General features: G+C 50.1%; 5 protein-coding genes and 1 pseudogene across 6 annotated transcripts; 4 read left to right on the forward strand and 2 right to left on the reverse strand.

Annotated features, from left to right (window-relative positions):
* Positions 1-6,664: 6,664 nt before the first annotated feature.
* LOC115522146 lies at positions 6,665-12,493 on the forward strand (annotated as a pseudogene).
* A 5,587-nt stretch (positions 12,494-18,080) lies between these two features.
* Positions 18,081-23,267, forward strand: LOC115521235 (UDP-glucuronosyltransferase 1A3-like). The gene is made up of 2 exons (XM_030326312.1): positions 18,081-19,036; positions 22,394-23,267. The coding sequence occupies exons 1-2, from the start codon at positions 18,173-18,175 to the stop codon at positions 22,430-22,432; spliced, it is 903 nt and encodes a 300-aa protein (XP_030182172.1). The 5' UTR covers positions 18,081-18,172; the 3' UTR covers positions 22,433-23,267.
* An 828-nt stretch (positions 23,268-24,095) lies between these two features.
* DNAJB3 (DnaJ heat shock protein family (Hsp40) member B3) lies at positions 24,096-24,900 on the reverse strand. Its single transcript, XM_030326313.1, has one exon. It carries the CDS (start codon positions 24,881-24,883, stop codon positions 24,161-24,163), a length of 723 nt encoding a protein of 240 aa, XP_030182173.1. The 5' UTR covers positions 24,884-24,900; the 3' UTR covers positions 24,096-24,160.
* A 4,586-nt stretch (positions 24,901-29,486) lies between these two features.
* UGT1A1 (UDP glucuronosyltransferase family 1 member A1) lies at positions 29,487-43,558 on the forward strand. Its single transcript, XM_030326311.1, has 5 exons — positions 29,487-30,574; positions 38,395-38,526; positions 39,139-39,226; positions 39,515-39,734; positions 42,142-43,558. The coding sequence occupies exons 1-5, from the start codon at positions 29,711-29,713 to the stop codon at positions 42,437-42,439; spliced, it is 1,602 nt and encodes a 533-aa protein (XP_030182171.1). The 5' UTR covers positions 29,487-29,710; the 3' UTR covers positions 42,440-43,558.
* A 3,890-nt stretch (positions 43,559-47,448) lies between these two features.
* On the forward strand, positions 47,449-91,118 carry MROH2A (maestro heat like repeat family member 2A). The gene is made up of 40 exons (XM_030326115.1): positions 47,449-47,598; positions 52,073-52,204; positions 52,487-52,649; positions 54,789-54,887; positions 55,654-55,805; positions 56,278-56,421; positions 58,570-58,662; positions 58,897-58,975; positions 59,131-59,244; positions 61,917-61,993; positions 62,941-63,060; positions 63,362-63,472; positions 64,248-64,395; positions 64,927-64,967; positions 65,415-65,556; positions 65,741-65,793; positions 66,242-66,349; positions 69,597-69,716; positions 69,980-70,102; positions 71,103-71,255; positions 72,650-72,772; positions 73,710-73,789; positions 75,224-75,329; positions 76,133-76,228; positions 78,776-78,880; positions 79,530-79,653; positions 80,227-80,345; positions 81,195-81,347; positions 81,752-81,906; positions 83,879-84,038; positions 84,118-84,311; positions 84,658-84,795; positions 85,260-85,374; positions 86,681-86,827; positions 86,983-87,165; positions 87,624-87,779; positions 89,208-89,339; positions 89,986-90,088; positions 90,346-90,411; positions 90,986-91,118. The coding sequence occupies exons 1-40, from the start codon at positions 47,449-47,451 to the stop codon at positions 91,105-91,107; spliced, it is 4,899 nt and encodes a 1,632-aa protein (XP_030181975.1). The 3' UTR covers positions 91,108-91,118.
* A 3,831-nt stretch (positions 91,119-94,949) lies between these two features.
* LOC115522046 (Holliday junction recognition protein) lies at positions 94,950-111,396 on the reverse strand. 2 transcript variants are annotated; one of them, XM_032594545.1, is made up of 9 exons: positions 111,267-111,396; positions 110,859-110,925; positions 107,535-107,590; positions 106,192-106,309; positions 103,703-103,764; positions 102,284-102,376; positions 101,398-101,476; positions 97,709-99,278; positions 94,950-95,223 (listed from the first exon to the last, which is right to left on the reverse strand). In XM_032594545.1, exons 1-9 carry the CDS (start codon positions 111,360-111,362, stop codon positions 95,184-95,186), a joined length of 2,181 nt encoding a protein of 726 aa, XP_032450436.1. In that variant the 5' UTR covers positions 111,363-111,396; the 3' UTR covers positions 94,950-95,183. The 2 variants fall into 2 exon arrangements, with proteins under 2 accessions (XP_032450436.1, XP_032450435.1); XM_032594544.1 differs by lacking the exon at positions 94,950-95,223 and adding an exon at positions 95,992-96,771 and having other exon boundaries at positions 111,267-111,392.
* Positions 111,397-140,789: the final 29,393 nt, after the last annotated feature.

The following is a 140,789-nucleotide window of genomic DNA, read 5'->3' on the forward strand; positions in this document are numbered from 1 at the left end:
GCTCGAACTCACAAGCCATGAGATCATGACCTGAGCCGAAGTCGGACGCTTAACCGATTGAGCCACCCAGGCGCCCCTATCACATTTACTTTTTTATCACAGTGGCATTTAATGAACTCTTTGACAACTCTGTATAGTGTCTGTTACACCTCTCTGTGCTGTAACCTTCACAAGGGCAGGAACCACATCTGGCTTTTCCATCGCCCTGTCCCCAGCACTCAGCCTGGTGCCCATAACACATCTACTAGATGAACGAAGAAGTTGGAGGAGAGAGGTGTGCCTGAGGATCTTGGGCCTCAGAAGATTGCTTAAAGAGGACGAATGGCAGGTGTCCCATGTCAGACTCCTTAGGCTGTGGACTTTTACCCTCCCATTATGAACACAAAGCACCTTGCAGGATGGGCTAGGGGCAAATGCTTGTATGTGCCCTATGTTTCAGTCAAACCACTTTCCAAAAATTCACTTCTACTCTCTGAGACCTCCCAGTGTTAGGGTATGGAGCAGAGCAGACTGGTCACCGTCAGGGGTCACATAAGTGAGATCGCTGGTGGCTAAGAGGGTTTTTAGGAACAAGAGTATCTACTTGTGCTTTAAAAAGTTTTTTTTTTAAGTTTATTTATTTATTTTGAGAGAGAGAGAGAGAGAGAAAGAGTGGGCAGGGGAGGGGCAGACAGAGAGAAAGAGAGAATCCCAAGCAGGTTCCGCACTGTCAGTGTGGAGCCTGATGCGGGGTTCGAACTCATAAACCTAATATGATCATGACCTAATATGAAACCAAGAGCTGGACGCTTAACTGACTGAGCCACCCAGGCGCCCCTCTACTTGTGCTTTTAAGTAGGTTTCTCTGTGCTCCTTCCTTAGGAGCATGAAACAGCCTGGCATTTACAGTTGCTTCGGGGATGGTATGAAGGGGCTGGGTCCTACGTTTGATTTGAAATAAAAGAATATACAGAAGATAGAGAAGGGAAGACCTGGAATCATCGGAAGCTGCACACAGGACTCAGAAGGTTATACTCTGATGGGGAAGGGCTGGAGCTCTTGACTCGGTGTTAAATGGGTGTTCAACTCAATCTTCTCTAGCTTGTAAGGGGCCAGAGGACCTCAGCTGATAGGCACACGGAACTGCCTCCGGATTTCACAAAATCCCTCTGTAGACCCTTCTCCTTTCCCATCCCCCCCACCCCTCTTCGCCTCGCTATTCTGTTCCCCTTCTCTATCTCCTTTCCCACCCATGTCTTTCCTGTCTGTGTCACCTCCTCACCTTGAGCCCTGCCACTAGGGCTCTGCAAAGAGGGACGTGTACTGGCTGACTCATGCCTGGTGGCCGTGGGTAGTTAATAAGTGAGGCAGTGAGGCTTGAATCCCCCACCATGGTTCAGGCACCGGAGGACTTCAGGAGGAGGTACCGTATACAGGCTTTGCACGTGGGTTCTGGAACCATTCCAGCCTGGGTTCATACATTCTCCAGCTCTTTCACTGAGCAGCGATGTAAGCTTGGGGAAGAACCGTAGTTTCTAAATAGGTAAAACAGGAACAAGGTAGTACCACTGTCCAGAGCTCTTTTCCAAATTAAATGCAACAGTGCATGTAGATCGCCTGGTATGCAGTAAGGAACCAGTGACAGCCATAATTGGGTGGGTCACATGCATTTCCCAGCACAGATTATTTCCTACCTCCACAATATTAACATCAATCGTATGATCAAGCACACGATCAGATGTCAATGATCCCCTCTTCTTGGGAGCCTCCCATGAATTACTTAAGCCTCAGATGGGTGGACTGTACCCTCAGGGAGAGGTTCCAAACTAAATATTACAAAGCCAGTGAACATTGATATTATTATTAGTCCTATTATGCAGATAATGAAACTGAGGCGCAGAGAGGTTGAGTGGCCTGCCTGTGGTCACACCAGTAGGAAGTGAGGAAGCGGGGATTTGAACACAGACATTCTTTTTTTTTTTTCTTCTTTTAATTGAGATACGATTCATGTATCGTAAAGTTTGCTCTTTAAAAATGTGCATTTTGGGGCGCCTGGGTGGCGCAGTCGGTTAAGCGTCCGACTTCAGCCAGGTCACGATCTTGCGGTCCATGAGTTCGAGCCCCGCGTCAGGCTCTGGGCTGATGGCTCAGAGCCTGGAGCCTGTTTCCGATTCTGTGTCTCCCTCTCTCTCTGCCCCTCCCCCGTTCATGCTCTGTCTCTCTCTGTCCCAAAAATAAATAAACATTTAAAAAAAAAAATGTGCATTTTAGTGGTCTTTAGTATTTTCACAGATACGAGGAACCATCACCACTGTCTAATTCCAGGTCAGTTCCTCGCCCCCAAAGGGAACCCCCTGTCCCCCTTGGCAGTCATTCCCATCCCACAGCCCCTGGCAACCACTCACCTACCTTCCGCCTCTGTGGTTTGACTGTTCTGACGTTTCATAGAAGTGGAGTCACACATGGTCCTTTGTGACTGGCTTCTTTTGCTTAGTTCTCAAGATTCATCTGTTTTGTAGCACGAGTCAGTACTTCATTCCTTTTTACGGCTGAATAATATTCCATTGTATGGACATCACATTCCGTTTGTCCATTTACAAGCTGATGGGCATTTGGTGGTTTCCATTTGATGGCTCCCGTGCGTAATGTTGCTGTGAACATTCATGTACACTGAATCCGAGCCCAGACGTTCTGATGTTAGAGCCCATGTGCCTAACCTTTATGCTTGAGTCCCTCCCTGTGCAGACTGGAAACATCTCGGAAAATGTTCTGCCTGTGGTCTTTGGGGAATGTTACATGTGGTGAAATTTGCCGAGGGCAGGCTTGACTTACACCCCATGGCTTCCAAATTAAAAAAAAAAATGTTTTAACGTTTATTCATTTTTGAGAGACAGAGTGCAAGCGGGGGTGGGGCATAGAGAGAGGGAGACACAGAATCCCAAGCAGGCTCCAGGCTCGAACTCACGAGCCGTGAGATCGTGACCTGAGCCGAAGTCAGACGCTCCATCGACTGAGCCAGCCAGGCATCCCAATACACCCCATGGCTTCTAATCACTCAGTGGGCATGACTTTTGTTGGTTTTGTGGTGTTACAGAATCGTATGCCCCCCTTCCTCCTTTTTTTTAGTGATTTAACTAACACAGAAGGTCCTTCTGTGTGCGTGGCTTGCTGCCCAGTAGGGCGGGCAGACATTGATCAATTACAAATCTTGAAACATACTTTGGGAGAAAAGTAAAGGGTTTAAAGAGAGCTGGTAATAGGGGGCCTTGCAGGCTGAGGAGGAGCAGTTTCGGGAGGAGTTGGGGAAGAGCGTGCCAAGAAGAGAAGCTGGTGTGGCATGAAACCACATATCACGAGGTCTTTAATGTTTGGGACCCAGGCATGTTCGTCCTCTTTCTCCCCGTGTTCGAGGGGCTCTTAATCTCGTAAATGCAGGCAGGTGAAAGTCTTATTGTCTGTACCCTCTGAGTAGTCCCTTTGTCATGACTAATTAGTGGCCTGTGCCCCTCCTCTCTGCTCCTGGCTTCTGAGACCACCACCCACATCAATGGGGACCTCCCAGGGCCGTCACAGACACAGCCCTTACAGTAGGATAAGTGTCCACTGGAGATGTCCAGCCGAGCAAGCCATACCTCTCTGGACGGTCCTGTCCCACCCATGGAGACTCAGACTTGACCATTTTGGATGTGCACCGGGACCTGGGCAAAGACCACTGATTTCTGCAGCTCTGTCCCCGCACCCTATTCAATGGATTAACCTGCCCCAGGATCCCACATCACACACACTGTCCACGTCACTCGATAAGCTGAACCACCGTGGACCACTCGCATGGAGATATATTTGTGTAGTTGTTTAATAAAACATTTATTAATTTGATTTTGCCGTTTTTGTGTTCTGCGTTCGGTAGGTCCAGGCTTGTGGGTAATTCAAAGGGCAGCCTTTCTAACATTCCCCTGCTCCTATCCTGTCATTCCCTCCATGCTCGCCTTTACGACTCCCCTCTACTCAAAATGCCCGGTGTCCTCTGCTGTCCTCTGGGAAACCTCGGGTTTCACCCCAAGATCTGCCTCTTTGTCTCCACTGATACATGACCCACGCTTAGTTGTTGGGTCTGCAGGAATCCCTGAGAAGAGATTGGCCTTCTCCTGGATACTCCGTGATGCCTGAGGACACATCAAGCTCCACAGCACCGCCCGGGGCAGGTCTGGTCTCCAGGGTAGCTCACCTTTAGGGTCTCCACACCATTGGGACTGTTAGACATACTGGATTCTTCTTCCCATTGCCCTGTGTGCACACACATTCTTAGAAATAGTCAGCTCTCGGAAGGAGGAAGAGAAATGCTTTCTAAAGCTTTCTTTTTTTAAACTTTTTCATTTATTTTTGAGAGAGAGAGCGCGCGAGCAAGAGCGAGCCAGGGAGGGGCAAAGAGGGGGTGGGGACAGAGGATCTGAGGCAGGCTCTGAGCTGACAGCAGTGAGCCGACGTGGGGCTCGAACTCACCGACTGCGAGATCATGACCTGAGCCGAAGTTGGACACTCAACCGACTGAGCCACCCAGGTGCCCCTAAATCTTTCGTAATTTGCGAGACGGCTCTCTGGTGATTTTTGCAAAGTGGGGTTAGTTCCTTTCCTTTGTCTCCTGCCTCCAGTGAACGTCCCTGTGGACCTGATGGGAAAGAGAACGGCCTCCCAGACAAGCCATGTGCTTTTCCACCCATTTCTTGTTTAGCAACACAAAGACCAGAGCAGGGCTCTGCTAGGAAGGGCCCAGGCCAAGGTCCTCGGCAGAAGTGGGGGGTCTGGTGTGAAGCATCTGAGGTTTGTAGCACATTTTGCTTCTCCCCTCCCACCTCCGCACATTTGCATAAGCCTCTCCCCCTCCGGATGTACTGCTCTTACAGAGGACCTGCTCAGCCCCTGCCTGCCTGGAGCGGTGCACCTGCTCTGTGCTCGCTTTGTAACCATCTTGAGGTCTGATTGCTGTCACCCTCCTGCCTCTGATCATTGTAAGTGGGAAACCCTGCTGGCGTCCCTCCCCCTGCGAGGTTGCAATTAATTTGTGTCTTGGCCGCGTTCTTGGGGCCAGTCCTGGCACGCCACTCCTCAGGCTTCTTCTCCTTTCCTAGGTCCCGACATGCCTCCTGAGCCAACAGGCATGGGTTATGACAAGCACTTGTGTGTCAGTCTAGCTGTGCGTGACTAGCTCTGGGTGCGTCTGTTCTAGCCAGGCTAGGATTCACCTTTCACTTGGAAAGCCTGGTTTCCACATCCATCATCCTCTTGGACCTCCCTCAGCCATGTGATAGATCACGCAGGATAAACATGACCCTTTCTCTCTGGATCTCCGTTGAGAAACCTGACCGTCAAGAGGTGGGTCATGCCTGGGGCTGACAGGTGGCAGGGCTGGAAGCAGACTCCAGGTAGTCTGACTCTTGCCCCAGGGCCCTCACCACGTGCTGGCTCCACTGAGAATCTGAGTTTCCTAAAGGCAAGTGACCGGTTACCTGCTCACATTGTCGCTGACCAGTTTCTTCTCAAAAAAGAGCGATGGTTCTTTAAATTTCATGTGTGAATTCTCACCACTTGAAAAACAAAAATGAAACGTAACAATAAAACAGGTAGGCAAACCAAAGGCTAGTTCATTAATCAGCAAACATTTATTGAGAGTCTACTGTATGCTTGGCATTCTTCTAGACGCTGGCATACAGCAGAGAACAAAAGAAATATTGTCCCTGCCCTCAGGGGATGTCCCTGCCATCCCCCCGATCTAGAATGGTAATTCTTTTTTTTTTTTTTTTTTTTAACATTTATTTATTTTTTGAGAGCCAGAGAGAGACACAGGGTGAATGGGGGAGGGGCAGAGAGAGAGGAGAGGGAGACACAGAATCCGAAGTAGGCTCCAGACTCTGAGCTGTCGGCACAGAGCCTGACGCGGGGCTCAAACCCAAGAACTGTGAGATCGTGACCTGAGCCAAAGTCAGATGCTTAACCGACTGAGCCACCCAGGGGCCCCAAGAGCACATATCTTTAGCATTAGATTCTGTGTTCTGATAGAACAGAAAACTCCAAACAATGGTGGTTTGCCCAGAGTGTGGGGGGCAGTTGTATCAGACTCTTCTGTGCCCACTCGGCTTCCTGTGGCCCATCTTCTAATCCAGCTGTTGCTGAGGTAACCGGGCCACCAGGATGGGGACTGGGCAGCTGTGTGGTGTGTCAAATCATGAGTTTGGCGTCTGTTGACACGTCCCTTGTGAGAAAAGCTGAGGAAGTAGAGAATTACTAATAGCTATTCATGCATGGACATCGTCACCTTGCTGTGGAATCCAGACAGCTCAGGACGGAGGACTGCCACCAGCCTCCAGGGGCCTCCCAAGCTGTCCTCAAAGTGTGACTGAGTTTGGGAAGGAGAGGCACAATGGTGGAGAGAAAGAGAAAAATAAACCTAGGGTTCAGGTGAAAGCTGGTAAGGGGCCCATTGGCTCAAGTTCGCCGTGTGTATGAAAATGGTTAATGTTAATTTAGGTTCTTTTAAAACAAAGGGCAAAATTCAGAGCCAGGAGAGGTAGGCAAGGGCTGTGAAGAGCAGTGGTTAGTTGAGGGAAAGTAGCCGGCAGCCCTGAAGCTGAGAGATCGTAATCTATTTATCCTTGTTGCTGCTTGTATCTGCCCCCCCCTGCCCCCCGCGATGGCCTGCCTCCCCCATGCGTTTCAGAAAGTTTCCGCAGGGGTTTTCCTCTTAGCGCTTTGGAGTGAGGTGGTAGGTGACAAGCTGCTGGTGGTTCCTCAGGATGGAAGCCACGGGCTCAGTCTGAAGGATGCAGTTGAGCTTCTCAGTGAGAAGGGACATGACATGGTAGTGCTGGTGTCAGAGGTCAATCTGCTTCTGAAGGAATCCAAACACTACACGAGAAAAATCTATCCAGTGCCATTTGACCGGGAAGAGCCGGAGCACCGTTTCTGATCTTTTGGAAACAGTCACTTCGCTGAGAGGTGGCTCCTGAACCCTGCTGTGAGGGAGGACAGGAATACCATGATTGTTACCGACACATACTTCGCCAACTGCTAGAGCCTCCTGGAGGACTCGCCACCTTGAGTTTCCTCAGGGAGAGCAAGTTCGACACCCTCTTCACAGACCCAGCCCTGCCCTGTGGGGTGATCTTGGCAGAGTACCTAGGCCTGCCCTCCATGTATCTTTTCAGGGGCTTCCCACGCTCCCTGGGGCACGCGATCAGCCAGAGCCCAAACCCCGCATCCTACATTCCCAGATGCTACACTCAGTTCTCACACCGGATGACCTTCCCCCAATGGGTGGCCAACTACCTCGTTCATTACTTGGAGACCTACCTTCGTATTCAAAGTATGAAGACCTTGCATCCAATATCCTCAAGAGAGATGTGCACTTACCCACCTTGTATCGGAAGGGCTCCGTCTGGCTGTTACGATACGACTTTGTGTTCGAGTATCCCAGACCAGTCATGCCCAACATGGTTTTCATTGGAGGGACCAACTGCAAGGAAAAGGGAGTCCTGTCTCAGGTCAGTGGCTTTGTTTCTCTTTGATCGCTCTGTGTGTTCATGGGCAGACATCGTTCTCACGTGCACAATCTTCCCTCATGCATTTGGCTCTTTGAGCCAACCTGGGAGGGCTTCCTGAGGAAGGGGATGCCAGGCTCGGAGTGGACTGGCATGGAGGGGGTCAGAGGCTGAGGTTCTGAACGATGGAGAGGCTTTGAATGAAGACAGGGTACATGCGTGCCAATAACAGGCAGTATCTTTAGCGAGGTTGTCTGGGGACAGTCATAGAATCATAGAATGAGTCTTGGAAATTTCCAGTCCAAACCCTACACCTACCTGCCGAAGAAACAGGTGAAGCCTTGACCAAGAGGACACAGAGCTGAGGGGTGCCTGGGTGGCTCAGTTGGTTAAGTATCTGACTCTTGATTTCAGCTCGGGCCACGATCTCATGGTTTGTGAGGTAAACCCTTGGGTAGGGCTCTGTGCTGACAGAGTGGAACCTGCTTGGGATTCTCTCTCTCTCCCTCTCTCTCTCTCTGCCTTTCCCCTGCTCAAGCTCTTTCTTTTTCCCCCTCTTTCAAAATAAATGAATAAACTTAAAAAAAAAGGGAGGGTGCCTGGGTGGCTCAGTCGGTTAAGCAACTGACTTTGGCTCAGGTCATGATCTCATGGTCTGTAAGTTCAAGGGTCATGATGGGCTCTAAGCTGACAGCTCAGAGCCTGGAGCCTGCTTCGGATTCTGTGTCCCCCTCTCTCTGTCCCTCCCCCAGTTGTGCTCTGTGTGTGTCTCTCACAAATAAATAAACATTAAAAAAAAAAGGGGGGGGGGACACAGATCTGAAAGGACAGTCCGTGTGGAAACTATTCTCCCACTTCTGTGCCTCACTCTTTCCCAGAACTCTGAACCAGAGATCCGCAGACAACAGCCAGTGGACCAAATTTGCCCAGAGGCCTGTTTTTTATATGGCCCAGAGCTAAGAATTTCAAAGGGATATTAAAAACAGCAACAGCAAAGAATACGGGAGGGAGATGTACATGACCCACTAAGCTTACATATTTGCTACCTGACCCTTTATAGAAAAAGCATGTTGACTTCTGACCTAAGGCAAGTATGTCTTTTCAGATGCCTTCCTGACGTATGGGAAGAGAGCCCAGAGCTATTTGGGAAGTAAAAGCCTGTGAGTTTTTTGTTTTTGTTTTTGTTTTAATATTTACACCTTCGAAAGGCTTCAGATCACTCTTTCACACCAGAATTCTCCTTTTCAGTGCATTTTTTCATCAGAAAGAAATCCTCAAGTAGGTCCCAAAGACCTTTATCCCTCTTCTTTAACATCGGGTGATTTCTTTGCTGACACATGGGATAGTTGGACATACCTACGAGAGCTGGCAGGAATGTGGAATAAATGAACATAATTGGACTGGTTCTATAAGGCATGGGGCACGAAATAGAAATACCATATGCCAGGAAAATTGAACCAAGTAGTTAGTTCATAAGCAAAAATATAAGAAGAATTTGGCATAAGAAGGAAAAAAATAGCACTTTTGTTACCTTTGTTACCGACCATTCTATTTTTGCAAAAACAGAAATGTATTTAGTCGTATCGAAAAACCAGATGGTGGTGAATGTGTTTTCTGAGCATCATGAACTTAGTCTGGAATCTCAGTTGTCATCCCAACATATTATGATGTGACATCATATGTCACCATATTATGCAACATGTAATTATGCAACATGTAATTATCAACTTGTACTTTTAAATTAGGAATTAAAGGGATCAGAGTCAGAGTTTTTTCATTAAATGATCAAACCAGGTCAACACTGTGAAAAAAAATTTGTACTTCGCCGTGATGGAAATATTTTAGGATCGTGTAGAGGTGGTGGTTGCATGATATGGTGAATGTACTAAATGCCACTGAATTGTTCACTTTAAAATAGTTAATTCGCTTACGTAACCTCATATAAAAAAGTACTTGAAAAAGAAGATACATCATAGATCAGGAAAAATAAAGTCCTGATTTATAGCTGAAAAAAAACCCCCCAAAACCAAACATTCCTTAGTAGGCAAATAACTTGGTTGGGTAATCCGTAACCACTATACAAGTGGCCACGAAAAGTTTGGAAGCATATTTGACTTCAGAAATAATCCAAGAAATTCAAATTAATAAACAACGAGATTCAATTTTGCTTATGAAATCAGCAAGCATGTCTTATAGGTAACTCTTGGCTTACCTCTAAAACAGGGATAGTAAATTTCTTATTACGCTCTTGCTAATGTGCAGAGCCTTTTGAAAGCCAGAGCTCGGAGAACGGTCCATGCATAATGCTATGATTCACAGTTTGGGGAAGTGTGATTATTCTCAGGGCAACCTGTGTGCTCCCACTCTTGCTTGTGTGCAACAGCAAGAGATCACTTCCTAGTGCCCATGTTAGAGTGACTGACTACAGACTCTCTTGGGTCCTCTGCCCAGGGAGGGACTCGGCCACCTCAGCTCCCTGGTTTCTTGTCTGCCTGGTTGATGGTTTCCACTGGGAGACCTTCAGAGGCTGGACCTTGGGGCAGCCTGAGATGTCCTGAGGCTTATCCCAGCCCTACCCAGGGCCCCCTCTCCAGCCCCATACACCTCGTCACCTGCCCCCAGAGCAGTTCTTCTCAGGCCACATTCTCAAAGGTGCCTTTCCCTGTGCCAAGAGGGGCTCCAGTCCAGGTCAGATGCTGGAACAGTCTCTCTGTTGTCCTTGCTTCTTAACTGATACCCATCCTTCCCGTGGCTAACCTCTTTTCCTTAGGTTTCCAATGTCCCCATTTCAGAAGAGAGTTTGATGTCACTATTAGAAGGGGCATTGGAGTGTTTTTCTTAGAACAAAGGAATTCAGAGAAAAATTCTAGTCTCTTCCACTCGCAAAGCAGAGAGCTGCTCAAAGCTTCAAGGCCAGGTTCCCACTCTCCCTTTTGGGGCCACACAAACCCAGGGAGCTCAGGCTCCCGGACCAGCACGTCCTCTCTGCACAGCCAGCTCCATGGGAGGGGATGAACCAAAGCCCAGCCCTAGCCTGAGCCAGGGTGGGAAAGGGGCAACTTTCCCTCCCCTCCTGGCTCCCGGGATCCCTCCTTCGCCCCCATTACGTTAGTCAAGTAAGAGCTACAAGCCTTGCATTCAAGCCCAGCTGTGTGGCCAAGGCGGGTGGCTTCTCTCCGGGTATTCATTTCTCCGTCTGTGGAATGGGGACACTCTGGGGTTGGGGGCAGGTACGATGGTGTTTGCGGGAGAACTTTGAAAACCATACACGCAACATATGCAGGACAGGCTGCTTTAGGCCGGAGTAACAGGATGGAGACCCCTCAGATAGGAGACAGTCCAATTGTCACACGAACGAGCAAACCGAAGCTTCCAGGCAAACCAAGTGTGGTGCCCGAGGTCACAGGCTGCAGTGAGAACCCACTCCCTTGTCACTCTCTCACCCTGAGACCACACTGTTGGCCTGACTGTTTTTCCAGGGATACAAGACCTGGAGAGTAGCAGCCTCCTGAAGGGAGGAAAGGAGACTGAACAACGATTCAGCCGATCTCAGGTGCCTCATCTTTGCCATGTGGCCTTGGACTTCAGCCTTCTCATCTTAGAATGGGGCTGAGAGCATGTGCCTCGCTCCTCACAGGGTTGTTTGAGGATCACATGGGCAGCGTGTGAAGGTGCTTTGTGGACTATTGAGGGGAGCTATGGTCCCTGTCCCTCTCTTCTCTGGACCTTAGCTCAACGCAGGCTGAGAATTTCTGTGAGGTGATGTAAACGTTGCTTCCTCGCAGTACGCTTTGGGGAGCATTTTCTCAGAAAGCTAGCTCCCGATTCCTCAGGACCAATTCTTGCGTTCCCAGGTTTCCCCCTCTTGGGTTCTGGAATCATCTAGATGGTGGTAATCAAACAGGGGCAATTTTTGTCCCCTGGGGGGCAACGTCTAAAGACATTGTTGGTATCACAATTAGGGGATGACAGTGTCACTTAGTAGATAGAGACCACGGATGCTATTAAAAACCCTATCTATGAAGCCAAGAGATACCTACCCACCCTCTCCCAACAGAGAATTTTCTTCCCCCAAAAGGCACTGGCGCTAACGTTGAGAAATACTGATTTAAATAAATTCCACGTGAATATCAGTAACTTCTACCCTGCAGGGCCCACTCTCTGAGCCATCTTGTCTCCCTTCAGGGGTCTCTACAAGTAATAGTCACTCGGCCTGCAGTGTCCACATTTATTGGGCAGCTGAGGATTGAATTCTAGGCAAGTCAGGGGAAGAAAACCTCAAAATGCCAAGTCATTCTTAATATGCACTTTTAGAAATACACGACTTACGCCAATGTCTACAATGCGTTTCATGGTTTGTTTTCCTCTCAAAAAGGGTTTTGAAATGTGTTTATCTTTATGACTGATTAGACGTGCAGAGCGTTTTGACAGTATTGTTTCTGTTAATAAGTAATTATCCAGAATAGCTAATGAGTCAGTATTTTTTTAAAAAGTATTCCACATGAGTATCTGAAAAACTCGAACCTTGTTTGATTCCTAATTCATGTAATTCTAAGAGAATGAGATTAAGTGGGTTTAAAACAAAAGCAAACAACGTTACCGAGATATAATTCATAGAGCATACCATTCATTCATGGCAAGTTTATAATTCGGGTTTTTTTTTTTTTTAGCATATTTGTAGATTTGTGCAACTATGACCACGATCCATTTGGGAATATTTTCAATCGCCCCTAAAAGAAACCCTGGCCCCATTAGTAGTCACTCTTCAGCCCCTGGCACTCTGTCTTTATGGATTTGCCTATCCTCATCACCTCATACAAGTGGAATCACAGAATATGTGACTGGGTTTTTGTTTCTTTTTTTAACAGAATGTTTTCAGGGTTCATCCATGGTGTAGCATTATTTTGATTGGTGAATAATATTTCCTTCTGTGGATATACCACACTTTGTGTATCTACCAATCAGTTGATGGACTTCTGGGTTCTTTCTACTTTTTGGCCATTATGAACGCTGCTTCTGTGAACATTCACGTACAAGTTTTGTGTGGACATATGTTTTCAATTCTCTCCGGTACATGCCTAGCAGTGGAATAACTGGGCTGTGCGGTAAGTCTATTTTTTATCTTTGAGGCACCGCCAGACTATCTTTCAAAGTGCCTGCTCCATTTGCTTTATTGTGGTAAAATACCCATAAAATAAATGTCCACCATTTTAAGGGTTTTTGTTTGTTTGTTTGCTTGTTTTGGAGAGACAGAGACCGTACGAGTGAAAGAGAGAATCCCAAGCAGCCTCTGCACCACCAGCACCGAGCCCAATGCGGGGCTTGAACTCACAAAACTGTGAGTTCACGACCCGAGCCGAAACCAAGAGTGGGAAGCTTAACCGACTGAGCCACCCAGGTGCCCCAGATTTCACCATTTTAAAGTGTGCCGTTTAGTGGTATTTAGTATCCCCCCAGTGTTGTACGCTATCACTACTACCTAGTTGCAGAACATTTTTATCATACCCAAAAGACGCGCACATACCTTTGTAAGTAGTCACTCTGCATTCTGCCCTCCCCGGCCCCCAGCAACCACCAATCTGCTTTCCATCTATAGATTTGCCTCTTCTGTATATTTTATAGAAATGAAACTGTATAAGGGCATCTAGGTGGCCCAATCTGTTTAGCGTCTGACTCTTGATTTTGGCTCAGGTCATGATCTCGTGTTTGTGGGTTCGAGCCCTGTGTCTGGTTCTGCACTCTGTGGAGCCTGCTTGGGATTCTCTCTCTCCATCTCTCTCTGCCCCTCCCCTGCTCGCTCTCTCTCTCTCTCAAAATAAATAAATAAACTTAAAAAAAGAGAAAGAAATGAAATCGTACAAAAGTGGACTTTTATATCTGGCTTCTTAGCTTAATGTTTCAAGGTTCATCCATGTTGTTGCATCTATTGGTAATTCATTTCTTTTTTAAATATTTATTTTTTTGAGAGAGGGAAAGAGAGAGAGTGTGAGCGGGGGCGGGGGAGCCAGAGAGAGACGGAAAGAGAGAAGCATCCCAAGCAGGCTCTGTACTGTCAGCACAGAGCTCAGCAGCACGGGGCATGATCCCACCAACTGTGAGATCATGACCTGAGCCGAGATCAAGAGTCAGATGCTCAACCAACTGAGCCACCCAGGCGCCCCATTATTTCATTTCTTTTTGTGGCTGAATAATTTTCCATTGTGTAGATGGACCACTGTTTATTTATACATTTATCAGTTGATGGACATTTCTGTCATCAGTTGATGGGTTTCTACTCTTTGCTGTTGTGAATAGTGTTTCTATGAGCATCTGTGTACACATTTTTGTTTAACTGTTGTTTTTATCAGCAAAATTAAAAGGCAACTGATGGAATGGGAGAAGATATTTGCAAATGACATATCAGATAAAGGGTTACTATCCAAAACCTATAAAGAACTTATCAAACTCAACACCCAAAAAATGAATAACACAGTGAAGAAATGGGCAAAAGACATGAATAGACATTTCTCCAAAGAAGACATCCAGATGGCTAACAGATGCATGAAAAGATGTTCAATGTCACTCATCATCAGGGAAATACAAATCAAAATCATGATGAGATACCACCTCACACCTGTCAGAATGTCTAAAATTAACATCTCAGGCAACACCAGATGTTGGTGAGGATGCAGAGAAAGACGAACCCTGTTGCACTGTTGGTGGGAATGCAAATTGGTACAGCCACTCTGGAAAACAGTATGGAGGTTCCTCAAAAAATTAAAAATAGAACTACCCTACGATCCAGGAACTGCGCTACTAGGTATTTATCCAAAGGACACAGATATGTTGTTTCAAAGGGGCACATGCACTCCAATGTTTATAGCAGCACTATCGACAATAGCCAAAGTATGGAAAGAGCCCAAATGCCCATCAACTGATGAATGGATAGAGATGTGGTACATATTCACAATGGAATATTACTTGGAAATCAAAAAAAATGAAATTTTGCCATTTGCAACAACGTGGATAGAATTAGAATGTATTATGCTAGGTGAAATTGGTCAGTCAGAGAAAGATGAATATCATATGACTTCACTCATGTGGAATTTAAGATACAAAACAGATGAACATAAGGGAAGGGAAGCAAAAATAGTATAAAAACAAGGAGGGGGGACAAAATATAAGAGACTCTTAAATACAGAGAACAAACTGAGGGTTGCTGGAGGGGTTTTGGGTGGGGGGTGATGGGCTAAATGGGCAAGGGGCATTAATGAGGGCACTTGTTGGGATGAACATTGGGTGCTATATGTAGGGGATGAATCACTGGATTCTACTCCTGAAATCATTATTGCACTATATGCCAACTAACTTGGATGTAAATTAAAATAATAACTAAAAAAACCAGTTGTTTTCCGTTCTTTTGAGTATATACCCAGGCGTGGAATCGCTGGGTCAGATGGTAATTTTATGTGTAACTTGTTGAGGAACTGTCAAACTGTTTTCTACAGTGGCTACACCATTTTATATTCCCACCAGCAATGTATGGATATTCCAGTTTCCCCACATCTTTGCCAACAGTTGTTATTTTGCATTTAAAAGTTTTTTTATTACAGCTATCCTAGTGGTGGAGAATTGATATCTCATTTTTATTTGCAGTTCCTTGATGACTATTGATGTGGAGCATAGTTTCATATGCTTGCTGACCTTTGGACAATCTATTCAAATCCTTTGCAAATTAAAAAATTGGTTTTTGTTGTTGTTGTTTTTTTTTTTTTAATTTTTTTTTCCAACGTTTATTTATTTTTGGGACAGAGAGAGACAGAGCATGAACGGGGGAGGGGCAGAGAGAGAGGGAGACACAGAATCGGAAACAGGCTCCAGGCTCTGAGCCATCAGCCCAGAGCCTGACGCGGGGCTCGAACTCACGGACCGCGAGATCGTGACCTGGCTGAAGTCAGACGCTTAACCGACTGCGCCACCCAGGCGCCCCTGTTGTTGTTGTTTTTATTGAGTGTCGGAGGAAGCAGTTGGGAGGATGTTCATGCTGGGTTACATCTGGGGGCTGAATCCAGGCTTCTCTGCTCCTCCATTGTCCCCAGAATGTATGCTCTGCCCACTGTTATCACAGTGGGAGCTGTTTCCGAGGATGTAGCCTTGAGAGAGGAAGATAATTGTTGATGGTAGACCATGTGGATGGTATACATGACTGAACCCAGTTAAGGGCTCTCTTAAGATTTGGCAGGTAGGGGCGAAGATCACTTGACCTTGCAGCCACTCAAGACAAGCCTTGTGAGTAAGTTCCCTTGCTTATTAACCCCAACACCCATCAATCTAGAGTGGTCTGCCTCTGTCTTCGGTCTCTCCTTGCCCTCCATGTACAGTGACCAATTTGTGAGCCAACAATTGGTGAACCAGCCAGAAAACTGAAGAAACGGGCTTTGGGAAAGAGGTGTCACAGGAGAAATCCCGAGTTGGCCATCAGCCTTTCTGTGGGAGGTGGCATATATGTCAGATGCTTATGGACCCCCAGATGAGTATGGGGACACATGAAAACACTGGCTGGTTTGGTGCACTCGTTGGAGCCACTGTGCAGAGTGCTCTGTGGCAGAGAAGAGAAACAAATGACTGCAGGATGGGTGGACTGCTACTGTGGGAGGCTTGGTGGGCCTCCGTAGCTTAACTAGAGGCTGAAGGTCTAGTTAGAAGGTTGGAAGAAGAGCTGAGGTTGGAGAAGGATGTGCGGTGCCCGCTGCTCTGCTGGCTTCGGGGCTGGCAGACAAGGCATGGGTTGGGCACTACGACAGAGACAGCAGGAAGAGATGACCTCTAGAACTTTGGTCCAAGCTCTGGAAGGGGGCAGAGACCCGATGGTGGGTAGTGGGTTGACTGAGGTGCTGGCCATCTTCTGCTACGTGGCTACAAATGGGATCTTAATCCCCTATTAACAGGGAGGAGCTAGCAATGTAATGGGTGAGGGCAGAAGTAGGAGAAGTGAGTGCTCAGAAGAGTGGGAAACTCTACCCTGGCTCCTGGCCACCCTTATGCCATCCCATCCCCCCTTTCCCCTTTAGTTTCTGCATGCTTCTGCTTGCTGCCTAACATTTTACAGGAGTTTATCATCATTTTCCGTGGGGCCACTGGTCTGATAGGAGCGACTCCTCTTACCAGAAGCCAGAAATGCTTCTCAGCGAATTGAAAAATAGTTTTTGGTCATGTTAAAAGTTCCCATCTGTAAATCTATAGCTTAATTTGGGACAAAACCAGGAGCATTTCAATGTTAAATCTAACCATCCAGGATGGTATATGTCTCCTTTACTTATTCTAGCCAGATTTATATCTTGGAGTTGCTAAAGAAAAAAATCCAATTGAGTACACTTGAAGATCCACTGGCTTTATTAAGGACTCATGAATCGGCAGCATCTCATGTAGCAAGCAGAGGGGAGCTCTGAGGCATTGTACAAAATGGATGGTTTTCAAAGGAAGGAGGGTGGGGCAAGGAAGTTATTAGCAAACGACCCCCATCCCTAAACAGAATAGCAGAAGATTGGAGAAGAGGAGTTGAGACAGAGCCTGAGTCGAGGCTGGGTCATGGTGTCCACTTGTTCCAAGGTGAGCATGCCCTGCACGAGGGTGCTCTCTGCCCCCACTAGGTCATCGCTAAGGGTCACCTTGCCCATTTATGCTGTAGATAACAGCAACTCTTATTTCGTGGAGTAAATATAGAATGCTCAACAAACACTTGTGTTGTCTTCGAGTCTCCAACGCAGGATCCTTCAAGATATTTCCATATTTGACAGCCACCTCAAGTCTTCCCTGACCATTGCAAGAGACGTCCTGATGTGGAAAAAAAAAAAAAAAAAAAAAAAAGGACAAAACCAAAGAGCTAGTGTTGCACTCCCTGTTTAGAGAAAGCTGCCTTAGCAACGTTATAGATCTTTCTGGGTGTGCTCCATGTTACCCGTGCATGGGAGGAAAGAGCATTAAGAGTTGTCAGTTAAGGGCACATCCACCAGAGAGGTTAGTTGTGCTTGGAGACTGGGGCATTGGGGACTCCTCAGAGCTTGGTCACAGCCCTTTAGGATGCCATTAACAGAGAAATAGGAGAGCCAATGTAGCGGGTATCCACAGTCTTGTTCTGAGAATTGGATAAAAAGCAAGAGAGTGGGGGCGCCTGGGTGGCGCAGTCGGTTAAGCGTCCGACTTCAGCCAGGTCACGATCTCGCGGTCCGGGAGTTCGAGCCCCGCGTCAGGCTCTGGGCTGATGGCTCAGAGCCTGGAGCCTGTTTCCGATTCTGTGTCTCCCTCTCTCTCTGCCCCTCCCCCGTTCATGCTCTGTCTCTCTCTGTCCCAAAAATAAATAAACGTTGAAAAAAAAAAATTAAAAAAAAAAAAAAAAAAAAAGCAAGAGAGTGAGTTAGAATGATCCTTGGAGAGAGCAGCGAAGGCAGGTGAGTTTCCCCTACGTACAGGGAATTGATCTCTCCCTGTGTGCAAGCAGAAGGGTGGGGCCAGTGGTGAACGACTGGCATAGATTTAGTTTGTAATGATTAACATAAGGAAGGCACGCTGCCTGCCAGTTACTTGCCCTTCTGAGTGACTCAATGATAAGATAAAGATGATGGAAATAAATGCAGGAGACACAGCCTGATTGGAAAAGTCAGCTGCTTTGAGCTTCCACGGACATGGCTGCAGGATTCCCGGTTCCCCTGCCGGTGCTCACGGGGCTGTTGCTGTTCCTGTGTGTCGCGCCCCGGGCTGAAGGTGGGAAGGTGCTGGTCTTGCCCACGGATGGCAGCCACTGGCTCAGCATGAAGGAGGCCCTGCAGGAGCTCCATGCCAGAGGCCACGAAATAGTGGTCGTTTCGGCGGAGGTGAATCTGCATATCAAAAAAGAGGACTTTTTCACCCTGATGACCTACGCCATTCCGTGCACCCAGGAGGAATTTAATGACCTCTTTCTGGGCCACTCTTATCTGGTTTTTGAAAAAGTACATTTTCTAAAGATGTTTTTGAAAATCACGGAAAATTTGAAAACGGCTTCTTTCATTTTTCAAAGGTCTTGCAAGGAGCTGATGTACAACAAGGACCTGATCGGGCACCTGAACTCCAGTTCCTTTGATGTGGTTTTAACAGATCCTGTTTACCCCTGTGGGGCAGTCCTGGCTAAGTACCTGTCGCTGCCTGCCGTGTTTTTTTTGCGCTCTGTTCCATGCGACTTAGATTTTGAGGGCACGCAGTGCCCAAACCCTTCCTCATATATTCCTAGGCTATTAACAACGAATTCAGACCACATGACGTTCCTGCAAAGGGTCAAGAACATGCTCTACCCTCTGTCCCTGAAGTACATTTGCCACATTGCTTTCACTCCTTATGCAAGCCTCGCCTCTGAACTCCTGCAGAGAGAGGTGTCGGTGGTGGATGTTTTCAGCTCTGCATCCATGTGGCTGTTCAGAGGAGACTTTGTACTGGACTACCCCAGGCCAGTGATGCCCAACATGGTCTTCATCGGGGGCATAAACTGTGCCAACAGGAAGCCGTTATCACAGGTCTGTATGGGTGCCTACAATGTTCCAAGTGGAACACATGTTTTTTGTTTTTTTTTTTCTTAATTTACTTCCAGGTGTTTACTTATCTACCAGTCTTTCTAAAGATGTCTATCTCTCGTTCTCCTGACAGTTTGGTAAGATGAATGTTGAAGTGCCTCCACCAGTGCAGGAAAGGTTTGCCAGGGTCACTGAGAAAAATGAGAGGCAGGGGTGAGCGTCTGTGATAGGATTGGCAAGTGCTGCTTTGAGTCAACCAAGACTATCTTCCGGGCAGGCGCCGTCTTCATAGTTGTGCAATTTTCTCCAGCTGTGTAGGAGCAGAGAAACCGAGTTGTGGGCTGATCCATCAGGAGGTTTTGCTTGTGGGTGTTTGCTCATCCTGGAGGACAAAGGAACTATCGCATTGTGTTTGTTGACACGGTCGTTTTTAGTGGCTTCGTCTTGGAAGGGACTAAAGTGTGATCATAGGAGACCTAAACACCAAAAGGGAGCAGGAGTGTCTGAGAGCTTGAGTAAATTAAGGGGAAGTGAGACAATGCAGAAGAGAGAAGGTGGGGTCTCTGTGACCCGAGAAAGTAACCGAGTTCAAGTTTTCAGAGAGGGAGCTGTGCTGACAAGTTTTCCGACCAGGTGTTGATATCTGGTATATAACTCGGGACTAGCAGAATTGCATGGCAGGTCGGTTGAATGGCTTGGGATGCTGAAGTCATCAAAGGCTGGTCGGAGGGACTAAGGAAGAGATAAAACTAGGAGCCTATAAACCCAGTGAAGCGGAGGACGGTGATGAAAAGAATGGAGTCTAAAAGGGGAAAGAGTTGTTGGGAGGGCTGACCGCATCACCAGGCCCACCCTCCCAGCCCAGGTTTCCATGGTCGAAATTATTGCTTTACTAATACTTTCAGAGGCATCTGACATTAATCCTGGATATTTGGGTTTAATTGAAATAGGACTCATGGGAGCTATTTTATTTCTTAATCCACTGAGTTAGCCATCTTTTTTCCCCCCATTTATGCCATATTCACTGACTTTATATTAACTTCCATGACTTTAGATCTTTTATAGTTTTTGCATTCTTACTTCTGTATCTCTTTTTATTTATGTACATATTATTGCACAGGACTCTAATGCCATTTCTCTTTTTGCTTCAGACCACAAGCGAGCTATACTATCTGGCTTTTTCCTTTGTGCAATGCATTTATTCACTTAAAAAATATATCTTAGGCTTGTAAGAACTGAAAAATAGGAAGGCATTTAAAAAGTAGCTGGTGCTCTTTTCTTTTAGTGTTGCTATGTAAATATATCCTCTGGAGTTAACTGCACTGGTTCAAATTCTCACTCCCGTTTTTCTAGCTGAACGGGCAGGTGGGCAGGTGACCCAACTATTCTGGCCTTACTATTGTCACAATGAGCATACAATAAATATTATCTATTACCATTATTTAAAAAGTGCCCAGCAGGACAAGGTATGTCATCTGGAGACCGTTAGATGTTTGTGCCAATTTATTTGGTATGCGAAAGATCATTTACACTGAAATTCTCAAGTATTATACGTGCTAGGCACACCATTATCACTTTTGTTCCACTAAATTCTTTTTTACTTTGAGATTTTGTCTCTCTTACTTTGGTTTACCCTTAGATGTGACTTCTTTCGGTACTTGATGCAAATTTTCTCCAAATGTGAAAGATCGAAGTCTAAGTCTTTCATATTTTTGCTCCTTTTCTTTCTCAGGATTTCTGATGGGTGGAGTTCTTTTATTGGTTTTCTCAAAGAAATAATTTTTGGAATTGTTTATTCTTTTTACTATTTTTGTTTTCTATTGCATTAATTCCAGTTTTCTTTTTATTAATGATTGTCATTCTTGTATTTTTTGGTTTATTTTATAGTTATAGTTATTTTTCTAATTTTCCTTTGGTAAGCATTAAGTTCCTGTTAGAGTTTTCTTAATAATGAAACACCGAAAGTCATAAAACTTTTCCTGTTTCCTAGGTTTTCGCATAAATTGCTCATATATTTTTCCTTTTTGTTTTTGGTAACTCAATGGTTTGGATTTCCTCTTTGAGCTCATAGCTATCTTCAAAGCTGTTTCTTTATTCCCATATAGTTAAGGTTTATATTAGCTATATTTCTCTTATTTTTCTAATCATTTTATATTTTAATCAGAGAATGTTTAAAAAATTTTAGTAGGCATGTTTTAAAAAAGGCATGAAGAGGGTAAAACTAATTTTGGTATATTTTATTCAATCAAATATATATAAAACATTATACCTTCAACATATACTCAACATAAAATTATTAATGAGATATTTCACTTTATTTTTTAAAAAGTTTATTTATGTTGAGAGAGAGCATGCGTGTGCTTGAGAGAGCATGAGTGCATGAGCGGGGGAGGGGCAGAGAGAGAGGGAGAGAGAGAGTCCTAAGCAGGCTCTGTGCTGCGAGCATGGGGCCCAAAGTGGGGCTTAATCTCACTAATGGTGAGATCATGACCTGAGCCAAAATCAAGAGTTGGATGCTTAACCAACTGAGCCACCCAAGTGCTCTATTTTACATTCTTTTGCTTTCATACTAAATCTTCAAAATCTGGTATGTATTTTACACTTACAGCATATTTCAATTTGGACTGGCCACATCCAAATGCTTGGTAGTCACGTGTAGCTAGTGGCTTCTATGATCGGTAACTTATTATTAACATTTGTAAATGTTCCATAGATACACCTAAAAATGTATATTTAAGTTTTTTTCTATTTAAAAAACTGTGACATCCCCAATTCTGAAAATGGTGTCTTAAACTACTTCCTTATTTAACTGGGGTTGCTCTGTGGGAAAGTGCTAGTGAGTCCATGGAGAGTCCACTGCAGGGTCTTTGAGATGGTCATCTTTTGCACCAAAGGAAATGCCATTTTCTCCACTCTGAAAGCCCACTCAAGCCTTTCCATAAAAGAGGAATATTGATATACAGGACTGTGATTCTGGGGCCAAGACATTTTTTAAAAGAGATTTTCAATTTGGAAAATTCTTTAAATAAAATGGTTTCTTTTTCTGTAAAAGGCAACTTTCCACTTAGCAGCACTAATTCAGATATATCAAAACTGGATGCTGTTTGCCCTCAACTGTTATAACTAGCCACCATTCTACTTTGTCTTCACGAATTTGGCCACTTCAGGCATCTCATAGAAATGGAAGCATACACTATTTGCCTTTTTTGTAACTGACTTTCTTCACTTAGCCTAATGTCCTCAAGGTTCATGCATATTGTAGCATTAGGTCAGAATATCCTTACTTTTTAAGGCTATAATAGTCCATCGTATGGATACACATTTTGCTTTTATATTCATCCATTGACTCATCCATTGTAGGTTGCTTCCACTAGAGCTGTTGAGATCCATGACTTCTGAGTGACCCCAGTATGCCACCCAACTGAAGACTTTCCTGAACAATGAAGACTTATGTTAACCAATTGTACAGACACAAATGCACTTATTGTGTCCTGCACAGAGCAGTAGTTGTTAACCCTTAATTAGCATAACCACCATGAAGGTGTGCACTTTCCTATCACTTCGAAACTCCTGACATCCCTTCTCCCCCTGCTCCTCCTCCCCTCCCCACCAACAACTATGAATATCTTCACTGGTGAGTCCCCTTGCCTGGCAGGCAAATGAACTCATTTTTTTAAAAGCTCTGGCAGTCTTCTTTATTATAATACTTCTTGTACAATTAGTGGCTAAGAAGCACTGCCCAGGATACCTCAGTGACCACTTGACGTGGTTTTAACAGACTGTGTGCCCTTGTGGGATAGTAATGGCTGAATCCTATGTTCCTGCTAGGTCTTGTATGCACACCATTCCATGGGGATTGGGCTTAACTCAACTTCACATGTTCTTAATTAAGTGTGCTCAGGCCACATGAGCTTCCTGTAAAGAATTACAAATAATGCTGCACTTTTAGTCTATCCAGTTCCGTGGCCTTTTTGTTCCCATGTCTTACGCACACTTTTCCTTAGACACAACCAAAGGGGATGGATGGCACATTTTGTGATGGGCTATCCCAAGGTAGCCATGCCCAAAACAGTTTTCACGACGGGGATAAACCGTGGCAACAGAAATGTATTCTCTCCAATATGCATATGCTGCCTCACCCAATCAGTATCCCAGGCTCTCCAATCTTCCTGGCTTTTGTCAACCTATTTTAAAATAGATACATTCTGCACATGGCAATGGGATAGTTTTGTGTAGTTTTATGGAAATACTTTCCACATTTCCATAAATCACAGTTGTAGAACCAAGCTGGGTACAGGCTAGTAATCCTATTTGTGTTGGGTTTTGAGTAATCACTACCACTGGTTTACTGCTTACGTGACCTGAACAGCATCCTAAAGATGTTGTTAACTAATCATGTAACCATGAAGAATTCACTGAAGCATTTTGCTCAAGCCTTTGGAGGGAACATGTTCCTGCTAACACTGATGTCAGTCCATGAAACTCACTTTAGACTTCCGACCTCCAGATCCTTAAGAGAATAAATGTGTCTTGTTTTAAGCCACCAAATTTGTGGTAATTTGTTCCAATAGCCAATGGAACCGAATACACCACTTTGTCAGGTTAACCTGTTTTTTAAAAAGGCTACACTTAATACTATATTTAACCGGAAAACTCTTACTAGTCACTGGCATTTATGTGGGACTAAAAAGCATCTTTAAGCCAGAAGGATTAATATACTCACATCCTTTACTACCATGTGTTGAAAAATTGGAAGTAAAACGAGTTATCTTGGCAACGTTAACTTCAGAGCAAACTACCTGGCTCACATTTCAAACAAAATGGAAAGGCAAGGTTCAAGGTGCTGTAAACATTTTGTCCCAATACTACGAAATAATCAGCATCTGCCTCGGGATTGTTTAATAAATAGCAAAGTGCATACAGGTATTTACAAGTTCTAAAGACAAATGGAGGTCTAATTGTATGGTCCCAATAATAACAACAAATAGGCATCGGCATGAACTGTTTATAAATTCTCGAGTACAGTTGTTCTGAAAGTAGAGTGCACTTGCAATCTTCAAAAAAAAAAAAAAAAAAAAAAGTCCTGTTGCTCCTCACAATGTTTTTTGAATTCAACTTGGACTGGAATTACTTGGCGTCAATGTGTAGCAACTGCTCTCTGCCGTTTATGACCAGGGACTTTAGCTCTCCGTCTTCTTCCACCTCCACCCTTTCTTGGCCATTCTCAATGATTCTCTTGGTGGTGATTTTTTTGCCATTGACGATTTCGGTGGAAGTCGACATGGATTTGAAGTTGCCGGTCCCACCACTACCATAAGACATGGCGAAGGAAGAAAGGCCTCCATTCCCCAGGGAACCAAAGGAGCTAAATCCTGTATCAAAAGAAGAAACACCACCCCCAAATGCTGGAAATCCACTGAAGGCGGTGAAGAAGGGCGCGGTCCCCCTGCTTCTGCTTCTCCGGGAGCTCCTCCGACCGCCCACAAGGTTCCCCAGCGGGTCTCCAAAGAAGTCAAAGGAAAATGGGTCCCGGCCGCCGAAGAACTCCCTGAAGACCTCGGCCGGGTCGCGGAAGGTGAAGACGTGCTCGAAGGGGTCGCGGAAAGGCCCACCGCCCCCGCCGCAGTCCTCCACTCCGGCCTCGCCGTAGCGGTCGTAGACGTCCCTCTTCGTGGCGTCTGACAACACCTCGTAGGCCTGGGCCACCTGCTTGAACCGCCTCTCCGCCTCCTCCTTGTTCTCGGGGTTTTTGTCGGGGTGCCACTTGAGTGCCAGCTTGCGGTACGCCTTCTTGATGGCCTCGGACGAGGCCTGGCGGGGCACGCCCAGCACCTCGTAGTAGTCCACCATGGTGGACAGCGCGGCACGGCCCGTGGGCCACGGGCACGACGAGGGGACGCGGGCCCGAGTGCCCCGCGACGCCAGGCAGCAGGGAAGGGGAGCCCTTGTGACGTAGCCCGCGCCTCATTGGCCGAGGCCGCATCCCAGAATGCAGCGCCGGGGGGCGGGACCTGCCGCGCTTCCGATGAGGCTCTCTGTGGCGTGGTTCGCTCGGGCGCGGACGCCCCGCCTACCGGGGCCCCGCCCACCACCTGGCCCCACCCACCCGCCTTCCGGCTGGGGCCGGTGACCTACAAATCTCGCTGGAAAAAGAGGAAGTTAGCGGGTGGAAGTGGGGGCCCACGTTCTGGCGGTGGGGCAGAGTGGTATTTTTTAAAGCAGGCTTTCTGTCAGATACCCCCCCCCCCTTCGCCCGGTGGGCGTAGACTGATGGCGGTGCGTTTAGTCTGACCTTGTGCTGAAGGTCACCCACATCGTTTGTCCAGGACAGCAGTTCTCCTGTGTTTTGGCCCCAGGACCCTTTTGCTTTAGTTCATATAGGTTGTAACAATCAATACTGACACCGTTAGAAATTAAGGCACTCAAAAAAACCCTCAATAGTCAATTTAATAGCAATAAAACCATTACACGCTAAGATAAATAATATTTCTATGGGAAAACAACTTTTTCAAAACAAAATTACTGAAGAAGGGCATCATGTTACATTTTTTTGTGTCTCTCTGGTTTAAAAGAAGAGAACTGGATTCTTCTGCTTCTGCAGGCAATCTATTGCTATACTACAGGTGATGTGGCCAGAGAGAGACTCCACTGTACATAAAAGAGATCATGTGAGTGAAAAAGCCAGATAGTATTATCGAAATAGTTTTGACTTTGCAAAATTCCCCTAAAAAATTCTTGGGTGTTCCCATGAGGCTTTGGCCCACAGTTTGAGAACTCCTGGTCTAGTATGTCAAAACTAGTAAAATTTGCTGGCAATAGGGACACCCGGGGGGCTCAGTCAAAGGTCTGACTTCACCTCAGGTCATATCTTGCGGTTTGTGACTTTGAGCCCCGCGTGGGGCTCTATGCTAACAGCTTGGAACCTGGAGCCTGCTTCAGATTCTATGTCTCCCCCTCTCTCTAACACTCCCCTGCCTGCACTCTGTTTCTGTCTGTCTCTCTCAATAATAAACATTAAAAAAAAGTTGCTGCTGTGTTTACAGTGCTGGTCAACTTGGGTGCAGTAATTATTTCCACTAAAACTGCTCTACCTTGACTGTGATTTTCTTTTTGGCATTTTTGGACCTCTGACTTCTCTCTATTTTCTCCTTATTCTCTGACACTGTATTTTTTGCTTTAATAAATGGTAAGTCAACACCAATAAAGGTCACTAAGCTCTAATAGGAAAATGATTAACCGATGAACTCTGTAATATTTCATCATAAAGGGTAGTAGACCCAATAAGGCACACTCTGTCACCAGAACAAACTGCTGACTTTATGTCACCAGAACAAACTGCTGACTTTAGGTCATTTTGAGGTACCGAATACAATCCTATAATCATGGATTTGACATTTTATAATCAAGGAATAAACAGTATTAGGAAGCGGATTTGGAGTAGAGTCTAGCGTGAACCAAGCAATGTGGGAAAAGCATGATTGGGCAAGGTCAAGTGCTCCAGAATGACTGGAGGGAAAGGGGCAGAGGGAGGGGTCTAGTCAAAGGGCTGGAGAGGAGGAATGAGCTTGGACAGGTGAGCTCAAGGTCCATTCCAGTGAATTCTGAGGGCAAGCCCAAAGACTCTGAATTTTATTCTGGGTCCTAGGAGATTGTTGACCAAGGTTTCAGGGATGGTGGTGGGATAGGGCAGTGCAGGGGGCAGCTGATGGAGGGTAGACGGGGGTTGGGAGCCTTGGGGTCTGAGGCCCTGATACAGGACTATGGCATCTCTGAGACAGTGGATCCAGCAGTTGCTTGCATGGATATGGGGCCTTGAGCAAAGGAGAAGGGAAGAAGGGAAGACACCTCTGTACAAAAAACATTTACTGAGTATTTACTGCCTGCAAAACCACCTGAGTGAGTGATTCCAAAGCCGAAACCCTGCTTGTAAGGGTAGAGTCATGGCTCCAAACCATGCAGGTGCAACAGAGGCCTCAAAAAGTTCTGAGGCTTTGAGTGATGCAGGGAAAGTCATAAAATCATCACAGTGGTGACTGTGTGGGTTTACAGCCCTTTTGCTCTGGGCAATCTACAGATGAACTCTTATGACACTGAGAGTTCAGAAGAATGATTGCCCTTAATGTTTAAATTGGATTGTGAATTTCAGAATGGCAGATAGGGGTACACCCAAGGAGCCAAAACATTGCTACCTCTTTGCTACCCACCCGGAATCTTAGTCCTGGAGAATGGAAAGTGCTTGGGGTGGGGTGGGTGTGGGTGGGGAGCTTTGGAGCTCCCATGTGTAGGAGTGCACCTATATACAAGTAAGTACCAGACTGGATGTCTGTGGAGGAAGGATGGTGGGAAGGGAAATCTTGAGTACCTATTCTGTGCACCAGAATGAGGGAGGCCCTGTGAATATGCCCCACAGGACATCAAAACTTTAAAGTTAGCATTTTCTCCATGACCTTCTAACAGGTCCCTGAATATGGGTGGCCAGTGACGTCCATGGTCAAAATGCCAGGGTCTGTGCTCTCATCCTGGGATTGTAGAGTACAACAGTGATCTCCAAAAGAAAGGACAAGGTGATCAGTTCTGTCTGCACTTGGATTTGCCATTTCTTAGAGAGGGGCATTTTTAAAAAAATGTTTATTTTATTTTTGAGAGAGAGCCAGCGAGCAAGTGGGGGGGGGGCAGAGATAGAGAAAGGGAGACAGAGGATCCCAAGTGGGCTCTGCATTGGCAGCCGAGAGCCCGATGTGGAGCTTGAACTCATAAATTGTGAGATCATTGAGCTGAAGTCCAATGCTCAACTAACTGAACCATCCAAGTGCCCCAGGGAGGGGCATTTCTATTTGCGACTCCCATACTTGCTCTCTGACCCTTCACTTGATCTTTTGGGGCTCCAGCTAGTGCTGGGTGTTGCTGTGGGAGCACATTCTACTTGGTCCCCAAATCCTGCCCTCTGCCTTCTCTCCATTTATTTCAATTGAGTAATGACCTTGGGAATCACAGCTTTACTTCTGACTCCTAGTTGGCTGTAAATTTTGAACCCAGCTGTAAGATCTGGGAACTGCTAGAAGCCATGGGGAGCTGTAGGTAAGAGCAAGGTCTCTATGCTCTGACGCTTGGGGCCCGGATCTCAGTCTGCCGCTTAGTAAATTCAGGACTCTGGCAAATCACCTTGTCTCTCTGAGCCTCCGTGTCTTCCTTTGTAAAATGGGAATAATAGTACCTGCTTTAAGGGGATACTTCTGGGGATTACATAAGATGTGTTGTAAAGTGCTAAACACCACACTTGGCACCTAGTGCGTGCTCAGTAAATATACATTCTTACTGTTTCTGTTCACCTTTCCCCTTTGCTTCAATGGGGTCATCAGAATTTCTCAGAGTATCTGCTTTCCTTGGGCCTTGGGGTTGTGTGACAAGCACGGTTTCACTTACTTTTGCTCACTTACCGATTTTCGTTTCTGACTGACAGAGTGCTCTCTCACTGCCTCTCTGAGGGAACGCGGATCTGCCCTGGAAAGGCCTTCTGTATGTGGCACACTCAGGTGGCTTTCCCTTCCCGCCATTCACTAGCCAGCGGCGTTCATTTCCTTCCTGGCGTGCCTCTCATGCATCTGCTCACCTGTTTGCGTCGTCAGTCTGTCCCTTCCGGTGGAACCGGAGTTCTGGGGAGGTGGGGGACTCATCTGGACTCATCTCTGCTGGTACCCCAGACCCAGCCCCAGGCCCAGCGCTGTGCACGCTGGACTCAGTAGGTATTTTGCTGGGTGAATGAATCAAAAAATGAGGCAGTGATTGGGCAGAGAGCCCTGAGTCACCTGTGGGGAACGTTCTTCAAGGTTACCACGGGCCCAAAGTAGGCTTGCAGTGTCTCGTTCTTTCCTTTCCATTTTATTTTTTTTTAATGCTTATTTATTTTTGAGAGAGAGAGAAGGGGGAGAGGGGCAGAGAAAGAGAGAGAGAGAGGGACAGAGAATCCCAAGTGGGCTCCGAGCTGTCAGCACAGAGCCTGACGCGGGGCTCGAACTCACAAACTGAGAGATCATGACCTGAGTTGAAGTCGGATGCTCAACCGACTGAGCCACCCAACTACCCCGTGTTCTTTCCTTTCTAAAAAGACATATTCTGCTTTCTATTTCATTCCTGAAAAGGAAGTCTAATTTGTCACCCCATAGCCTTTTTCTCCCTCTCTGGTGACACTCTCTTGGTCCGTGGAAATACTCATCTAATCCATTCAAAGGTGCTGGTGCTGCATTCCCTTCTCTGGCCCCTCAAGAACGGGACCTGAGTGGTTGGAAAAGAATTCCAGCCAGTCAAACGGTTGTTGTCTAATGAGAGACCTAGTACGCTTGTCCTGATCAGCAGCCGGTGATGTAGGGAAGTGTTGAATCACCGTATTGTACACCTGAAATGAACTGAACTGAAATTACACTGTAGGTTTGCTAACTGGAATGAAAATAAGAACTTGAAAGTAAATAAATACAAAATAAAAATACTTGGGGGGTGGGGAAAGAGACCTAGAAAAGCTCTTAGCCCTCGTTAGTTGCACGATCTTTAGCTGACTGACAGCGACAGTCATGTGATACAATCAAACATTAACTTTGAGTGTAGATTGGTTCTTGCGACATATAAGTAGAGGAGGGCAAACTTTTGGCAGGTGAGAGGCTTGGTAGCCGATACAGGAGAACCATGGCAGCGAGGTCCCGGGGGCCACGTCCGCTTGTGCTGAGCCTGCTGCTGTGTGCCCTGAATCCCCTTCTGTCCCAGGGCGGGAAGCTGTTGTTGGTCCCAGTGGACGGCAGCCACTGGCTGAGCTTGTTCGGGGTCATCCAGCGGCTGCACCAGCGGGGACACGACGTAGTGGTCATAGCTCCTGAGGCCTCCGTGTACATTAAAGAAGGAGCGTTTTACACCTTGAAGAGCTACCCCGTCCCATTCCGGAGGGAGGACGTGGAAGCGTCTTTTACTGGTCTCGGGCTCGGGGTTTTTGAGAAGAAGCCTTTCCTGCAGCGTGTGGTCGAGACATACAAGAGGGTCAAGAAGGACTCTGCTCTGCTTTTGTCTGCCTGCTCCCACTTACTGTACAATGAGGAGCTGATGGCCTCCCTGGCGGAAAGCGGCTTCGATGCCATGTTGACAGACCCTTTCCTTCCTTGTGGCCCCATCGTGGCCCTGCGCCTGGCACTGCCTGTCGTGTTCTTCTTGCACTCACTGCCATGCGGCCTAGATTTTCAAGGTACCCGCTGCCCCAGCCCACCATCCTATGTGCCCAGGGTTCTGTCCCTTAACTCAGATCACATGACTTTCCTACAGCGGGTGAAGAACATGCTCATTCTTGTGTCAGAGGGCTTCCTGTGCAATGTGGTTTATTCCCCATATGCGTCACTTGCTTCGGAAGTCCTTCAGAAAGATGTGACTGTCCAGGACCTTATGGGCTCCGCATCGGTCTGGCTTTTCAAAAGTGACTTTGTAAAGGATTACTCCAGGCCCATCATGCCCAACATGGTTTTTATTGGTGGGATCAACTGTGCCAGCAAAAAGCCACTGTCCCAGGTGGGTATTTGAGGGGGAGCTTTACAAGCCTGTCTCCTTGCAAGTACTTTGGATGGGTGAACTTGCCCCTGACATATGCTGAATGAGCACGCTGAGGTAGTGTCACATGCCCTCTTTCGTTAGTTTCTGCTGTACAAATCTCCCGGGTCTGGGGTCGTAATTTGTATCTGTCTTGGGAATCATCTTCTGGGTTATTTCTTTGTATAGGACACTTTAAGAAAGCATACTTTGGGCTCCAGTGGAGAGTAACCAATTAGATGCAACAAAGGTTAATTGCCGTAAGCACAGAGCAGTGAGTTCAGGGATCCTTGCAGAGCACAAAAGTCTGCAGCATGCACCTTCCTGCCCTTAACTGGGTTAGACACCCAAGGTTCAAGACTGCTAGAATAATTCTTTGACATCTATGGACCATGGTGGCACAAGTTGCCTTTATGTTTCTGGTGTTGAAGCTCCAGTTACTCGATAATCTGCTAGGAAGCCGGGTCCTGCAGTCCCCTGTCTTCTAATAAGTAAACATGAGACAGTCTGATCCTGGCATTCGGCAGAAAGGTCCTGAGTCTCATCCTCTGCAATGCTGCTAAGTTAATTTTTTTCCCATAGAGATTTGAGGGATGCAAAAACATAGCATTCACAATCTTCTTCCCACATCTCAATGGAGGTGATAGAGAATAGCAGGAGAGTCTCTGTCAGTTGGGAGGTTGGGAAGGATTCTCCAAGAAGGTCACATTTCAGTGGGCATTTGTTCATTTATTTCACAAGTATTGGTTGAGGATCCATTGGTAACCTAGGCACTTTGCAGATTCTGAGTCTGGCTTCTACTAAAGGGACTCTACTCACCCTCAGACAGCACTGAATCTTATTTCCGGGGTGACTCCATTGTGATTCACATTTTAAACGATCATGTTAATGTCACGGCAAGGAGAAACTCTAGACAGCAGAAAGAACCCTGCGGGAGAATTCCAGTGCTGTGTGGATGCCTCCACTCCGTTGCTGCATGACCAGATCACCTCTGTGAGGCTCTGATTCCTCCCCCATAATGTGAAGTGACATCTGGTGACTCCTACCAATAAGATTCTGATACCCCAACAGACCAGCAGGCCTGTTGGAGAAGTATGTGCCTGATGAGGTTATCTGCTTAAGAAAGGAGATGGTGTTGAGTTTTTAGAAAGCAAAATGACAAAACCTCATGTTAATAGAAAACCAGTCATAATTCTCTTTCATATATAGGAAAAGGTGAAATATTACCAAACCAGTGGGCACATCGTAGATCAAAGGAAAGAGAGCTAGTCAGCATGGCCAAGTTAAGAGTGAAATTAAAGAGAAATATTTTTGGCATCATTATATAGGATCCAAGTGAAAATGATTGTTTGACATTTACTTTGAAATTTAAAACTTTGGAGATGTGCATGCATAATAGAAACTCCATTTGAAATAGAAGGGTTGTTTATAAACTGCATGGAATGTCCCCCGTTACACTGGCCTTCTTTCTACTCCTGGGACATTCCAAAATCTTTCCCGGTTCAGGACCCTTGAACTTGACGGTCTGTCCTTCTGGGATGCTGTGCCTGAGTTTGTGAGGTGGCTGTCTTTTTATTTTTCAGATGAGCTGCGATATCACTTCCTCAGGGAGTCCTTCTCTCCAAGATAGCGTCCTGTGCTATTTCCTTCATAGCCCATTAAATACCGCAGTCATTTCATTTAGATAATTGTTTATTGACCCATCTCTTCCATACATGTGGGGGCGGGGACTACTTCTGCCCGTCACTGCATCCTTAACACTTGGCAAAGGTCTGCCGTGATGGTGTAATATCAGCGTTAAATATCAGAGTCTAATAGGCGCTTACCAAATGTTTGTTAAAGGAATGAATGAAAACCAACAAAGGGCGTGAACTGAGGACTAGACACCAGATAGGCAGTGATCTCCACCAGTTTTCTGGACTCCTACAATTACATACAAATATAGGTACTGTAGGTAAGTTTTTGTTCTTCGTTTACGAATAAGGTAACAATATATCCCCACTGCTCACCTAATCAGTATGTCCTGAATGTCGTTTTGGTTCTAAATTTATCTAGTTTTTAACACGTTCCATGTTTCATGGTATCTATGGGCCGCATTCTGTTTGTCACCTAATATATATTAGCAACGAAATTTATACTCCAGAGACTTGCTCTTCCTGGTGCTACTTCAAATATTACCTTAACCAAAGATCAAGTCGTTTGTAGTTTTCTTCATATTTTTCTGTTCCTTTCTGGGTCAGATTTTCTTAAGTATTTTACCTTTTTTTTTTTCTGGTCATTACTGTGAATGTGATAGTTTTTCCATTTCTGCCTGTAGCTGGTTATCTACTCACTATTCAGCCCCAAATAAAAATTCAGCCAACTCAAAATATTGATTCTGTCATTTAAAAAACCAGTAGGCTGGCTTTCATCAATAAAGAAAATGTGATTTCTTCTGTTGTAAATTCCATGCCAACTATTGGTCTTATTTAAAAAAAATTTTTTTTAATGTTTATTTTTGAGAGAGAGAGAGACAGAGTGTGAGAGGGAGAGGGGCAGAGAGAGAAGGAGACAGAATCCAAAGCAGGCTCCAGGCTCTGAGCTGTCAGCATGGAGCCCAATGTGGGGCTTGAATCCACAAACCATGAGATCATGGCCTGAGCTGAAGTCAGACGTTCAACCGACTGAGCCATCCAGGCGCCCCTCAAATATTGGTCTTATTGAATTCACTAGAATCTTTCAAAATAATTGAATAATGTTGGCAATCACGAGGATTCTTGCTCCTGATTGTAATGAAGATTGATTTTCTTTTTTTTTCTTTTAAGGTTTATTTATTTTGAGAGAGAGCGAGGGACCAAGAATGCAAGCAGGATAGGGTCAGAGAGAGAGGCGAGAGAGAGAGAATTCCAAGTAGGCTCCACACTATCAGCATGGAGCCTGATGTGGGGCTCGAACCCATGAATTGTGAGCTCATGACTTGAGCCGAAACCAAGAGTCAGACACTTAACCGACTGAGTCACCCAGGTGCCCCCTGAAGATTGATTTTCATTTCATCATTTTGTATTATGTTTGCCATTGTTCTTTGGCAAATAGCCTTTATTTATTTAAATGATTTTCTTCTTTAGGATGTTTAACAGGAGTGGCTACAGAATTTTATCAACTGTCTTTCTCAGTATCATAGTTTTTAGCATCATTTATTGAGATATATATATATATATGTATATATATATATGTTTTAAAGTTTATTTATCTTGAGAGAGAGAGAAAGAGAGGCAGAGGAGGGAGGGGTAGAGAGAGATAGAATCTCAAGCAGGCTCTGCACTGTCAGCCCAGAGCCTGATGCAGGACTCAATGTCACGAACCATGAGATCATGATGAGATCATGACCTGAGCCGAAATCAAGAGTCAAGACTCATCCGACTGAGTCACCCAGGCGCCCCTCCATATATTTTTTCCCCTGTAAATTTCTCTAAGTGGTGAGTTGTGTTGACTGAGTGTTAGTTGCTGCCTTGTTTGGTGCAAACAAGCCTCAGTGTGAGAATGTCTTTGTAAACTGTACCTGGCAGAAGCCCTCTTTGTCCTACTTAATATTTTTAATTTGAAATTCCACTTTTTTGATATTAATATCACCGCTCCTGCACTATCTTGCTATTTCCCTAGTGTCTTTTTGGCACCCCTTTGTCTTCAAGCTTTCTTTTTTTTCTTTTTAAATAACATGGAGCTGATATTTTTAGCCTGGTTGAGAGAATTTTGCCAGTTTGCAGTTCATTTAAAAATTGATAGATTGGATTCTAACTTTCCCAACTTACTTTATTTTTATTTTATGTGGTCATTTTTCCTTTTCCTGATTTTTGCTGGTTTGTCAAGTTGCTATTCATTTTCTTTTTTCCCTTTTGTTTATTTTTTATTTTAGAGAGAGAGAGGGAGGGAGTGCAAGTGGGGGAGAGGGGCAGAGGGAGCGGAGGGGAAAAAGAAAACCCCAAGCAGACTCCATGTTCAGTGCAGAGCCCGATGTAGGGCTTGATCTCACAACCCTGAGATCATGAACTGAACCGGAATCAAGAGTTGGACGCTCAACCAACTGAGCCACTCAGGCACCCCACATCCCCTTTGTTAATTAAAGAATCTTACTCCATGCTCCCATTCCTTTAGCAGAGATCGTGCTGGTCCCAATGCTCTTGGTCAAAGTCCTGATCTTCAAGAATAAAGATGCAATATTTAGTTGATAAGGAGAGTCCATAGGGACTCTGGGAAGTCCCTACTCCATAGGGAAAGCACACCTGGCATCAGACATGTGTGGGATGCCTGATGGACAAAAGATAGTAGAACAGCATTAAGAGCAAAGGAATGAAGCTCAAGAATTCCAAGATATCGTTCCCCGCTCAGAGTGAGAGACCATCGTTGTGGACAGCAGCGATTCAGAGATGATATCCACCCAGACATGTTGGGTCTGAGGAAAACACCCAAAGAGAAGGTGGGTGAGGACAGAGACTTAGAGGTGGAGAGAAGAGAGACTGGTGAGCAAGGAAGCTTGTGGTCTTTGTCAGTGGCTCTGCATGCGTAATGATAAAGCAACTGGTTTCCAACATGCCAAATGTTCACCAAGGGTTTTGAGAAACAGAAGCCATTTGGGAAGAGAAAATCTAATAAAGGCCTGGAACTGAAAATACTAAACTCTCAGCAGAAGCTAGGATCTGTGTTAAAGACTTCAATGAGGTGGGCAGGTGTTTTCACTTCAGAGGTGGCCTCGTGCATTTTGGAAGGGGATAAGAGGTGGAGGAATCGAGGATTATCTTCAGTTAACACACCGCCTCACTCTTTGACCATACCAGAGTCTGTGGAGTTAGGGCCAGGTTCATGGGAAGTTTTGCCAGTAGGGTGTGGACCTCACCATTATTAAATCCCAGAAGAGCTTGCCGAGAGTGGACGTTGCCCATGACAACACCAGCTCTGCAGTTTGCCCTTCCGTGATCTGTAGATGAACTTCTGTGACATTTAAACTTTAGTCTTGCTATTTAACTTTGGGTGTTTACGGACCTGTGGATTCCTTTTTACGGTAATCACACCTGGCTGGGTGCTGAGTGGGTGTGGAGGAGTGTGCAAGGAGGTGAAACCAGATATGGCCCTTTGTAGACATAGTTAGAGGAAGAGTGGGTTTCATGCAGAAGGGAAGGTCCTGGAAGTGAGGTAAGCCATGTACCTTCACTCAGGAGAAAGAGCTCAAAAGGTCCTTGGAGAGGAGCCATCTTTCCCCAGGAAAGGAGGATGTAGTGCATCCTGGGGAGGAAGGACTTCAGAAAAGCCATCCTTAGGAGGTCTTTGCCACAAACCAAAAATGCAGCATGGCAGTGGGGAGGATGATGCTGGCCTTCCCAACCTTTCAGATGAGCCCCATGGAGAAGGCCCAGGACACAGCCACTGGGAGCTAGAAACCTTGAAGAGAGCTGCTGGGATGGGATGGGGGTGAGGACCAGGCAGGAGGCTCACCCCTGAGGAGGTGTTGGGGCTTTCCTGGTCATGCTCTGAACCAAATTTGAAAAAAGTCCCTTAAAATCATGTGTGCTGAGGCCTGTCAGAAGTCTTCTATGTGTCACTCCAGGGTGGCCAGTGTTCTGGTCTGTCCGGGACTGAAAGTGTCATATCCCAGGAAACCCCTCAGTTCTGGGCAAACCCTACTGCATCACACAGTCTCAATATCCGTGGCATTCTTGGGAGACATAGAAAACCATTTGGGAGATTCTGAGGGAGTTAATTAGATCATTGATAACCTACAGTTGGGGGGAAATTGCCATACTCACACCTTGCTCTATTTCCTCTATGTGGAATTGCCACGCTGTGTGTGTGCACGTGCATGTGTGCATGCCTGAGTGTGTATGTACTTTGCCTCATGACCAAGTACTCTGGAGTTGGCTTTGAAGGTTGGGGTCAGAGCAGACTGAGCTGTGATTATCGCTGAGGGTTGAGTCTGGGGGTTTCCTTACTCTCTTCCGGGGGTCACAGCCACCACTCATGACTCAATGCAGCTAATACTGCTATTCTGATTGGATTAATTTTTGGTTGCTACCTCTCAGAGCTTTTGTTTGACATCCGTCTCTAAAGTCGATTCCTTATTACTTCAGGGGTAGGGCCTCAATAGGTCATAATCTGTGATCTGCACTTACTAGTGGGGTCCCCACCATCACTGTCTCTCACTCTTATACACACAGACACTTCTAAGATCCCATCCCCCTGCTTCATCCACGGGAACGACAGATCGTTCATCTTCCAGTAGTTGTCAGATTCATTATTCACTAGAAAACCACTCGCAGTTCAAATACACCAAAACTCACTCCATTAAAAAAAGTTGCTCCTCGGAAAAGAAGATGATTTCGTCGCAATAGAGCAGTATCCGCAATGGGAAAGGCTGACTTAGACCCCGCCGTTTTCTAATGACGTAGTCTTGCACGCAAGGCCCAGGTGGAGGGCTTGTCACACAGCCCCTCTCTGCTCTTCATTCCTTGTTCCTTGGGTCATCTGGTCCAGGAGTTTCTTCAGAAACAAGCCCCACTGCTTTGTCTGGAGCTTTGTCCTAACAGCCAAGGCTGCAATGCCCGATGGCGGTCACGGTTGGAGGAGTGGAGCGGCCTTGCAGCTGCAATCTTCCTTGGATGGCGGCGAAGGATATACTGCTCGAAGGAATCAGGACACGGAAGCATCTCTGGAACGGGACATGAACACTCCAGGGGGGTCATGTGCCGGGTGGGTCGAGACTCACTGCCTGTTTATCCTCCCCGCCCCCCGGTGGCTTGGGCACTCAGGGTTTTCTCACATGCCCCTGACCTTCTCTGAACTCCACAGAGGGGGCTCAGATACTGATGCACACTTAGCAAGGTTTTCTCTTCCGCTTTTGTATCTCTCACGCTCAGGGAGATTTTCTGCTTTAGACAGTATTTTATGAAACCAGCAAAGAGAGATTCAGGTGTCTTTCTGTATGTTCTTGCTAAGGCAGGAAAGTTGACTTCCATTCTTCAGAAAGCTCTTCTCCAGGAAAGGTGGGGAAATGCCAGGTTGACTGGTTAAATTTCAGCACTGAGTTGACATGAATATGATCCCCAATCACCCCCGTGTATTGGCTGTGGGAAAGCAAGAATTGTTAAAGGTGGTCTTGGCTATTTGAGGGTTTTCCTTAATTGTGAGCCTCATCCTCAAAGCTATTTGCGGCTTCGTGCCTTGACTCATTCGTTCTTTCAACATAAAAGGAATATTCCAGAAGCCTTGAAAAGTAATACACATCTTTACTGTGGATTTTCTTAAAGGGGCTGTGCAGGAGTTTTAGAGTCTGCAGAAAGCTTTCTGAAATTCTCTTTGGGCAGCTTTCCTCTCTCCCAATGTCTCCCTTCACCAATCTGCTAAACGGTTCTCTCCCCTCTCTGTGACACTCATCCACCTTTCCTCCCTCCTTCCACACTGCCTGCTGCTCTCTCCATCAATCCCTTTCCTGAAAGCCTGCTTTCTCCCAAGATGCTCTCAGATGCTTGAAGCCCCTGGGAAGTGGATCTGGTCTTCCCTCTGATTGCTTTTCCTTTGGGAAATTAGCACACTACCTGGATTCTGCATCTCAAAGAAGAACCCAGAAGATAACCAGATAAGCAAGAAGCCTTCCTCCTGTGGAAGGAATAACGGGGGAAGGGAGTCTATAACATGCACTAATATTGTGTGTCTCTAACACACACACAGAGACACGCGTATTCTTAACATGAAGAGATAGGATTCATAGCTGAATGGATGCAGTTCCCAAAGAACGTGAGAAGAAAATTAACTGTAAATTTCTCTTCTGGTTCTAGGAATTTGAAGCCTATGTTAATGCTTCTGGAGAACATGGAATTGTGGTGTTCTCTTTGGGCTCCATGGTCTCAGAGATTCCCAAGGAGAAAGCTATGGAGATTGCTGATGCTTTGGGCAAAATACCTCAGACAGTAAGAACATGCCATACGATTCTGTACCTTCTGTATCTGTATCTTCACAAGAGTTGGAACCCCAGACTTCTAGTATCGGAGTTAATCCTATCAGTTGGACTTTAGGCTTGGGGTTCCCTGCGACTTCCTGATTACTAATCCAAAGGTCTTTTTACCATGTCACTCTCAACTGTTCTGTTAAACCGCGGTCTGCTTTCCTTGGAGGTCTCATTTTCTCTAAGAAAGTCAACAGCGTATTAAGGAGAATTTATTTTATCGACAAGATGAACAGGACAGTGTTTCTTCATGCTACATAAGGAGTATTTCTACAAAAAAAGCTGCTGGTCAGGACACAGGATTCATTTCTTACATTGCTGCGCCTATAATTCTACACCCACTCGTTTCATTAAGTAAACTTTCCCCCGAAGTGCAGAAATGTGCAAAAGTCATAAATGTACAGCTTGGTGGATTTGCACAAATTCACAGCTGTTACCAGTCCCCAGGAGCCTTCCCAGTTGCTACACCTCCCTCCCCTGCCAAGGTTATGTTCATTCAGTGGACTCTACATTCTAGCTACTGTGGCAGATGTTTCGGAATCATTGTGTTTTTAAACTCTGTTCCTGTCTCTGCAAGGTCCTGTGGCGGTATACTGGCACTCCACCACCAAATCTTGCGAAGAACACAATACTTGTCAAGTGGCTTCCCCAAAATGATCTGCTTGGTATGTGAGCAGGCTCTGGCGTGTAGGTCAAACCCAAGTGCAATTACGAAAGTGGCTTGCGTGTGGCTGTTCTAAAGGATTATTTAGCTGGAACATATCATGGCCAACGTATTCCACGTTGCTTTTTACCTCGTGGGGTATCTCACCCCACGTTTTCCTCTGCAGACTTCTGCAAAAGCCACATGTGGATGGCACTGAGTCCTTAGCATGCTTGCAGAGCATAGATGGTGTCAGACCGTGCAACTCGGTGACCTGACTGCTGGCATCCTTCCCTGTTTTGCTTCTCAGGTCACCCGAAGGCTCGTGCCTTCATCACACATTCTGGCTCCCATGGCATATACGAGGGGATATGCAACAGCGTTCCCATGGTGATGCTGCCCTTATTTGGTGATCAGATGGACAACGCGAAGCGCATGGAGACCCGGGGGGCTGGATTGACCTTGAACGTCCTGGAAATGACTTCTGAAGATTTAGCAAATGCCCTAAAAGCTGTCATCAATGACAAAAGGTAAGAGAAAACGTACAGAGGAATACTACTTGTATCTTGGCCATCTCATTCACAATAAATATTCAAATGTGAAAACAAATACATAAAAACCTAATTAATAAGTAAGATGACTTTGGGATGATTATTATGCATTTCATTAAAGGATGCTTTAATTCCTAGAGAACTTCTCATAGAAATGATTTTAAAGAGTTTTTTTTTAATTTTTTAAGTTTATTTATTTATTTTGAGAGAGAGAGAGAGGAAGGGAGGGAGAGCACGAGTGGGGGAGGGGTAGAGAGAGAGAATCCCAAGCAGGTTGTCAGTGCAGAGCATGATGTGGGGCTTGATCTCACAAACTTAGAGCTCATGATCTGAGCTGAGATCAAGATCAAGAATCAGACGTTTAACTGAGCCATCCAGCCGCCCCAAAACTGATTTTAAATATTATTTCCCTTGGTAGGCTTAAAACTTCAATTTGTTAAAAAATATTGTCACCAAGTAGATGTCTACTGTATGAGATTCTACAAAGAGAGAAATATTCCGTAATGAACCTAGTGTCCATAAGATAAAAACAAAGAGCTTAGAAGCATAGTTCTCTCTAGCACTGAAACCCGTGAGAAATTTTGTTCATGGGGATTTATAAATGGGGGGGGGGGTGTCATGTGATATCCCAAAGGCTTGTGATAAAGCAAAGGTGAGTTTATTCAAATATGGCTCTGAAAGAATTCAAGAGGCAAAAGCCATCAGATCAAATGGTCTTTGCGTGGAATTTATTGTATTGATGTCAAGTTCACTAGTAACAGCTTGGTCAAAACCTTGTGGGAAGAATTGATAGCCAGGGTGGACTTCGTCCAACAATTAACAGCCCGCGTGTGCATGTGCATGTATGAGTGCGTGTGCATGTGTGTGTCTCCACGAGAGTGGAGTCTTCACCCATAGTTGCTTCATCTTGAAAAAGACATCAGTTAGAAGGACAGATGTGGAAAACTGGAGTGTGTTCAGATGGGAGGAGACATTGCACAGGGTGACACAGTGAGGCTGGGCAAGGAAAAATGGGGGAGAGGTGGGGTGCCCACATGTGTGGTGCCAATGGATGGAGAAGAAAAGCCCACATAACCCAGGGGTAAATGCCCAGAGTGCCCGGTGGGTGCCATCCCTCTCTTCTGAATGGCGCCTTCCGGCCGCCCAGCTTGTTGGGGTCAGGATGTGCTGCTCACACATCGGCGCCACGGAACCCCGACTTCTCTCCACGTGCTGACAAAACTCGTTCCTGAGGTTCACATTCGTAATGCAATTTTGATCTTTTGTTCCGTGATACAGACGACTATCTGGAACCTAAAAATGACTTGGTAAAAGTTCTCTTATTTTTTAAAAACGTTCATCAATCAGCCTGAGAGTTTAGCTAACTGCATTTGTTTGTGAGTTCTCGCTACCTAATTGTGAATCTCCCTGTTCCCAACACTCTACACGGGGACATAAAATAAAGACATCAGACGATGCAGCCAGGCCATAACAGGTGCTCAATAAATAATGAGTGAATGAAAGTTATAGAAAATCTATCTTGTTTAAGAGAAGATTTATACAAAAGAAGATGTTTAACAGGCCTTATGGTCAAATATTGCTATCACAGTACAATAATGTATCCAAATAAAATGGCAGACCTGTTTAAAGGTGGCAATTATCCTAATTACTCCTGAATAAAAGTGTCTTCCATTTTTCTCTTTCTTCTCCCTTTCCTTTCCTTTTTTCCTCCCCTACCTTCTCTTTCTTCTCGCAGTGCATCCACACTAAGGGTGAAACATCTAACCCAGTTTGGATGTGGTTGTTCCGATTCAGCTACCAACGCTGTCTAAAATAAACAAAAACCCATTTTGTTTCCCAGGCTGCATAGACACAGCCTCATGCTACAGTTAGCACTTGGACGGTGTGATGCTTCACCAATGGAAAGTATGCCGCCACCTTGCGAGGGCACTTACAAATGGCTTTGACTTTGAGTAGATGTGATTGTTTAAAACTGTGAGAGGGAAACTGCTTATAATTTCTGACATGACCTTTTCCTTTATTTCTTTCTCTTATTATAAAGAGTCATCTAATTTCCTACAAAAATATCATGAAAAAGAAGAGAAGAAAACAGGAAGCTAGGTTCAAATAATTTAATATTATAATTTTGGCTTCTTGTTTTCTTTCTACGTTTTTTTTTTTTTTTTAATTTCAGAGATAAAGACCAGTTAGTGTGTGTGTGTGTGTGTGTGTGTGTGTGTGTGTGTGATGTATGGTGTGTGTGTGTGTTCTTTTTGGCCATAATAGAAACACATTTCCTCTACCAAGTTTGTAAAATCTGGGAGCCTTCCCAACCACAGCAAGCCTAGAGGGAGGATGGTCGGTATGGTTGGTGTTCCAGAATTCACGTCACTGTCTTTGTGTTTAGCTACAAGGAGAACATCATGCGCCTGTCCAGCCTGCACAAGGACCGGCCCATCGAGCCCCTGGACCTGGCTGTGTTCTGGGTCGAGTTCGTGATGAGGCACAAGGGGGCCCCGCACCTGCGCCCTGCAGCCCACGATCTCACCTGGTACCAATACCACTCTGTGGACGTGATCGGCTTCCTCCTGGCCATTGTGCTGGGCGTTGTCTTCATCACGTACAAATGCTGCGCCTTCGGCTGCCGGAAGTGCTTTGGGAAAAAAGGACGAGTTAAGAAATCTCACAAGTCTAAGACACACTGAGAGGTGGGTGGGGAGTGAGGTGACCCAAAGTTGCAACCAGAGGCAACGTTAAATTTGTTATGCTTATTCAAGAAATACTTAGCCCTAAGGGAGATACCCCCGTGGTTTTTTTTTTAAATAGAAACAATCTAGGGGCGCCTGGGTGGTTCAGTCAGTTAAGCATTTGACTCTTGATTTTGGCTCAGGTCATCGTCTCACGGTTGTGAGGTCAAGCTCCGAGTTGGGCTCTGCACTGAGCGTGGAGCCTGCTTGGGATTCTCTCTCTGCCCCTCCCCTCCCCCCCTCAAAAATAAACAGATAAACAAACTTTAAAATAAAAGCAATCTAACTGCTAGTCACACCTAGAGGTAGAGATACTTGAATATGTTTTCTGCCTCCTTTAGGATCTTTAATTTGGACTACGTTCGTCACTTCGGATGACTTTCCAGGGGGGTTGGACAGGTGCCTCCTGCACTTCCCATTACTTTTCTTACTCAGCAAATGAGGCTTGTTTGGGGGCACAGGTTCCAGGTGGTCTTACCCCCTCTACCTGGGAGGACAGCTCTAACATCGTCGTCTGGCTTCTGTAGACTGTTGCGATCAATTCTGTCACCAGTAATGGCAGGTCCTAACTTGCATTCATGCTTCACAGATGTCACTTTGTGTATACAAAGAAGGAAACATTTGTTCCTTTAGGGCATAGTGCCTTTACTTGAAATAAATGAATGACCTAGGGGCGCCTAGGTGGCTCATTCAGTTAAGCGTCTGACTCTTGATTTTGGCTCAGGTCGTGAGATCTTGCATTCGTGAGATCAGGCCCCGCATCCAGCTCTGTGCTGATAACGTGGAACCTACTTGGGATTCTCTCTCTCCCATTCTCTCTCTCTATCAAAATAAATAAAAATAAACTTAACAAAATAAATCATTGGCACAGGTTCTTTTGAGAACAGTGTCTGATTTCTGGCTTTAGGGAAAAGAATGATGTATAAAATTGATGAGTGGTGGGCTCAAGGGTATCATCATGGCTTGTGTGCCAAATGGATCTGAATTTGAGGGAAGCCCAAAGCACATTGTCTCACAAGCGTATTTTCTCTGATGTTTTCCACAACTAAAGACATTAATAAATTCATAGAAATTCTATTTCTTAGGTGTTCCTCTCTTCATTGTTGTTGCATTTATTTGCTGTTACGCCACCCGTGCTAATTCCGCAAATAATATACCAGTATGACTGAACTTTTGGTCGTCCAATCAGGAATGTGGAGGGAGGGGTTGCACAGGGAAAACATGGCCACCAGAAGCCATGACTGACCCCGGTGGTCAGGGGAGAGGGAGCTAGTGAGCCGGAGACAGGCTCCCGGATGTGTCCACTACACGTTTATGTTGTGTCCGTTTTCCCCACATCCTGCCTTGGTGCTTCTCGTGCATTTAAAGTCACGGGTTTCTACAGATACTTATTTTCAACTTAGTTCCTGTAGAAGCAGAGGTAGGAAGCCCGGTAGAGTGACAGCACACGAGAGTGGCCGATTTCATGAATGGATTATACAGGAGTCAAATGTTATTGCCCTCCCCTGAAAAAGAAACCCAAAAAGCATTTTTATTTCAGAAAACCAAGTACAGCCCTCTTCTTTGTCCTTGATCTCATCGCTTTAGTGTCTTCTCTGGATAGTATGTGCAGGGGCATCTCACTTTTTCCATGGCTTCTGTACTCATTATATGTGCGACAAAAAAGCGGCCCCTTTCTGCACCCCTCCTGATAGCCAGGCCCTTCACAATGTGGCTTTGCAGCTCTTCCCATCGAGAGGAGGATCTATTTCCCCACCCCTCAAGCCCCGGCTGGCCTGTGACCTGCTTTGGTGGCATGTGACAGAGTGGGTGGGTACCACTTCTGGGTCTAGGCGTCAGGAGGCCTTCCTGTTCCTGAAGCCCACTTACCTACTGTAAAAACAGCCTGGGTGAGTCCTACTGTGTGACAGACATGTGTCCCAATCACGCTAGCCTCTTCAGCCAATAGCTAGCCAACTGCCAGGTGCCTGTGAGAGGCTGTCCTAGACCAGCCAGCCCTCACTCAGCCCACCAGCGGACTGCAGATGTACGAGCAACTCCATGGCTAGAGATGGCCCAGAGCAACAGAACTACCCAGCTGACCCACAGATTTATGAACAACAGTAAATGGTTGTTTTCTGTCCTTAAGCTTTGAGGTGGTTTGTTACACAGCAATGGCTAACTGATACATTCAGTGCTGGCCCTAAACCCACGATCTTCCATGGGTTGGGTCTTTAGACTGTCAGAGGATGCAGGCACGCCCTACCCACTTCTATATCCACTTCTACATGGAGAGCTGTGCTTAGCTGCTCGCAGCGGGCAGGCAGGTAGGGTCTGTGGAACGGAATGGGAGCGTGTCATTTGAATGATCTTTGAAGGAAAAGAGCAGGCCCAGAGGAGAGTGGGAGAGGTAGCCACGAAAGCGAGGCATGTGATAACTGTCTTCTTGTGTCTCTTCCATATTGGTCAGTATGTCTCCAAAGGGCAGAGTGAGGAACGACGCAGGAATTTTACGGGGAAGAAGGGTTTAGCACCATGCCTGCGAAGCTCATTTTCCAACCATCTGGCTTCAATGAAGTAGAAATGGGCTGCAAAGGGCAAAAAGCATCCCGCTATCAGAGACTGAGGAGCAGGCCTCTTGGCCGCATGGGCAAACTTTGAGTGGGAATTTTCACTAAGCCGTCGTGGACCTACGTGGCTCTGAGTCTTGTTCTATTGCCCTGTAATGCATAGCAAGTTTCCAAAGGCCAATATTTCGTTGCTCAAACTTTTGATCTGGCCTGTTACAGCTACAACTGATGAGAAAATCTTGGGCTCCACTTTTGGTTCAGAAAATGGGGTACCTGCTCTCTTACCTGTCAGGGGGAACCCCCTGCCCCATCCTGTAAGCCACCCAGTCCTTGGGGAGGAAGAGTCCTCTTCCCGGGACCCCTCTGTCACCCATCCCACCCCAGCTGTCCTGACCACATCTTCCCACCCGGAGGTCCTATGACCTCAGGGTGGAAGTGAAGAGGTCAATGAGAAGACATGACTGCCAGCTGACCTGTGAGCTGGACCTGGGAAATCAGAGGCTTTGCATCCCCTCTCCTGTCCTTGGAATGTGGGTTCTGCTTGCCTTTCCCACTCCCAGAGGATGTCCAAGGAGATCGTTTCGGGATACTGAGATGGTGTTGAGGCCACCTTGACGGTACAGGTGACTGAACCCGGTTAAGACCTCTGTATAAACTTGTAAGTTGTGGTTGGCGGGTGCAGAGATCCACTTGTCCTGATGCTGCCCAAGATGAAACTCCTGTGTAAGTTCTCCTGCTTATGAAAACTGCCACCTGCCAACATGGAGTGGCTTCTTCAGTCTCTCCCCGCCCTCTGAGTACAGAGGCCAGTTTCAGATTTCACCCCGGAAGCTTCTGTGGAGCTTGCAAACCAACAGGGCATCCCCAGGGGATGTGGTAGTCGATAACGCCCGCTCTCGCTATGCCCCTTTCCCAAACAGGCCACCGTATTCCACCGCACATATGGATAAAAGAAACGTCTAGTGACAACATAATGTGGCATTTTAACACAGGGCCCTGCGCACTCCTTGAAACCCTCAGTTGATCAAGACTCAGGAAGGCAGTTAGATCTCAGAGTTCCAAGGGTCTGCGACCTAACGGTGATGGTTCTAGTGAAACCCTCCCACCCTGCCAGGAGACCTCTTCCTCATCCACATTACGTCTGAGAAGCCAACCATCCCACTTCCTTGACGACCCACCTGCCCTTGTCCACATTACCTTTGATGTGTATTAGGCATCCTCTCCTTATGGTGTATTTTTGTGCCAACCAGGAGGGGACTCCAAGGAAAGGTCAGTAGTTAAGTCCCAGAGTAGCTCTTCAACAGATTCCCAGGAGGGAAAGAGCTCAGGACGGTGGAGAGCCTGTGGAGTTTCAGGCTTGGGGAACTCTGGTCAGGGGGCGAACGGATCTGGGAGCATTCAGTCCTCCATTTTGACATTTGTGTTGTTGGTCAACCCTTGAGAAGCTGCTGATGTTACGAGAGCTCCTTGAGAGGAGCAACGAGGACGGCGGAGGTGGGTTTCTCATTAATCGTTAGTGTTTGGTGTGGAGAGAAGGGAGAGCAAGGGCCCTTCTTAACCAAGTTAGCCACTGCTGTGTGATAAATGACATCAACTCAGTGGCTTAAAACAACGCCCGTCTATCATCGCACGGTTTCCGGGGATCCGGAGTCGGGGGGTCTCACAGGCTGCCTTCACGGTGTTGGCGCAGACACATCCTTTCCGGAGCTTAGTTCTCCTCCAAGCTTATGGGGTTGGAGGACTGATGTCCTCAGCTTCTTGCCACAGGGTCCCTTCCACAGGCAGTTTAGGCCACGCCGTTAACTTCAAGGCTAGCGTGAGACTCCCTCTCCCATCCCTAGAACACAGAGGCTGCTATGAGAGCGCATGACCCTGGGAGTGGCTTCCTGTCACCTTGACCTCGGTCTACTGGTTAGAACACGGGTCTAGCCAAGTCCCGGTTCTGCCCACACCGAAGGGGAGAGGGTTATGCAGGGTGTGACTCTTGGGGGGGGGGGCGGTGGTCTCTTGGGTTGTGTTGGTACACCAACGATTTTATACAAATCTTGTCTCCGAAGAGCTTGTGGAGGAGATGACAGAAGCAGTGGTAGGCTCAAATGAGGACCCGGCAGAGGAAACGGAGGACCCGGAACCCCTGGAGCCAGACGACGGAGGTAAGAAAGTCGGCCCCACCCCTGCATTCCTGTCCCGTCCAGTCCTGGCCATTGACTCCTTGAGGGCGTGTCCCAGCCTAGGTCTCGGTTTCTCTGTCTGCAGAGGACAGGGAGGCCCCGCCCAATCGTGGCAAGAGCATGGCTTCCCCGGCCGCGTCGGGAGGGCCTGGGCGCGGGAGCACTTCCCGCGACGGCCACCTCAGCGCCACCCCTGCACCACCTTGTCTCAGGTACTTTCCAACAAGTCACAAACCTCCTCAACATCATGGACAGCGGGTCAGCAAAGACGGACGCTGCTGGGGGGGCAGGTCCTGACATGCGGAAGATGCTGGCCTCGGTGATAATCACGGAGAAGGCCACCACGGAGCCCTCCGCGGTGATCAACGCTCTCATCCGTTGCCTGCAGGTGCCCGAGGTAGGGCCCGCTGGCCCCCGGCCCCGCCTCGGAGCCCAGCCACCCGTGGGTCAGCACACATTACTGACCATCGCAGGCACAGGGCTGGGTGCTGGGGCACAGACACGGGCAAGACCGTGAGGCTCTGACTCACAGGACCCATGGGAGCCTGGGGCTTTGGTAATTTTTAAAAAGCTGCCTTATTCTGACACAGTGGGTTGGGGAGCCCTTGTCCTAGGGCTCACGAACGTAGTCACAAAGATGTTGAAGGAGTGAAGCAGGTAGACCTGGGGCAGCCAAGACGTAGCAGAACCGGGTGCAAAGTGCTGGGCCAGCCCGGAGACTGCTTAGCCAGGGACAGGAGTGGGGTGGAGGGCGTAGGAGGGAGTGATGGGCGGTGTGACGGGAAATCGCGGTGGGCAAGACAGGGCAGAGTTTGGGGCAGAGCATCAGGGTCCCCTGGAGAGCTCGTTAAGACCCAGATTGTTGGGCCCCGTGCTGAGAGTTACTGATTCAGTAGGTCTGTGGGGCTGGCCTGAGAATCAGCATTTCTAACACCTTCCCAGGTGATGCTGAGGCTGCTGGTCTGGAGACCACACGTTGAGAACTGCTGGAGTGTAGACTGTCCTGTAGCCTTTGGGGCTGGGAAGTGCGGGAGATCTTTGTAGGAATTCTTTAGAGAAAGCTTGATTTTGTAGAAAGATGGGTGGCCGCTGTGAGGAGCAAAGACAGGCAAAGGGTTTTGTAACAGACTTTTAAAATGTGGGTTTATTAGGAGGTGGGGGGGGGGGACAGGCCATATCATGCAGGGCCACATGAGCAAGCACCAGGGTTGGCCAGGAAACAGAGGGAGCGAGGAGGGAACGGGGGCAAGAGTCTATATTGTGGTCTCTGGTGGGGGGAGGGGGGATGGGACAGGCGGGGTGAGCAGGCTGAAGATGGGCTAGTGTGAACAATTTCAGCGGGCTCTGGGTATCGGGGCTGTCCCTGGTTGTCTGGCATGTGGCCCTGGGGTCATTAGGGGCAGGTGGATAGTGGCTCCCAGTGGGAGAGCAGGTGGATGGTACCGGCTTTGGACTGGCTGGTTTGCATTTGAAAAGCGTGCTCCCCGGGGAGCTGTTTGCTCTTGGTAGTAACTGGCTAAGCCTGGGAGGGGTGGGCTCTCCAGGGTCATCGAGGCCCCGAGGTGTCGGGAGATATAAAACATTTAAGAGCATGATTAACACCCAGGCCATAATTGATGGGGTTTTGGGGTGATGGGGGGTTCAGAGCCGATGGTCAAGAGAGAATTCTTTAAGACGTCTTTGGTGCAGAAAGGTGATTTTATTAAAGCACAGGGACAGGACCTGTGGGCAGAAAGAGCTGCGTTGGGTTGTGACAGGTAACTCATTATATACCTCAGGTTGGGAGGGGGTTAGGGACAGCGTAAGTCTCTAAGGAATTTTGAAGCAAGGTTTCCAGGTCCTTGAGGGGCTGGCTGCTGTTAGAAAAACTGTTGAGTAAAACCTCAGTCATGAGACCCTTCAGATGTATATCAGGGGGCCACAAGCTTGGAGTATGATTGCCTGCATGTATCTTGGGGAGTTGAGATCAAGGAATTTTTATATGTTAAAGCAGACTTACAGGATCCTGGGGTGGGGGGCGGGTCAGGATAATGTGAAGCCAAGATTCCCCTTTGTCCCTAGCAAAGTGTCATCATGGAGGCAGCCGAGCTCCTAGAGGGAGGTCACTCTGTCTGTTTCAAGACTCGTCACTGGGCTGTAGGCAGTACGGGCATCTAATTTTTCATTTGCCTTTGTTTCCCACATCACCACGGCAAGCACTTAAACCCCCTTACATCTCGATGAGGGTGATATGAGGGCTCCAGGAAACGGAGTCTATAGGTTTCTGGAGATTAGGTTCTGGATAAGATTGCCTTTTTCTTGCCGTTACTAAGTCATCCGTAAACTGAAGGAGACTCCCGTCCTACGTGACCTGGATCTCCATCAGTCAACCATTTGCTTTCTTTCCTTTCCCCTCTTCTTGGGCAGCCAGGAGTGTCTGGGGAATATCACACGTATCCCACCTGGCGGGGGTGGGGGGAGGGTGCTGTCAGCCTGTACTTTGTCCTCAGCTCGCCCCATGCTCCCTCGTCAATAATCAGTGGCAATACATAGACGCTAAACACGTGGGCACATTTGAAATTAACCTGTTTCGGAGATTTCCGTTCTTCATTGAATAGTGAAGGAGCCAGCAGAATGTCAAAATCTGTTAAACCAGACAAAAGTTGTTGACATTGCCAGGAACAGCAATGATTTTTGTTGCTAGGGAGGAAGCATTTGCATTCGTATCAGTTTCCTAGGACTGAGCTTCTGTCCCCAGATAACGTAGCCTAGACAATCACGGGGGGTCAAGGGTGCACCCCGCTTGAGGCCCCATAATCTTTGAGCGGCTGCAGACAGCCCCAAGACCTCCTCTGGTGCCTGTCTTTAGGTCAGTTTCCAAGTCTTTGACAGTTTTTGCCTTGTGACCATAAATATTCTCCAGAGATGCCTCTTGATCACAGAGGAGGCTGGTCTTATTAAAATTTACCTGGCTGTTTACACAGGTCCTGCAGGAGTGTTAATGAAGCCTACAGGTGTCCTTGAGTTCTCTTTGAAAATCTAGAGCATGCATTCTCCACGGGGGTGATACTGTTCCCCCCACGCCCGGGTAAAATGGATTCGCTGAAGAAAACCTTACTTTTTTATGTATCAAGTACAGAGATGCACATAAACAGATACGTCATATACTCGGGGAATTAAGGCTTCATGGGGAGGGGTGCAATCAGGAAAAAATGTCTAAGAAGGCTCTTTAGGGTACAATCTAAAAAAAAAGACTGAGGGACACTGGTCCAGGGCCAGGCAGTACCGAACGGCCAAGGCCCCCCAGTTTTCTTACTTCCAGGGATTTTCATGGGAATCTCTGGTTGGAGTTTAGAAGCCTCAGTTATTCGCTAGGGCGACACCAGGCAAACAAGGCCACGACTCTCTGGAGCAGATTTCACTAGGTGAACATATAAGTTTGAGTGACTTTCTTCCTTCTTGAGGTGCCTTTTCCAAGGCCTCTGGGGCTGCTGGGAAGTGGCCGCCCTCCCAACAGAGAGGAGGCCCCTTTCCAAGGGCTTTGCGGGCCATGGCCCCCATGTCAACGGCCCACACTCATTCTGTAAGAGCAGCTGGTCAAGCCTGATTCAATAAGGGTTATTTTAATCGCCATGGTCTGGGAATACGGTCTCTTTGTCCAATTCTACCTTAAACGGGGTCATTTAAGATGGCGATAAGGCCATCTAGGAATCAAAAGGGAGAGGCACATTTCTTGGCATTGAGTGCTCCCCCACCAGGGCGGACTGCGTTCTTGGGCTTTCAAGTGGGCCAGTGACAAGTGTGTGGAGAATCTGGGGGCGCTGACCATGTGACTCTTGTCTTGCTGACTCTGCCGGACAGAGAAGAGGGAAGAGAGAACAGATTTGCGGGCCACACCGCCAGGGCCAGTTGGATGAGTCGGATGGGGGGAGGGCGGAGAAAGGTGTCGGGGGTGGAACCCGGTAGGGCCTGCCTCTTGGGCGGCTTGAGGACAACCGCCAGGTGGGGTATGACTCATTCTGGAACCAGTTGCAATGCGTGTGGGGTTCCCCACCCCCCTCCGCCACCGAGCGGTTCTCAAACACCAGCGGGGCGTCCCACAGTTCAGCTCAGTTCTGACCTACCCACCTGGAGACAGCATCAGATCCCATAGGCTAAGGGCTCAGTCCCACAAAGCTGCCCCCGCCCCCGCTTGTCCCCCCCCCCCCCCGTGCCTCTGACCGACTGGCTGTCGAACTCCCTCCCTGGGTTTGATTGATTTGCTAGAGTGGGTCACACAACTCAGAGGAACAGACCGCTCGCTGGATTACTAGTCTATTATAAAAGGATCGAACTCAGGAATGGCCAGATGGAGGTGATGCAGAGGGGAAGCCACGGGGAACGGGTGCGGAAGTTCTGTGCTTTCTTGGGGTGCACCGCTCTCCCAGAATCCCCACGTGTTTGCCAGCCCGGAAGCTCGCTGAGCCCTGATCTGCGATCTACAGAGGCCTCATTACAGAGGCACCGCCGATTGAATCATTGGCTATGGTCAATGCATTCGGATTCCGGCTCCTCCCCCACTCCAAGGCTGAAAGTTACGACCCTCTAATGAAAGGGACGGTTCTCCTGGCAGCCAGCCCCCATCCTTGGGTGCTTTCTGAGTCACCTCATTAAGGTACAAACTCTTTCAGGGCTCTCATCACTTAGGAAACTCCCAAGGGTTTTAGGAGCTCTGTGCCAGAAACCAGAAAGGGGACAAAGATCAAATACACGTATCTTGCGAATCACGGGTATATGGGAGGAGGGCCAGTGGAGGGAGAAGATGGTGGGCTGTGTTGGGGGCAGGGCTGGGTCCATCCCAGGTGCCACAACCTACTCCAGGATCTTCCCGCCCGCCCGTAATCGTTTCCCAGATTTCCACCCAGCGCAAAGTCAACATTTACAACATCCTCCAGGAGATCATCCAGCAGGAGGGGGAGCTAGAGGATCAGGGCGTCCAGAGGCTGGTCGCCATCGCCTCCAAGGAGATGAGGGAGAGCCTGGAGGTAGTGAAGCCCCTGGGTCCATCTTGCCCTGGCCCCCTCCCCTGCCAGCCCAGGGGCTGAGATGTTGGTGGCCTGGGGTGGATGCAGGATTTAGTTCTGCACAGAGAACATCATGTGCAAAGGCCCTGAGGCAGGGAGAGGCTTGGCTTCTCTGGTCCAGTGACCGGTGGGGAGGGGGGCAAGAAGAGGCGGAGCCTGAGCTGGAGCAGGTGTGGGGCAGGAGGGTTTTCATGGCAGCCCAGCGGGTGGTGGAGACACACGTCCCTCCCCCGTCCCCTGCAGGTGGAGGGCTACGTGAAGGCAGAGGTGGCCAGCGACACCCTGGTGGCTTTGTCCCGCAACCACTTCAACTTGGTCATGTATGAGCTGCAGCACCACCTCAAGCCTCTCAACCTCACGGATGAATTCGTCATCGTCACCTTGGCGAAACTGGCCAATGGCAACGGTAGGCACACGCGGGTCCTCAGCCTGGGGCGGCGGCGGGGGGGGGGGGGGCGGTCTGGCCCCGCAGGCCGGCCTGGCGCTCCCTCCCGGTCACTGCCTCTGTCTTCTCTGACCAGCCCCATTTCTCTCTTTTCTAGTTTTTAAATTTTATAAGTTTTTCTTTTGAGTCCAGCGTAATATCAGTTTCAGGAATGTCATACAGTCACCTGACGATTCCATACATCGCCCAGTGCTCATCCCGACTCAAGCTCTCCTTCATCCCTGTCTCCCGCTTCAACCATCCCCCCTCTTACCTTACCTTCCTCTGGCATTCCTTCTTTCCGTTTCCGTGTCTCCCTCAGCTGTCAAGATTCCGTGTTCCTGCCTCTCATTTCTGTCTCTTCGTTCCTCTGCCGTTCTTTCTCCAGACCGCTCTCCCTCTCGGGCCCCGTTCTCTTGTGTTCTCATCTCTTTTCCTTCTTACCCCTTCCCCTCCCCCCCCCATTCCACAAGCAGGCGCTGAGCTCCCGCTGCACAGTGGCAGTGAGTACAATGCGCTCGGTCCCACCTCCATAAAGGATGGTAAACAAGTAAACAAGAAAATCGGCCATCATCATATGAGATGACATGTGGTGTGACGAGAACAGCCTGGTGGCTGTTTGAGATCAGGAGGGAGGGGACCTCACCTCTGTGGGGCCCTCACTGGGGTAGCGACATTTCAGCTGTGACCCGAAAGGACGAGACGATGGTGAAGAACCAGATGCGGGAGGGCGTTCTGCACGGAGAACGTCATGTGCAAAGGTCCTGAGGCAGGGAAAGGCTCGGCTTCTCTGAAGGACTGAGAGGTCACTGTGGCTGTCGTTAGGGTGAGGGCAGATGGTGGAAAGTGGGGTTGGAGAGGCTGGCAGGGCCTGGTGGGTGTGGTAGAGTCTGGACCTTACTTGAGAGCCCCGGAAAGCTGCAGGGTTGCCTTGTGACACGCAGGTTCCAGGAAGAACATTCTAGCTGTTGTGTGGGTGGAGAAGGGATGAGAGGTGTGTACGTGAGAGGCGATGGTGGCTCAGGCTGGGGCCAGGCTGGTGAGGGGTGCGCAGACGGGAGAGATGAATGAGGCTCCGACTGATGGGACTTGCTGATGAGTTCTGTGCTGGAGGTGAAGGAAAAAAGAGGAGCCAAGGAAGACTCCCAGCTTCAGGCGTGAGCAGCTGGCTGCCGGACAGGTGCACTGAGTTCACATTCCTGTGGGACTTTCGAGGGGCGGGGTCAGGTGGCCAGCTGATGGGTGGATGCGGAGTCGAGTCCGAGGGCAGGTGTGGGGGGCCTTCCTCCCAGAGTCTTGGCGTGTGGGTGGTGCTCAAAGCCGTCCACGCCCACAGATGCAGACAGAGGAGAGGAGGCGGGCAGAACCCAGCTCGGAGAAACCCGACGTCAGGAAGAGAGTTGGCAGGGAGACGGGGACAGGGTGGCGGTGGTGTGGAAGCCGCGAGAAGGGCGGTGGCCCAGGAAGGGCCCGGGGGCCAGCGTGTCCCGTTTTGCAGGGGCTCTGGTCAGATGGGGCCGGGTGGGTGGAGAGAGTGGGGCGGGGGGCAGGGGACTAGCTGCTCTGAGACGGCCGCTGGAGGGGCCAGGCTTGGAGGGGAGGTGGCTCTGTCACCTGTTCCCTTTCCCCCAACAACGCCTCTTCTCTGCCCCCAGCGTCCCTCGGTTTCCTTCCTTTCTCTGCCCGCCTGTTGCCTTCTTCTGGTCTCTCTTGCTGCCTGTCTCCCCGTGTCTTTGTTCATCCAAGGACCTTGATGGGACACGTAAAGAGCCAGGCATCTATCCAGGAGCCAGGCTCAGTCTCCCCTCCCTGACTTTCTGCTCTGCCAGCTCCTCCCTATGGTTCTGTCTCCCCCTCCTCCTCCCCCTCCTCCTCCCCCTCCTCCTCTTCCTCCTCCTTCTGTCTCCCTGTCCCCGGTCTCCTTCCTTTCCTGCTTCCTCCCCCTTCACTTGTTTCCAGTCTGTTCCTTTCACCTCCCACTGACTTCCACACTTTATCCTGTGGCCTCAGCCGCACGCTGGGCTCCGTGGGGGCGGGAGGTGGCAGGAAGCGGGCTTGTCCTCTGCCCTGTCCCTGCTGACCTGCCCCCAACTCCCTGCCACCTCTCGTCCCCCTGCACAGTGTTTGAATTCATGCCATACATGGGCATCACCCTGGCCACCATATTCACGATGCTGAGACTCACCAATGAAGCCAAGATGTGCCAGGTGATCTGCAGTGGTACGTGCCTGGTGGGGCCTGCCGGTGGGGCCCGGCCAGAGGGCTGGACGAGGGCCCCGGGCAAGCAGGTGGAGGGGTTTGCTGAACAGGAGGTAGGTTGTCCATTTATTCCCGAGCATTTGTCCAATCTCCTGCTTCGTGTGGCCCCGATCGGCTCTCGGAGGGGCACAGGCGGTGGAACTGTGGCCGGTGCTTTCAAGGGAACACGGCTTAGCGGGAGGAAGTTGTCTCTGGACTCGTTTACCCGGCTCTGTTTCGAGCGTTTCAGGAGGACGACGGGATTTCACAGGAGAGGGAACCAGGGAACATGCCTCTATGTTGGGCCCGACCAGGGCTGGTCTCGGATGCTCTTTATGGTCTGATCCCGTTGCCCCAGGTTTTGATTTCTTAAGTGTTTCGGGGGGTCCCAAATCCCTGATACCTGAGAAGAATAAGACAAAATGTGCTCACTGCCCTCTGTGGGACAATCCTCGGGCTGTGAGTAAGGAGTCATATCCTACCCTTGACCCCTGTATGTGAATCTCAAGGACTGGGGTCTGGACACACCCGTAGGCTTAACAGCCCCCCTCCCACACGGGTAGAAAGCTGATAAAAATTGGAAGGCAGAGAGCACGGGCTGAAGAGAGGCATTTTCTAGGCTGTCTGAGGCCATCTCGCTCACCTGCTGGTTACAGAAGTGTGCCAACGCTTCTGGAGGGAGGTGGCCTGGGGAGACCTTGTCCGGCTGCTGCCCCTCGGGGCTCACCGCCCCCACCCTGCTCCGTAGCCATGGAGACCTTCTGTGAGACGGTCCAGTTTTACCTGCGGCATCTGGAGGACAGTGTGTATCCTGTGATGACGGAAGATCAGTTTGCCATGAAGCTGTTCCCGATGTATCGCTATTTCGTGACCGTGTGGCTAAGGAACCACAACCCTGAGGTGAGAAGCACCCTTCTCAAGGGGGTCCTGTGGTCTCCCCCAGGTCATGGCTCCCCAGCCTGTGTGGCTAAGGAGGGCTGAGAGACCACTGGGTCCAGCCTCGTTCTCAGAACCCGGAGAGACGGTGACCTGATCAATGGCGGAGCTGACCTGCCCGGGCCCTGGGGCCCCGGGGGGCCTGGCTTGAGAAAGACCCCAGGAGTTGCTGGAGGAGGGTCCCTGTTACGGTGCGTTTTACCTAGAGGAGCTGTGCCGTAGGACCGTTTTACAAATGAGGAAACTCAGGCGCTCAGACAGGTTCTCCCAAGTGACAGAGCCGGGACTTGCAGGGACAGTCCGGCCTCGTCGCCTGCCTGTGGGGTCTCGGGCGGGGCCCCGCCTACTCCCAAGGCCCTCTCTGTCACGTGCCCTGGACTCTCTGGATGGGGTGACCTCACTGGGCCTCGCTGGGGCTCCCGGGCTCCTGTGGTAGGTGAAGCTGGGGGTCATCAAGTCCCTGAAGCCCATGCTGACCCTCCTCCTGCCCAACGACGACCTTCGGAATCAGTTGTACGACTACATCCCCCTGCTGCTGGCGGAATACAGGGGCGGCCTGGAGGCCCTGTTCATCACGCAGGTGAGAGGCGGCAGGCTTGGCTCCTCTGGGTCCCGCGTCGGGAGGGGGAGTGTCACCTGAGTAGAAGCTGGGGCTCCGCACTCACTGGATTTTTGAGACTGCTGTTCTAGGTGGAAGGGACGAGATCCCAAAGGGTCTTGGAGGCTGCGGTGAGGTTGCGTGTTAGTTTCCTGGGGCTGCCGTAAGAGAACCGCAGGGTGGGCGGCTCCAAGTAACAGAAATGTAGCCTCACGGTTCCAGGGGCGCTCCTTCCGAAGACCCTGGAGAGGAATCCTTTGGTTGCCTCTTCTGGCTTCCGGTGGCCCCACGCGTTGCTTGGCTGGTGGCTGCAGCCTTCCGTCGTCCCCCTCTCTTCACGTGGTCTCTTCTCCGTGTCCTCCTTTTTTTAAATTTTTTTTTCAACGTTTATTTATTTTTGGGACAGAGAGAGACAGAGCATGAACGGGGGAGGGGCAGAGAGAGAAGGAGACACAGAATCGGAAGCAGGCCCCAGGCTCTGAGCCATCAGCCCAGAGGCCCGACGCGGGGGCTCGAACTCACAGACCGCGAGATCGTGACCTGGCTGAAGTCGGACGCTTAACCGACTGCGCCACCCAGGCGCCCCGATGTGTCCTCCTTCTTATAAGGACGCTAGTTGTTGGACTTCAGACCCATCGTAAATCCAGGATGATTTATTTCATCTGAGGCCCTTACCTCATGACATCTGGAAAGCCTCATTTTCTTTTTTCTTTTAATTTTGTTAATGTTTATTTTTGGGAGACAGAGACAGAGCACGAGTGGGGGACAGACAGAGAGAGAGAGAGGGAGACACAGAATCTGAAGCAGGCTCCGGGCTCCCAGCTGTCGGCACAGAGCCCGACGCGGGCTCGAACTCACAAACCGTGAGATCATGACCTGAGCCGAAGTTGGACCCTTGACCGCCTGAGCCACCCGGGTGCCCCTGGAAAGCCTCATGTTCAAATAAAGTCACATTCTGAGGCTCTGGGTGCACATGAATTTTCGGGAGACCCTTTAACCCACGATAGCCCGTAACCTGTGTGGGATGGAACCTTGCAGGGTTCTGAGTGAAGACGTGACCTGGGCTGTGTCACTCACCTACAGCAGAGGTGTGGTCCTCAGCTACAAAAGCAAAGAGCAGAGAAATTAATACGATAGATTTAGGGGGCCGTCCTTCGATCACTCTGGATAAAGAATGAGATTCGCTGCCAGGTGGATAGGGGAGAAAGGGGAAGAGGGCCTTGAATGCCATGCTCAGTGGCTTAGCACAGCACTTTCCAAGCATCACTGTGCCTGGGAATAGCTTGGGGGCTTGTTGACAATGCAGGATCGGATTCATCAGGTCTGGAGAAGAGCCTGATAGACTGCATTTCTTTCTTTTTCTTTTTTCTTTTTATGAAATTTATTGTCGAATTGGTTTCCATACAACACCCAGTGCTCATCCCAACAGGTGCCCTCCTCAATACCCATCACCCACCCCCCATCAACCCTCAGTTTGTTCTCAGTATTTAAGAGTCTCTTATGGTTTGCCTCCTTCCCCCTCTGTAACTTGTTTTCGCCCTTCCCCTCCCCCCTTGGTCTTCTGTTAAGTTTCTCAGGATCCACATAGGAGTGAAAACATATAGTATCTGTCTTTCTCTATATGGCTTATTTCACTTAGCATCACACTCTCCAGTTCCATCCATGTTGCTACAAAAGGCCAGATTTCATTCTTTCTCATTGCCACGTAATATTCCACTGTGTATACAATAACCACAATTTCTTTATCCATTCATCAGTTGTTGGACTTTTAGGCTCTTTCCATAGTTTTGCTATTGTTGAGAGTGCTGCTATAGACATTGGGGTACAGGTGCCCCTATGCATCAGCACTCCTGTATCCCTTGGGGAAATTCCTAGCAGTGCTACTGCTGGGTCATGGGGTAGGTCTATGTTTAATTTTTTGAGGAACCTCCACACTGCTTTGCAGAGCGGCTGCACCAGTTTGCATTCCCACCAACGGTGCAAGAGGGTCCCGTTTCTCCACATCCTCTGCGTTTCCCGCCAGCTCCCAGGGGGGATGCTGATACCGCCGGCTGAGCCACGGTATCAGCCCCTCTGAGCCACAAGAGTCCAGAGTTCACTGACCCCGAATCATCGGCCCGTTCATTGCAGGTCTTGAGGCAGATCCTGGAAACGTCCGTCACCACCAACACCCCCGTCCCCCAAATGCAACTACACACCATTTTCACGGAACTGCACGTCCAGGTGAGGCCGCGAGCTTGGCGGGGCACCAGCATTCTCGGGGTGCTGCCGTGGGGAGTGGGCGGTGGCAGGTGGCGTGGCTGTGGAGCCCCCGTCTCGCTCATCCGGCTCCCGTATCCCCCGGGGGCTGGGAGGCGTTGGTTGCCCACGCAGCTCTGCCACGGCCGGGCCGCCCCCGTGCTTGCATCCCGTCTCTGCTTGTCGTCTCACCACCCTCCCTGCACGCCCCCTCCCCAGGTGTGTTCCAAGGCTCCTGCCCAGCAGCAGTACGGCAGCCAAAACCTGGCGGAGATCGTACACTGCTTCATAGCCCTCGGTGAGGCTCCCCCAGGTCCCCTGTGAGCCTGGCGGGGGGGGGGGGGGGTCCCTGCCCCCCCCCCCCCGGGAGTCCCCGTCCCCCAGGGCTGCCTCCTCTGGCTCCATCTGTCTGGCCCAGGGGGCGTATGACTAAGGCAGCCTTCCCCCCTGCAGCCCGGTCCTACCCCAAGGAGCTGATGAAATTCTTCCTCGGTCAGATGGAGATGAGCCAAGAGGCCATCCGCGTGGGGACATTGACCCTGATTAGGGCGATAGTGAGCGCAGCTGGTGAGCAGGACCAGCAGGTGGGGCGGGAGTCAGGGGAAGCGGGTCTCACACATATCTGGAACTCGGTCATTTCCTCTTTTGTTGACATCGCTGGCTGGGCCAAGGGGTCATGGCTGTCTGTTGCCTCGCATTTTCTGTGCTTGAACCTAACCAGCACTGTGACCCCCACCCCCAGCTGTGTCCGCAAACCCTGAATCCCGGCTTCCAACTGAGTCTGAATTTCCAACTTCTTTTTCTTAACGTTTATTCATTTCTTGATAGAGAGACAGAGCGTGAGTGGGGGAGGGGCAGAGAGAAGCAGGCTCTGGGCTCCGAGCTGTCAGCACAGCACAGAGCCCGACACGGGGCTCGAACTCACGGACCGTGAGATCATGACCTGAGCCGAAGTCGGACGCTTAACCAACCGACTGAGCCACCCAGGCACCCCTCCAACTTTTAATCTGAATCTTAGAACTACCCCCCGCAAAACTAAATCAAAGGCTTTATGTAAGGCCTAGTTATATCATGTAGGCATAGCCCCAATGCCCAATCATAGTCGAAACTCCTGATTCTGAATCCCTAAGCCCAAACTAGAACCCTGGCCCTGTTATCAAAAGGGAAATACTCTCCCCAGGTGAGGCAGCAGCTCAGACAGTGCCTCTGTGTGAACTGGGGCAAGACATCCCTTGCTGGGAGCACATGGCCCGGCAGGTTCATGATTTGGTGAGGAGAGCACGGCCACTCCTGTTCAGTCCTTCAGCTGAGTGCCCTGTGCAGTGCACAGACTGGGCAACTTTATATGAAGGACGTTCTGCTGACAGTGAACCTTTCTCTTAAAAAAAAATGCAGATTTATCTGATGGACAGAGATAATAATGACTAGAGTTGGCCTCACCATTTTTCTGTGAAAGGCCTGAGAGTAAAAATACTTTCGGCTTTCTAGGCCATATGGTCTCTGTGACAGTTACTCAGCTGTGTAAAAGCAGTCATAAACTGCACAGTGGGGCTATGTTCCAATAAAACTTTATTTACACAAATGGGCTTTGATCTGGATTTAGCCTGCGGGTTATACTTTGCTAATCCCTGTGCTAGAAAAAAAAAAAAAAAAGAAACTAGCTTCTTGTGTAAGTTGATAAAGCATTCTGGATGTTCAGTTGGATAGGGACCAAAACTTGGGCTCAACAGTCTAGCTTCTTGACAATTGTCTGAAGGTATAATTGCCCGAAGGTAACCGACAATGACGTCATTACCACGGCGTGCATACAAGCCAAACGTTAGAAACAACCTAAATGTTTTCTATAGGGAATTTCTGGAATGAAGAATAGTATATACACATAGTGGAATATTACTCAACCTTAAAGGATATAGTCACTCTGTATTTTTTCATGGGAAAGAGGCCCTCTCTGTATTGAGGGTGATAGTATGGTGGTGGGGGGTAGGGGTGTTACATAGTCTTGATTACTTGCAAGAAATCTATATGCTTAGTTTCGCCTGAGTGAGTGTAGAAGGACACAAACTGTTGAGTGGTTACCTTTTATTTTAATTTTGCAATGAACACACGTTATTTTAGAATCAGAAAAAAAGTTTCTATTTTGCGAGATAAAAACTCAAAATTGGAACCTGCTCTCTTAGTGCTTGGTTGCCCCGCTACTTTTCCACCAGAATGACTTGTAGTAACATGTAGCCTTGAGTGTACTGTGAGCCCGAGCACCCGACTTGCAATTCTGTCCACACTGGACCTCTCCGGAATCTTCTCATGTCTCTCCTCTTACCTCTCTCTCTCTCTCTCCTCTCTCTTTTTTTTGTTAAGTTGATTTATTTATTTTGGCAGGGGGAGGGGCAGAGAGAGAGGGAGAGAGAGAATCCCAAGCAGGCTCCATGGTGTCTACACAGAGCTCACTGCGGGGCTCGATCCCACGACAGCGAGATCACGGCCTGAGCCGATGTGAAGAGTCAGATGCTTAACCAACTGAGGCACCCAGGAACCCCTCTGTCTTACCTCTGTCAATCTTCCTTCTCCCCCAGTCGGCTGTCCTCAATTCTATGACTAACAAACGCTTCCAAAGCACTTCTTGTGTGCCAAGCCCTGTCATTACTGCTCACAGAAGCTCTGTGAGAGAGGTACTGTTGTTATCCCCATTTTAAAGGTAGGGAAACTGAGGCACAGGGGGCTGAGGAATTCACCTGCGGTCACATAGCTACGTTGTGGCAGACACAGGGTCTGAACCCAGGCAGCCTGGTACCAGAGCCCGGGCTCTGCCCTGCTGTGCTTAACGGTCTATGCGTGCCCACCATGTGCCCAGCCCACCATGTGCCCACCTGAAGGTGCTAAAGTGATAGTAGGTGGGGCTCTCACCTCAAGGAGGGTCCGGCTGGGTTCCATGAGAATCACAAAGCAGAGGCCAAGCTGTGAGGCATAAAAGCCATGCTCTCCCCTGGCACCGGGTAGGGTGGGACAGACATTGAGAGGACAGGGAGGTGGCGAGCGAGGCCTCTGAGGGAGGCGGCCCCGAGCCGCGGTGGGAGTCGGAGACTCTCAGGAGGCGTGACGTGGACGGGCCAGCTGATGCCTTGCTCCTGGTAGAAGGTGGGGGGCAGGCCTGCTGCTCTGGGGGTCTCGCTGGGAGTCCCGGGCATCTCCTCAGAGCCCAGCTCTGAGGCCGGTGGCCCTCCAGGCTGGTGTTCCTCTTTCAGAGCCCAGAATGAATGTCAGGACCATCTACCTGGCCATCCGGGTGGTCAAGACCACCCTCTCTGACACCCGCTTCAAGGTAACGGGGGCAGACACCCGGAAGGGGATGGGGCTCGGGGCACTCTGAGGGGGCGGCGGAGGGAAGTCCGGTGGGCGGCCTTCACTCCTCTCCAGCTCTGTGGGGAGGGCGGCCTGCTGGAGGCCCTTTGATGGAAAACCTGGCTTCCTGGCCAGCACTGAATAGGGCTGGAGGAGTGTGAGGCCCACGGGAGCAGGACCACAGCTCTCCTCAAGGACCTGGAGTTGCCCGATGAAGGGGCCCAGCCAGCACCCTGGACAGAGGAGAGGCTGGGTGAATCCGGCGTCCTCCAGAGCTGCGTGGCTGCCTGAGGGTTTTGTGTAGCCTTTACTGCATTTGAAGAAAGCAACTTGAAATTGGAAAGATGCACACCTTGCGCCCTCCAAATAAAGGCCCCCAAAACCCCACAGTCCAGTTTCCACTGTAGCCACGGCCACCTTGGAATGTAGCTTCAGTTCTGGTCGTGGGTCCAGGAGGGCGAGGGTCTAGAGGGCATGGCGGGGGGGTGGGGGGGGATTTGGGCTGGAGATTTAGGCCTCGCTGTTCTCAAAATGTGGAGGCCGTCAAGGGAAGAGAACAGGTTTGTTCTGTGCTGCCCCCACGTAGGGTTTTGCAGACATGAGCCCAAGCCTGGGCGGGCCCAGGATAAGAGTCAGGCTGTCCCCTCCAGGGCTGCCTGAGAAGGGAGTAGCCTGTCTAGAAGGGAGTGTGCTCCCTGTCTCTGGAAGGCTCAGATAGGGCTCCTGGGTGGGCCTGCTGCAGAGTGGGCGCCCCTGGACGAGGCAGGGGGTGGGGGCAGAGTGGGTGGTAGCCCCTGAGGCTCCTTCCCGCCCAGGGCACCCCCAATTCCTGGCCGTCTCAGGTCACGGGATTCGGCGTTAGATGCTGAGCCCTTCTCCCCCGGAGCCCATCCCAGTCCCCGGCTTGTCTGCTGCCCGTCCCCACAGGTAAGGATGGCTATTCTCCGCATCATCGGCCAGTTGGCTCTGTCTGGCTACCAGGACAGGATCAAAGGCTGGGGCCTGAAGTACGTGTCTGTGCAGCTGACTCTCTCCACCTACAAACTGGTGAGTGGCCCTGATATGCAGACCATGGCGCAGCCGGGCCTTGGAAGCGGTTTCCGAAGCACTGAGGCAAGAATCCGCCCGGTGTATCTGTGCTCGAACCTGCGTGAGTCTGCGTTCATGACACAGGCACAGAGACGCAGTGAGCTGTAGGTAAGGGTGGGCGCAGTCACGCCAGGCAGGGAATCCAGAAAACCCTGGAGACCCGGCTCCGGGACATGGAGCCTCACGGGGGTGAGGAGGCCACACCGAAGGCTGCAGGGCACCCGCCCGTGAGCAGGGACCCCTCGGTTCTGCCTTCCAGACAAATCGCCGGGAGAGCTTTTATCAGAGGGACCTGGAGGAGAAGATGGTCCACAAAGTCACCATGGACACCGTGCGGATCATAACCTCTTCCGTCAGTGGGATGACCAACGTGAGTGGTCACCCTGCAGCCGACAGCTTGACTTGTGTGGGTCCCACACCAGGCTCGGAGTGGAGGGAGCGGACAGGGCAATGACGCATGCCCAGAGCTCTGTGTTGTTTCTTCTCCCAGTCCCGCTGCCTGGGGGGCCTGGAGGGCCTCCATCTTCCCACCACCCGAGCTCTTGTCCTTGAAGGTCCAGTTCCAGAGCTGGGTCCTTGGTGGGAGCTTAGTCCCCCAGACACTAAGGCAGTGCTTGGCACGCAGAGGGCCTCAATAGGTATCCATTGACTTATTGCCAGAAATGTGTCTATTACCTTAAAGCCCCTGCAGCCCAGGTGTGTGTGTGTGTGTGTGTGTGTGTGTGTGTAGATATGATTTTAATTGTTTAATTGCACAAGCATCCAGTGAGTTCCTAGCACGTGAAGACACGAAGGCTTATACTGCGAGGGCTCCGTGTAACCCCAAGGAGGTCACAAGCTTAAGAGGGAAACAAGGGTGTCAACTTTTCATTGCGATACAACGTGATTTGGCCAAAAAATTTACCATGATAGCATCAGGAGGGAATCCTTGTCCACTCTGTGAGACTCTGGGCTGGACGCTCCCTGGCCGGGGGCAGCTTATCTGAATAACAGAGAGAGTGAGAAGATTCACGGTGGCCACAGCCCAGGGGGCACCCGCTTAGGGCCAGTCCTGGACTCACAGGCCGGCACCGTGGGGCGGGCCTGACGGATCTCGTGTGGCCACGGATGCCGCCGCCGATCCTGCCTCTCTGCCCCCAACCCAGGAGTTCTGGCTGCGGCTCCTGTGCTACATCATGGAGACAGATCACACCGAGGCCTTGACTCCCATCTGCATCAGTCTCACAAACCTGGTGGAACGCCAGCCGCGCACCAAGGGTGTGGAGGCCAGCGTGGCCAGCAACAGCAGGCACGGTGGGCAGCGTCCCTGTGCTGGCTGGGGGGCTCGGGCGGGCCGGTCACTCCGTGTCTCCGAGTGTGTCTTCTCCCCGTTTTCCAGGAAGCGTCTAGGAGTCCAGACAGCCAGGCCGGAGGCCCTTAGCATATCTGAGGAGGGGTTGAAATGGAGCCAGCTTCCTTTGGCGGGTCATTCCTCGCATCCCTTCCCCCTGCACCCCTCCCAGGACCTCACCCATGGTGAAGGGTCCTCTTCATGACCTCCTCTAGGCTCTGGACTAGCACCCCCCCCCCCCCGATGTCTTCTAAGCCCCGGCGCAAAGCGCAATCCTCCCTTCTTCCTAGGATCAACCATTTAAAATGATGTTCTTTATGGACCTATCACTGGTCCCTGTGCCAACCCATCCTCTGTTCTGGGGGCAATGGGATGCTTCAGGAAAGTACCTTCTAGGGCAAAGCCCTTCTCAGGGCACAGGGGCATGGGAGCATGGGGCGTCTCCCAGGATCAGCTGGGCAGCTTCAGCAGGGTCACATCTCCTTCTTCCTCAGTGGATCTGCCTGCGCCCCAGAAACTGCTAGCCCGTCTCCTGGTGAGTGGCTCACCCAGGCTGTGCCCTGGGCAGACTGAGGCCAGGGCCCATGGCATCTCTCTCTTGAAAGCCCCCCCAAGGGAGGAGGGAGCTAGACACTTGGCAGGACAGAGCTTTCCGGGTCCCTTTGATTCCCCTTGGGTACATGTGGCAGGGGCTGTGTGCTCGGATGCCCAGGAACCTGGTGGGAACGTGCTCCCACATTCCTCTGCTCAGCCTCTGAGCAGCCCCAGCGCATCCCCAGGACACTGCCAAGGGCCCGCCTGCCCCTGGGGGCCTTGCACGCACGCGTTCTGCTCCTTATGTTGACTCTGGGCGTTAATCCGTGCTCTGCAGAAGCCTGGGGTGGGGAGAAAGCCCATGATCTTGCCCCTCTTCTTTCTGGGAACAAAGTGCCTGTGTGGGGGGCTGCCCTGCCCCACTGGCATCTGGGCGTCCCCCACCCAGGTGCTGATGTCATCCCCCTACAAGGGGGAGGGCCGTGGGATAGCCATGCTCAACCTCCTAAGGACCCTGAGCCAGAGCATCGCGCCCGCCATGGCTGACATGTGGGAGCTGGAGATCCCGCTGCTGGTCAAGTACCTGGAAGGTGAGGCGCCCGGGGGCCCCCTCCCCGCGTGCCTGCTGGCGTACTAATCACCTGGCTTGAAGTGGGGAGGGGACGACAGCATGTGCTGAGCCCATCCGTGGAGGGCTTCGAGTGCCAGACCCACGAGGCTGACCCAGAAGGGAGCAGCGGGAGAAAGTAGCACACGTGGACCTTCTTTCTTCAGAACATACTGAGTTTACTTGGAATCAGAAGACCTGGGAGGACAAGCTAATTCAGGTGAGGACATGATCCAGCTTGCTGAGGTTGGGCTGGGAGAAAGGGGAAGGGTGCACGGTGCACTGGAGGGCCCTCGGCGGGGTCGGCATGGGGAGTTTAGGAGTCCTTGGAGGACACATTCTCCTTCTGTCCGAGAAGACTTGGGGAGCACCAGGCACGTCCACGGCTGTGTCTGCCAGCAGGGGAGAACAGAGAGCCTTCCAACTTGGGGAACCATGTGTTCAGGAAAGCAGCACGGGGTGACCCTCCTCCCTCCAGCATCAAAGCCACAGCTGTTCTCCAGGCTCACGGGATCAGGGTTCGATGGGTAGAGCAGTCTGGAGATTGGGGAAGGGGGCCAGAGAGGGTGAGTCACCGTGACTCAAGGTCTCACAGCCCTCCCTCAGCCTGGGAGAGGACAGGACTGGGGTCCTTGGGCACTGCCCACCTACATCTTCTGTCTCCTCAGTTTCTGAGAAACTCCCTTAAGAAGACTCGAGGTTCCAACTGGAGCTTGCGTCTGAGCAAAGAGCTGAACAACCAGATCGAAAGCTTTGACAGCCCCTCCCTGGAGAAGGTTTGTCCTCACAGTGTCAAGACAGTTCAGACAGGGAGGGGACACCAGGGACAGTGGGATGGAGTCCCGCACTGTGGGTGAGCCCAGCTGTACCTGCAGCTGTCCACAGGGTTCTGGGAGGAGAGGTGGGTGGCTTAAGTCAGTGGGTGTTTGTTTCTTGCTTTGTGTTGTTTTTCTTTAAAAGCCTGCTTTGCTGAAGCTGGGGCCTCCTCTCCAGTCGCCATCTTCCCCACCCTTCATCTCACTTTCCACCTGAAGTGGTCTCCTAGCAGAGTCCAACAGGCAAGGGCTGAGATGTGTGAGCAGGTTTTGGGAAATAGTGAAAATGGTGAGGGTGACATTGAGCCACGGAAGGCTAAAGGGGTGGCTGAGTTCTAGCTCGGCTGTGAAGAAGATGAGGCTGGGAGGGGGACAAAGGAAGAAAGAGTGGGCAGGCTGGGTTTAGAGCTGGACTCCCAACTGTCCCCACCCCCACCGGTAGATTGCCGGATGTTATTCCACACATCCGACTCATCCAGCTACTGGCTCATGACCACGTATGTGTATTTTGTTGTAAAAAGGTTTTTTACAAAACTGTGAACATAGTTGAGAGAAATCAGAGAAGGTCTCAATCAACAGAAAGGATCCCGTGTTCATGGCCTGGAAGATGAGATAGTCAAGATGGCACGCTCCCCAAATCTATCTACATGTTCATTGTGATTCCTGTCATAAACCCAGCTGGCTTCTTTTCTTTTCTTTTCTTTTCTTTTCTTTTCTTTTCTTTTCTTTTCTTTTCTTTTCTTTTCTTTCTTTTCTTTTTTCTTCTCTTCTCTTCTCTTCTTTTTCTTCTTTCTTTCCTTCCTTCCTTCCTTCCTTCCTTCCTTCCTTCCTTCCTTCCTTCTCTCCTTCTTCTTTCTTTCTTCAGAGATTGACAAGCTACTCCTAAAAGTCATGTGGGAATACAGGGGGCCCAGAATAGCCAACATAATTATGATTAAAAGAAAGACAAAAGCTGGAGGGCTCAAATGTTGCAATTTCAACACTTCTTACACACCACTGCAGTGAACAAGACAATGCAGTGCTGGCATAAGGATGGGCAGACAGAGTGAGGTAATAGAATTGAGAGTGTAGAAATAAACCTCACATTTACTGTCAACTGACTTTGGGCAAGGCCTTCTTAGATAGATACACTAAAGGCCCAAGTGATGACAGAAAAATAGATTAAGTCGGACATCATCAGAACTAAAAACTCTTATGTTGAAAATCAAACCATCAAGAAAGTGCAAAGACAGCCCCAAGAATGAAAGAAAATATTTTCAGATTAAGTTCTTAATAAGGGATTTGTATCTAGGATATATAAAGAACTCTTATAACTCAATAACAAAAAGACAGGCCAGTTTAGAAATGGGCGAATGATATGAACAGACATGTCTTCAAAGAAGGTACATGCAGAGTGAATAAGTACGTGAAAAAATGCTCGAGATTATTCCCATTAGGGAAAACACAAGTCAAAACCATAAGGACATACTACTTCACACCCACTAAGATGACTATAAGAAAAAAGACAGACAACAAGAAGCATTGGTAAGAACGTGGAGAGATTTGAACACTCAAATATTGTTGGTGTGAATGGAAAATGGGGCAGCGGCTCTGAAAACCTGTCTGTCATTTCCTTGAAATGTTAAATATAGGGTTACCATATGACCTAGGAATTCTACTCCTAGTTGTACATGCTCAGGAGAAGTGGAAACATACATCCGCACAAAAACTTATACATAAATGTTCATAGTGTGATTCATACAGCCAACCACAGAAGCAACCCAAATGTCCACTAGTGGATGAAAGAAAAAACAAAACATGGTCTATCCATACAATGGAATATTGTTCAGCCATTAAAAGGAATGAAGTACTGATTTATGTTACAGAAAGGATGACCCTTGAAGACATTATGCTAAGTGACAGAAGCCAAATGCAAAGGAATGCAAGTGACCACATATTATATGATCCTGTTTACTTGAAATGTCCAGAATAGGCATCTTTTTAGGGATGGAAAGTAGATCTGTGGTTTCCAGAAACTGCAGGGAATGTCCAGTGATGCTAACGGGCAAGGGATTTCCTTTGGGGGGGGGTGACAAAAATGTTCTAAATTTAGATTATGATGATAGTTACCCAACTTTGTGAATATACCATTAAATTTGTAAACCTTAAATGGGTTGATTTTATGGTATGTGGATTATATCTCAATGAAGACGTCTGAGAAAAGGTTTTACAGGTGTCAGCCAAAAATTATGTTTATCCAAATAGATAGCCTTTGTAGGGGAGTATGTAAAATAACAAAAAACAAGTGTATCTTACAGATAGTCTTCTATAGCTAAACATAAATCTGCAGGTGTAAGATCTTATCTGATGTCAATTCAAGGACAGATATCCTTTTTATTAAAATTTTTTTTAATGTTTATTTTTGAGAGAGATAGAGCATGAGTAGGGGAGGGGCAGAGCAAGAGGGAGACACAGAATCCGAAGCAGGCTCCAGGCTCTGAGCTGTCAGCACAGAGCCCAAGACGGGGCTCAAACCCACGGACTGAGAGATCATGACCTGAGCCAAAGTCAGATGCTTAACTGGCTGAACGCCCCAGACGCCCCAGACCAGGCTTGATTTTATATCCTGGTTGTACCCCTCCCCACCTGGTTTTTCATCTCCCCAAACAGCAACTGCATTTACAGTCTAGAGATGCTGTGTGGGTTAAATGAAATAATGCATGTTTGTTTTTGTTATTTTTCCAAGTACACACACAAAACTCTTACAAATAAAAGAGAAAACAGGAGAAATGAGCCAACAGGACATGGGGAAAGAATACAGACAGGGATTCAGGGACTGGATTGTGAGAATGTGCAAAGGTGATCAGCACGGCTAATAATCAAAGAAATGCAAGAAAACGTGGATGGTCTGCCTCTCACTGGTAACGTCCTATGTGACAGAGGAATGTGGGGAAATCGGTGTTCTAGATTGGTTAGTGTGAGTTGAAACTGGCTCGACTTCCATAGGAGGGAAATTTGGTCCCCCACTATTTATAATACGCTTGCCCGCAAACAGTCCGACGCTCCAGAATAACCTCGATGTTTATTTCAAAGAATGTACGAAATGCATAGATATCTGTGCATTAGAGAAAGAAATCTAGAGTGTTATGTAGGGAACTCTCCACGGCAGCAACCCCTGGAGGGTGGAGTAGAGAGGCTCGAAGCTCCCTCTGTTCCTGTGCCTTTCCAGGGCTTTCTGTATCGGGCCCTGGGTTTCACACTGGCCACAGGCCTGGAGGCAGACAAGGTAGAGACATTGCTGCTGGATCTGCTGTACAAGACAGACTATGGCAACGACTTTGACCGGGAGGTGAGGGTGCCCTGTGGCCCCACCCCCATCCACCAGACCCCTCTGGTCCCTCGGGGATATGGGCACTTGCGTGGAAGCTTGTGTGTGCATGAGCATGCATGCATATGTGTACTGGTGTGTGTGTGTGTGTGTGTGTCTGTGTGTGGACCTGTGTGTGCATAGGGGCGTCCATGCGTGTGCTTGTGTGTGTGTGTACGTGTGAGGGGCTCCTCCTCTGGCTGCTGCCCTCTGCCCTCACCCCCGCTGGCTGTGTCTGCCCGCAGGGCGTGATTCTGTGCTTTGGCCTGTGTGCCCGTGGCCAGGTGAAGACAGTGCTGAATGTGCTCCATGACTTTGAGGAGAGGATCCAGGAGTCGGAACAGTCCTGGCAGATCGGGGCTTGGCGGGTAAGGCACCCTCGCTCCACAGTCAAGTCTCTGGGGGTCGCATAGACCAGTGCTTTCAGCACCAGCCAAGGTACCTGCTAGATCTCAGTAGCAAACTCCCCCTGGTATCACCTGGCCCCGAAATGACTGAGATCCGGAGGCCTCCCCCCAACAAAGCTTTTCAGGGTGCGTCCTTTCAGGGCCCAGATATTACAAAGGAGCGCTAGCCCACCGTGGGCTCCGCAGAGCAGCACTGGGTGCTGATGGGAATTCAGAGTCCCAGGCCTCACCCACACCCACTGGATCCGAAGAGGCTGCTCAGGTAGCACTCAGTGTAGGTATTTCCACGGGTCAATGGCACTGGGGTGCAGGGCGATCATGCCCGCTGTCATATAGAAGAGAGCACTGAAGCTTGTGCAAAAGCATGCAGATGGCCACTGAGCCGAGAAGCCAGGAGCCAGGCCAAGGCAGCCCGTGGGCCGACCGCTCGAGGGGGCCCCTCTGCCGCAGGGTCACAGGTTGGCTGAGGCCCCAGTGGGCAACCATCCAGAGTCCCCGATGCCTCAGGCTTTGGCCTTGACCCAGGACCCTCGCCCCGGGCGTCTGGCAGTTTGGATGGAGAGAATCAGGAGCATCCCAGGCTTCTCCACAAAGCGGGATCTGAGACGTGGATTCGTATCTGAGGCCTGGCAGGGCACGGGCAGCCCTGCGCGCCCTCCGTGGTGGGTTCGGTGGCCTGTAGCACCTCATCCCGGCATCACGACAGCCCCTGGCCCAGAGCAGGGCCTGGCAAGGTGTAGGAGCTCAGTAAAGGTGTGTTGAACAAATGAGTGAATGAATGAGCGTTTCAAGGTATCAGTGGAAGCACCTTCTGCTGACTCAGTGGCTCCTTTGGTCATGTGACCGGAGACTGTCCACATGCAGCTGGGGTGGCCAGCTGAACCCCGACACCCCCCTCTCCTCCCCTCCCACCCCCCCCCCCCCCCGCCGGTGGTTCTTCCTCTTCTGGCTGGGCTCGCAGAAGGACCATCCCTGGAGGCGGGAGACGGTGAAGGGCGCCCTCATGGTCATGTACAGCTGCGTGGCCTCGTACTGCCACCCCCAGATGCTCCTCACCCACGTGGACACCCCCATCACGGCTAAGATCATTCACCACTTCTCCAGCAGCTGCCAGGTAACCCCGGGAGGCTGCACCCCCCCACCCAGAGCCGGGCTGGCTGAGAGCCACCTGCCTTGTAATCCGAGCACCCCGCCCCCCACCCCAAGTAGGCACCAGGAGTCCCACCTGACACCCAGCTTTGGGGAAGCCCATTTTTTTCAAACTGGGTGTTCTCGGCTCCAGGGGGAGGTAGGGGACAGCCTTCCCCACCGCAGTGCCAAGTGGGCGGTTATGGGTCCCGGAAGTCACGGGACAGGTGCCCCCTCCTCCCGGCCTCGCTCTCTCCCTCAGCCCTCGCCTCTGCCCCCTCCCCTCCCGGCATCTGACCCAAGACAAGGAGTGGGGTCTTCAGGGATGTAGAGAGGCTCGCTACTTTCTTGGAACGGCAAGGAGGGGGAAGCACAGAAGGGAGCAAAATCTATTTCGTTATTGTTTCTGAAGTTGTGGCAAGATACACATAACACAATTTGCCATCGTCATCATTTTTAAGGTGCGCAGTTGAGGGGCGTTAAGTACACTCACATCATTGTGCAGCCGAGTCCACCAGCCCTCTCTGGAGTTCTTTGTCCCGTAGAACGGCCACTCTGGGCCCGCTGAACACATGCCCACGCCCCCTCTCCCCAGCCCCTGGCAACGCCCGTCCCACTCTCCGTCTCTCTGGAGTGACACCCACAAGCGTCGCGTTTAACTGGGATCACACTCGGGTTGCCTTTTTGTGGCTGGCTTATCTCACTTAGCCTCAGGTCCTCAAGGCTCGCGCATGCCGTAAAGGCGAAAACGATTTTTACCTCAACTTAGATTTTTTTTTTTTTAATTTTTTTTTTCAACGTTTATTTATTTTTGGGACAGAGAGAGACAGAGCATGAACGGGGGAGGGGCAGAGAGAGAGGGAGACACAGAATCGGAAACAGGCTCCAGGCTCTGAGCCGTCAGCCCAGAGCCTGACGCGGGGCTCGAACTCACGGACCGCGAGATCGTGACCTGGCTGAAGTCGGACGCCCAACCAACTGCGCCACCCAGGCGCCCCCCTCAACTTAGATTTTTATCTCAACATGTCTCTTGGGTGACACGCAGGGCACGGTGCCCCTGGCCGGTGAATGGTGTGAGCTGACCGGCATTGCTGTCCTTAGGGGGGTTGAGGGAGGTGGCGTTTTCAGAACGCTGTGCCTTGTCCGGCACCTGGCTGGCACCCTGGCCTTGTGGCAGAAGCTCGGGCAAGGCGGCCGAGGGACAGAACGAGGCCTGCCGTCTCTCAGGGTGCCCTTGACTCTGCCTCTTCCTTGGCGCAGAGGAAGGAGTGCCCTCATGCCGTGGCGGGGTCCTTATGAGAGCTGTGGCTTGGGCAGCCTGAGTCTTTGGGCTCACTCCCGACGTGCTACCTCCTTTCCCTCTTCTTGGTCTGGGCGCAGGACATCTGTCTCAAAATGGCCTTCCTGAACAGTGTGGTGCAGGTCACCGATGCCATCGGGAACATCAAGGACCTGGAGGACTTTGAATTTGCCCAAAAGATGAGCCTCACTGGCATTATAATAGTAAGTCGGGTGAGAGGCGTCCTTGCTCCCGGGTGGTTTTGGGGTCTGACTGCTGACCGGCTTCCCCTCGCTCAGAGGTTTTCAGAGTCCCTGAGGGCATCTGAGGGACAAGGGGGCCACGGGGGTCACTGAAGCCCCTCCCTGTCTCGGTTCCACTTCCAGCCAACTGAAGGAGTTCCGAGTACAATATCTGTCTATCTGACAAAGGGTTTGATGGCCAGGGATACTGTGGTGCCCGGAAGCAGCTCGTTCCAGGCTGGGAGACAGAGGGCCCCCGGGTCTGCCCCGTGGTGGCCCCGTGTGTTTCTCCACAGGGGGGGATCTAGATTCAGCCGCAGGCAGGTCTTAGAGCTCTTTTTGTTTGCTCCGAACTTCAGTAAGATCTAGAAAATGTCAACTGCCTGAAGGCAAGAAGCCGTGACAGAGGCTGATAGAGTTGTGGGAGCCACAGCCCTTCAGCCCCAGACCTCCCCACTCCCTCACGATGCCCTGGGCCCCTGGAAAGCACCGCAGCTGCTTTGGAAGCTGTGCCCGAGGGAAGTGACGTGGGGTGGAACAGGAGGCCCCGAGAAGGAAATGAGCACGCCTGCTCCCGCTCTGGGCCGGCAGCGATCCGTGTGTCATTTCACGCCAGCCGGGCACTGTTTTACACGTGACAGCTCAGGCGGGGGAGGCAGTTTGCCCAAGGACACACGGCGAGCAGGTGGCGGGCCTGAGCGAGAAGCTCCGGTCTGTCTGGAGCCCCCCTCCTTCTCACACCGGATTTTGCTGCCCCCCCGAAAATGCTAAAAGGCCACGTGATCCTGAAAAGAGCGAACGTGGTATGGGTGTCCGCACCCCACAAAGTGCCAGGCCTTGGACGCTAGCCCCCCCCACACTCACTGTCCTCTCTGGTGGGCTCCGGGTGGCTCATTCACCGCCCTGCTGTGCCGGGCAGGCCACCATCAAGGCGGAACCCACCGACAGCCTGGTTTCTCCTGTGCGGACCATGGCGATAGAGGCCCTCTCGCACCTGAGGTGAGCTGGGCCCCTGTTCCGGCCCGGGTGTCTCCGTGGGGAGAGGCAAAGTCCAAGACCACCCCTCAGTGTTCCTTGGGGGGCCACACCCACTTTGCCTCCCTGCTTCTGCAGCAGGGGTCTCGGGCAGCAGCCCTGGGGGCTGGGCCATCTAGTTGGGTTGGGTGGGGTCAGGGAATTCATTTATTGATACGGTACTGATGCAGTTAATACAAAGTAATATAATACCTGAGATTTGCCCTCCTGGAGCCGTCCATTCACTGGTGGGGAGGTAGGGAAGAGAAAGAAGTTATGGAACATCAGTGGTTAGAGTGGCCGGGTGGTCTCTGGGAATTCTGCACCCGTCGGGGCAGATGCAGTGTTTAGTCTCATAACCACCTGTTGCCTGAAGAGGCAGCACGTAGGCAGATTTGAAATAAATTTCACACACATGTCTTCGGGGACTCGGAGGTAAGATGAACACATGCAGAAGGAATCATGGGTCAGAGCTGAGTATTTGTGGGTGAACAGCAATAACAAAAAAAAATCTGAGGCCAGAAGAAGAAAGGGCTATGAACAAGATGCAATTCTGTTGATACAACAGGGGAGATCAGAAGGCATTGGCATCTGGCTTTTGACCTGGGCTTACACAAAAGAAGACGATCTGGGTAGGAGCTGGAGGTCCCAGCAGGGTGAAATGTAGGACCCCTTTGGGGGGCAGTAATTTAAAGTTAAAATGGCATGGCGGCTCCCAACCAGGGAGGCACAGTAGAGCCAGCTGGGGACCTGTGAACAATACCGATATCCTGGCCCCACCTCAGACCTTTAAATAAGGATCCCTAGAGCCTGGTTGTGGCCCTTGGGTACCTCAGAGCTTCTCCAAGTAATGCTAGTGAGCACCTAGGCTTGGGAACTATTGATGAAGGGATAGGAGAAGGGTGCCCATCGGGCAGCCAGCTACCACCCCTGAGAATTCACTAAAGCTCAGCCGGCTGGGCTCCTCTCCAGAGTTTTTGATTCAGTAGCTCTGGGGTAGGGCCAGAGAATTTGCATTTCTAAGAAGCACCAAGGTGATGTTTCTGCTGCCGGTGCAGGTATTCGGCTTGAAAGCCCTTGGGCCAGGGCCAGCCTCTGAGGCAGAGTCCATGGTCAAGGCCAGGGAGTAGCAGTGGAATATTTCTGAGCAGGAGAGGGAGAGGCTGAGAGCAGGCAACAAGAAAGAGAGCTGGCCTTTGGTCCCTGGGCCTCCCCATCGATCGCAGACACAGTCACTGGATACTGGCGACCCGGTGAAGCCAGGGCACCTGGGGAGGGATGCATGCCTGCACCCTCAACCGAGGAAGCTGGTCTCTCCCTCATTCTGTGACATGCCTCTGCACCCTGGACTGAGCAGTGGGGTGGCTGGGTCTCAGTCCCCCTCTGACCACCCCTCTTGTCCACTTCTTCCCTTAGCAGTCTGAAGCCTTTCTACTCCACAGAGGAAAACAATGAACTGATGGATATCAGTATTCACTCTGTCATTTCTCTTCAACCCCCACTAGAGGACAATGAGTCCATTCAGGTACGTCCCTCTGGGCCACCTCATTTTCTGGGTCAGGTCTTAGAAGTTTCCAATAACTTGGGCAGTGCTGAGAGCCCACCATCCCCAACCACCTGTGAGTGCAGCAAAGTGCAGTAGGCTCTATTAGTTAGTATAAAGTAATGCTAGCTGCTGTAACAGCTAAACCCTGAGATCTCCATGATTTAACAAGAAGATTTATTTCACACTCAAGTCAAGTCCAGCTGGCAGTGGGGGTGGAGAGGGAGCTGCTGTGTGCAGTTATTCAGGAACCGAGGCTGGCAGAGACCCCACTATCTTCCATGCGTGGCCCAAGGTCTCCCTGGGTACTGACATCCAGTAGAGGAAGAGAGAATGAGAAAGGGTGTCGAGGATGTATGAGCCACTCTGCCCGCTTCTCATTGGCCAGAACTCAGTCACATGGCTATGCCTAGATGCAAGGGGTGCTGGGAAATGTAGTTCCTGACTGGATGGCTGTTTCCCAGCAACAAGGTGGAGAAGGAGGACAAATCTTTTGTGGACAGGTAGCCATTTCTGCCTCAAAGTCCTGGTCCTGGATGGGGAGTCAGAAGAACTGGATTCTGGGAGTTCAGTTTCCTCCTTTGGAAAATGGGTTCCTCTTCAGAGGTGGTCTTGTGTGTCACATGAGAATTTGGGTGTAAAGAACCCAGTCTAAGCAGAGGTAAAGGGGTGGTTTTCAGATCATTTCATACTTCCCAGCCCTGGCACGGGTCCTTGCAGAGTCCTGGTGGGTGGCTGTGCACACTCCCTCATTGCTGCCCAGTGCTCTCCTCTCTTGGCCATAGACCCTGTACGCAAATGCGCTTCAGGCCCTGGAACACCTGATGGAGGGCCTCATGCAGAGGCAGCTGGACCCCAAAGGGCTGCAGGAAATGGTACATGTGAGTTCCTTGGTGGAGGGCCAAGAGCCAGGGATGGCCACGCCCCCCAGAAAGCTGGTCTGAGGGCCAGATTCTATGGAAAACAGGGGTATGTGTTAAAAATTGTTTCGGTAACTGTATTTTGATAAAATTTCAGATTTGCTGAAAAGTTGCAAAAACAGTACAAAGAACTCCTGTATACCCTTCACACCTCGATTCATAGTTCTTACCAGTTGTCACATTTTCTTTATCTCTCTTTCTCTTCCCTTATCTTTCTTGTTGTACACACAAACACACACATGTACACACACACACACACACACACACACACACACTTTTTGAACCATGGAGAGTTACTTGCAAACATCAAGGACAAGAATGCCCTCTTATATAACAATGGTACAATGATAAAAATCATGAGGTTTCATGTTGATGATACCATGCTGTATTCTAATTGATGGCCAATACTGAAATTTCACAAATTGTCCCAATAGTATCCCCAATAGGTGTTTCCCCCATCTAGGCTCTAAGCAGGATTACCCAATGTGTTTAGCTGCCACATGTCTTTAATCTGCTTTAATCTGGAAAAATTCCTCAGTCTTTATCTTTCATAATATTGGCATTTTTGAAGGGCATTGGCTAGTTTTTTTTTAATTGGGTTGTTTGCTTTCTTATTATTGAGATTTCAGAGGTTTTATATATTCTGAAAGCAAGTCCTTATAAGATATGTGATTTACACATATTTCCCCCCAGTCTGTGATGTATTTTTCATTGATTTCATAGTGTCTTTTGAAGAACAGAAGCTTTAAAATGTTGATGAAATCTAATTTATCATTTGTTTTCTTTAATGGATCATGGTTTTGGTGTTATATCTAAGAAGTCTGTGCCTAACCTAAGCTCACAAAGATTTTCTTTTAGAAGTTTGTAGTTTCCAGTTTTATAATTAAGTCTATGAAACATTTTGAGTTAGGTTTTGTATATGGTGTGAGGTATGGATCAAAATTTGTTTGGGGGCCTCTGGGTGGCTCAGTCGGCTAAGTGTCTGACTCTTGATTTCAGCTCAGGTCATGATCTCATGGCATTGTGAGATCAAGCCCCAAGTCAAACTCTGCATGGAGCCTGCTTGGGATTCTCTCTCTCTCTCTCTCTCTCTCTCTCTCTCTCTGTCTCTCTCTCTCTCTCTCCCCGTTTCTCTCTGTCCCTCCCCTGCTTGTGCTCACATGCATGCATGCTCTTTCTAAAAACAAGTAAATAAACGTTAAAAAAATTGTTTGTTTGCTTGCTTACACACAGATAACCAGTTGTTCCAGAACCATTTGTTGGAAAGACTTTTGTCCATTGAATTATCTTTGCATCTTTGTCAAAAATCAATTGGCCATGTATGTGTGGGTCTGTATCTGGTACCTGTTCTGCTCCATTGATGTATTTGTCTGTCTTTACACCAATGTCATCCTATCTTGATTACTGTAATGTTAGTTATAATAAGTCTTATGACCAAGATCAGATAGTATGAGGCACTGACTTTGTTCTTTGTTGCTGCATTTTACAAATATTCATACGTTGTGTTCCCATTTGTTTCAGTTAAAAATACATTTTAATTTCTCTTTTAATTTTTTCTTTGACCCGTGGGTTATTTAGAACTTCCCAAATGTTGGAAGACTTTCCAGAGATCTTCCTGTTTTTGATTCCTAATTTAAATCCGTTGTGGTCTGGAGACATACTTTGTATAATTTGAATCCTTTAAAAAAAATTTTTTTATGTTTATTTAGTTTTGAGAGAGAGAGAGAGAGACAGAGTGTGAGTGGGGCAGGGTCAGAGAGAGAGGGAGACACAGAATCCGAGGCAGGCTCCAGGCTCTGAGCTGTCAGCACAGAGCCAGAGGCGGGACTCGAACCCACTGACTGCGAGATCATGACCCGAGCCGAAGTCAGTTGCTCAACCCACGGAGTCATCCAGGTGCCCCAAATCCTTTTAAATCAACCGAGACTTATTTTGTTGCACAGTATGGTCTATCTTGGTGAGGGCTCTGTGTGCACCTGTATATTGTGTTGGGTGGAGTGTTCCTAAACATCAGTTAGACCAAGCTGGTTGGTAGTGTTGTTCAAGTTTTCTCTTCCCTTCCTGATTTTCCATCTTCTTGTTCCTCAGTTTCTAAGAAAGAGGTACTGAGGTCTCGGAATCTCACCATCGATGTATTTCTCCTCCGAGTTGTAGTAGTTTGGCCTCATGCGCTGCTACTGCTACCGCATGTGTGAACATTAAGGCCCTGGGGTGCAAGGTGGGCGACGATCCTGCCTCCTTCACCTGCAGGCAAACATTTGGAACGGGGCCGAACGCATCAGCCAGGCGCCATCTTGGTGAGGATAGCTGGGGACTGTGGACTCTCTGTCCACAGCCGCATCTCCCTTGCAGGGGTGCCCGGAAGGAGAGGCAGAAGTATCCAGAACCACCCAACACCTCTGGAAGTCAGAGTCTTGAGTGGGAGAGACCAGGCGGGCAATAACCAGCTGGGAAAGGCTGGCCTTGGGATTTTAATGTCCCCTTCTGTGTTCTGGGCTCTACCCACAGCTCCTGGAAAAGTGGATCTTGTCGGAGAGAGAAGGGGAGCGGGAGAAGGCCATGAACCTCCATCTCCGTCTCCTGCAGATCCACGTGCAGAGCGTCGGTGTCTGCGTGAGTCCCGGGGCACTGATCCCCCAGCCTGCTGCTCTGACACCCACAGCAAAGTTCCCGTCTCGATCCCTGAGGAGAGGGAACACTTTATTTCTTAAGTTTATTTATTTATTTATTTTGAGAGAGACAGAGAGAGTGCAGGAGGGGCAGAGAGAGAGAGAGAGAGGGAGAGGGAGAGGGAGAATCCCAAGCGGGCTCTGCACTGTCAGCATGGAGCCTGACGCCGGGCTCGAACTTGCGAAAGCAAGGCCGGGGCCTACCCTCATGCTAGGTTTGAGGCCAGACGCTGTGCAGAAGGCATCGCTTGGATTTTCTGACATAATTCTCACAACATCCCCTGAAACGGGAGGCTCCGTTAGATGAGGAACACGAGGGCACCAGGCTAAGCAGCCTGCCCAGGCCACACAGCTAGGTTGGCAGGGCGGGGGTGGGGGGGGAGTTCACATTTGAACCCAGGTTTCAGTTACAGGAACAAGGCAGGTGCCCTGATATAGAGCCTGGGCCTGCAGCCGGAGGGGCAGGTCCTGAGCCAGAACGCCCCGCTGGGGTACCTTCGAGCAGGGCTCCCCCTCTCTGGTTGCCCGTTATGCCGCCCCTGGTGTGCATGGATGGACAGAGGGTGTGAGCCTTGAGGTCTCCTGTCCCTCAGATCCCCCTGAAGCTGGGGCAGTTTGGCACGCTGGTTGGACTCATTGCCCCTCGCACCTGTGACTCACACACAAGAACCCGCATGGCCTCGATGGATGTCCTGTCCAGCCTGCTGGATCTTCATGGTAGGGAGACATGAGGACATCGAGGCTGGGAGGGGTGTCAGCTGTGGGGCTATCCTAGGGGAGCGTGGCCTCTCTGTATAGACAAACAAGGGTGACCAGCAGAGGTAATGGAGGGGATGCAGAGCTTGCTGAGAGGCCACGGAAGTTTCTGGAAGGAGAGGCTCCCTGGTTTGGCACGACTCACCGGGGGAAGGCCTGGGTATTAAGGGGCCTCACTGGGAAAACGACAGCTCAAAGATACCAAGGACACAGCAGAAGCGGCCAGACATGACCTCAGGGGCACATGCGGGGTGGTGACCTTCAGAAGGGAAGACTCTGCCTCTGGCTCACTAGCTGGTGGCCTCCCAGAAAGCAGGCACTTGAGCTGTGTGCAGAGGTGGTGTGGGGAGACAGGGCAACGAAAGCAAAGGCAAGAAGAGATGGGATGTTCAGATGCTGGACGGTGGTCCAGGCCCTCAGAGCCAGGGAGCCCCTAACCCCAACCCCATGGGCCAGGGCAGGAAGCCATTTTGACGTGGCCTGTGGGTGGGTCCTTCGTCCTTCTGATCGTGTCTAAAATTGTGTTCCCCGCAGCAAGCCAGACCTGCTCTTTGTGGGGCCCTTCCGAGGAATTGGAGCTTGCAAAATGTAAGGAGGATCTCCAGGGCTTGGACATGGAGGAGATTTTCAGTGCGTCTTCCAGAATCGCCAAGGTGACACGCTGGGAGGGTCGTGTGGGCTCCTGGGCTGGACTCCAGTGCCTGGACCATGTCTGAGGCCTGGGACCTTGCTCAGCCTGGCCACACAGGCTTCATCCTCCTCCAGGGGATCACAGTCCCCATGGCTTTTGGTCCAACCCACGCCCTCTGTATCTAAACGGTGTGCGATATGTAAGTTCCCCGCTGTGATGCCTGGCACATAATAGGCACTTAACAGTCCCACAGTCCCCACCTACCTCGTCTCCATGCCTATGATGTGCTGCACTGAGGGTGGAGGGGCCCCAGGAAGAATTAAACTCGGGATCCTGCACAGCGGTGTTGGCCCATGGGCACACTAGACCCCCAAACTCTCAGAGCTGCAGAGGGGCGGGGTCACTTCCACCTCAGGGGGCCGAGGTGGCTTTCTGGAGCAGGGGGCCTGTGGGGGGAGGCAGGATGAAGTCACGGGGCGCCAGGGCTCAGGGCACAGCTTGAGGGAAGGAAACATGGGCAACGTTCGGGTGAAGCTTCCTGAACAGAGTTCAGGTGGGGTGGGCGGCGTCGGGTAGGTGAGGTGTGGGAGAGGTTGGGGAACCTTCCAGAAGAAGCCTGTGAAAGCTGGACTGAGCTGTGAGTCTTTGAGGTGGGGGAGTAACATCCCGAGCGGGCTGGTGAGGGGGCCGGTGAGATGCCGGGCAGGGAGACGGGTAGGAGGCCCTGGCGATGTTTTGAGAGATGGCGGGGGCCCGGGCTGGGGCTGCGGTGTCGGGCGGAAGAGGGGGGCGTCGGCGATGACAAGTGGGGGTAGGGCGTTGGCCTGAAACTTGGTTGTTGAACCCCAGGAGGGCTGTGCTCTGGTCCTAGGTGGTTTGCATGCAGTTTAACTGTGACGAGGTGGTCTCGCTCATCCGGAAGCTTTGTGAGAACGTCGGGGCCATGGACCTGTGGCATGACAAGGCCTCCGTCACCTGGATAGGCACCTTCCTCCAGAGGCGGGCCAAGGAGCTGGAGGACAAGGTAACAGAGCTGTGGCTGGGCCACCTGAGACCTGGGGCTGCCCGGGGCGCCTAGGCTAGAGGGACACGTAAGGGCCCGGCCGCACTCTCTGAGAAGGCCTCCCCAAACCCTTGGTTGTAAAGAGGAGGAGAAAGTAGAGTTCTGGAACGAGAAAGAGACACGCTGAAGGTAGCCCGGTTAGTAAGTGGCCAGTGGGCCAGACGCCCATGGCTCTCTCTCCCCGAGCATACTGACCCCCACATAGAAGACATGATAAAATCCGGGAAGAGACCAAAAGATGAGCTGGTGGTTTAACCTGCCCGCTGTCCAGTTGGGCGAGAGTCCCTGGAGGAGGGGTGTGCGGTGGGGGAGGGCAGACGCCGTGGGGTCCCGGGCTGTGCCGGTGATGCCCCGCCCCTCCCCAGGTGGCTGAGATCCTGGGTGCCATCTTGGTCCACCTGCCCGTGGCGGACCACCCGGAAGTGCGGCGTCTCCTCATCGAGGGCATCCTCCTGCTGGCGCACTACCACCAGGAGACGGTCCTCACATCGCTCCTGAGGCAGCCCCTGCCCATGGAGAGGTGGGCGCCCCGGACAGGGAGCCACAGCCCCCGGGCCATGCCCGCCTCACCACCACCGACGTATCTCAGGACGGGGCCTTGAGTGGTGCCACGTCTGACCCTGGGCTGGCTCAGACGCTCTCCCTGCCCCTCCTGCGGGAGGCGTGGCCCCTGAGGACCATGGACTTAGAGCCCCAGGGTCACAGGTCCGTCCTACGGAGCTGGAGTCCAGACCCCGCAGTTTCTCAGGCGTCCCCTCTGGACCCTGCCCACGGCAGCCCTTTCCTTCTCTGTGGAGAACAGAACTCTGGGCGCCCTCTGAGTTTGGGCCGCTCTAGGACACGCCTGAGGACGTGGCCACCAAGGCCCGGGCAGGCCTCAGAGGGGCTCCACCCTGTCCCTTTGTCCTTCCAAGTGCTGCCCTGAGAGGGGATGTCCAGGTGCCCAACGGATGACCTGGCAGGACCTCATGCCCCTCAGGTGGCCTCGTGACCCCCTGCTTCCCGGTGTTATCCTCACGGACTGCTGAGTCCCCGCGTCTCTGTCACCGTGTCACACAGGCAGCTGGCAGCGTCTCGCCCGACCGGGGCGTGTGTTTGCGATGGTACCGGGGTTCCCTGGGCACAACCCAGAAAGGGGTGGGCGCTGCCCCCAGAGCAGCCAAGGCTGCGGAGCAAAGACAGGCCTGGAGACCGTTGGTGGAGGGAGAGGGGACAGGTGTCACCCAGCAAGCTGTCACATGAGCAGAGAGGCCTCAGATCCAGAACCTCAAGGGCTGGCCCGGGCGAAAGGCAGGCCTGGCTGTGCTGTGGGCGGAGGGCAGTGCGGATTGCTTGATTTGATGGGGGACGGTGGCTTTCGGAGCAGTGCCAAGTGCGGGGCGGGGGGGGGGGTGTGCTGTGCAGGCCCCTGTGTGGCCTCCGTCGGGCTGGCGATCTCGGCGGCCCGGGTCACGCTGGCTTTTGCTATACTGGTGAGCTATGGCTGTGTAACAAACTGTCCCCACCTTGGAAGCTCAGAACAACCCCTCTTATTATCTCAGTTTCCACGGTCAAGAATCTGGGGACGGCAGAGCTGGGGACTGTGTTCAGGGTCTCACGGGGTGGCGGCCAGGCTGAGATTTTCCGGAACCCAGGTCGTCCCTCAGGCTCACGCGGTTGTTTCTTGCCGTCGCAGGCTGAGGTCCTGCTTTCTTGTCCCTTACACCCCGACGTCTCCTTTATGAGAAGTGGTTGCTGATAAGCCCACGTGCCCACGCCTCCGTTCGGTTCCCGCCACCGGGCACCGGGTCGTGTGCCCTCCCAAGCCCACCTCCCGCACGCGTGTGATTGGCTTTGTGGATTCACACGGGCCGTGTCCACCTCTCCTTGTTCTGTTGGATCTTGGCGGACTTGCCGCTTTAGCCCTTTTAGAGCCCCCCCAGACCCCCGCTCCCCTGCACCTGTGCACACCCGGCCCGTTAACCTATCCTGGGGACCTTCCCTTCTCGGCAGAGCCACAGGCTTGGACTTGGGGGGCGGGGAGCTGCTTCAAATGCAGTCTGGCAGGCTGCCTGGCCTCTGCAGGCCTCCTGCCCCCTTCTGTGCGCTACGGAGATGAAAACATCGTCCTCAAAGGCGTGTTGGGAGCAGGAGGCGCTGTGCTATCTGCAAGCTGCTTAGGGCCCGACAGATTGGGTCCTTGGCAGCTGTTGCTGGACGTACCTATAAAATCATCGGACAGGAGGCCTGGCAGGTGCCTCTAAGGTCACCTAGTGGTGGAGCCGCAGTTTCCCGGGGTGGGGGGGGGGTGTGGCAGAGAAAGACAGCAGCATGTGGAGTCACGGACCTGGGTTCTAGTTATGCAACCTTTAGGCAGCTCACTCCACCTCCCTGATGTTCAGCCTCCGGAGTCTAACCCCTACTCAGGGGCTCGCCTGGGGGTCCAAAGGGGCTCTTACCTGCCAGGGTACGAGGCAGGAGACCCACAGTCCTTGTCTCTTGTCTTTGGTTAGCCACCTGACGGAGGTGTGGCTGGCCGTGGCCGAGAACGTGCCCTTTGCCCGAACGATGCTCCATGGGCTGATGGGCCGGCTGCAGGCGAGGTTCACCCCCAGGGCCAATGCCACCTCCAAAGCTGACATCTGGCGCCTGGCCGCGGTGGACCCTCTGATGGTGAGTCACGGGGGCGGGCCCCGGGGCTCCTTGGGGGCTCAGAGTAGGAGCCCTGACGCCTCAGCCCTTGTCTCTGCAGACCCTGTGCACCATTCACCTCCTCATCCAGAAGATGGATATGGACGACAAGGTCCTGGACCTCTTCCCCGACCTCATCTACACCCTCCTGCTGCAGCTCAGCGGCAGCCAGGGGCCAGAGGCTGTGTCGCCTGTCCTCAAGACGTGGAGACTCGTCCACATGGGGACCCTGCCCAAGGAGATCAATCTGCAGAGGTGCTCTCGAGGGCGGGGGTGGGTGGGTATGGCGGGCAAAGCAGTGGGCCCGAGCTGGACGTCGCCTCTGGGAAGTCACGGATCCCAAGAGTCACCTCCACCAAGAGGCCTCGTTGTCCTCTCCTGATGGGGAGAAGCTTCTGGAAGCAGATCCCACAACCCTCCCTCACATCAGTCCAGCACGGTGTGGTTTTTGCTGTTCGAGGACCCACTCTGCCACGTGATCGCCCTTAGTCCCTTGAGCTCGGCCCGGCGGACAGGGGGACCCCCTCTTCTCTGAGCCGGGTTCAGTGCCTGGGGGCGCCCGGGGGAAGCTTCGTCGAGACATAGCCCCACCTTCCTCCAGGATCACGATCAAGTCCATGAAGCTTCTGTTCAGAAGACTCAGCAGCGAGCAGCTGGTTCGCACGCTGGAGGAGCAGGGCGTGTGGAGCCTCCTGCAGACCAGCTCCACGCTCCTGCAAGGCGCGGGCCTGCTGGCCAGGTGGGCATCTGGGCTCCCCGTGCCGGGCAGTGGGACCTGCGGGGCCGTCTCCTTGCTGGAGGTCTAGGTCACGGCTGCACGCCTCGCTCCCGAGGCGACCCATGTCCCGGACTCTGGGATGGCAACGGATAGGGCAGAGGGAATCTTTTATTCCAACCCTTCCCCCTCCAAGGCAGGAAACGTGAGGTCAGAGGCAGGGTGGGGCTCGCTCGAGGCCACAGGGGGCAGGCGGAGAGCTCTTCCTGGGTCCAGGTCACTCATGAGTGGCCCTCATTCGAGTCCCTTTTTATAAAAAGGAAATGAAAAGTGGGTACTCCAGCGAAACCCTGACCAAAGCCCTCTGGTGAGGAGGGAGAGGCCCAGAGAGGTTAAGACATGGCCCCCGGGCGCCCAGCCCCAGAGCAGCTCCACAGGGCAGCGGCTGAGCAGCCCTCCCGGCCCCCTGGCCTTGTCCCCCCCTGCAGGTTCTGCATGCGGAACATGGAGGGCTACAGGCAGCGGCTGTCAGAGCTGGTGCTCAGGGGCATGGACTCGGATGTCCTCAGCTGTCGCATCAGCAGCACGGCGGTCTGCGTGGAAGTGAGGCTCAGGGCGCGGAGGGCTGGGTGGGCTGGGGTGGGGGCTGGGGGGTGCCCCCCCAGCTCCTCTCTGGGGCAAGAGCCCAGGCTCTGAGGGGCATCTGAGTCAGGGGGAGGAGACTGTCCCACCCCGTAGGGGACATGTTCATTCACTGGTTCGTCACACGATCCGGGGTGTGCATCTAAGTGAGGCGTGCTGTGCTGAGTGCCGGCAACACCCAGGGGCCTGGATGAGGGCACCTTGGCTCTCGCCGGGGTCGGTGGTGCTGGGGGAGGCCTCCCAGGAAGGTTTTGAGGGGTCAACGGGGCTTTGCCAGGCAGGAAGACCGGGGGAGGGTGTGATGGCCGCTGGGGTCCAGTTCCCCTTCTGTGCAGTTGGGGCACTTTCGGGGTCCTGAGGGAATTGGCCAGAAGCTTTTAGGAGAAATTGTGTTGGCTGCATAATGCCCAACATGCTTTAGGAGCCCAACATCACCTAGGGCAGCATTGGCAACCTTTTTCTGTAAAAGGTTGGATAGTACATTTCCCATTTTGGAGTCACCGATTCGGTGTTTCGTTTTCTTTAGGTTTATTTTAAAAATTTTTTTTAGTGTGTATTTTTGAGAGGTGGGGGAGGGGCAGAGCGAGAGGGAGACACAGAACCCGAAGCAGGCTCTGGGCTCCGAGCCGTCAGCACGGAGCCCGACGTGGGGCTTGACCTCACGAACCCTGAGATCATGACCTGAGCCGCAGTTGGACGCTAAACCGACTAAACCACCCAGGCGCCCCTCTTTAGGTTTATCGAAAACACATTCATGTGTGCGTACACGTGTGCGTGCACACACACACGTCAGAGGGGTCCCCGTTGGCCGAAGTCCTGGCATTTTGAGCGCTGGGCCCCTTGTGACTCTCGGAGTCCCAGATGAGTGAAGTTCACGCTCCTCGTGCACTCCTGTCCAGGCCCAGCAGGCACGGCTCTTGGACACGGTGGCTGCTTTGTCAGGGTAACTGAATGAACGTAAGGTCACAACGTACAAGGTTTTTCCCGTGTATTTCTCCACGAAGCCTCCCGACCACCCTGTGAGGCAGGTACTGGTGTCAGCCCCTTCTTACAGGCGAGGCCACGGAGGCTCGGAGGAACTAAGTGACTTGCCGGGGGCCCCAGCCGGCCAGCAGAGGAGCCCAGAGCTGGTCCCGGGGAGCTGGGGCTCCGAATCCTCTCCTCTTCGCAGAGACCATTCTGTGCATTGCGTCTCATCACACGTCCCATCCTGAGGCTGAGAAAGGGGCCTATACGGGCGGTGACTGTAAAAAGTTCTCTCTTCTAGTTCATGAGCGACCCAGTTCTGTACCAGGAGAAGCTGCTGAAGCCCACGGTGTTGATGCTGGAGAAGGGCGTGGACCAGGAGGACGAGGCCTTGAGGGTGCTCTCCCTGCGTGCCCTGGGCAACATGGCCCTGGGTGCCCCCAAGAAGGTCCTGCGCCCGACCCTGAGCTCAGGGGCCCAGGGTGCAGGGCCTGGGGGGGGGGGGGGCTGAGGGCCCGGGGCTGGCGTGTTCTGGCCGATGGGGGAGGTGAACCAGGTGGGGACTGAAGCTCCTCGTGGCCCCCTCCCCCACCCGCACCCCAGGTGAGGCAGTACCGGAAGCTGTTACTGGAGAAGTGCCTGGGCTCCCTGCGGGAGCCCGTGGTCACCAGCGTGACCTCCGAGGGCATGGAGGCCCTGGCCAAGATCCTGGCTGAGCTCCGGGAGGGCGACGTGGGGTCCTCGTTCGGCATCATCTCCGAGCGGTGCAGGGCCTTCTTCGACAACGTGAGTCTAGATCGTGGCCTTTCTCGGTCCCGGCCCTCGCTGGGGGCTTCCCACGTGCCCACACACACCGGCGAGCACCTCTTATCCCCGTAAGAAAGGACAAAAGACGTGCTCTGGGACAGGAGGGGCCTCAGGTCTGACTTGGTGCCCGCGCATCCGTTAGCCGATCCTGGGATCCCGCAAAAGAAAAACAAAACCTCTGGTTCTAGGACTCGTGGGACCCCTCCCCTGCTCGTAGGGTGTGAGCCTGCCTCTCCTCTTAATGCCTCGAAGCCTGCAGAAGCTCTCTGGGCACCTGGGTGGTGGCGGGCGGAGGGCCGCCATCCTGAGGGAATGATCCAGAAGCCTTTGCGGGGGCCGAGGCAGCCCAAAGGGTCCGCGGAGAGGCAGGTGGCTGGGGTTTCGTTGGGCTTCTTGTGTCCTGAATTTCAGGGCTCGTCTGTACATGTCGACCACAGGAGAGTGAGCTGCTGCGTTTAAAAGCCTTCATCCTGTTTGGGAAGCTGGCAAAGCTGGTCAGGATCTCTAAGAAACACTTCTTCAAGGAGGAAGTGAAAAAAGCCTGGATTCCCCTCATGCTGCACTGCCGGGACCCCTGCTCCGAGGCAGCCCAGGTGAGACGCGCCCTCCTCTTTGTGGCCCAGAGCGTGGGGACCTCTGGTCCCCAAAGGAGAACGTAGGCGGGTCTGCGGGCTCAGCCCCTCCCCACGTCCCTCTTGGTCGGCCCCGTTCCTCACGCGGGGCTGGGGAGGGGGTCCGGCCGGCTGACCCACCCACCGGCCTACTGAGGCATCTCGGCGCTGTGGGGAGCACGGCACGGCGGTCTTCTCCCCCAGTCACGGCCTGCAGGCACCCTCTGCCCAGCCTCCTCTTCCTTCCAGCGGATTCCACAGCTTGCCACCATCACCCTTGGGTGTTATGACCCGCTCACGCTCCAGACTTGCCTTAAATCCCTCCTCAGTGGCCCGTTTCCCCTCCCTCTCGGGGGGGCCGGTTTTTCTGCCCGTTCAGGCGTGGGGAGCGCAGGGGAGACCCACAGCCCCTGCCTGTCCGACCGCCTCCCCTCACCCCGTGCGGGCCCGTGACCCTGACCACTGTCTTCTCTCTCCACGCGTCTTCCTGTGTGGACTGGGGCGGGGGGCCGGGGAGAGGGGGCTGAGATTAGGGGCGGTTCCGTCCCCTCCCCGAGAGCTGTGGGGCACTCAGCAGCTCACGCTCCACTACTGCCTCAGTCTCCAGTTCCGGGGTCCCGGGAGTCCCGCCCTGGTGAGGGTTGCGGGTGTCCACGCGGGGTGGGGTGGGCTGGCGGCACCTGTGGGTTGCTGAGGGGCATCCCGTGGGGCACTCCTGACTCCTGCTCGGCCTCGGGGACTCTGGTGACCCAGCCCATGAGCTCTCAGCCCTCAGAGACTCTCTCCTCACAAATCCATCAGTGGCTCCCGCTGGTCTTTCACCTTGTATCAGCAGCTGTCCTGCGGGGTGAGCCTCAGGGAAGCAACGCCTGGGAAGGCGGCCGAGAGGGTCTAATGAAGGAACGGCGAAGAGGGGTGGGGGCTGGGGAGGCCACAAGGGAGGCAAAGGCCTGGCTGGTTCCAGGCACACGGTGGCCCCGCGTGTCCCTGGTGAATAGGTACCCCAACCCCTCTCCACACCCCCCTGCCCAGTCTCCTAGCCTATCCTCCCGTGAACTAACCCTGTCAGAGGCCGGAGGCCGGGGGGCCCGGTTGCTGCAGTGCTCAGGGAAGGTCTGGGAATGAGAAAGCTCACCCCGGTCCTATCTGTCCCTGCCAGGCCCCTGACCCCAATCTCCCAGAGGGGCGGGTCCTGGGCAGGGCTGCTGAGGGCACGGAGGTTGCTGACTGAGGGACAAGAGTGCTGCGTAGCTGGCGGGGCTCCGGTCGCAGGTACACGTCCCCGGGGCTGCCCCCGGGCTTCTCGACGGAACGCCAGCCCTGCCATCCCCACCCCTACCCCCAGACTGTGGGAACCCCCTCGGTCTGCCTGGCGCCCTCCCTGCCATCCCCCGCCCTGTGCCCCTCCAGGCCTGCATGACCACCATGTTTCAGTGTGTGCACTTCTGGGGCCGGAAGGCCCTGGAGAACAGCCCGGGCCGAAGTAACACCAGTGCGGCCGAGGAGATGACTGTTTTCCAGATGATGCTGTGCTCCATCCCGGTGAGGAGGCTGAGGGCGTGGGCCTGTTGGAGGGCCGCCCGGGGCCTGGGGCTCTGGGTCACGGCTGCCATAGACCTCTCTCCCGTGACCATGTGCTCACCTTCCAGGCGTGAAGCGTCAAGGCCAGCACGGTCCAACAGAGAGATAACGCAAGCCGCATACCCCCACGTTTTCTAGTAGCCATGTTAAGAGAAGAGAAAGAGGGGAAACCAAACAATCATAGATTTTATCTGACCCAGTAGATCCAAACCATCGTCATGTCAACATGCAATCAATGTGCCAATTATTAACGGGGTATGTTCCAGTTTGGGGGTACGGTCTTCAAAATGCAGGAGGCACCTGACACTTAATTCAGACCAGTCACGTTTCAAGTGCTCAAGGGCCACGTGTGGCCAGTGGCTATGGTATGGGACAGCCACAGAGTCTAAAGGCCAATGTGATCTCCTCTCTGGGTCAGACAGAAGGTAACAGGGGGCTGAAAGTCCCTAAGTTGCCCAGCTAATAATTCGCTGTGCGATGCTGGGATGTGCACTTGCCCTCTCTGGGCAGACCCTCCCGCATCAGACAGATGGGAACCCACTCTGTGAGCAGCCCATCTCTAAGGCCTCATCCTCCATGGCTCTGTCCATCCTGTGTCTATTTGCAGACTCAGAAAAAGCCTGCTGTTCTCTATAGCTTCTTGCTAGAAACAATGACCTACGTTAATAGTAACTTGCCAAGGATCAGAATTGCTGCGTGCGACCTGGCAGGTGAGCGAGCAGATGTCTCCGGATGCAGGCGGGACCTTGAGGGCCACACCCAGGCCTGGAGCGGGAGGTGGCCCAGGAGGGGCCAGACTCAGGCGGAAGTCCCCCGGCACCTGTCCTATCACACCCAGCTGCACACCTGCCTGATTCTCAGCTAGGCGTCTTCAGCGGAATCCTAAACAGATACCTCCTAAGGTCAAACGGAATCTCCCGCTGGCCTAATATTTGTGTGATGAGCGTCTCGCTGGCTCTCGTTTTAGGAATTATTATGCAGCAGATGACTGCGCCTCACCTGAAGAAACTGGACTTTCCGGCACTACGGAATTGTAAGTAGAGAAGACTCAATTATACGGAGTCCTCGACCTCATTCGGGGAATTTAGAGAAAGCGCCTGGGGAAGAGCCAGCGCACCCTTTGTTGTCGTTTTGTTTTTTTCTTTTCTTTTCTTTTTTTTTGTTTCTGTTTTTGGCGGGGTTGAGGGACGGGGGCGTGTAATCAGGGTGCACAGAGACGGACGAGCCTGCAGGGGGCTTTCTGGAAGAAAACGATTTGACCCGGGAGGCCTTTCGCTCGTTCGCTGGGCCTTCTGCCCGCCTCCCCATCACGAATGTCTACGAGATGTTTCCACCCTGAATCCCTCAACTGGTCTACACCGCATGCGAGTTCTGTGGGCGATCTTTCTGTCCCAGAGAAGTAACAGAAGGCTGAGATGGTGTGTGTGTGTGTGTGGACGCAGCTCCCCTGCCGTCTTCTGATTTCAAGTACAAAGGGTTCTGCTTCTGCAGCCCGTGTGAGCCCCCAGCCACACAAGCGGCTTCGGGACCTCCTCCCAGCTCCGCTGCCCGTGGCAGAGGGCACGGCCGAGCGGGGTCCCGACTCTCCTATTTGTGCCCACTCTCAGCGCTCCAGGAGCTGCAGTTGGACTTGGATCCTGGGGTCCGGAGGGCAGCCCTGGGGACCCTCAAAGTCTTGGATACTTGCTGTCGGCACCAGCTTTTGGCTTCTCCCGAAGGAATTTGCTAGATGGTCCGAACGTAAAGCGCAGGCTGCCTCTTCAGAGTGCCCAACCACAGCCGTGCAAGCCACTTTTTAATTTAGTTTGTACGAAAAGCATCGTTCTAAAATAATCAGTGTCCCTTTCTTTCCTTCCCTGGGAAAATAAGCCTCCATTGCCGTTTGGAGTACGGATTCCTGACTTGGGAGGTGACAACGTCCCCGAGCCCAGGCAGTGGGGCAAAGGGAGGATTTACTTCCAATGGGGTCGTTTTACGTCCACTTTCCCCGGATCGTGTGAGGGTCTGAATCCACGTTTGTGCCCCCCACGCTGATGGTGTGTCCCCTGCCAGGCGCTGTGCCGGGAAGGGAGGGGAGGCAGGCGGCCGTCTGGCCCCTGCCCCCCAGGACCCCACCCTTGAAGGGAAAAGAGGCATCTCTGCCTGGGACTGCGATACACATCCGGAGAAGGAGGGTGGAAGTGCCCCAGTGGCGCAGGGGTGGGTGGGAGGGGGGAGTGCCCACCAGCCTGGGGACGATGGGGGATGTCTCCAGGAAGCGACACAACACCAGGCCTGTCCTCCCTCTTCCCATCGTGGGGCCGGATGGGACAGGCTGGGGCAGGGACCCGGCAAAGCCTGGAACAGAACCCGGTTGAGGGGCCAGAAGGGGAAATAAATGAAGGTCATGTCCAAGCAACAGGCAGGGGACAGGGGAGGCGGGCAGGGAAGGTTCCCTGCACTTAGGCCGTCAACAGAGTAGTCTGTGGTTGCCTCCTGAGCAGGTAACGGCGGGACTCTCAAAGGCAGTCGCCACCCCGGGCCCCTCGGTGGGAGGGGGCTGCTGGACGGCGCAAAGCATCATCGTCGGTGCACCACAGGCTTCCCGGGACCCCACTGGTTTCCCCACTGTTTTGTGGCTCCCGTGGGATAGATAGTGAGGGTATTTTCAGACACAGGCGGGAACAGACAAGCCATTCACTACAGGCACGGAGGAAAGGGCCACAGGTGTGGACAACAGTCTTCAGTCCCCTTCATGCCTGTGCAGAACATTTCCAGACGGCTTATAGGCCTAAATTTGGAGAGCAAAGACGCAAGACAATAGAGTGTTTTTTAAAAATATTTTCTTAAAAAAAAATTTTTTTTTAATGTTTTATTTTTGAGAGAGACAGAGTGTGAGTGGGGGAGGAGCAGAGAGAGGAGACGCAGAATCGGAAGCAGGCTCCAGGCTCCGAGCTGTCAGCCCAGAGCCCGACGTGGGGCTCGAACTCACGAACCGCGAGATCATGACCTGAGCCGAAGTCGGACGCCCAACCGACTGAGCCACCCAGGTGCCCCCAAAGGGTTTTATTTTTCAGTAAACTCTACACCCAATGTGGGGCTCGAACTCACAACCCTGAGATCAAGAGTCACATGCTCCACCGACTGCACCAGCCAGGTGCCCCACCGATAGAGTATTTTTTATTCTGAGAGTAGGTTTTCTTTAAAAGGTAACAGCAAAGGCCAGAAAAAAATAAAGGATTAAGCTATCCGATTCTGTTAACATGTAACTTCTGGGCAATAAAATGCCGTAAAGTTAAATGACAAATCACAGATAGACGTCACTTGCGGTTTATATAAAACGAGATTGGTTCATATAATTGGACAGGCATCCAGAACATTTCCTACATCGGTAAGAAACAAAGCCAGTTGACAAGAGAGGCCTGAGGGGACGCTCGAAAAGCCAGGACCCCTGAAATGTAAACTGCAATACGTCTCACACCCCCCAAGTGGCACTGACTGGTGGCAATAATGTGGGAGGTGGGACCTCTCCTACCGCCAGAGCGCAAACTGAAATAACCGTTTGGGAAAGCGATTTGGCAATAATTAGGGAAGCTGAAGACACCTGCCCGCGACCGGCCCCTCTAGACGTAAGCCACAGGTGAGCCCACACACGCACGCATCACGGCTGTGCGTGTGTCCTTAGCAGCAGACATCCAGCAGGAGGGGGGGGGGGGAACCAGCCACCCGAACTCTTGAGATACGAGACACCCGCGCCCATCACCTCCCGTCAAGTGCAAACACCTCTTGTGAAACCAGGTTGCAGAATGCGAGCAGTACTATGTGCACGTCGAAGACACAGACCACCCCACATATAGCCTATGGGGTCCTTCATTGGCGGATCCCATAAATTAGCTAAGACCCCTGGCACCCGGGTGGCTCAGTCGATTAAGCGTCCAACTCTTGACTTCGGCTTAGGTCGTGATCTCATGGTTCGTGAGATCGAGCCCCGTGTCGGGCTCTGTGCTGGGCATGGAACCTGCTTGAGATTCTCTCTCTCTCAAAAAAAATAATAATTAGCTAAGACCCATGCCCAGTCTCTTCCCCCTTGCCTTCTTCCTGTACATGATAATCAAATCCCCGGTTTCCCAGTCTCTGTTGCAGCCGGGCCTGGCCTGCCCAGAGACAATAGCACAGGCCTACTAGGGATGAGGCAGGAGGCATGGGGGGGGGGGCGGGGCTTGGAGGGGGCGGTGGTGCGGGCAAGGCACGTTTTGGCTAAGGGTATTTTTTCCCGACAAAGAGCAGAGAGTGGGTTGTGCTCTTCTTAGGAACACAAGGGAAAGGTCTGGAACTGCAGGGGCCACCCCAGCCTTGGCGCCTGGGCCAGCAGCCCCTTGCCAGCCTGTGCCGAGGAAGAGTGAGCTGCCCGTGAGGGGTAAGGCTCTCGGAATGTTCTCTGCTGCGAGCGGCACAGCCCTTCTGGTTCCCACGGCTCTGGACCGAACGTGAACCCCCAAATCCACATATGGAGGTCCTAACCCCAGTGTGATGGGATCTGAGGTGGGGCCTCCGGGAGGTGATTCGGTTTAGATGAGGTCACCAGGGTGGGGCCTGCACGAAGGGATTAGTGCCCTTTTAAGAAGAGACACCAGGCCGAGGGCCCTCAGCAGAGCAGACTGTCCGGGGACCCGGATCTCTGACTCCCAGCCTCCAGAACCGTGGGAAGTAAGTTTCTGCCGTGTAAGGTCCCTGGTCAGTGGGATTCTGTTAAGGCGGCCTGAGCTAATTCCTACACCCGGGTAATGTGGTCCCAGCATGAAGGTGTAGGTGGAAAGGGGCACATAACAGTATCAGGAGAAGGGGACGGGAAGGAAAGGTGTGCAAAAGTTAACATTTCTGACTTTGTATTTAAAAAAATTTTTTTAAGGCTTATTCATTTTTCAGAGACAGAGAGAGGCAGAGTGTGGGGTGGGGAGGGGCAGAGAGAGAGGGAGACACAGGACCCGAAGCGGGCTCTGGGCTCCCAGCCATCAGCACAGAGCCCGACGCGGGGCTTGAACTCAGACTGTGAGATCGTGACCTGAGCCGAAGTGGGACCCTTCACTGACTGAGCCACCCAGGCGCCCCTCTGACTTCGTATTTAAAGCAAGAAATCCACAACACACGGCAATACGTGGGCTGGCACACTGGCTGTCACCGTGTTCTGAATGTGTGAAATATTTTATTTAAAAAGTCACCGTGGTACCCTATTATAAGCAGTGGCAACGAGAACCACGAGCCACGAGGGGAGCCCTGTGGCGGCAAGAATCCCGGGACTGTCTGAGAACAGCACGTTTTCGGCTAAAAACATGAAGAGGTTAGGAATGGCCTGTCATGGGTGAGCTACTTTCAACTTGCTCCCTCCTAATACGGGAGAGAGCAGGTCCCTGGTTCTGAACCTAAACCGTGGCAGCTCTTTCCGCGAGGGCCATCGTCTCCAGGGCTCACACAGGTATCGGGGCAAACGCTGCTCTCTACCTACAGGGAATAAAGAGCATTCTCAGGACATGTCTACAGTTTAAAAAGAACACACGAGAAAAACAGGTCTATAAAGGATCACACGAAAACTTTTAATTGAGCAACTTTATTCAAATAATTTCTATACCGAGAACTCAGAGTCATTTCAATGGGACCAATTTCACGGAAATTTGCTTTCAAGGGCAGGGAAGTGAATCCAAGTCTCACATATTCTTGAGGATTAAAACAAAAAACAAAAAACACACGTAGAGTAAAGGAGAAGAGGGACAAAAGTCTAAAAGAAGTTGGCTATATACTTCTCCAGCTTTGAATTTTTCTAATACAAAATCACTTTTCTCTTCCATCTTGAAAGACGTGTTGTTCTTTCCTTCAGAAAAAGAAAAAAAAAGTGACAAGGGTAATGATTTCAGTACAATTCCACTAGAATTCCCAAGCCACCGAAAGCTGGACTGTTTTATATTTGTTCCACTGCCTACGTGTAAATATTGGTGGGTCCACTAGAGAAAATGCCACCACACTGAATAAGCAGCGTAAGGGAGGTAAAGACCCACCCGAAGGCAATCCCCCTGGGCAGGCGGGTGAGCCAGTCGTTACGCCCACTGGCTTCAAATCCCGGCCCAGCCTCGAATGCGAGTGTGGACTCAGGAGTCCTGAGGCTTCAGCTACATTCGCTTATTTGTAACCTAAGACACGGAACCTGCCTACTGGATGACAGCGATCTCATCAGAGGGTTCCTGTGCGGGTTAAGGCAGAAGGGTGTAAAGAAGGTTCCACACAGAAAGCACTCACACGTTAGCCATTCAAATTCCTTCTGTAGTCACAGCTCGGGAAGATTTGGTCCCTTCCCTTAAGACATTTATGATTTAAGTAGGGAGAGAAGAAAAATATGGAAATGGTTAAGTATGTTTGTATCACCGGTTCAGACGGAACTGCGAAAGGCCCCCGGGGGCGGCCACCGCGACTTATCAAATTCCCTTGATGGGCAGGTGAATGAGAGGCGGGGGGGGGGGGGGGGGGGTTCCCGAGGTGGGAAGCAGGGGTCGGGTGCAGCTGAGGCACAAGAGGGCGGGGGGCAGTGACCCCGCTGCGCTGGCTGGGCCAGCGGGCGGCCTGACCTGCCGGCAAACCTGGGGACAAGGTGGGAAAGCCACAGAGGTGAGCCTGAGGGGCACGACACGTAGAGAACAGGTCAGGAGGGTGCGTGTGAGCGGGTGCAGGCCTAGACAAGCAGGGCCGGAGGGACAAGGGCGCTCTGACAGGTCGGGGCTGGGCCACCTCGGGCACGGCTCTCACTTGAGGAGCTGCCTTCGGTGAAAACCAACCCCCTCTCAGCTGAGAAGGAAGGTCTGGCGTCCCCCAAGTGCCTGCCACGGTCCCCGAAAGCCTCAACCCCACAGGACTCGGAACGTGGCTCCGCGATGCCCTGCAGGTGGCCTGGCCCGAGACGGGCGCAGGCAAGGAGTCGGAGGCCCGGACTAAAAGGGAAGAGCCAGCCGCCCGGCAGACAGACGACTCGGCCCGCGGCGGGGCCTCCTGGGGCGCAGGCCGCTCTCCCGGTCTGGGAGACTCCCCCACTTTGCTCCAGCTCCACATCGGGCCTCACCCGAGGTCCTTGACCTCAATCCTTGACCAGAAAGACCAATCACAAGGCGGGTCCGCTTCACCTGACGAAGGCTACCTCGTGGTTAGGGCCACAGGCCGTGTGGTGCCTGTGGAGCCAGGCTGCAGGCTGAGAAAACAGGGGCAGCCGAAGACCGCGGAAGCGAGAGGACAAAGGACCGGACCATGATTCTGACCTTGATGAAGCGGTCGGCCAGCTTCAATGCCGGCTTCCTGGGCTCATTCAGGGGCGGGGGGGGCGTCTTCCTCACCCGGCCCCATTTGTAGCCAAAGCACCCGCGGTTTTTGGAAATACCTGCCGAGAGGGGAGCCACGTGGGTCTGAACGCTGAGAAGCGCGAGTGGGCAAAGGCAGGGCAGGAGCAATGGGGTCACTGAGGGGCGGGGACAGTGACAACTCAGGGCTCATCGGGGCTCATCTGGGAGAGGAACGCACTGTCCCCTGGGATGGGTCACAGGACAAACAGGCACAGGTGGAAAAGGAGAACACGGACACTCAGGGCAGAGGAGGCCCATCTGAACGACCGCCGAGGGGGCCGGCCATCCGCACGGGGTGAGGAGGGGAGAGGAAACCTCACCGCCAATGCATTAAACCCCACACGTGCACCCGTCAGAAGAGCCGCATCGTCCGGGACCCCGGCTCGCAGACCCACCAAGTGCGCGCTGGAAGGCCCGGAGCTCACGAGATGAAGTCTAACAGCCCGCGGTGACCCGTCCCACCTCACCGCCACTGGAGAAAGCAGAGTGGAAACTGAGAAACCTGACCTCAGTGATCTGTGCAAACGCAAGTGTAGGCCGAGGTGGGACGGCCCAGGTGCACCTCAAAGCCCAGCACGGATACCGTGGCCCCAGCGGGCCGCCCCGCTCCGGACCCACTAGGGAATCCAGAAGTACAAGGAAAGGCACTGCCTCCAGATCAGTTCTGCTCCACGACAGCTGTTTTCTGAGTGAGACCAGGAGAGGTCGGGAACGGCAGTGTGACAAGGACAGACCGAGCCCTCCTGAGGCTTTTCAGAGAAGTCCCCTAAATGCATCCCAGGGGAAAACGTGTAAAACATTCCATGTAAGGACATGTCCAGCCCCACCATGATGCATGATGCATCTCACACAGGGACATGTGCTTGATATACATGCTGATTTCAGCGGAAGGAAAAGAATCTGGGAGAGGGTTTGGAAAATGAACACAGAAGCATCCTGTCGTAAAACACCCACGTTCAACGAACGGAAACGCACCTTTTTTTCTCAGCTGGGCTGTGAGGAGACGACCTCTCCCCCGGCCTTGGGATGGGCTGGCCCACCACTCTCGAGGAATCCTGGGAACTGGCCCACTGTCCACACAGCACAGAATCTGATAATCGGCGTCTCTTTGGAGGGGACCGATGGCCCCTAGCGGCAGTGAGCACAAGGCAAGTTAATGGCCGAGCCTCGGTGGCGGTTAAGCGCAGTGGACGTTCTATGCTCTGCTGGGGTGACGCCGACAGCTTTGGGGGACTTTGGAAGCCAGAGTCTGGGTTTAATTTTCCTAAGGTGCCTCTCTGATACTGAACTTCCAAACTTGCTTTATCTGGACATGCTCCAACGCGTAAAAGTGCCTTCGTCCGCGGAGGCGATTGTTGGCAATACTTTTGATGAAGCTTGTCAAATTTTTCTTTTATTTCCTTGTAACGATCTCGGCCACAGCTTAGAGGCCGCACCCCTGCTACTGAAGTAGGTCTGTTGGGTGAGGCGGACTTTCTAAGTATTCCAAGACTATTGTTTCCCTGAAAAAGGAGTGTCTGCTCAGAGCGGTGTGGGCTCTGCACGGGGCTGGTCTCTGGAAGTGGGGGAGGGGAACCCCTTCTCTGCAGGCATCTCCCTGCTCCCCTGGCTCGTTCGCCCAGCCCTTCAAAGGCCTCATTTAACCTCTTAGCTTCTGCTGTGCCGAAAGTTCCACTGAGCCTGCGGGTTTCGAGGCCCCGGGGGCCACGAGGGCTCGCTGGACCACCCCTGTACACGTCCACGGCCGAGGATTCCGGGAGGGAAGTCAGGACGGGCTGCTTCCGGGGACTGGGGCAATACTCCTGATGAAGCTTATCAAATCTGATTTCAATTTCCCTGTAATGATTCCCTCGCTTGCCTGGGAGTATTCTTGGTCTGGAAACGATTTTTACAGGGGAAATTAACCATTTTAAGGCCTTGTATCTATTCTTCTGATCCAGATGACACACTGCACGGGAGTCTCCATAAGGCAACGAAGAACGCCCCTGGGGTGTTAAGCTCCTTAACTCCTTAAACTCTTTCCAACTGGGACCCCATTTAAGGACTTGGGGTTTGTTTACTTCGAGAAAAGCTTTGTCCAGTTTTAAACCCGTCTTCTGGCCAGAAGCGTCCAGTACGTTCTCACAATCTCTTAAGGCGCCCCTGTCCCTCCCTGGCCCGGCACGGACTGGGAGCCTCTCCTGGGAACCCCTGTGAGGGCGCCTGCCGCCTCGGCAATGAGTCCTGTTCACTCTGCTCCTGGAGCATCTCCTCCTCGAGCTCCAGTTGTGAAGGACAAACGAGGTTTTGGTGGAGATGATACAGGACGGCTTTGCGCTCAGCAGCAGGCTCATTGAGTGCAGCATGCCCGCGTACAGGTCGCTGATGGTCACGTCACAGATGTCGTCGGGCTCGAAGGACAGGCTGCTTGAGAAGCTGTGCCCCCCGGTCCCTTGTAACGAGACACTGTCACTTCTAGGCACCACGGCCAGGTCTGCTGAGCAGGGGCGTGAAGCCGGCTTCACTGGGCCACCAGGACTCTCTCCGGACACACGGCCACGGCGTCCTGGAGGGAAACACACAGAGTAAAGTGTTACCGTTCAAGACGGTCCATCTGCAGAGACCACAGAACGAAGAGGGTGGATCGTGATGACAATTCAAAGAACAAGAGAAAAAACTCCACGAAAACGTGAGAATAGATTCTCCTCTGAGATTTCTTTCTAGTTATCAAACTCTAATTCCTACTTTCCACCCCAGCTTCCCCAAAGGGGTCTTCCTCCCCCGTGTGATGGTTTACACGTTGGATGCCCTTTCAAAGTCTGATTAGAAACCCAACAATTACGCCGATTACCTGTGGGGACAGGTGACGGAGGCAGAGGACTCCTGAATATGCCTCTTCGTACAGCTTTGACCTTCACACCATGTTAAATGTCTTATAGATTTAAAAAAATAAAATTAGACCGGGGCGCCTGGGTGGCTCAGTCGATGGAGCGTCCGACTTCAGCTCAGGTCATGATCTCACGGTTCGTGAGTTCAAGCCCCATGTCGGGCTCTGTGCTGACAGCTCGGAGCCTGGAGCCTGCTTCCAATTTTGTATCCCTCTCTCTCTGTCCCTATCCCCCTCATGCTCTCTTTCTCTCAAAAATTAATAAATGTTAAAAAAAAATTTAAATAAATAAATTAAATTAAACCAACAAGGATAAGGAGAACTCTAGAAGTGAATAGAAAAAAAAAAAGAAAAAAAGAAAAAAAAAGAACCCAAGTGCGTATCGAAGTGATGACAACGGAAAGAGAAAAAAGGATCTGAGTGACTTTGAACACAATCCTCTGAACGCGCACCCTTGGTGGGATACTGTCTGAGCATCCAAGAGCTGCTCAGGACTCCTGAACCTTCTTCAGCAGACTGGCAAGCATGTGGCAGCAGGGGCCGTGGTTCCGAAATCAGTCCGCACTGCACGACGAACCTAATGAGTGCAGGACTTTGGTGCTGGCAACACCTGTGGGGTCAAGGTCATGGTGGGGGGACAAAGTGCTCAAAAACAGACAGGACGGGCAGGCCAGAGGTCAGGGAAGCCAGCACGAAGGGCTCCTGCAGGCTGATCTGGGACAACTGGGCATCAGTGGCTACTGATATGTGAATTAAAAAAAAAAAAAAAAAGCCCATGGGTTCTTATTGATTCTAGAAAAAAATTGTTTTTAAAAAGTGAAAGCACGTGGGGATAAAGGAAGGAACAGAATTAGGGCACGAAGGGACTTGGCGTCTGCTTATGGAAGGATGCCAACAGGTGCACACGGAAGGGACGGCCAAGCCAGGGAAGGGTTTGCGGGTGGGGACACAGGCGGGAGTCGTGGCCCGGCGCCGAAGCCTCGGGGTGGGGTTTGCGGGGACCCAGGCGACGGGCACCCGCAGACGATGCCAAGGAAAGGGCACTTCTGTAGTGAGAAACCTAGCGGGTCCTTCCTTAGCTAAGTGGCCAGGCTCATGTGTCACCAACAACGGGACAGAGTGACGTGATGTCCTGAGAGAACACACCGTCGCCTGGGCAGCATTTTTGCCAAAAGTGTTTAACATGCACTTAACCTTAGAGGAAACCACCAGAGAAGTAAATTGAGGGACGTGCTGCAACACTACCGGTGGCCGGGACTATTCAGGAAAGTCGTGATAGGAAGGTGCCCACAGAGACAGAGCTCGGCGGGAAACAACTAGGCCCTGGCATGTGCCCCACCCGCCGCAGCCGCGTCCCTGGGCCTAGGAGACCTGCAAGCACTTAAGGAGAACACGTATGTGACTGCAGATGACGTACATGGTGTGCGTATGTCCGTGTGTGCACGTGCGGGGGTGCTGTGTGCGTGGGCGCTGGGTGTGCAGGGGACGGAGAAGCAACTGCGACAACAGGTTGATTGTCAAATAAACGCGAGCAGAGGGTGTAGGAATCCTGTGTTTCCGGAGAGTCAAAAGCTTTCACCGCGGTAGGTTGAGCTGAAGAGCTAACCAGCAATCAGCGTGCTGGAGTCCCAGGGGAAACAAGCAGTTTGCCGACTACACAGGAGGCTTTCGCCTGGTAGGTGCTGGTGTCTCGAACGGTTTATGCCAAGCACACGAGAGGGTGCCCAGCGGTAGGGGCGCCGCGACTCTGCCAACAGCGATCGGGAGGCGGTTCACGCAGTTTCTGTGTCGCACTTACCAGGGGCAGGCCCGGCAGGCGAGGCCAGGGGAGGGCTCGGTGTCACGCGTGCGTCCTCTCCACCTCCGTCACCAGTACACTGAAAACGAAGCCCGCGATGTGAACACGTGTCGACTCTGGGCGCCCTCAGACGCCCCCCGCCGCGCGGGTCGGTGAGGTCGGCCGCTCCTCCCTGCCGCAGCGGCCGCCGCCTCCGGCAATGGTGGGGGGAGGGGTCTCAGTAACCTCTGGGAGCTTGGCCCACGTGACCTCCAGGCTACCCCCCCCCCCGCCCCCCAGGATGCCCTCCTGCTGCTCTAGGTTAAAGGGAAAGGCCATTCCCGGTACCCCCACCAAATCAACGGGCCTCAGACACAGCATCCTCGCCGGTCAGCAGCACAGTAAGGACACGTCTATGCTCCTGTTTGCTGCCTTTGAGATGAAGTAGTCAGTCATCCCACAATGAGTACCTCCTACTTACGTGACACGAAAATGTTTTCTTTATGGGAAGATGTGACAGAAACTAGGGTTGGCCTTCTTGCTGTCGGTCACGCTCTGGGAGCCCCCGCGCGCTCCACAGCAAGGTGACCGTGGACAGGGTGGAAGGGGGGAGAAGTGGGGCGGTGGGAGCAATCCCTTCCCCAGAGGGCGGGGGCCCCTACGTTTCTGTGAGCGCCCCCCCCCCAGAACAGTGGGCGACGGAGGGCACACCCCCCGGGTTTCCCCGATCGCCCCCGCAAGGCGAGCGTCCGTCTGCAAGCCTGGGAGGGAAACGGCTGGGAAGCAATTGCTCCAAAGGCTCCTTACAGGCTCCACGGAGAGCGAACAAAAACCTGATTAACCCACCTCGGTGTATCACTAGGTTATGATTCAATTATCTGAAGACACGTCCTGGGAAACACATTACCTCTAAACACCCTTCATCCTGTAGCAATATATCCACTTGGGTCAAGTACTTCCTTCGTAACTCATTTTTCAAAGGGCTCCAGGGCTCTGCAGGCTGACACAAGAGAGAATCAGTGTTCTTGAGAGCTTTTAGGTCCGGATGAGCTCTCAGATTCTCGAGCTAGCTGGCAAGTTCATTAATTACACGTGGGTAAATGAAGCCCCTCGAAGTCATTTTTCACTCCTCGCTGTTAGCGGTGCAAAGTGGGCCCGCCCCTCTGAAAATCCACCTGACCCAGAAACCCAACTTTAGATAATTCATCCAGTGGCAACAATCCCAAAGTAAAAAGACAAAAATCCCCCCAAAACACAAAAACCACCCTCATAAGCCTGTTGGGAGGTATGTGATGGCATTGCTAGGGAACAATTCAAAACCATCTGAATATTCTTGGGTGAGTTCAGGACTCAACTATTAGAATTAGTCCCAATCAGTGTGCTCACAGGAAAGGACATTCAGCACTCTGGCTCAGGAGGCAGGCCCCCCCATTCCCTTCCTGCCCACGCCCTGGGGCAGGGGGGGTCTTGACCCTCACTCTCTGCACCTGAGTGGCTGCAGACCAGGGATAACACACACGCACACTGTTCAGGAAGTTCTTTACATCTGGGGCCACCTAGCCCTGCACCACCGCCCCTCCGTAATGCTCCAAAACGTACAGCCTTCCCCCCGGACCCGTCACTGCCTTATTTAGTTAGACGCCACAAGTCACACATTGGGTGTTTGGGAAAATTCTTCACAAAAGAGCAGTTTTCGAGAAAAGCCACACACAACAGCCATTCTAGCGTCTGACTCTGGGGCCAGGAAAGACCCCCCCAGCAGACTGCGTTCTTTGTGTATTCCCGTGCATCCCACTGGAAGGAAGGGGAGATGAGACCCAGTCGGGGGAAGAGGAGACAGGTGGTTCCCGGGACCACGGGGGCACCCTGGGAGACACAGAACAATGGCCTGATCTCGCGACCTCGTGGACTAAATGGGCTTCCAAGGGCTGACCTGGAAATACTTCCTAGAAACACCTTCCTTATGACATTGTCTCTTCGGGCAAAGACCAACTTAGAGCCTAACTTTCAACACAGCGTGCTCGATCAAGGGTACTGGGCACACCGTGAACTGTGACTGTTCCGTCTGCACAGGGAACACCACCCGACATATATGTGAGTTCAGGAAATCCGGCTTGAACCGGGGGCAGTAAGGGCTGCCACGCGCCAGATGGAAGGAGGCCCCTGCTGCCTTGAGGGATGTGAAGGGAGGACCAGAGACGGGAGGGGTGGTGTCAGCAAAGGGTGAGCCTCCAAAGAGGATTTCAAAAAAGACACCGGAAATGAGGACACACACACGCACCCCAAGCCCTGGCTCGGTCCCTTCGTCACAAAGGGCAGGTCTTACCATGAAGGCCCCAGCAACTACATCTTCCGGACACAAAGATGCATCATCACCGCTTTTTGAATCTAAAAGCAAAAAAAAAAAAAAAGGAAATCTCAATCAGAATTTTATTTATTAAAATATTTTTAAATTTTTATTTATTTTTGAGAGAGAGAGAGAGAGAGAGAGTGAGTGTGAGTGGGGGGAGGGGCAGAGAGAGAGGGAGACACAGAATCCGGAGCAGGTTCCAGACTCTGAGCTGTTAGCACAGAGCCTGACACGGGGCTTGAACTCACGAACCATGAGATCATGACCTGAGCTGAAGTCGGACGCTTAACCAACTAAACCCGCAGGCACCCCAAGAATTTTAAAGAAAGCTTGCGTTTTCCTCTCAAGAATAGTTTTTACACCCCTCCAGTATGTTCTAGGGCGCTCCCTTTAATAAGGACACAGCCATCTGTCGCTGTCCTGATCATCAGTAATGCAACAAATGCATCAGAACAGGAACACGCCTCAGGGGGTAGAGGCCAGAGAAGCAGCTTTCTGTCACGTTGAGCTCCTTCGGTGGCTTCTGGTCCTCGGAGCTGGGTCGCTCTAGCCCAGCACCGTCCCAGTCTGTGACGGCAGAAAGTTCCCTACCTGCCGCCCGGTATGGCAGCCACCGGCCACGTGTGTCTCGTGAGGCACATAAATAAGATTTTCCATTTGATTTAACTTTCAGTTCCTCTGACTCGCCACAGGAGGCTGGAGCCACCACACCGGACAGTGCAGCTCTAGGATAAACATTTCTAGTTATGTTGAGCAGTCCAGAAACTCACGGACCTAAGGATCTGTGGAGCTACAATCTCGATCAACACCAGTCAACAGATAACACCTGTGAATAAACACCTTCCTTAAGGTCAATTCTACCCTGAATGACCGCCAGTTTTCCCCGTGGGACTCAACCCATTTTACAGACGGCTAGAGCAGGCAAGGTGCCGGACGAGGGCTGGGGAGAGCGGACAGAGGCTGTAGGTCAGGGCCAGCAGGAGATGGGGGTTCAGGACCAGTTACAAACCTGTCTATCCAGCTGGCTAACTGCTACCAGGAGGAGAGCCGGTGTAGACAGCTTGGGTGAAAGTGGGGGGGGTCTGTTCTGATGGCAGGTGTCAGCAGGGGCGGGCTGGTACCGTGGGGGTGCGGTGGGGCACGGGGGCAGAGCCGCACAAGGGTCGGTGGGAGGCAAAGGCACAGCAGGGGGACGTCTTGGGTATGAGGAGGGCAGGAGGGGCTGGGTGTCTGGCTCATTGTACAGGGAAGACGGTGGTAGGCCTTGAGCCAATAGGAATCCTGCTAGGTTGACCTTTCCGGTTTAGATTTGCCGAGTTTAGACAAAGTCTTCAAGAAGAGAGGCTGACAGGCAGTAAACACATGCAGACTGGGTCTGGGATGGGGGTTCCGCCAGAGTGAGGGGCTCAGACCAATCTCAAGAAAGGGCATCCAGTAGAGAGGGGAGTTAAGAGGGGCTGGGAAGGAAGAAAACCCAGCGGGCACAGGGCCACAGGCCAATTACAGGATTTCCAGAAGCTTCAAATGCCACCAACAGGGCAATGGGATAGAAGCCACAGAATGCCAGTGGGAGTCACCAATGGGGAAGGCTGGGACCACAGAGAGTTACGCCTTCCCGATGGAGCCCGGAGCCTGCACAGAACTGGCGGCAGAGAGGGTGGCAGTGGAGCAGAGCATCGGCTGTAAGTTTGTTCGAGAAGGGAAGTGACCCATGGCAGGTGGCTACAGAGGGACACAGGACCGGGAGAGCCGTGAACTCTGTTCCGTGTGCTTAAGGTGGAACCTGAGCACGTTCAAACGGATGCATCCAGGGCAGAGAGAGACACCAGAGAGAGAAAGATGGTGATGACAGACTCCCCGGAAAACAGGCTGGCTTGGGGTTTGGGCAGCAAAACGTTCTGTAGAAGTCAGCAGTTCAGGGGCGCCTGGGGGGGCTCAGTCGGTTAAGCTTCCGACTTCAGCTCAGGTCATGATCTCACAGTTTGGGAGTTTGAGCCCCGTGTCGGGCTCTGCGCTGACGGCTCGGAGCCTGGAGCCTGCTTCGGATTCTGTGTCTCCTCTCTCTCTGCCCCTCCCCGACTTGTGCTCTCTCTCTCTGTCTCCCAAAAACAAATAAATGTAAAAAAAAAAGTCAGCAGTTCAAACACGGCCTGCATGGCAAATCTGGCGTTTCATTATATTTTTGACATTAATTTTTTTTACGGAAGGGGCAATAAGTTAAAAACTGATGGGAGGGCGTATGTCCATTACTCAAGAACGCTTGAGCACTGTTTCTGTGTAAGCGCCACGGACGTAACAGCCAGACAGCTCCTTTGGGGAGTGCAGACAGCAGTGACAGGCACTTTAAGATGCTCCCACTTTTAAAAAAGCCTTGGAAAAAGTCATCGTGAGGAATCTGGGCTTTAAATGCCATCACAGGGACGCATGTCCCTGCCGACCCCAATTCCTAGCGCAGGGACACTCACCAACTCCCAGGATTCGTGTGCTGGGCTCAGGAAGCGCCAGACCTCGGGCTTCGGCTTCCGCGGGGTCACCGCCGCTCCTGCTGTCTGGGGCATCCTCGAAAGTCTTCACCGGGGAGTCCTCGAAAGCACGGAAGTGGATAAAGACACGCTTGATTCAGTGAGAACACATTTCAAGCCACCGTAACAAACCTACACTCCTTCCTTTAGCATATGAGAGAGCAGGGGTCTCATAGGCCTCTCTTCTGGCACAGTTTGTGAGTCTGAGTCCTGCATCGGGCTGTCAGTGCAGGGCCTGCTTTGGACCCTCTGTCCCAGCTCCTCTCTCCCTGTCCCTCCTCTCGTTCTCTCTCTCAAAAATTAAAGATTAAAAACTAATAAATAAATAAGTAAATAAGTGTGACTGAATTATACAACGGATGATGAAAAGAAATGATCACAGTGTATAGTATGTAAAGAAGAAGGGGTAAAAATATGTGTGTTATAGGTGGGAATTACATTATACTAAAATATCAGCGACTATAGGAGTCAGGTTGATTTTAATGGCTGTATGTATTTCTAACATTTGTACGACCAAACGTATTATGGGTGTGATTCAAATAATCAGGAAGAAATTTTATTTCAGAACTGCTGTTCCTTGCTTTGGAACCCTAACCCTGACATTTTCGTTCTGGGGTACAGGCTTCTGGGCTGGGAGGCAGTCGTTAAGGGAATTCTAGACATCCCTGCAAAAAAAATGACGGTAGCAAGACTCCGCGGGTCTCCCAGGAGGCGGGCAGGCTGTATCGGCACCTCCCGTGAACAAAACAGGCCAAGGTGCCCCAGCAGCAGTGGATACATCCGGGAGAAACCACACAGTGTTTTGGAAAACAGCTCCATGCGGAAAGAAGTGTGACCCTGTACCCTCTCCCTACTCTCTTCCCCTTGCAGAAGAGAAAGGAGGCATGTTTCTTTCCTCAAAGGAACTGGGTTGGGGCTTTTCTGTAAAGGACCCAACAAACTAGGCTCACAGATGCAGCTAAGGCTGGGGCAGGGGCAGGGGCAGCTTTCTCCCACTGGCCAGCCCTGCACGTGGGGCTGTTGTCAAGAACCCCTTGGCCTACAGCAGAGGAAACGGGGGCAGAAAAGGCTTAAACATCAACGCAGCTCCTCCTGCTACCTGACGAGCAACAGGAGAAAAACTTCTCAGCAAATCCTTAGAGGAAAAGGAGGGAGTTCAGGTGAGAAAGACCTAGAACAGAAGCCCCGTGGCGACCTCGGTGCAGTCACAGCTAACCTACGCCTTTATTCACATCGATATTCCCGCACGGCAGCACATGGCAGCAATAAAAACGGACATTAAATACCTGGATTTGTTCTTTGTTCTTCTCCTTTACTAGTCCTCCACCCCAAATTCTCAATCCTTCAGAAAAGAAATGAGAGAAAAGTTACCGCTTAAACAATCCTGACCGCTGAATGTCTGTTCAGTATGCATTCAGAGAAAACCAACGTGATGGGCCAGAGAAAGACGTAATCTACGGAAACCAAGCCACCCTCCTGATACCTGTTGTTCTCATCTTTGTGAGGCTGGAAGTCTTTTTTTTTAAATTAAGATTAGGGACGCCTGGGTGGCTCAGTCGGTTGAGCGTCCGACTTCGGCTCAGGTCATGATCTCGAGGTCTGTAGGTTCGAGCCCCGCGTCAGACTCTGTGCTGACGGCTTGGAGCCTGGAGCCTGTTTCGGATTCTGTGTCTCCCTGTCTCTCTGACCCTCCCCCGTTTGTGCTCTGTCTCAAAAAAATAAATAAACGTTAAAAAAATTTTTTTAAATTAAGATTAGACAGGGGCTCCTGGGTGGCTCAGTCGGTTAAGCATCCAATTTCAGCTCAGGCCATGATCTCGCGGTCCGTGAGTTCGAGCCCCACGTCGGGCTTTGCGCTGACAGCTCAGAGCCTGGAGCCTGCTTCAGATTCTGTGTCTCTCTCTCCCTCTGCCCCTCCCCTGCTCACGCTCTGACTCTCTCTGTCTTTTTTTTTTTAATTTTTTTTTTCCAACGTTTATTTATTTATTTTTTGGGACAGAGAGAGACAGAGCATGAACGGGGGAGGGGCAGAGAGAGAGGGAGACACAGAATCGGAAACAGGCTCCAGGCTCCGAGCCATCAGCCCAGAGCCTGACGCGGGGCTCGAACTCACGGACTGCGAGATTGTGACCTGGCTGAAGTCGGACGCTTAACCGACTGCGCCACCCAGGCGCCCCTCTCTCTGTCTTTCAATAGTAAATAAACATTAAAAAAAAATTAAGATTAGACAGAAATCTGTCATTAATGGAAATCTCCTACCTAGGAGGCAGATTATCCAATTCCATCATTAAGCCACAGAGTTAAGCAGAAACAAGGAACACACATGTGCCAAGTGCTGTACTCAAAATATATTTATTGAGAGCAATCTATATACTATGTATAGACTGGAAGCACTTTCTGAGGGCAATCTAGATGTCTAGAACAAAGCCTAAGCGCAGGGTAAACACGGAGATTAGGAGTCCTGCCCCTTACTCGTTAGCAGAACCGGGGCAAGAATACTTAATCTCTCCCTAAACCTCCATTTGCCCCCAGGTAAATTCAAGTGAACAAGAAGGGATCCTTGGGTTGAGATGGTTGCCAACGAGGACACTAGCAAACGTTCACACACGGTGCTTACAACGCTCCAGGCTCTGTTCTAAACACTTTCCAAGTACACCTCATTCAGTGTCTACAACTCACCTGTACAGAACTCCTACTTTCCAAGTTCACTGGCCAGACGGAGACACAGAGGCAAGAAGTGGGTCCAGCAACCAGCCCGGGCTGCTCAGCCACGTGGTGGAGCCAGGCTGGGAACCCAGGGGAGTGACTCTCTGTGCTCCTGGCCACTGTGCCCTGTGGCCTTTCTGGAACAGAGTGACGCCGAGCAAATGTGCTCCGTCAGGTCAAGGCTTTGCCAATTTGGCTAAGTGACATGGGGCTGGTTCCTTTACATCTTTCTGCTGCATCCTCTGCTAGGAAACCATGATCCTAAGACAGCACCTACCCCAAAGGGCTGTTGAGAATCAAAAACACAAGACTCTCAGAAGCAAAGGGCACACCTTAGCTATCCACACATGCGAACATCTATTCCTCCCCTCCTGTCCTCGTCATAATCGGTGTGGGAGTGTTAGCTCCGATCTACACCCTACGGTGTTGCCTTAAATCGGGAGTTTATGCTACAAGGGTGGTCAGCTAACCCTAATCACGGTGGCGCTCCCCTGAGTACCTCTCCAGGCTGAGCGACAGGACAGAGGAACTGTACTATCAGCAGCCGGGAGCTCGTTAGACTTACTCAATCTGCACCCAGCACCGATGCCAGAGGCCTCAGGGATCCGTTTTAACAGGCTGTTCTCATTAAACCGGAGTCAGAAGTGAGTTTCAGCAGTGAAGTTAGTGGTATTCTAGATCTGTGGAGTGGCCAGACCACTCCTTGCGTAAACAGCGCATCAGAACATAGTGAATGAAGCCTGTGGATGGCACCCTGGGGACGATTCCTACCCAGCCCTGGGTCCTGCCTTCGGGTTAGATTTGTCATTGCCTGATGAGACCAGAGAGTAACAGAGGCCTAGAGCTGGACTATCTTAGCTTCTGTCTTCACAAACTTTTCACCCAAGGTGTGGCTGGGTCAGCTAAAAATGCAGAGAGCTAAAACTTTATTTAACTTCAGAAGCAGATCTTATGAAGCTTCTAGTGCCTGTCTGCCCAATGCAGGGCAGAACTGGATCTGAGATCTGCCTTCATTAGCAGGTCTTAATGAGTTGGTAATAAGACAGAGGGGGAGGAACTGACGTCACCCAGTGCAAACTTTCTTCACCCAGCTACCAAAGAGAATCCAGGAGATTTAAGTCAGCTTACAACATCAACCACTGAATGGAATGGCTCCTTCTCCCTATATTCAGGTCAAGTTCCAAGTACTCAGAATCTCAAGGAGGACAGCTAATACTCCAAGTCAAACAGGTCAAAAAGTAGTCAATAAGAGTGATTGCAAGAGCCGGGCCTTGTTCCAAGAGTTTCACAAGGAGCTCCTGTAACTTACAACATCCCCATCAAGTAGATTACTACCATCTTCCCATTTGACAGGTGAAGAAACAGAGACACAGCCTTGGCTGTTAAAGCAACCAGCCCACAGGGTGCCTCGGGTGGCTCAGCTGGTTAAGTGTCCGACCTTGGCCCAGGTCATGATCTCCCGGCTTGTGAGTCTGAGCCCCGTGTCGGGCTCTGTGCTGACGGCTCAGAGCCTGGAGCCTGCTTGGGATTCTGGGTCTCCCCTCCCTCTCTGTCCCTCCCCCTGCTGGCACTCTGTCTCTCTCTCTCTCAAAAATAAACTTAGAAAAAAATTACAACCCCCCCCCCCCAAAACCAAAAATCATCCCAACCGGCCCAGACCGACAGGGTCAGACAGGGGGTATTTTTAACCAGCGTGTGTCTATGGATCTGCAGAATTCTGTTTTTAATAGGTAATTTAAAAAATAAGTAATTTATAGGCTCAAGGGAACTAGGAATGTTTTAGTTCTTATTAGGCGGACAAAATTTTCACAAGAGAGCAGGGATAGCGTTTCAAACTCCGGGACGAAACTATCCTGTTCACACTCTGAACTGTACACATTCAGAAGGGGGGGATGACTCCGTACCCTGGGGTGTCTCATAGGTCAGCGTGGACATCTGCACCAGCGGGGCATCCTCGAAGGGCTGGTTGTACTGCGGGAGAGAAAGGGGCATCCCCTCAGCTCCGAGGGCCGCGAGGAGGCCCTGACCCGGCTGAGGAGGCGCCAGCACAAGGCTGGAAGTCTGCAGGACCCCCCAAACCCGCCCGCCTCCCTCTCGCCCCCAAACCACCTCCCCTGTCTACCCCAGCGCCCCCAATCCCGCTGCCTCCTCTCCACCCCCTCTCCCCTCCCCTTCCCACCCCGCTCCCCCACCTTCGGCCCCGTGCTCGGCCGCCTCCACCCTTACCCCAGCCCCCAGCCCCGTTTTTCCCCTTCCCCATCGCGCCCGGCCTCCCCGACTCCAGCGAGCCGGTTGGGGGGCGGGGGGCCTACCTTTTCTATCAGCCGCTGCATGCGCGTCTGGAAGCGGCGGCGGCTGTCCCGGAGCTGCCACAGCAGCGCGTCCTCCCCCAGGGGCTCGCCCTCCATGGCTCGAAGAGACCCACACCCGACTCCAGCGGCAAGACGTACCGCGGCCCCTTGGGCGCCCCGGTTCAAATAACGACTCCCGCCCCCTCTGCTTGCCCTTCCGGCTTTCTATTGGCTGGCGAGGAGAGGCCGGGCGCTGATTGGGCCTTTCAAACGCGTGGCGCATCTTACTCCCGGCCAATCCGCGGCCGAGCTTCTGCCCCCGCCCCACCCGAGCCCGGCCCGGCCGCGGGGAGGAGGCGGCGGCGGCGGCGGGGGCGGGGGCGGGGGCGGGGGCGGGGGCGGTGTCCGCCACCGCGCATGCCTTAGGGCGATGGCCCGGTGGAACCGGCTACCGGTTGCGTTCCCGTTAATCGGCAGCGCCACTCGAGAACCCTGTGGAATTATGGGATTCCTCCGTTGTGCACCTGAGATGACTGGGTGACTTGCTGGGGGGCGGGGGTCTCGCGTCAGTGTGAGGACCGCTCTCACCCAGATGTTACCTGGCCAGTTTCCTCCCCTGGCCCCCCTCCGGGCCCGGACCCGACGCAGTTACGACCCCGGGGCGGGGGAGGGAGGGTGCCCAAGAAAGACACCACCAAATTACCAATGCAAAAGGAGGAGGAAAATGACCATACGTTTAGGAAGAAATGCCGTAAATGTTATAGAATCCATATAGAAAATAAAATATTTTTATTGGAGCACCCGAACACATAAAGCAAATATTAACAGACCTGAAGGGAGAAAGACACAGCAGTACAATAATAGAGGACTTTAATATTCCACTCACATCAATGCATATACCATCCAGACGCAAATCAATAAGGAAACATTGGCCTGCGTGAAGTGTTAGATCAGAAGGATTTGGATACATACAAACAAAACATTCCGTCCAAAAGCAACAATACACATTCTTCTCAAGTGCCCCTGGAACATTCTCTAGGACAGATGGTGTGTTAGGGCACAAAACTAGTCTTAATAAATTCAAGAAGATTGAAATCATCAAGCATCTTTTCTTAATCACTGAAACTAGTAATCGATCACATGAAGAACACTGGAATATTCATAACTTTGAGCACCATTAGGTCCCTTGGATGGACTCTTCACCTCCTCTCAGCCCGCACCCCAATCCTATCAGGCCATTGGGTAGAAATTACGGGAGAAGTAGGGGGTGAGAACGGTGGGGTGCGTGGAGTGTAAGCGCCCAGGGAACGTATCGTGAAGGGCACAGAGATGTGCTGCCTAGATCTGCCTTCAAGATGCCCGGGCTGCTGGAGGGCTGTCCACAGGTGCTTTCAGCTGGCAGCCTCTTCAGGAATCGCCTCGGTTGCAGAGAGCCCATGATCCATGGTGTGCAGCCCCAGGATGGCCTAAATCCACTGAGAACTCTGGGGGGGGGGGGGGCGGTATATGAGGGCTGGGCCTCCATGTCAAGCGGAGGGCGGCCCTGATGATTCATTCCAGCTCCTGAGCTCTCCATGGGATCAGTGGAGGCAACGTGTCCCCTCTTGATTTGTCCCCTCCCTTCCACAGGTGTCAATGGTGAGGGCACCTCCTGACAAACACCCTGCACCCTAACTTGGTCTTCCAGTGTGATCTCTGGAGGACCTTGATGCAATCGGCCACTGAATCTACACATTGTTTCTCACTTTTCTGATTTTCACAACTAGGCTACGTTTTCTCCCTCTCCCTCCCTTGGGAGTGTTCAGAAATTTAACATGCTGTTCCCTCAACTCTATGTTTCCACGCAAGTTAGTGTCAAACATTTAACTTACCACATGCAGAGATTTGAGACCTCAAAATTGGGCTTTCCCAGAGCTTGGTGCCCACTCCTAGGAAACTACTCCCGGGTTCCAGGGCTACCCTCCCTCGCTTCACTGACTGTCCAAGGATCTGCCTCCGACCCAGGGGTTCCTGGACAACTTCAGGGGAACAATTTCTCAATCTCAACTTTATGTCTTTAATTGAAGTTCCTCAAACAGACTCACGTTGGCCAATCCTCTCTGACCCAGCCAAAGCCGATGCCTGACTCTTATCCTTCTGGCCACGTGGTCATCCAGTCCTCTCGGACTGAATTTTTCCATCCTGTGGTCCAAAGTGGTGGCCCAACTAAGGAAGGAGCCCTGCAAGATGCTTCTGATTTGACACCATTCTGTACAAACAACCTGCCCCACTGGAGCAGCCTATACATGTGACCTCAGGACCCCAGAGCTGCCGTGCAAACTCCTTCCACAACACTCCCAAATAACAGGGAGGATCGCAACGTCAGTCTGCAATTTCTTTGGCAGTGGAAGGGGCTGGGAACAGCACCCAGGGTCTCACAGAGTTTCCATAGCGGCCGAGAGGAAGGCATGCTCAGCCCTGCAGCCCTATTTCTGCCTCTCGTTGCACCTACACAGCGCCCTCTGCTGGCCTTGACAGAATTTTCAACCCTGGAAGTGTTTAAAATTATGGGCATAGGACAGGGAAGGAAACAATCAACAAAGTTAAAAGGCAACTGACAGAATGGGAGAAGATATTTGCAAATGGCATATTGGGTAAAGGGTTAGTATCCAAAATCTATTAAAAAAACTTACCAAACTCAACACCCCAAGACCAAATAATCCTGTGGGGAAATGGGCAGAAAACATGAATAGACGCTTTTCCAAAGAAGCCATCCAGATGGCTAACAGACACATGAAAAGATGCTCAGCATCACTCAGCATCAGGGAAATACAAATCAAAATCACGATGAGATACCACCTGACACCCATCAGAATGGCTAACTAACAACTCAGGAAACAACAGATGTTGGCGAGGATGTAGAGAAAGGGGAACACTTTTGCACTGTTGGTGGGAATGCAAACTGGTATAGCCACTCTGGGAGACAGTATGGAAGTTCCTCAAAAACTTAAAAATAGAACTACCCTACGACCCAGCAATTACACGACTAGGTATTTATCCAAAGGATACAAAAATGCTGATTCAAAGGGGGCACATGCACCCCAATGTTTATTGCAGTGCTACAAACATTGACAATAGTCTATTTGACTATAGTCAAAGTATGGAAAGAGCCCAAATGTCCATCAACTGATGACTGGATAAAGAAGATATGGCATATACATACAATGGACTCCTCCTCCTCGATGAAATCATGCCATTTGCAACAATGTGGATGGAACTAGAGTGCATTATGCTAATCGAAAGAATCAGTCATAGAAAGACAAATATCATATGATCTCACTTACATGTGGAATTTAAGAAACACAGCAGAATAACATAGGGGAAAGGAAGGAAAAATCAGATGAAAACAGAGAGGGAGGCAAACCATAAGAGACTCTTAACTATAGAGAACAAACTGAGGGTCACTTGAAGGGAGGTGGGTGGGGGATGGGCTACATGGGGAACGGGCATTAAGGAGGGCACTTTTTGGGATATGCACTGGGTGTCATATGTAAGAGATGAATCACTGGGTTCTACTCCTGAAACCAGGACCACACTGTATGTTCACTAACTTGAATTTAAATAGACAAAATAAAATTATGGGCATAGGAAATAATTGTCACTGGAATTATTTTATGACTGTTCTCATAAAATACGCCTAAATTTTATAAAATTTTTATATAATAGATGGGTGTTTATTCTGCAGCATTTCCATGGAATAATGTGTTGGAAAAGTGTGGAAATGTCACCACCATCTGTGGTTGGGGAGACACAACTTTGGCTGGTCCCAGGGTTGACATAGCCACTGCTATGTCATGGTGAAAACGTCTTTATGAGATGAATTATCAGCCACAGGCAGCAAAGCCCCATCCGTTAGGCTGCCAAGAAAAGGGGTCACTCCCTTCCATTGGTCTAGAGCTGATGGAAAGAGACTGTCATAGCTGACCATTTGGGTTTCCAAAAGGTGTCCGTCGAAGCTCACAAAAGGTGTTTATTCTTTGATTTAATGAGTCTACTTTTTGAAATCTATTTTATTTTATTTATTACAATTAAAAAAAATTTTTTTAACGTTTATTTATTTTTGAGACAGAGAGAGACAGAGCGTGAACGGGGGAGGGTCAGAGAGAGGGAGACACAGAAGCCGAAACAGGCTCCAGGCTCCGAGCTGTCAGCACAGAGCCTGATGCGGGGCTCGAACTCACGGACTGCGGGATCGTGACCTGAGCCAAAGTCGGCCACTCAACCAACTGAGCCACCCAGGCGCCCCTATTACAATTTTTTTAAGTTTATTTATTTTGAAAGCGAGTGAGCAGGGAAGGGGCAGAGGGGGAGAGAGAATCCCAAGCAGGCTCCACATTGTCAGCACGGAGCCCTATGTGGGGCTCAGACTAACGAACCGTGAGATCCTGATCCGAGCCGAAACCAAGAGTGGGACGCCTAATTGACCAAGCCACCCAGGCACCCCTGAAATCTCTTTTAAGTACTTAAGCCTGTTGGCAAAGATTTAGGTGTAGGACCTTTAATGAAGCACTGTTTACAAAGTCCAATACTAAAAGGGTGGTTGAATAAATGGCAATACATATGCACTGTATTCCATTCACAACAATCTTGAGACACTGTATTCATTGCCATCTAAAACATATATGATTTTTTAGTATAAAAGGTTATAAGCCTGTATTATATATCTGCCCTTAAAACATACATGGTATGTTTTTAAAATTTGACTATGTTTTGTATCAAAATGTTTCCCGTGTTATTTCTAGATGATGGTATTATGGGTTATTTTTAATATCAGTTTTCCTTAGCTGCATTGTCTAGACTGAACAGGTATCCTGCCATTGTGAGCGAACATCACTCATGTAATAGAAAACACAGTCATACGTTTTACCTTGGTGCCACAAAATTAGAGACCACTTAGGCAAATAAGACATGCAAGGCTGCAAACATTCCTACATTCTGCTGTCATACAGCTGGACAACATTTTATCAAAATGATACCTCACCTCCCAGCTTTTACCCAGAAGTGTTTTTGTTTTTTCCCCAGGAAAAGTAGGGCTCTAGCTCTCTTTGGTGATGGTCCCGTCTCAGCTTTGTGTGGTGGGAAATTGCTTTTTATTCTTCACCTTAGGCTTTTTGCAATACAAGTAGACTTTTAGGGTCATGATTAATGTGTTTTAATGGACTATCCATTTTAAAAATCAATGAAAAGAATTTATATTAAAAATAGAAGGCAATTAGATTGATTTGGATGACCTATTTTTAATCAACCCCATTTATGGATCTGAAAACTCTCAGGACATCTTCCTCTGAAGCATTCAAGGGTCAGGTCTTCTGTTATTATGTGTGAATAGTTTTAAAACAGGAGGCACCAGGTTACTTGATAATATGCTAGCTACTTAAAAAAGAAATACTTACCTTAGAAGCGTTCCAGGATTACCTCCCCCTTTCAGAGGCCTTTGCAATTCTGTCTTGGCCCCCATCAACTGCGGTGAGTTTGAAAGGAACAGAAGACATTGTTCTGTTTCTTTGCAAAGTTTCAGTGCATCCGGTCCTTACTTAAAATGAACCTTTACGTTCATTGCATGAACTCTTCTCACAACCCTCTTTATCTTTTTATATTCAACTACCCTCACCATTGCCTGTAAGGTTTTTTCTTACAGGAGATAAGAACTATTTCTGTGTCTCTCTCATTTATCACGATTATTCCTTAATGTTGTTACAAAGTGCAGAGAATGTAGGCTTTTTAGGAATTCTCTTTTGTTTTCTCCTCTTCTGAATTTTGAGGTCTTGCTCATATCTCGGGTTTACTATTGCTGAGTGCGGTGTGTGTTTTAGAATTCTTTACAAATTTTCTTAGTTCTGCCATTTTGGAAGTATTTGACAGGAAAAGTAGTAACTCCCATTTCAAAACCTACTCCTTTCTGTGGTTCATAAGTAGTGCTTATAGCACACATAGAATTTATTGTGAAAACGTTCATTTGCAGTCATTCCTCCGAAATTAATGATATAATTTGCTAGTAGTCAGAGGAGGAGAAATGACAGAAACCGATGTGTCCTTTATCTGGAACATTCCTTAGTTGTTTGCAGTGTCCTTGAGTCTGTTCATCCCTGAAGGAACTGTATGAACTCCTTATATCCTGAGGGTATCGATGCAAAAATGAACAAACCTTTTAGAATCTCTAAAAGTGAGACAGAGAGGTTTTTTTTTTTTTAATTTTTTTTTTCAACATTTATTTATTTTTGGGACAGAGAGAGACAGAGCATGAACAGGGGAGGGGCAGAGAGAGAGGGAGACACAGAATCGGAAACAGGCTCCAGGCTCTGAGCCATCAGCCCAGAGCCTGATGCGGGTCTCGAACTCACAGACCGCGCGATCGTGACCTGGCTGAAGTCGGACGCTTAACCGACTGCGCCACCCAGGCGCCCCGAGACAGAGAGTTTTTATTCGAGCTCGGGTTAGGACAGCTGCCCAGGAGACAGGCTCTTTGCGGGGAAGAACGTGCTCTGGAGGATGAATAGCTTTCACAGGATTATATACTTTTTGCATCTTGTAAAATCTCAAAAGATTATAGATTAGCACATAGGCAGGACTTGCGAGTTTCATCGTCAAGGAGTATGCCCCGGCGTAGGAGCATTGATCCGTATCCCGTGGACAAGATGATTTTCCTTCAGGCTGCCCATTCTCAAAGCAGATGCACAGACTTATGGCGGGCCATAAGTCAGGCTTTGGGTTTGAACAAAGTTTACATACAGACGTGTCGACTTAGAAAGGATCTAAACTGACTTCCTTTGTCTATCAGGCCTTTAGAGAGTTTTTTCTCTCATTGTTACTTGAAAAATTTTAGTCAGTTTTAGTTAGGTATAATTCATATATATTGCCATTTATTGTTTTGGTGTAGGGTGTATCAGTTTTGACACATGCAAAGTCATGTAGTAGCTCCCATGACCAAGATATGGAAGAGTTTCATCAATCCCCAAAACTCTCTTGTGTTTTTTGTTGTCAAACTCTTACCCACCCCCAGGCCCTGGCCACCGCCTTATCGTTAATAGATTTCAAGTGTAATTCTGCTATGGCTAGAATGCACACTTTGTATGATTTCAGTTCTTTTAAATTGGCTGAGGATTTTTTAACGTCCAAAATATGGTCAATCTTGGTGATTGTCAATCGTTGTATGTCAATTAAGTCAAGTTGTATGATCGTGTTAATCAAGTCTTCCATATCCTTACTGGTCTTCTGTCTACTTGTTTTATCAATTATGGAGCGGAGAGTTTTGAATTTTTCGATTGTAATTGTGGATTTGTCAATTTCTTCATTCAGTTCTATCAGTTTTTGCTCAGTGTATTTTAAAACTCTGCTATTACCTACATTTAGGGCAGTTATGTCTTCTCAGTGAATTGATCACTTTATCATTTTATAATGTCTTTCTTTATTTGTGGCACATTCTTGCCCTGAAGTCTAATTTGTGTGTTATTAATATAACCATTCCTTCTTGGTTTTGGTTAGTGTTTGAATGGCATAACCTTTTCCATTCATTTTCTTTTTATTTATGTCTTTATGTTAAAGATAGATTTCTTACAGACAGCCTATAATAGGGTATTTCATTAAAAAATTCAATCTCATATCTCTGCTTATTAGTTAGTCAGCTTAGATCATGTACATTTAGTGTAATTACTGATATAGTTGGAATGCAATCTACCTTCTTCCTGGTTGTTTTCTCTTGTCTCTTCATTTGTTCTCCTGTCCTCTAGCTCAGTTTATGTTTAGGTTAATTATTTTCTACAATTCCGTTTTACCTCCAGCTGTTGGCTTAACCATTTTTAAATGGTTGTCCTACAGTTTACAACATAATTTTTGATTTCTCACAGTCTACCTTCAAATAATATCGTATCACTTCAAATATAGCATAAGAGCTTTAAATCAGTGTATTTCTGATTCCCCCATCCTGTCCCCTGTGCTATGATTGTCATACATGTTATTTTTACACATTCTACACCCTGTAGTGCATGGTTTCTATTTTTGCTTTAGACAGTTAATTATTTTTTAGAGCAAATAAAAACATGAAATTGTTATTATTTTATTTTATTTTATTAATTGTTTGAGAGAGGCAGAGAGAGAGAATCTTTTTTTAAATTTTTTTTTTCAACGTTTATTTATTTTTGGGACAGAGAGAGACAGAGCATGAACGGGGGAGGGGCAGAGAGAGAGGGAGACACAGAATCGGAAACAGGCTCCAGGCTCTGAGCCATCAGCCCAGAGCCCGACGCGGGGCTCGAACTCCCGGACCGCGAGATCGTGACCTGGCTGAAGTCGGATGCTTAACCGACTGCGCCACCCAGGCGCCCCTGGAGAGAGAGAATCTTAAGCAGGCTCCACACCCGACACAGAGCCTGATGTGGGGCTTGATCTCACGACTGCGAGATCATGACCTGAACCACAATCAAGAGTTGGACGCTTTACCAACTGATCCACCCACACACCCATGAAATTTTTTTGTGTGCACTTTCATTTTTACCGTTTCTGGAGATCTTCATTTTTTAAAATTCGTTATCATATTCCTTCTCCCTGAAGAATTTCCCTAACCTTTCTTATAGTATGTCTGCGGGCCATAACGTTTCTTGGCTTTAAAAAGTAACCTTTTTTGGGGGGTCTGAAGAGCTCTTTATTTGGTCTTTCGTGTGAAAGATAATTTCGACGGGGTCTGCAGCCTAGTGTAGCAGTCATGAGAGGGACTCTGGGCCAGCCTAGTTCGGAGCCTGCCTCTGCTACCTCCTAGTTGTGTGGCCTTGGGAAAATATTTACCCCGTTTGTGCCTCTGCCTTCTCATCTGTGGATAGGAAAAGCACCCTCCTCATGGGGCTGTGATGAAAATTAAATGCAATGGTATTTTTAAAGTCTTTGGTTCCTGCTACATAGTGCATGGGCCTTAAGCGTTTGTTGAGTTAACTCTTTAACAGCTGCTGAGGATGCCATTCTATGTGTATACCCGCCTTTATCTAACGGACTTACTACCACTGAGCAGATGGCTCTCATCTTGGATCTTGAACTATAAAAAAAACCCAAAAAACAAACAAACAAACAAACAAAAACCAGAGCCCTGCAATTCCTTGTACCCGCACGCGGCAGATAGAGAAGTGTGTGGAGGTGAGCAGCATTAATTCAGAGATAACGAACCAGTGGGCCAAAGGGTAATCATAGGTGCTACTTGATAGACGGCGAAACTGCCTACTTTGGGGTCCACCCCTCAACAGCTGACAAGAAAAGTCCCCCTCAACATCACATCTACTCTTATCGGAATCTTTGACCTTCGCTCCTCTCCTCTGCTAATCTAGGTAAATTCTTGGCTCAGTTTAGTTTTCGTTATTGTGTTGAACATGTTTTTATAGGTTAAATGGCCACTGCTTTTTTTTTTTTTCTTTCTGCAAACTGTCCTTTTTTTGTCCTTTGTTCGCCACAGGCTCTGCCCAGGGGATCCTGGGCCTCAAGGCTGGTCCTGACTGAATGAGTCTTTGAAAGGGTCATGTAAGGGGAAAGGGAGTTGGATCCTGGGACAACCCACTTTTTAACAAATTGGCAATACCAATAACCCTATTAATTGAGCAGGTTGTGCTAAGCAGCTTACTTATATTGTATCTTGCAATCATCTTGTCAAAGGAGGGGACAACCCATGATGAAGTCCCAACTCTGCAGCTTGTAACTAAGGCCACCTTGGGTGATTTATCTGACCCTCAGTTCCATCATCTGCAAAATGGGAATAGTGTTTACCCCATAGAGTTGTGGAAGTTTCATCAGACCAGCTCTGTAAGTGCAGCTGACCCAGTGCTTGATTTGAACAGTGATGGCTACCAGGGAATGTAATTTGCAGGTGTGAGGCTGGAGAACAGGCAGAGGAGAGGGGTTACTTCTAAGTCTCATTGTGATGCCCTGAGAGGCAGTGACAGGAGCATGTAGTCGGAAAGGACTCTGGGTGGAGGCGCCATTTTCCAATTAGCGTCTTAGAGCTCGTGGTTTTTCTAAGGCCTGGAAAGAACTACCAACTTATTTTAGAGAATAGCTCTTGGATCTAGCTTCCAAGTTTTAAAGAGCCAAATGGAAACCAAAGAAGTATTAATGCAAATATAAAGACAGATTTCTAAATGGCTCTGGAACAGGGGCTTAAGCTAAATTACTTTCCTTGTGTCTTTCTGGAGGCCAGCACTTTTGCGTTTTCCAGGTGTCTGCTCTGTGCTTGCTTTCTTGGCTTTTACAGGACACCTACCGTGTTGCTGATGGAGCCTAATGGACCACTTTGCCCTAGAAAGGTCTGACAATATCACAGTTCTTTGCCGCAGCCTTGAGTGGCCGTGAGCAGGCAATGTGGCCTTTCAGGCTGTGGCTTTCCTCCTTCCCGGAGCGTGAGGCTTTTATTAACTTTTCTGAAGGCTTTGAGACTATGGCAAGGAAATTTCTAAGTCATGGTGTTTCCTTGGGCTGCATTCCCTGGAGCAGCTCATCTGTTGGAAAGATGGGGTTCGGCTCCACTCCGTTTGTGGGGGACTATTACATCCATCTTGGTGTCTCTATTCGCTTTCTAATTGAATACAAGTCTCAGGAAGGAGAGAATGTCCATTTATGTCACAGAGAGAGTCATTTGATGTGAAACTCACATCCTGGAAGTTGGGCTCATACATCCCACTGCTAGGAAGAATAGATAACAAGAGACCTGATCTCATTATTCGTAGAAACAGGTCAAAAGGGCAGGCATGACTTTGTCAGACAACCTGAAAAAGCCCTCATTGCTACTCACCTACATTGCCCTTACTTAGAATTCCTCTATATCAGGAAACCTAGATGACAATGTTTGGGAACACAGTTGTCACACAGCCACAGATATCCATCATATTTACAGGGAAGCCCAAATAAATAAATAAATGGTCTTCCCTTCTTTCTGCACACCGGAGGGGACAGAACCCAGAACAATGGACACTGCCACCACTAAATGATAACAGTGAAAGAATGATGACAATAAGTACACTTTTTCTTGGTGAAATCTTTTCTTTTTTTAGTGTGAGATCTATCATTATAGAGGACTGCATAAAACACCCATGTACAGGTGGAAAGAGCACTCGTAGAGCGAACGCCACTGGAAACACACAAGGATCAAGAAATGGGACGCCACCCCAGAAACTCCCTGTGTGCCCACTCCCACTGAGGTGACCTCTGGTCTTTGTGATGACAGCACCCTCACTCTCCTGCAGTTTTGCAGAATGTGAGTGCATCCCCAAATTATTTATTATTTGGCCTATTTCTGAGCTAAAAATGCATGGTGTGGTTTCCTTTGTAATGTACTGCCATATCAGGTTGGGAGGAAGGCTTTAAGGTAGAGTCTAAGGCAGGAGGTGTATTTAGGGTACCTGGGATGGGCCCCTGTGGGAGGGAGGGATAGAAATGGGAGTGGACAGAGGGAGAAGTCGGCCTCTCCCATGGTGGTTCCGGTGCTAGATGGTTCTTTGGATTGCCCCTCGTTGGACCAAGATGGCCAGGCCTTTTAACAGCTGCAACTATCAGTTGTTGGATCTGGACCACCCAGTTAGAGCACCACCTTGGGCAGGCACCTCTGCAGATGAGGTGAGTCCAGAAGAGACTGCTGCTGAAGGTGTCTGCACACCAAGCAGCTCGAGGGGCGGCTTTTCCAATGGCACTGGAGGATGGTGCAAAGGGTTATTCAACTTCCAAGAGCCACAAAAACATTTGAATTACTTTTAAAATCAGAAGAAAAAAATGGATATAGCCCAGCTTGGATTATATTAGTCTTTATACCAATACAGTCATGAAAATACAAATTTTAACATATATGTACGCATTTTTTTTTTTAAATGGAGGAAGAGATCCATGAATGGAGCATTACCCAGGGCTCGTGAGAGTCACTGTGCTGCCCTGTTCAGTCCTGGGTTGCAAAGGTCTGGATGGCACAGCACAGTATCCCCTACAGTCCATGAGCACGGCCTTTACTTGTGGCACAAGAGAATTCTTTTTTATGCTATTAAGAAATCTCTTCACTTCCCTATCCCCCAGTTTTGCTAAACATTTTGATCTTTAATTTTATTGACCACCGTTTTGGTATCTCTCAGTCTGATGGTGTTGGTTTTCACCTTTGCCCACCTACTATTGTAGATAGTACAATACAATTACAAGTCTAATAGTACAGTTACAATTGTAAATTGTCTTCATTAATTTCCCAATGTTGAGTAATCCCAGAATAAACCCCAGTTGGTCAAAGAGCTTTGTTCCTTCTCCTGCTGCTGGACTTTATTTTCATCCATCATTGTAAGGAGTGGGATCCATAATTTTCTTTCTCTGTTTTGTCCTATTTTTGTTTTTTGTTGTCTTAGCAACTGCTTGTTGGGTTGAGTACATTGGGAAACTTTCCATCTTGTGTGTGTGTGTGTGTGTGTGTGTGTGTGTGCATGTGTGTGTGCGTTGAAAAGGTGTAAATAACATGGGGACTATTTGTTTAGCAAAACTGGCAAAACATTCTGATAAAGCTCTGTGAGATTTGAGACATGTTTAGCATGCAATAAATGTCTCCTGCCTGATTCTTTTGCGTTATAGGTCTACCTCGGCGTTTCCCAAAAGGTGCTTCGTGGAAAAGTTATTTTGCAAGATCTCAAAAAAAATATTTCCCTGGTTGAAAACTCTGGTTTAAGCTAGGTTAAACTACCTTCTTTACAAGATTCTCAGAGCATTAATATGCTAGTTACATCTTGTAGAAGTGCTAACACATTTTATCACTTCTTAAAATTGTAAGACCCTCGTGTCCTGCAGAACACGATCTAAGGAATATTAAAATATGTTCATTTTTTGTCTCTTCGCTAGAAATTTTAATTTTTACTCCTTGTTGTCAACAGGCCAACTTCTGCTTCACATTTCCATTTTGCCACTTTAATTTTGTTTGGTGAACTGGAAACCATATAGCAAAACTTATTAGAAGTATGTCAGAACTAATCATACACAGATTCTTTATGATCTCCGTGAAAGTCTGAGGTAATTTTCCATGGATGAAGTGGTTTCTATACATAAAAATGGTAATACCCACTTTGGCTACTGAGTGATCAAATCTTCCTGGGTTCTTGGCCATGTTCTTGACCCGAGCTGTCCAGTGTGCTTACAGACAGCCATGTGGCTATTGGAATTAAAATTAATAAAATTAAATTAAAATTTCAGTGACTCAGTCACAGTAGTCACATTTCAAGCCCCCAATAGCCAAAGGTGTCCTGGTCAGTGGCTACCATATTGGATCAAGCAGCTAGGGGCCAATGGATCATCATCAAGTTTTGTTGGACAGGCTGTTCCAGATAGTTGATCACGACAGATAACTGATGAGTCTGTGTTTTAAACCAGGACTCATAACTTAATTTGGAAGATTATCTACTAATGGTCTTATATTCTAACTAATATTTTAGTCTCAATTAATGTCACTTTTCTGAAATAAACTCTCCAACTAGAAGCAGGCAGCATTATTTATCCAGTAAGGGAGGACCTGATTTCAGTATCATAACAATGTTTGATGTGGACAGTTTCAGATTCAGTAAGGATTTGCTTTCTAAATTCCTTAAAGATTAATTTTATCTCCTTAGGAGACTGAGTGCTTACAGACAAGGCCCACATCTTTGTGCCCATGGTATTAATCCCAGGGTTGCGCATGTAATGGAAATTTGTTACCTTAATGATTAATTTTCAAGATGATCGTGTTCACAAAGACAAGTCATTTCATTTGAGCCAGAGACAGCCTCTCACAGCAGAACTTCAAACGATACTTTAGCTGATGAGTGTTTTAATAGCAGCTCTGTTAACGTGCATTAAATGGTCCAAGTCTTCATACACATAGGGTAAAGCCGATTGCTTTAGTGATAAAAATCCAGGGGTGCTTGGATGGCTCAGTCGGTCGAGTGTCCAACTCTTGGTTTCAGCTCAGGTCATGATCTTGTGGTTGTAGGACTGAGCCCCATCTCGGGCTCCATGCTGAGAGTGGAGCCTGCTTGGGATTCTCTCTCTCCTCTCTCTCTCTCTCTCCTTCTCTCTCTCTCTGTCCCTCTCTTCTACTCATGCTCTCTCTCTCTCAAATAAATAAATAAATAAATAATCCAAAATCGTTATCATGGTTCATGAGGCACTGTGTGATCTAGATCTGCCTATGTATTGAGCCTAATCTCACAACCCTCTCTTCTCTTTCTAGAGTGCTCCAGCAATACTGACCTTCTTCTAGGTACTTGAATGTCTGGCTTCTCCCTCTGGTCCTAGTGGATGAGCTCAGCAATCCATTCTTCCAGAATGAAATGTGATTCTGGTGGGGCTGAGAATCATCTGGCCTTACCTCCTCAGAGGTGAGGGTGTGACTTAGGATAGGCCAGCGAGATTCCTTTATAGAAAGATGCTGGGAGAGAAGCCTTCTTCCTTCTAGAGTTGCCGGCCCCAAAAGCTGTCTGTGGCTCACACGTGTCCAGGCTTCGCCCCCTGGCATCTAGGAAGCCGTGCGCGGTAGGGGAGAATGAAGGCATCACTCAGAGAAGCAAAGCTGAGGGGGGAAAGAAGTGGGTGAGGACAGAAGCCAAGCACAAAAATATATAAACAGTAAAAAGAAATGGATACACTTGACCAAATTAAAAATTTAGAACTATACATCAAAAGATATAAAGTAAAGAAACAGAGTAGGGGAAAGGCATTTGCAACTAAAACAAAAGAATATGTACTAATACAGTAATACACAGCATATTTATTCCAGATCAATATGAACCAATCAACAAGACAGGAAACACAGTAGAAACATGGGGCAAAGATTTGAACATGCCCTTCTCAACAGCGGTACTCTCAGTGGCCAGTAAACATGGGACAAAGCACTCTGCATCATTAATAGGGGAATATGAATTAAAGCCACAATAAGATACCATCATGCACTATTGGTTTGGTAAGAATTTAAAAGCCTGGTAATGAGGGGCGCCTGGGAGGCTCAGGTGGTTAAGTATCCGACTTTGGCTCAGGTCATGATCTCATGGTCCGTGAGTTCGAGCCCCGCGTCGGGCTCTGTGCTGACAGCTCACAGCCTGGAGCCTGCTTTGCATTCTGTGTCTCCCTCTCTCTCTGCCCCTCCCTCACTCATGCTCTGTCTCTCAAAAATAAATAAATATTAACTAAGTAAATAAATAAACTTAAAAGTTTATTTTAATAAATAAACTTAAAAAAAAGTAAATAAATAAATAAATAAATAAATAAGTAAATAAACTTTAAAAAAAGTCTGGTAATGATACCAAGTGTTGGCGAGGATATGGGGCACCTGGAATTTGAACGTCCTACTGACAGGAATGTAAATCAGTTCTACTATGTTGGAAAGCACTTGGGCATTATCTACACATTTGCAACCAACCCTTCTATGCCTGAGGAGTATAGACCCCCCCAAAAAGCTTATGTCCCCTTAGAGAAGGGGGTATATGTGGCAAGGAATACCTATGAGAATGTTAGTAACAGCCCCAAACCGGAATCTACCTGCGTTCATTTTCTAGGGCCGCCATGACAAAGGACCACAGGACAGGGTGGCTTAGACAACAGAGATTTATTTTTTCACAGTTCTGGAGGCTGGAAGTCTGAGTTCAAGGTGTTGGGAGGGTTATTTTCTTTGAGGCCTCTCTTCTTGGTTTAGAGGTGGCTGTTTTCTCCCTCACCTGTCTTCACACGGTCATCTCTGTGTGTGTCTGTGTCCTAACCTTCTCTTCCTATACAGGCACCAGTCATACTGGATCAGGCCCCGCCTTCTGAGGTGCTGGGGGTTAGGACGACAATGGATGGATGTGGTCAGGGGCAGGGAGTGGGGGACACCCAACTGGGATGGCCCACACCCGTGACTGATCACCGTGGCCATCTTGGCCCCATTTGAGTCAACTCCAGAGGACCCAGCGGTCAGCCAAGGCTGTCACTGGACCTGAGTTGCAGCTCAACCCTCTGTCCACCCTTGCTTCTGCCCCCAACTTTCCCCTGCACACATATTCATTCCAGGGGAAGTCTTCAGTGAATATTCTGTGTTCTAAACTCCATCCCAAAGTCTGCTTCCTGGGGAACCCAACGAGACAGTTGATTCCAAGGGAGGTTCTACAAAGAAGGTTGTAAATAGTTTCCTAAGGCTGCCCTGACAAATGATCACTCAAAACAGTAGTCTGGAGACTAGAACTCTAAATCAATGTGTCCGCAGGGTTGGCTCCTTCCCAAGGCTCCGAGGGAGAATCTGGCGGCTGCTGGCGATCTTTGGTGTTCTTGGCTTGTCGATGCTCGGCTTGGCTCCAGTCTCTGTCTCCTCTTCGTATCACCTTCTCCTCTGTCTTCCTGCCTCTTCTCTTACAAAAACACTTGCCGTTGGATTTAGGGTCCCCTCTATTCCAGGATAATCTCATTTTGAGATCTTCGCCTTAATTACAACTGCAAAGATCATTTTTTCCAATACAGTTACATTTACAGGTTCCAGGAGACATAGCTTTTTGAGGGACTATTGCTCAACTCACTGCACGAGTGATAAGATGGGGTTTTGGACCCTGTCCTGATGGGAGGCAGGTACCAGATGGAGGTGTAATTGTTGCTACTTTCTCTAGTGGTGGATGGGGCTGGTGTTGGAAGGGATTGTGTTAGCTGGTGCGGTGTTTCAGGCAGTTGGGACACAGGGAAAGTGAAAGTTCTTCAACAGAATAGGATGCTTGTGTTACGCTGGGCTGATGTTCTGGGCATAGATAACAGAAAGCCGAGAGAAGAGGTCTCTTTGGTAGCATAGGAAGAGACTCATCTTCTGCAAAAGAGAGGCAGAGAGAGCGGAGGTCCCGGCCCAACACTGAATGCTCAGTGGGGCTGAGCTCCGGGAAAGGTGAAATCCCCAAACAAGGCAGGTCTGCTGTGCCCAGGTCAAGGTCCTGGTTGGGAAAGATCGGGAATGTCAGGCTGGCGTCTCCAGCAACGGGGCCCTCCCAGAGCCTTTGGAAAGAGCTCACTGCTCCTTATGGGCGAGCACTCACTCCCTTGCATTCGGAGACGATGCAGCGGCTTCACCCTCCCCAGACAGCAGCACGTGCTCTCTCCTGCCAGCTCCGTGGCAATAACCTGGGACGAGTCAAAACAAAACCTGGCAGGGGCTGCACTGGGTCTGCCTCAGGCTGCAACCCCAAGGCAGCGAGTTCCAGAAGCAGCCAGGAGCCCACAGCAGTAACTATGACAAAATCACAGGGGTATTTCTGTGCAGATTAAGAAGATAAGGATGTATGTTAATAACATTGTATCTATACAGTCATAACTGTATCAGTATTAATATAAAGAGCTGTCCAATGTATCACGTGTAAAAAAGGAAAGAGTTTAAACACCGGGATAGGATAAACAAGATGATTTGCCGGTGATGCGATTGTCCGCTGAGAAAATTTAAAAGAATAAACCAACTGACAAACATGTAGAATTAAGTAGGGATTTCATTAAGTGACCGAATTTTTTTCCCCTTGTCTCCCTCCCTTTCCAGGTAACCGAAATTACAAGACATATATAAATAAAATTCTCTAGTTTTCCCACATACCAACTACTAACTATAATATATAGTAGAAAAATAGAACAATTGGAATAGAAATCCTAAGAAATATCTAGAGTCGACATGATTGTAACAGCAACATTTTTTGAAGGAGGCAAAAAATTTAAAAAAATAATTGAGAGATATACCATGTTCTTGAATGGCTAGACAAAATATGGTATAGTAGAAATGTTAATTCAGGATTAATGGATTAATTGGTCAATTAGCTATTTAACTATGTAACTTTCTTTTTTTTCCAAAATGGCTAAGTATAAAAAGTTAGTCAAGTAATGACCTGAGCGGAAGTCAGCAACTTAACCGACTGAGCCACCCAGGCGCCCCGAACTTGTATTTTTCATTTGGCAACATATCATGGACATCTTTCCAGGTCAAATAAATATACAACCACACCATCACAGCATTCACTTGGGATATACCAAGATTTACATGAACGGTTCCCTATTCTTGGACATTGTTGTCATTCTTTTCCGTTATTAAAAATGCTGCGAACATACCACATAGTTAATATGTTTATCATAATTCCAATAAATATTCTAACACTTTTTTTTTTATTTATAAAAGGGATAGAAAGTGCATCTGGAATTATAAATGTACAAGATTAGACAGGAAATATGTGAAAGAGAAGGAACCATGTGGATTATTTGTCCTACAAGATATTAAAATACTTTCTACAGCCATAATGATTAGAATATGAATAGACTAGCCAAGTTTCAGAAACAAAGCAAAATAACCATTTAGAAAAAGGTAGAAGTTAGATTCTAATCTCTCACCATGAGCAAAAGATACATTTCAAAGTGAGTAAATATTTAAAAATTTTTTTAACTTTTATTCATTTTTTGATAGAGAGAGACAGAGCGTGAGTGGGGGAGGGGCAGAGAGAGAGGGAGACACAGAATCCGAAGTAGGCTCCAGGCTCCGAGCTGTCAGCACAGAGCCCGACGTGGGGCTTGAACTCACAGACTGTGAGATCATGACCTGAGCCGAAGTCAGACGCTCAACCGACTGAGCCACCCAGGCGCCCCAAGGTAAGTAAATATTTAAATGTAAAAGGTATCAGGACAAATTATAGGCAGTCATTAATATGATTGTGGGGCGTGGAAAACTTTCTAAGCCTGGTACTGAAAGCCAAAACCATAAAGGAAATACCAGATAGATTTTACTTTAGTGAAGAAAATTAAGAACTTACATACACAAAACACTACATCTTTATGATGTAGAATAGTTTGACAGAAATAGGATGTGAGCCACAAGTATGAGCCACATATGTAACTGTAAGCTTTACTAGTAGATACATCGAGAAAGTGAAAAGCAGGTGACATTATTTCAATGTCATTTTTCATGTCATAATGTCATTGACAATGTCAATGTCGTATTTCATTTAATTCAATGTGCCTAACATATTACCATTTCAACATGTAATCAATATTCAATTACTAATGGAATATTATATATTCTTTGTTTCCATGCTAAGTATTCGAAACCTGGTGTGTATTTTACATTAATAGCATGTCTCAAGTAGGACCAGCCATATTTGAAGTCTGAAAAGCCACACGTGGCTACAGGTTGGTGTAATAGTATAAATTAGGGGCGCCTGGGTGGCTCAGTCGGTTGAGCGTCCGACTTCGGCTCAGGTCATGATCTTGTGATTCATGAGATCGAGCCCCACGTCGGGCTCCATGCCGACAGCTCAGAGCCTGGAGCCTGCTTCGGATTCTGGGTCTCCCTCTCTCTCTGCCCCTCCCCTGCTCACACTCTGTCTCTCTCAAAAATAAATAAACATTAACAAAATAGAAAAATAATAAACTCTTAAAAAAAAAGATAGCACAAGTATAGACTATTACAAATTAAGAGCCAGATGAAAACATGAAAAGATAAAGTGTTTTCTTTGTGTGTGTGTGAGTCAGTAACGATGTTTCCTAGGAAGTGGCAATTGTCAGCCCAATCCTAGGGCTGCTGTGACAAAGTGCCAGGTGGCTGGAACAGCAGAAATGTATTGTCTCACAGATCTGGCGGTTAGAAAGGCCAAGGTCAAGGTGTCAGCAGCGTTGATTCCTTCTGGAGACTCTGAAGGAAAAACCGGTCCCATATTAAGGTCCTGGAAATGAGGACTTCAGCACATGAACCTGGTGGGGGCAGGGCACAATTCAACCCATAACAGAAGGTTAAAGATGGGAATAAAGGCTTGGTTGCAGGAGCAACCACTTTCTGACCTCGGCTAAGCCACCATTCCCATTTGGATTTTGCAATTGCCTTCCCACTGGTGACTATGCTCTCATCCTTGCCTTCCTACGGCCCATTCTCCACAAGCAGCAGTTGTGAAGAACACAACTCAGGTCCTGTGCCTCCTCTGTTTGGAACCCTCTGTGCCTCCTGTCTTCCTTGGGGCAAGATCCCAAGTACGGACAGCATCCTCCAACGTCCTGTGTCATCTACTTCTCCATCCCTCCGCCCCTTGTCTGCTCTCGTCCAGGCACAGGGGCCTCTTGCTGTCGCTTGAACGTCCCCTTCTGTCCGGATGCTCTCCCCCTGGGTGTCCGCTCGGCTCACTCCCTCACCTCATGGGCTTCTCTGCTCAGGGGTCAGCTTCTCACCTGGTCACCCGATTAACATACCAACCGCCCCGCTGCTCTCGTTTGATTTTCCTTATAGTCCTTTGTCACCATCCCACAGATCATATGTTTGTTGGTTTTCTGTCATTCTTCCCCCTTTGAAAGGGAAGGAAGGGATTCTTCTGGCCCCTTGCTGTGTCCTTGGCATAAGGTAGACAGTAATATTTCTTAAAGAATGAATTAACCTATGAAGGAATGTTAATTGCAATGCTATTTATAACATACATAAAGCGGAGACAGCTTATTGGTTCAAAAAAAGAGGAGGCATGGCTAAATATACTATGGTGGTTTCTAAAAGTATTTAAGAGAGAGAGAGAGAGAGAGCATGAGTTGGGGAGGGGGCAGAGAGAAAGAATCCCAAGCGGGCTCTGTGCTCTGCGAGCACTGGAGCCTGACTCAGGGCTCGAACTGTGAAATCATGACCTGAGATCAAGAGTCAGAAGCTCATCCGACTAAGCCACCCAGGTGCTCCTATTATGGTAGTTTCTAAAGTAGAGTGATATGTCTTAGAAATATATTTATCAGGGATGCCTGGGTGGCTCAGTTGGTTAAGTGCCCGACTTCGGCTCAGGTCATGATGTCACAGTCCATGGGTTCAAGCCCCACGTCGGGCTCTGTGCGGACAGCTCGGAGCCTGGAGCCTGCTTCGGATTCTGGGTCTCCGTCTCTCTCTCTGCCCCTCCCCTGCTCATGCTCTGTCTCTCTTTCTCTCTCTCAAAAAGAAATAAACATTAAAAAAATTAAAAAAAAGAAATACATTTATCAGCATGAAAATATTCTGAACTGTTAAAGTGGAAAATGCAGATTTTAAACCAGTATACCTCGAATGATCTACTTTTGGAACATACACCTGGTTACTAAAATCTGGACAAGTATCCAATGGCATGTGAATGGTTTTTTTTTTTCTGGTGTGGGGTTATTGGAGCCTTACATGTGTTTTCATGTACTGATCTTTTCTAATTTCTAATTACCTATGTGAATTAAAAAAATTTATCAACAGAAAAAAGAATACGGGAAAGTATGCAGCATATTTTAATTTTTTTAATGTTTATTTATTTCTGAGACACAGAGAGAGCATGAGCGGGGGAGGGGCAGAGAGAGAGGGAGACCCAGAATCCGAAGCAGGCTCCAGGCTCTGAGCTGTCCGCACAGAGCCCGACGTGGGGCTCGAACTCACGGACTGTGAGATCATGACCTGAGCTGAAGTCAGATGCTCAACCGACTGAGCCACCCAGGTGCCCCAGTGTGCAGCATATTTTAAAGAGCTTTCCTGCAAGATTGGCTAAAAGGCAAGGACACTCAGTGATTAAAGTGAAAGTCAAAAGTAATCAGCCATGATGATGCCGTTACACCCACTGACGATTGCACACAAATAAGAATGGCTGCATATACTACACATTACATAATATGTGACGGGTACTGTGCTAAGTGATTTCCCTCATTTAACTCAGGTGGGTGGGTGGGTGGGGTGTCTCAATCCTGCCTATGTTTCAGAATCACCTGGCGAATTTTTTATTTTTTTTTAAACATTTTTAAATGTTTGTTTATGTTGAGACACACACACACACACACACACACACACACACACACAGCACGAGTGGGGGAGGGCCAGAGAGAGAGGAGAAAGAGAGAATCCCAAGCAGGCTCCACACTGTCAGCACAGAGCCCGACGTGGGGCTCGAACTCACGAAACCGTGAGATCATGACCCGAGCCGAGATCAAGAGTCAGACGCTTAACCGACTGAGCCACCCAGGTGTCCCACCTGTGGAATTTTTAAAATACTGGTATCTGGATGGCCAGGCTCTACCCCAGATATTCTGCTATAGTTGGGCTGGCCTGGCCTGGGCATCAATATTTTTAAAAACCCTCCTGATGGCTCTAATATGTAGTTCAGGTTGAGAACCACAGCCTTAACTCATTTTATATCTCACAACCCCCAAAGGAAGATTCAATTATTATCTTCATTTTACAAATGAAAGAACTAAGGCATAGAGAGATTACGCAACTTGCCTAAGGTCACACAGCTGTCTGTGACGAATGTAGTTGGAACACAGGCAGCCTGGCTTCAACGCGACCCTCTTAAGCAAGCTCTGTATGGCCTCTATGCTCTGCTGAATACCCAGACACCTGGGTTTCATTTCATCCAGGCCAGCACGTAACCGAAATACAGGCAAATAAAAAGACACGGTATATTCAAAAGTTCTTTGTAACTGATAAGGAACTATTTAATTACGAGAAATTATTATTCCTGGCGATACGATTTCCCATTTGAAATCTGATTCTTTTACTGAGTGGAATCCATGATTTGACCGAGGGATAGAAGGAATCTAGCGTGTGAATCACACAGGAGAAAGGAATTCACATCCTGAGATTTGAAACTGATGAGGCACTTCTAAGCTTGTCAACAAGGAACGGTTTTCCCCTAGGTACGTCCAGGGTTGCTTTGTTGGCTGGGTTTTGGCGAAGCTCGTCAATTCCACCGCTTATGCCAAGCACCCTCTCTCTGACTTTTCTGGGCATGCCAGAATGCCTTGAGAATGTCAGAAGACATCGTCCCTGTCCTCACAGAAGTCACAACACTGTGTGGGGGGACAAATGTAGTGGCCGTTATGGTCACATGAAGCATGACTCAGGGGAGCTAAGGGTGGGAGCAGAGAGAGGTTCTTGAGACAGGAAATGCTGGAGTTGGACCCTTCAAGGCTGAGTGTGGGCATTAGCCAGGCAGAGAAAGTGGGGGAGAAAATGCCCTGGTGAGAGAACAAGCCGACGTGCAAAACACTGAGGAGATAACGCCTCAGGCCGTGGTTGTTCAGCCATCGGGAGCATGAGACCAAAGGCGGTCGTGAAAAAAGGGGATGGGATGCCATGGCCAGCCAGCTCGCTGGTATTTAAACACAGCCAGAAGGTGGGATGGAATTCAGTAGGTTGAGCCAGGCTGGCCAATAGTTTTCCCCATGAGTGGGTGCATGCAGTTGAGCCCGTCTTGGAGTGACAGCGTCTTCCCCACCAATGACATGTTTACTGCCATCCCCTCTTCTTATCCCTGACACTCAGGAAGTTTCCTTTCTGTGTAGAGTAGGCGCCATAGTTACCATTAAAAATTCAAGAACAGAAACGACCGCAAAGGTAAAAAGGGAATAAAACAGTTGTATGTTAAATACCGTCCCCTGGACTTGAGTTTCGAGTTCATGTTGCCCATGGGGGGTTGACCAGATGTCATGAAGAAACCTGGGCCATGTCTGGTCTTCCAGTTGTGGGTGTGGCCAGGACATCCAATGAGCCATCTAATAGGGAATATATTTGAGCCAGGACAACGACTAAGATGCCCATTGTGTTGGACTGTCAAGGATCTTCTTAAGAATAGCCTCATTTCTGTAATCAAGGAAGCTAATGGCCAAAAAAAAAAAAAAAAATTGTAAAAATTGTCACCGTAACTTTAGAGGGTGGAGGGCAGGGGAAGTCACTTCATTGTAAGGATGAGGTTGATTTTGATCCCAGCAGCTTATTCTTTCTTTCCACACCAGCCACAGGAGAGAAAGAAAACCTTAAAGTGGAATCTATAATCTGTCCCTTTAAAGAACACATTAAAGCACCCAGTCCTAAGTGGTTTTAAGCACACAGCATCACAGGACTTGATAAATAATTGATATAAATTAATGGCCAATGAAAGAAACATATCCGCACTGATCTATAATTACTGGAAGCAACCTCATATATTTTTCATAAACGTGTCGTTTCGTTGAAGCTTTTTTTTTTTCTAAAATTCAGTGTATTCAGAATTTAAATTGTTTTCAATAAATGCTTTCAACTGCTTTCAAATGGCTGTGCTTCTCCGTCAAAATGGGCATCGGAGAAGCCTGTGTTTGGGCGCTCCTTTCTTACCTTCTGATTCTTCCTGACTCTCACCTGGGATACCCAAGAAGGAAATCGGGATGACCAGGGACACCTGTGGAACACTTCGGCTTCCTCCCACTCTGAACATGGCTCCCACCAAGCTCAGGGGGGATGTCTATTGCTTCAGAAGTTTGTGGAAGCAGGAGCCAAGTCCAGGGTTGGCACGACAGCAAGTTTCCAGTCCAGCCGACTGACGGTTCCATTGGGTACGGCGTAGACGTATGATTCCACAGTGAGATGAATCTCCGAAGTGGTGATTGAGATTTCAGCTTGGGTTCTGAATTAACTGCGCCAAAATGATCATCCAGAAAAAACAACAACAACCCAAACCTGGTCCTGATCTGGAAACTGACTTTTGTTATTAAGAGCATGGTTTCCGGAACTGAACAGATCGCAGTTTGCTTTCTGGCTCCGACACTTGTAGCTAAACACAAGCAAGGTACCTCCTATTTTTGAGCCCCGACTTCCTCATCAGTGAAATGGAATAATGACGCCTGCTCCCTGGGGTGGTTCAGAGACCAAATGGACTCGAATATCCAAAGCTTTTGCTACAATGACTAAAAGCTGGTATTTCACAGCCAATCAGGACAATTGAAATGGGTCATTTTGAGAAGACCTGTCTCCTAGCGTGCATGTGGAACATTAAGTGTCATACGGAGGTCGCCGGGATAAGGATGTGGAGACTATGACCCAGGTGAATGAGACCCTCCGTTTGTATCATAGTTTCTCGTAGATTCTGGCTAGTTGTTCATAGACCCTATTTTCTTTTCTTCCTGGTCGCATAACTAGACCACATTCCCAGCCCCTCTCGAAGGTAGCTGTGACCAAGGACTGGGTTCTGGTCAGTGTGATGTACTTACAAGCAGTATTTGTCACTTCTAGGCCCAGCCTCACAATTTCTCACTTCCCTTTTGTCTGCTTGAATTTCATAGATGACCTTACAGAGGACTTCAAGGCCCAGGGGATGGCAGAGCCACAGAATAGCAGAGTCTGGTTCTTGAACACCACATGGGTAGCTGTCTGCTGAACACCCACACTCCACTTGGGCATGAGGAAGAAATGCATTTAAAAACTTTTTTAAAAAATATTTATTTATTTTTGAGAGAGGGACAGAGCACGAGTGGGGGAGGGACAGAGAGAGAGGGAGACACAGAATCCGAAGCAGGCTCCAGGCTCCAGGCTGTCAGCACAGAGCCCGACATGGGGCTCGAACTCATGAACCATGAGATCATGACCTGAGCTGAAGTTGGACGCTTAACTGACTGAGCCACCCAGGTGCCCCAGGAAGAAATACATTTTTCAAATCTTTTTTTTTGGGGGGGGGCGCTGGGCGGCTCAGCCAGTTGAGTGTCTGACTCTTGATTTTGGCTCAGGTCATGATCTCGTGGCTTTGTAGGTTTGAGCCCCACATCGGGCTCTGCACTGACAGCACGGAGCCTGTGTGGGATTCTCTCTCCCTTTCTCTCTGCCCCTCTCTGCTCTCTCTCTCTCTCTCAAAATAAGTAAATAAGCTTTACAAAAAAGTTTAAAAAATAAACTTTTTTTTCATTCATCCTCAACGATGAATGGGTCAACGATTCAGTGGGACCCAATCCCCAAGTCCTGTAGACTCTTGATTGAGAAGGTCCTTTCCTTTTGTTGATTGGTAGATTGATGAGTATAAATTAGCATTTTTACGTGCTGCCTTTGTGCGAGGCACTGCTACTTGTTGAAGACAGATGAATCGGTGCTCAAAGGTCATTGGTTCAGCTACACTGAGTTCTTGAGTTCCGTCTATGATAGTGTCCAAACTCAACCATCTGCCAAGGCCAGGCGGTGATGTCAATGTGTAGTCAGGCTGAGCAGACGCAGGAAACCGGAGATTGAGGGAATCAGGCAAAAGCACCCGAGTGAAAGATCTTAAAATACTGTACCGGCCCAACGAAAAATGGGTTTGGGTTGGGTTCAGCCTACCCGCTCCCCAGCTGGTGACTGCTGCTCTAAAACACCCCCAAAGATGGGCTTGTGATCTGTGCACAAGCCAATCATTGAATTGCAGCTGATGAGAACAGTAATTGGTTAGGGTTGACACATGACTTCAGTCAGGCCAATCAGAAGCCTATAGATTCAATTCTGAGACTTCTGTTTGTGTGGTCTGGGGAGTGGACACTTCTCCCCCCCCCCGCCCCGTGTTCTTTGCACAAGAGATGATGCAGCCCTGTCTGCACGGCCATCCTAGAATCATGAGTAGAAAAACATATCTGAGAACAAAGCCCAGATAGAGAAACATATAGACAGAGGCTGGATCCTGGTGATGTAATCTGAGCCCCTGACCAAGCTGATCCTTAAGACGGTATGACCCTGTAGGGGCGCCTGGGTGGCTCAGTCGGTTGAGTGTACGACTTCGGCTCGGGTCATGATCTCGAGGTCTGCAGGTTTGAGCCCTGCGTCGGGCTCTGTGCTGATGGCTCAGAGCCTGGAGCCTGCTTCAGATTCTGTGTCTCCTCTCTCTGCCCCTCCCCCACTTGTGCTCTATCTCTCTCTGTCTCTCAAAAATAAATAAATGTTAAAAAAAAGACAGTATGACCCTGTCACTTTGAGTTTGCTGAGCCAATAAATCCCACATTTACTTATACTAACTCAGATTTGGGTTGGGTTTTCACTTATTTGCAGTAGAGAGTCAAACCTATATACCGATCCCTTTAAAAGATCTGGTGAGTCAAGTTTCTCCAAGTCCTTAATCTGATAGATATGCCCCAGAGGGTGGAGAAAGATCTAGTAACTTTCAAGTCTGAGCATCAGTGGTTGGGCTCAGAGGTGATATTAGAAGTGCCAAGAGTCCCGACACACTGGTGAAATCAGAGAACGTACAGAATGAGGAGTGAAAAGGCAGAGAGAGACAGAGAGACAGAGAGACGGAGACAGAGAGAAGGAAATGTCTTTCACAGGAAAAGAATCACAACGGGAAGAAAAGTCCTTGCATGCGTTTCTGTTCCATTTTGCAGTCTGAATAGCGTGGACTTGTGAGTCCACAACTGATGACTTTCTGTGATTTGAGCCCAGAAACAGAGTTGTTTGCAAACAAGAGTCTCTCGATGAAGGAGACTTCTTATCTTCAAGCGAAGTCGGAAAGGAGCCCATGTTCTGTGGACGTGGAAACATAGGCAGGGGACCTACTGGACCTTAGTTTCTCTAGAGAAATGCCATTTGGAGGAACACTGGCGGTGTCCTGATGAATCAATCGACCACTATGTATGGGGCACTGGCTGTCCCAGGAGCCATGGGAGGCACAGGGATGGTGACGTTGTCACCCTCTCTAAACCTGAGATATAGCATCACACAGTCACTAATTTTCCATTTGTTTGTCATTTGTAAGAAAATGAACAAGAAGGCATTGATCATATTTGAGTCTGAATTATTTTATCTCATTCTAGGATCAAGAAAAGGTTAGTCAGGGGCCAGAAGTCAGGGGCCACCCACCAATTCACCCGTAGTTCCCGGGGCTCCATGTTAATGGACAGAGTTGTAACCTTCTTTGCGTGAAGACCGAAAATGGGTACACGGGGGCTGACCTCCATCCACAGCCTGCAGTTGATCAAGGATGATGTATTCAAGGGGAAGTTCGAGGCTTTCTTCTACCGTGTTTCATGGTAAAGAAGCTAATGTAAGTAGTGGTCAACACAGTGATGAAAAACAAGACAGGGGATGTGACAGAGTGATGGGCCGTAGATCAGGGTGGGTTTCTCGAATGAGTGGCTGGTTTCTGAATGCTTACTGGGCGCCAAGTGCCATTTCCCATGCCTTACATGTGTTAACAAAGCCTCACAACATACCTATGAGGAGGGTGTAATTATGATCTCCCTTTTACAAATGGGAAAACTGGGCACAGAGAGGTCAAGCAACTTGCCCAGCATCACCCAGGTATGGTGATGGAGCTGGGGTTTGAACCCAGACAATCCCCTTCTGGAGCGTGAGCTCTTAACCTCAGTTCTAGGCGTCCTCAAAGCAGCTGTGTGCTAGGAGACCTAGGGGAAGAGAGTTCTAGATGTGACAAGTGGAACACGCCAAGAGCCTGAGGAGGGACAAGAGGTGGGATGCTGGGGGACAAGGTCGGGAGTTGGCTGCGGGCCACTGTATAGACGTGGATTTTCTCCTGGCTACAATGGGAAGCCATGTGAAGTTCCCACAAGGGGACTGATAAGAGCTGACAGGTGCTTTGAGGAGATGGCTTTGGAAGACGGTGGAGAAAGGGTCGTGAGAGAACAAGTGGGAAGGGACAGGCCAGCTAGGCGCCGTGCCGGCTTCCAGAAAAGAGACGGTGGTGGGCTGGGGGGAGAAGGTAGCAGCAGCGACCAGAGGAACGGTTGGCTTTGGGGTACACCGAATTGGGGCTGGAGGCAGAACCCACAGGAGCTACTGATAGACTGGGTCTTGGGGGGAGAGAGAGCCAACGATGGCTCCGGGGGGGGGGTGGGTGATGGTCACCAGCCGCCAGGGGGGAGGCGCAGGTTAGGGAGGGGCGGTGTGGACTCAAGTGCTCTGATTGGGGCGGGTCAGTCTGAGATGCTTCCTGGACACAGAAGTGGAGACATCAGGCGCGCTCCTTGGAAGTTCCTGAAAACGAAATTTATGCCACATGCGTGTGGCTGAAGAGGGGAGCCGAACAGCCTTGACTTTCCTTTGAGTTTTATTAGGGCCAGACTGCCTCTCTGTGCCTCCTACCCGAGTAGCTCTGCGTGTGTGTGTGTGTGTGTGTGTGTGTGTGTGTGCACCTATAGCACAGAAGTTAAGCGAAAGGGCCCTGGACACAGACAGCCTGGATTTCCAACCTGCCTTTGCCACTTGCTAGTTCTATAACTTTGGGCAAACTACATACCCTGTCTGTGCCTCACTTATACTGCCCGTAAAACGGGGCACCTACCCGCAGATTTGTTGGGAGGTTCCGTGAATCGGCACGCGTACAGCACTCCGAACCGTGCTTGGTGCGGAACAGGCAGCCGGCAGAAGGCGGCTACTGTCACAGGTGGGTGTGGACACACGCACGTGACGCGAGGAGTTTATGATTGTGCACTTGTTAAAAAGAGCGGGACCTTCCTGGGTGGATGGTCTGATACTTTCCTCTCTGAGCTATCATCAGTATAGAATGGGTGCAAGGAAGAGGCTAACAGCAAGCCCCTCCGTCCTCTCTGGGGGGGGGGGGGGTGCCTCACCCACACAGACCAGGATCCTGCCGTGATAGACTCCTGTTTCCTCGTTACCTACCGCGATTTTTATGGGACCGAATTCTTCGGGTACAGCGTTCTGCCTTCAGCGTGTTTGAACTTGCAGCCCCCGGCCCGGGGCCTGGTCTGATGAATGGGGACGGGGCTTCGGGGGGCCAGCGTGCTGTGGCGTCTCCCCCTCCCCTTAGGAAATGTCTTTCCCGTCACGTTACTTTGGGGGCAAAGGCTCAGTTGTCATCT

Source organism: Lynx canadensis, chromosome C1, assembly GCF_007474595.2.
Source record: "Lynx canadensis isolate LIC74 chromosome C1, mLynCan4.pri.v2, whole genome shotgun sequence".
Lineage (NCBI taxonomy): Eukaryota > Metazoa > Chordata > Mammalia > Carnivora > Felidae > Lynx > Lynx canadensis.

Coding starts and splice junctions, on each gene's coding strand:
- DNAJB3 (XM_030326313.1), bottom strand. CDS start 24,883: ATGGTGGACTACTACGAGGTGCTGGGCGTGCCCCGCCAGGCCTCGTCC.
- LOC115521235 (XM_030326312.1), top strand. CDS start 18,173: ATGGCTGCAGGATTCCCGGTTCCCCTGCCGGTGCTCACGGGGCTGTTG. Junction 19,037..22,393: donor ACAGGAAGCCGTTATCACAG/GTCTGTATGGGT, acceptor CATCCATTGTAG/GTTGCTTCCACTAGAGCTGT.
- MROH2A (XM_030326115.1), top strand. CDS start 47,449: ATGGACAGCGGGTCAGCAAAGACGGACGCTGCTGGGGGGGCAGGTCCT. Junction 64,396..64,926: donor GGCCAGCAACAGCAGGCACG/GTGGGCAGCGTC, acceptor CTTCTTCCTCAG/TGGATCTGCCTGCGCCCCAG. Junction 76,229..78,775: donor GGCTGCAGGAAATGGTACAT/GTGAGTTCCTTG, acceptor CTCTACCCACAG/CTCCTGGAAAAGTGGATCTT.
- UGT1A1 (XM_030326311.1), top strand. CDS start 29,711: ATGGCAGCGAGGTCCCGGGGGCCACGTCCGCTTGTGCTGAGCCTGCTG. Junction 39,227..39,514: donor TCCCCAAAATGATCTGCTTG/GTATGTGAGCAG, acceptor TTTGCTTCTCAG/GTCACCCGAAGGCTCGTGCC. Junction 39,735..42,141: donor GCTGTCATCAATGACAAAAG/GTAAGAGAAAAC, acceptor CTTTGTGTTTAG/CTACAAGGAGAACATCATGC.
- LOC115522046 (XM_032594544.1), bottom strand. CDS start 111,362: ATGGAGGGCGAGCCCCTGGGGGAGGACGCGCTGCTGTGGCAGCTCCGG. Junction 103,765..106,191: donor CACACGAATCCTGGGAGTTG/GTGAGTGTCCCT, acceptor TTTTGCTTTTAG/ATTCAAAAAGCGGTGATGAT. Junction 96,772..97,708: donor AGCCCAGCTGAGAAAAAAAG/GTGCGTTTCCGT, acceptor CCCTCTCGGCAG/GTATTTCCAAAAACCGCGGG.